This window comes from Haliotis rufescens, unplaced genomic scaffold (genome assembly GCF_023055435.1).
Source record: "Haliotis rufescens isolate VD_foot unplaced genomic scaffold, xgHalRufe1.0.p SCAF_6, whole genome shotgun sequence".
Taxonomy (NCBI): domain Eukaryota; kingdom Metazoa; phylum Mollusca; class Gastropoda; order Lepetellida; family Haliotidae; genus Haliotis; species Haliotis rufescens.
In genome coordinates this window covers 19,085,802-19,208,218 of record NW_025964334.1, presented here as the reverse complement: position 1 = coordinate 19,208,218, position 122,417 = coordinate 19,085,802, and the positions used below count along the sequence as shown (strand labels likewise).

Sequence of the window (122,417 nt, the reverse complement as noted above, 5' to 3'; positions counted from 1 at the left end):
GTCGCCCCCTGACAGAAGATAGGACGCATAGTGTCAAGTCCTTCAAGGCACGGAATTTGCGGTTCAGATTACATGCTTCAGCACTAACCGGGTCGAGTCATACCTTTTGTTTTGGGACCGTCTTCGTGGTCTAGTGGTAGAGGGAACACGGGTGGCCCAGACGTCTAAGGCGCCGCGATTCGCTGTGCAGAGTTGTGTCCCTTTGGCACGCCAGAAACCTATGGTTGGTTCGAATCCCGGTTCGCCTCGATCATGTTTCTAGGTTTTTCAGCACCATACCCGTGCTCGTGGGTTTCAATGAAGTTGTAAACGTCTGAGATCTGCATCACTTCGGGCTTTCCTCCCACATTAAGCTGACACGCCGTTATATAACTGGAATACTGTTAAAAGCGGCGTTAAACCCAACTCCATTCACTCTAGTGGTAGAGCGTCCGCCAGGAGAGCGGAAGGTCCGGGGTTCAATCCCCGGCCGCGTCATACCAAAATACGTTGAAAAATGGTACTTGTTGTTACCCTGTCTGGCGCTCGGTATTAAGGGGACAAAACAAGGACTGGTCGGCTCGGAGTCAATATACTGTGTCTAAGTGTGGTATTCATGTCAAACTGCGGCATGGTATCTCAGTGAGCTGGCACTACAAATCGGCACCATCAGTCCGTAAAGCCGGTACATCCACACACACATACACGTGCATGCACGTCGCTATAAAAGTGCAATAATCTTCGACGCGACGTTAAACCCCATTTTACCTATTGTTTTGATATAACATATATTAATTCCTGAAATGCGGTCGACGTTCATTCAGGTTACCATATTCGAAGTTTTAATCTTTGATCATGGGAAATCTCAAGGTTTGTGTGTGTTCTCTTCCTCTGTTATTTTAAACAGAGGTTGCACGTTCATTTTGGTTGTAGATAGAGGAAGATATCATAACGTCAGCGATGATGGTATTTACCTATATTCTATGTTTTATGTCAAGTGGCGCTAAAAGTTTGAAATGCATGAAAATACGAACAAAATTAAATGGCCGTTTTTTCCATTACAGCACGGTACACGGTTTTGAAAAAATACTTAGTGGCATGCATGTATGTTTAAGTGATAGAGTTAAGTCCCTTTGATTACGATCCTTCACATGAATCCGTAAACTGGGCTCCTGTCTAGCTATATCAGTAAATCACTATAGCTAAGTATAGCTTAATCGCGCTAAGCTTGAGTCGCGAACCAATAGTGGAACCAGTGTAATGAATCCGGACCGTGAAAACATGTAAACACGATCACTGAACAAGGAAGAGGATGTCAGTGCTTCCAAAGTATCGACAGTTTCATCTTTTAGTTGCAGTATTCGGTTTATTGCATGGACGACTTGAAGGTATCCCATTTGCTTGGATTTCAGTTTGCTAAATGGTGTTTTTCCTTTTTGTCAGATTTGTTCACACCTCCGTACTTTTGTGATAGAATGTCCGCCCTGAGAGCGGGGCGTCCGGGTTCGATCCCCGGTCGCGTCATACCAAAAACGTTGAAAGATGGTACATGATCTTACCTTGTCTGGCACTCGGCATTAAGGGGCTAAATCACGGACTGGTCCGTCGCTACATAAGTGCAACAATCTTGAACGTGACTTTAAAACCCCATTTCACCTTACCTGATTTCTCAACAGTATCGTATTGATCAGAAGAAAACTGAGTGTCTTGGAACAACTGCTAATGAATCATGAAGCGGCACTGACTCACCCATGAAAAATAGTACAGAATGAAAAAGACTGAAACCTGACAGTGCAGTGGCTGGGAAACTTCCCAGCTGACACATAACATTTTCAAAATATTTTCAAAAGGTTTCATTGTAGTTTTTCAAAAATATTTTCGTCAAAACATTTTATTAACGTTTCAGAAATGTTTTACAACTAGAATCTATTCAAAATGATATTGGGGCGGTCGGGTAGCCTAGTGGTTAAAGCGTTCACTCGTCACGCCGAAGACCCGGGTTCAATTCCCGACATGGGTACAATGTGTGAAGATTTGTGTCCCCCGCCGTGATATTGTTGGAATATTGCTAAAAGCGGCATAAAACCATACTCACTCACTCACTCAAAATGTTATTGAAACGTTTTCAACACACTGCAGAAATGTTTTGCCAGAACATATTTAATGAAATGTTATCATCATGTTTTAAATACATTGTGTACACATATGTAAAATCATCCAAATAATCTGTAAATGTTTTATAATTATTCAAAATGTTATTGAAATGTTTTTAAAATGTTTTACAAGAACATCATGCCATTACATAGGCAAAACTATTTTATAACATATCATTACAATGTTTTCAACATGTTGCAGAAATGTTATGCCAGAAACTATTTCATAAAATGCTTTTGAAATGTTTTTAAAATGTTATTCAAGAACATCACTGTTTCATAACATGTTATTGCAATGTTTTCAACACATTGCAGAAATGTTATCGCCATGTATTAAAGTGAGTACCGATTACGACCCCAACAGCCTACAGTTGAACTCAAGTTCCCCAGCTAGAACACTCTGTTTTCATAATGCTGTGGATTGGTAAGGCAGTAATAGAACATTTTCACAACAGTTACAGTTTAATCTGTAGACTAAATCTCTAAAGAAAATATAGCAGATATGAGTAAGACAAAACTTCACATGATTTGTTTGTTGCTGATCACAGATAGTGTCACAGGATATTAAATTTAGTCGCGCATATTTTGCGGGGACGTGCGAGGGACCGTTGAGAAGTGAATATATACAGATCTATGGTAAAAGACGCATTATCTCACATTTAATTATTTTTCATGACTAGTTATTAAAATGTCTTACGTTTTTGAAAATTTATCACAAAAATAAATGTTTTTAACTTGTTCTTAAAATGTTTGTAAAAACTGATATCACACAAATGTTTCGAAAACAATTTTAAATGTTGTGACAATATTCTTTGTTGTCTCGTGAAATGACGTCGAAATGACGTCACACTATTACGTCATAATTTACACCCGCCATCATCAGTTCAACTTTACTCCACAACCAAGTGACATTGTGCAGCAAGAGCTGGATCGTCAAACTCTGATTTCTTAGGGGGTAAGTTCATTTTCAAAAGCAGTATCCGCTTATCTAAGCAGTATCTAAATGGCATTTTGTAAATGTAACATTTGTTACTTTTAACCACTTTCTAAATGGCATTGTGTTTTCATAGCTTTCGGCCATGGGAGCCGTGCCAATTTACACTTGTCAGAGGGGTACACAAAGTACGTGACCTAGGGGTGCTATGCAAAACGTGAATCGCTTGCAAACGATGTACAGTGATTTGCCTTACAGTGCGCTAACTTTCAGCCGCTTGCAAGCCAAACAATCGCTGGCAGAGATCGCTTCATTCTCAAACCAAAATGGCGGCTGACTTTGACACCGGAGCAAGAAATTCTTGACTGGATCAACGAGGAAATGAGCAAAGGTAGCTAACACCCCATCATCCTCAGTCTGCTCCACATCTTCAAAGTAGTCATAAATTTCATCAGCTCGTCATCGAGCCTCTTCTGTTGCCTTCTTCTATGTCAAGGCAACAATGCGGTAGATGCGCTGCCATTTTGGAAGAGTGCTCATGTGCTTTGAACTGTTGCCGCGATTAATTTTCTTTAAGCGATTCGTGGCTTGCATCGCACCCCTGGATTACCAGATGTCGGATTTTCATTTATGTGGAGGGGCGGTCGGGTAGCCTCGTGGTTAAAGCGTTCACTCATCACGACGAAGACCCGGGTTCGATTCCCAAAATGGGTACAATGTGTGAAGCCCATTTCTGGTGTCCCCCGCCGTGATATTGCTGGAATATTGCTAAAAGCGGCGTAAAACCATAACACTCCAACACTCATTTATGTGGAAGCCTCGGTGGCTGAGGGGGTTAGACAATTCCTGAAAGCCTAATAACTGCACCAGACACCAACCTACACAATACATAATGATCGAAGTGAAAACTTGCGCATATGCGGAAACTATATTCCCTTATGTACTTGAACAATCATCAAATTCATATCAGCAATGAGTGACTTTTACCCGTGTTGAATGCAGAGAGTGCATTAGCTACTTCTGTTGAATATTTCGAGGTTAATGGCTCAGCCTCTTTATATCGACTAGCCACATCCTCTACGGTTAAAGCGTATTTATACGTTTTGCGTCTTACCTTATCGTGGGGAAGAAATAAGAGGTCAGCCTGATGAACTTCATTCGTTGTAAAAATATCAAACTTCTTCCTCGGTATATAACGCGGTGCCGGTAAGTATATTTGCCACATAGATTGTTTCTTTAACCAACCCTTGGCCACATCTTTAGATACCTTAGCCGCGGTGGCTTATTTTTTTATTGCTCTATACCTTTCCAATATCCTCGTGGGCTATAGTAAATTGTTTTCATTATTAATTAATATTGATGTTTCTTTTAATTATTCTTATGACTATCACATCATCATGTTTGCATAAAAAATTCCCTCTGTAGTGGTGGTATAGGTATATAAATCTGGCTCCAGTGGGGTTGTGGTAGAACCCCTATTACCTATAAAAATTTATATCATAGAAGCATTGATTGACTCTTAGCGCTACGACTATTGTAAGCCTATGTTAAAGTATGGGAGTTACGATCATCTTAGCGCTAAGATCGCTTTGTGCAAGTGGGCCCAGGTGGTGGTGAGCTAGAGTCAATTTAACTTAATCTCATGACGATCGTTGAATCGCATCATCATTTACACATAAAAAATTCCATCCGTAGTAGCAGTATAGGTATATAAATCCGTCTCCAGTGGAGTTGAGGCAGAACCATCATTACCTATACTACTCAGAGTGTGTATTTATAGCGTATTCCAGGTCAACTTGTGGCATATCATATTGTGTAGAAATACAGAGGGACACTGTAGTACATAAGCTGGCTAATACAAAAAGGTGTTTCTCACGGCCTTGTAATTTTAATGTCACGGTCTGTTTGCTACCAAGTTCTTTTCAAACATGATCTGTCGTTGCAATCCATTGTTAGTAATAGTCGCATTATTAAATGTGGCATTGAAATGACGTTTACAATGCATAAAGGCCCTGGCGTAAACAACTATGAAAATACAGTAGTAGTAAAATGTTTATTAAAGTGTCACATGCACAACATGTACAATATAAATTTAAAATCGATGCACATAAGACAAAAGGTGTATGGATTAAATCCAGCCAGACATTGGCTTATGAGACACTATATACAATATAAACAAAATATATATTTTTTGTCTTACCAACTGCACCTATCACCCACACGTACAACAGTTAAAGATTGATGTGACGAGACTAAAGAAGAGAATACGATCATACAACGACCAGTTACTCATAATTAAATTCATTTCATCAATGACCTTCAGACCTTCAAACATTCACTAAAGACGTTTGCAAACAAACACTTTAGTTTTCATAGCCAATGTCAGCCTGTATGTGTATGGGCAGGCCCATGGGCGACATAGTTTAAATTTTGAGTTTTCGATACATTTTTTTCTTCCCTAGTATGTACCCATGAACAGCAATGTTGAAATTTGGAAATATCTTTGACCAAGACTGGCCACAGTAGGGAGCGTTTCTGGACAAATGGGTTTCCAGAATTAAAATAATGTTATGAACCTATATGATATATTTCATCTTTGGATTAATAATAATGCTTATTGAATATAGTTCAAGTTATAACTTTGTTATATTGTGGAACATTGTTGTTTTCGCTGTAGCCAGGGGCAAAAGGATACAACAGCATTCCAGGAAATACACACGGAACTGTTAGGTATATTGAGGAATACACCAAATACACCAGGGGCTATGAATGATGCAAACGTAAGTGCATGCGCAGAAACTGTTGTTAAATACCATGAGCTAATAGATCAAGTATCTTTTGATGTGTTATATATATATATATATTTATTTTTTTTTAAGTACCTGCTTTAGATTTTTTCAGAATTTGTTTTATGTTTCAGAAAGGTGGATCAAGGCAAAACCAAAGAAAGAAGATTCTGACAATCAATAATTTAGAAAGGTGTAAAGGTTTTCTAAAAATATTAAAACCTCCACAGAACTGAGTCTTGAAGTTCTTTGTTGTTGTTTCTTGTTTAATTATGTGTCTTCACGATACTTTAAGATTCTTGTGCCGAGAAAGTGCATGATGTACAAAGTGCTAACCTCAGAATTGTTTTTCTGTCATTAGAATTCAACAGAGATTTACATGAATACAAATTTGATAAACACAGGTATTTTTGTGGAATATGTGCTTCCCTTAAATCAGTATAAACAGTACAAACAAGCAGTATCTGAAGTTCATTCTCTATACAAGTTTGACAGAAAGGACACAATCTCATTGGCTTTGGTATAGAACTTGGTTGATGCATGTCATCGCATCCCAATTGCGTAGATCGATGCTCATGATTTCAATCACTGGATTGTCTGGTAAAGATTTGATTATTTCCAGACTGCCACGATATAGATGGAATATTGCTGAGTGCAGTGTTAAACAACAAACATACAAACTTGGTCCGTAGATTGAAACACAACAGGAAAAAGCTCAAGGATCCCTTCCTTTGAATGTTTCAGGAAAAGATGTCATCATAGAACCGGGGAATGCAACCGTTGTGTCCTTGCTAGGCCAGAATGAGACTGCTGTCACTGTGGGGGACATCCCCTCAAACTTTAGCGTTGTCCTCTTCCAAGCACACAGTCAATATGAGAATGTGTCAATTTCCTCAACACAAACCTTTGATGAGACTGTTACCATCATGGGCAGCCATCTTGGAATACTGACACTGTTGAAAGTTGGTGATACCAGTGCAACCATGTACTTGAAGTCTGATGTCAACACTTCTCTCAGTGTCCTGGTATCGGCTGACCTTCACACCCCTTCTGGTGAGCTTCTTGTGGTGATATAGATTATCATAACCCTTCTCATTACTTGTTTTAGGGACAGCTCATATATTGTGCGGGGGTTAGTGTGTGTAGGTTACACACAACCAAATGTTTTCCCAAAGACTTCTATAGTAACGTTATATTTTAAAAGAAATTTAACTAAGCATTCAACAGCTATTACCTGTACATGTGTGCAAAGTTTGGCCTTAGAGCAGCAATAAAAAAAAAAATTGACTAGCTTAGCCAGTTCCTTTTTAGAGTACAGGAAGCTAAACACACCACCCCCAGTTTCGCACCAAATATCACCTACTTGAAAATAGCTGTGGTCACATTCAGCATAAGTCATCATGTTGAAAAAGACAGTACTAAATAAAGAAAAACATGGTCAGTTTTAATAACTGGATGGATGTACATTTAAAAGACACAAAAATCTTACACAATATCCTCCAATCACAGCCTGCAGATATCTCTCGATCTGCACTGAAGGCTCCCTACGAAAACCGCACTGTCCCAACTGGTTCTGATTTGGTGTAGTAGAACCTGTAAGATTTTTTTGATACATTAATGTACTGACAAAAATGACCCTTCCCTAATGTTTGCCATATTTTTGGGTGACCCTCCTGGGTCTTTGTACAATTTATTTATGACCCTCCCCAACTATGTGTATGTTTTGTCGACCCTAGTCGTGAGACTCCTATTTTGGGGTTACCCTCCACTGAATGACAAAGGGATGGGACATTAAACAACATACACATACCTGAAATACCACTACCAGAATTTTTGATAAATGAAGAACAAAAAATTGTTGGAAATTTGTAAGCAGAAACATATATATAAGCTAAAGTACACATTTGTATAGTGACCTTCAGAGCCTTTCAAGGTCAGTTGTGGGGACATGAATATTTGACACCAAGCTTCTTTTCGTTTGTAACAACATTTCCAATCTCATTAAAATCAGATCTTATTTCTCGCTATCACTAAACAAAGATCTGTGGACATCTCATTACGGGTCACATCAGAATGACCTTTCATCCAACAAATCAGAGCGTTGCTTACCAGATCATGAAAGTGACAGTCGAAACGTGTTTTCTAATCATGCAACCACGATATATTTAACACGGGGTATTCCAAACGACAGTTACGGGTTTTATGATTATTTCCATACAATCAAGGCCATCTATAAGCCATTCCAAAATAATGTTCTTATGAGTTTTATTTTTTTCAATCGAGAATACGTCGAAATATGTTTTGAAGTGTAGTCGCCAGTTTAAAACTAGTGTCGTAAAGCTTGAGAAAGCTGCCCTCTGATTGGCCAATGTCAATTTCTTGTCAGTCATTTCATTGGTCGGTCAAATTTCGCGAAAGGTCGTTCTGACATGATCCATAATGGGATGTCCTCAGATCTTTGTTTAGCGGTAGCGAAGACTAAGATCTGATTTTAATGAGATTGCAACATTTCAGGACCACTTCTCCTTCTTTTTCATGAATGCTTTGTAAACATATGTGAGTTAATCAATCATTGTTTATTCCTCAAACTAGCAAAAGCTGGTCTTTTTTTTTTTTTTAAAAACATGTCTTGTCTGGAGCTCTGTCTTCATCTTCAGATCCACTGCCAGGCGGCTGCAATGAAATCTTCAAGCTTGAAAATGACCCCAACATTCACTTGAAGACCTTCAAGTACTCCACACAGTTCCAGTTCCAGTGGGCCAATCTGGGGTTTGTGAGGCAGGGTCAGGAAGACAGCTGTGAAGACCATCAGCAGCAGCTGTCCTATGACATTTACGTCTTCTTCCTGCCCGAGATGGACCAATCAGAAGACACATTTCTCGCCAATATTCGGAAGATGTTAAATGCCCGTGTCGTTATGGAGAATGGGATAAAGGTGAAGGTTTTTGCTGTAGTAGTTTATGCTCGTACTAGTGACAAAAACAAGGGACATTTAACTTTGGATATATAGATCAATTCTTTCATATAACTACAGTTGATCTGTCATGGCATGACAGTGAGTACCCGGGTAGGGTCGGGTGATAGGGTGTCGGATACCCGGGTAGTAACTTTGGACTCGTCCCAGCCCTATTGTTAATGTTCTCCCTAGCCCTATAAGTGACTGGGGGCGGTCGGGTAGCCTAGTGTTTAAATCATTTGTTCGTCACGCCGAAGACCCGAATTCGATTCCCGACATGGGTACAATGTGTGAAGCCCATATCTGGTGTCCCCCGTCGTGATATTGCTGGAATATTGCTAAAAGCGGCGTAAAACCATACTCGCTCACTCACTCATTCACTATAAGTGACTGATTCTAATGGTACCTGTATCTGATGGCTGGAGTCATTCAAGATCTAGATGTTGTTCCATCTAAATACACACGTTATTGTCTAAACATTGTCATGGTTATTGGGGAAATAAAAATAAATGGATGAGCTTTATATTCAAACTGTTTTGATTTTGATAGTTCTGTGTGGATAAAAGAAGTCAATATCAATACTATCATGCACCATCATCATTGTTCTCAAGTCTCGTTTTACCCTTGTGTCTCAATAAACAAGATAAGCAATGTCACCATGATGTCCCCATGATCTCAGCAGGCTGGCCATTATCTCCCTTCACAATGTCATACTAGGTTAACTAAACCTGCATCTCAGACACTAGGGCTGGGACGGGTAACTCGGGTACTCGGGTCGGGTGGGTACTGAGCAGGACCCGGGTACCCACAGGACTACCCGGACCCATGGTTAGTCATGGGATATATCGTTTAATGACAAAACTTATCTAAAACTCAACTACACACTACAAGTCACTAATGTTCCCATTTCTTTCTGACTATTCCTTCTGACTTTTATATGAAAAAAAGATAAAACTTCATGCAGTCAACTTCAGTGTATGCATGACCAGTTCGTTTTACACGTGTATTTAAAAACAATTTGCGAGGGCTACTGTCAAACTTTACCCAATCGGACAGTTTGTAGCTATCTCTTGAGACGTACAGCGGGTACCCGGCTCGGGTCGGGTAATAACGGGGTGGGTACCTGGGTAGTAAATTTGGACTTGTCCCAGCCCTACAAGATAAGCAAGTATTTTCTTTTCTTTTTCATTTTTTCTCTTCTATTCAGCTGATGACTATCACCAACACTGGGTCGACCAAGTCGGTGGGGTCAATGTCATCGGCAGTGGGCCAGGGACTTGTGTTGACCATTGTCGTCACGGATACCAAGGCTGGAACTTCAGCCATATATGTTCCTGCTCACACCTATTCCTGTCAGTTCCAAGATGGCTCGTGTTCCAGGAGTGGTAGGGGCTTTAAATTATTGTTCTCCAACAGTATATTCATTGTTGGCTCTACAAAAGATCATGGGCTTATGTCATTGAAAATATCCACACAACTGGGCACATAATCGGTTTCTGTTTTCGTTCTGGAATTATTATTCAAGGTCAGGCCACACTTTTTACTTGCTTTGCAGATTTTGTATAGGAAATACCTGTTGGTAGGTGAATAAAAGAAGCAATTCAGATTATTTGAAATTGAAATTTTTACTTGGAACAATATGATTGGCAAAGGGAATTAGAGTAATCTCCCTTCCCTCATACAATAATGTACAAGGGACGGTCGGGTAGCCTAGTGGTTAAAGGGTTCGCTCGTCACGCCAAAGACCTGTGTTCGATTCCAGACATGGGTACAATGTGTGAAGCCCATTTCTTGTGTCCCCCACAATGATATTGTTGGAGTATTGCTAAAAGTGGCGTAAAAACAAACTCAGTCAGTCAGTCAATAATGTATAATCTAGTTCATCATATCGGTAGATGTCAGGGCAGGGAGAGTCTGTGTAATGTTTATCGGATTGCTAGTTGCTAAACATATAGAACTGCTTGATGCAAAATTATTACCGTATTCAACATAATATGCGCCCCGCTCTAATAAGCGCCCACGGCGATATTTGTTAATATATTGACAAGTGAACAATCCCAATTAGCACCCCTTCCGATTGATCAATGTACACAAGACTTATTTATTCGTGTATAATACACACTCGTGTGTTGTATGCACCCTTAATTATGGGCAATTACATTCTGGAAAAATATATCTGTCGTGTATAATACGCACAGACTTTTCTTTTGTATCATTTCAGGCTGTCAGCATAGACCACGAAATTTATCTTTTACCAACATAATATTCTGATAAGAGCCCCTATTTCTAATTTTGAGAGATTTTGAGAGCGCACTGGGCATTTATTACGTTGAATACAGTAATAGTGGGGCCTTGTTCCGAAGTCATTCTTGGTGCAATATAGTATCAGCTTATCTGCAGGGTGAAAAAAAGGGAAATTATGAATTCTATTTTTTTCCCATTTTAACAAAATTTACTGTTGGTGGATCACTAAAGCAACTAAAAATATGGTGTGGCTTTATCATAAAATAAAATATATATGTATATATTTTAAGGTCACTGACTAGCATTGCGGCAACATCATAATTCAGTGCAATTATGCAAAATAAACCCTGCCCATTCTATTATCAGCCGGGGCGGTCGGGTAGCCTAGTGGTTAAAGCGTTCGCTCGTCACGCCGAAGACCCGGGTTCGATTCCCGACATGGGCACAATGCGTGAAGCCCATTTCTGGTGTCCCCCGCCGTGATATTGCTGGAATATTGCTAAAAGCGGCATAAAACCATACTCACTCACTCACTCACTCACTTTTATCAGCCAATCAGGAAACATTAGTCAGTTAATGGCATGTCCTAATTTTTAATTGCTCAAAGAATCGCTTAGTTAGCCTGTCAAATGCCACGGAATCACTTGCAATTTATTTATGACATAATACAAGCAGCAGTAATTGTGTGACAATGAGTACATGCAGATATATATACCTTGTCGTTACAGTTGATGCTGTTGATGTTGTAATAGCCATCGTCAGTGCAATCTGCGGATTATTTCTCTGTTTTCTTGGACATAGATACATAAAAACAGGTTGGTATGATGAATTTACAAATAGTTTTGATATGGATCTGTTGTCATCATAATAACATTTGTACAGAAAAGATGACAGCCAGATTGATAAACTTCAGCAGAACTTGAGGATTCAGTAGCCATTGGCAATAGGAAATATACTACTCAGCTTTTGATAGAGAAATGGCTCAAGGACTCCTGGAAATTGGTACTTACACAAATGAAATTAGGAATGTTCCATTGCAAAAGAGTGAAGGCCTCCGTTAGGGCTGGGCTGGGTAACTCGGGTACTTGGATCGGTGGGTACTGAGTAGGACCCGGGTACCCACAGGACTACCCAGACCTGTGGTTAGTCACGTGATTACATTGTTTAATGGCAAACATTATCCAGAACTCTATGGTTACACTATAAGTGATAAATGTTCACATTTATTTCTGACTTTGCACACATTCCTTCTGACTTTATATGTTTGCATAATGATAAAACATCAGTCAACTTCAGTGTATGCATGACCAGATCGGATTATACGTGTATCTAAATTTATCTAGACAGGAGTATGGTCAATCTATTCCTATTCAGGCATGTTTTACCTATCTCTTGAGACCTACAGCGGGTACCCGGGTAGGGTCGGGTAATAGGGGGTCGGGTACCCGGGTAGTAAATTTAGACTCGTCCAAGCCCTAGCCTCCGTGGTCTAGTGGTAGAGCATCCGCTCAGAGAATGGAACGTTGGGGGTTTGATCCCTGACTGCGTGATAACGTTAACAGATTGTACATGTTGTTAGCCTGCTAAAACCAGGACTGGTCGGCTCGAAGTCTGTATACTTTGTCTGAGTGGGGTATTCGTGTTAAACTGTGTCATGGTATCTCAGTGGGGTATGACAAAATCTCCAAACAGGGTGTCCCTTTCGGCTCATACCTGGAATGGCAGGAATATTTCTTATTAAAAGTTGAGTATCGTTTGTTTGGATATTTAATCATTGGTGTAATTTTTGTAAAACGTTTCTTTGTAGCAGCATGCTAATGTTCCTCAATCACACTATTGCTGGCTGTAAGAACACCTTGAGTGGATCAGGTGGTCCGACTCATTGATTTGTGTCGTGTGTGTCAACATACATGTTGCTCATGATATTAACCTCTAGTTTGTCAGACTTAAGTGATATAGCTGGAGTGGGTGAGTAAGTCGGTTTAACGCCGCTTAACAGTTTGTTTGTTTGTTTGTTGTTTAACGCCGCACTCAGCAATATTCCAGCTATATGACGGTGGTCCATAAATAATTGAGTCTGGACCAGACAATCCAGTGATTGATATCATGAGCATCGATCCACGCAATTGGGATCGATGACATGCATCAACCAAGTCAGGGAGCCTGACCACCCGATCTCGTTAGTTGCCTTTTACGACAAGCAAAGTCGCCTTTTACGGCAAGTATGGGTCGCTGAAGACCTATTCTACCCCGGATCTTCACGGGGCGGCTTTCAACAGTACTTCAGTTATATGACATGTGCCAGCTAATGTGGGATGAAAACAAGAAGTGATGAAGGTTTTAGACATAGAACTTTTCTAAAATTCATGTTTGGTACTGACAAACCCAGAAACATAATTGGGGTGAACTGGGATTCAAACCCAACATCATAGGTTTATGGTGTGCCCAGAGATGCAATTCTGCATTGTGAATTGCGGTGCCTTTGACGACTGGGCCACCCGTGCCTCGCATATTGCTGGACGTTTTCTGACTTGGATAAAACAAACAAACAAATGTGTTTTCTTTTTTCTCTTTCAGAATTTTTCCTATTTGGATTCTTGGCCTTTGCATTGATATCTTATGTCATGATCACAAGACTGTCAGAACTCAACTCCGAAGGTTTGTACAGAATATAGGCAGCACATAATGTGTGATGACATGGAACACAGATATTCACACTCAAGGGAGTGGTCCTTTACCACAGGGGATTTATTAAGGGTGAGGTGTTAGTTGGGGTGGGGTGGGGGGGGATGGGGTGGGGTGGGGTGGGGTGGAAAGATGTCTTGAAAAAGTGACACAGCGAAAAGGAGACGCCAAAATTTATCAAAACTTTATTGGTGGGGACATTTGACACAGTTTTATTTTTTTATAAAAAAAATAATTTTAAATATTATTTAGAGACTGGTCATTTTTTAGGGGGTGGGGAGGGGGTCATGAACATGCTACATGTATTTGGGGTGGATGGGGTGAAGGGGTTGGATGAAAAATGTTAATTGAAATGGGGGTCATAATAATGTTAACAAAATAGTATCCTAAGACCAATCCCACCAGCCCACTTCCTAGCCCACCCATATGATAAATGATAAATAATAAATAATAAATAATAAATGACCAGTCCTGAACAATTATAATTATTGAATAATGATTCACTGAATTTTCCGTGCATGTCGATGGTTACAATCATGTTGTTAATTTGTGATGTTGCTGCTGCTGCTGCTGATGATGGTGATGATTTGTATGTGAGGGTGCTAGGTGATTGTGTTGTTGCTGCTGCTGCTGATGATGATGGTGATGATTTGTATGTGAGGGTGCTAGGTGATTGTGTTGTTGTTGCAGCTGCTGTTGGTGCCAGTGTTGCCGTGGGTGTAGTGGGAGGGGCCATGTTCCTGGTGTTCTGGTACTACTGCGGCCTTCCTGTGGTGTCTGTTCTTCTTGTCGGCCTCACTGCCGGCTACCTCGTGTCCAGTCTCCTGTTCTTCACTCCGTTTGGTAAGCATGCCAATAAATTTTTTTGAGATAATGACCTGTGAGATATGAGTAATTACAGATTATCTGCCCAGAGTGAATTAATTTTGTAAGTTATAATTTTGTAGCTATTTATTTGATTGGCTACAAATTATTATTATTATTATTGTTGTTGTTATTGTTATTACTAATGTAAAAGTAAGTTTCCTGACTTTAAATTGGATTGAAATGTAGAAATGTTTAGAAACTCCAGCAGAAATCACTTCAATGAACATCGCAAAACTAGAGTGGGGGCTCACTAGTATTTGCGTATTTCCTTCTATGGAACAAGTTCCCGGACAATTTGAGAATCCAGATGGGGTTACTTCAGACCGTCTCCATGGTCTCGTGGTAGAGCATCCGCCAAGAGAGTGGAAGGTCCGGGGTTTGATCCCTGGCCGAGTCATTCTGAAAGACATGAAAAGAATGTACTTGTTGTTACCCTGCCTGGCACTCAGCATTCAGGGGATGACACAAGGACCGATCAACTCAGAGTCAGAATACTGTGTCTGAGTGGGATTTTCATGTTAAACTGTAGCATGGTACCTAAGTTGGTGAGCACTATAAAATCGGCTTCAATCCGTACTAGTACAAGCAGCCACACACACACACACGTGCATGCACGTCGCTATTTCAAGCTTCAATAATCTTGCAATAATCAAGTGCAATAATCTTGAACCCGACGTGAAACCCCATTCACCTCACCTCAGAGGAGTCCTGCTGCCATTTGCAAACAAACTAAACATAACACCCTCTTTCTGGAACTGTTTTGTTGGACTACACGTTGAGAACAGTGTTTTTTGAGGCTCAAGTTTCAGTTAGACTTTTGTCTGATTTCAGGCAACCTGTCCTACTGGCACACAACCGTGACCTATGGCTTGACCTTCACCTGTGGACTTCTCATCATGCCCGTGTTTCTGCTGTGCTTCACCAAAACTGTACGTATTGCTTGAGGAAATCTTTGTTTTACAGCGCCAATGGCCCTCTTAAATCATAAATACACTGGCTCACTTAGACATCATATTTCTTTTAGCAAAAGTATTACTTACCATAGACACCAAAATAAGCATCCTAGGCACTTAGAAAATTGACAGAGGGGCTCCTATTAAAACCGAACGAAGTGAATTGTGAAAATCATCATGCCAAGACTAATGAATAATGCAAGAAATAATTGCCGGACTTGAAGCTGGCGCAGCACCAATCTCATTAAAATCAGATCTTAGTTCTCGCTACCGCTAAACAAAGATCTCAGGACATCCAATTAGGGGTCACGTCAGAACGACCTTTCACCCAACATCAGAGCGTCGCTTACCAGTCATGAAAGTGACAGTCGGAATGTGATTTCTTATCATGCAACCCCGAAAACTTTTTACACAGGGTATTCCGAACAACAGTTACTAGGTTAACGACTGAATCCATACAATCTAGACCATATATTAGCCATTCCAGAATGTTCATTTGTTCAGGTTTCCAATTTTTAATCGAGAATTTGTCAAAATATGTTTCGAAGCGTATTCACCAATTTGAAATTAGTGCCGTAAAGCACGAGTAAGCTGCCTTCTGATTGGCTAATGTTGACTTCTCGTCAGTTATTCCATTGGTTGATCAAAGTTCGCGCAAGGTCGGTCTGACATGACCCATAATGGGATGTCCTCAGATCTTTGTTTAGCGGTAGCGAGAACTAAGATCTGATTTTAATGAGATTGGCGCAGCACAAGCATCAGGGGCATGGCATTTGAACATTGCCTGGAGGTCAATTCCTCAACTTTGGGCACAATTTTGACAACATTTCAGCAAGGAATAGGTACCCGATATGTGAGGTGGATGTAAAAGCCCTCTAGCACCCGTAGGCAGCTTGGGTTGTATACTCCCCAGGGAGTTGAGAATGATAACTGGAAGGCAAATGGATGCACTGGCCAGGGAACAAATAAAAACGCATTTGAGCAGATACTAGTACCTGTATACCTGCGGTATATAAAACGGTGGATGATATGACAATAACAACAACAAATATAGCTGCGGGCAGCGATGTCGGGCTCTATGATATCGAGAATTACTGAGTCATATGGTTTCAGCCTACTCGAATCCGCTTTATAATACAGTGCTTAAGAGTATTGTATAATGTAATTAATAATTTGATATTTCACTGACTTCTTCTTTGATAGGCATTTAGAAGTTGGAGTACTAAGTGAGGATAAGAATGTATGGATGAACAACTTCTTTATTACAATTAAGAGTGACGTTTCGGTTTAGGTTCTATCACAGTTATCAAGCAAGTGATATACAGAGTTTGGTTTTGCTGATATAGAGTGTGGTTGACAAGTATCTATACAAGTAGGAGGCAATGTTTATGCAGTAGAGTAGATATTGTTATACTGGAGTAGAGAAGCCTGTTATGTACACAAAAGGGTAGTGATGACAATCGTCGGTGAAGTCAGTGACAGAAACAAAGGATGAAGCCAGTAATATAAACAACGGGATTATGGCTGATTGGGGCCTTTGATGAGTTGATGGAACGCCGGGGGGTATGAAAATCAAAATCAAATATGGCCGCAACTAATAACTATCCCATCAAATATATCAATGTTTGATATGTTGTGTACGGAGACAAATCTCAGAAAGTTTGGTAGCATTTCATGTGGTGGATTCAGAGTCGTATGCTTTTGAAGACCTGTGTACCCAAAAGACACTGTGAAAACCCTGAATCCAAAATGGCTGCCAAACCACGTGGCCAATGGCCAAAGTTAAAGAACAAAAGATGTCAAGCACCTAAAGCAGCAGGCACATGTAGAGTGTGAAAGTAATCGGAGTAGCGGTTTCAGAGCAACGGGGCAAAATACATCTCATGCCATTAGTGAGTGAGTGAGTATGGTTTTACACCGCTTTTAGCAATATTCCAGCAATATCACGGCGGTGAACCTGAAATTGGTATCACACATTGTACCCATGTCAGGAATTGACAGGTTTTCGGCGTGACGAGCGAACGCTTTAACCACAAGGCTACCCGACCGCCCCTCATACCAATAAATCATTTAGTCCCAGTCAATTTGAATCCACTTTATAAATGCAGTGCACATGAGTATGTAATAGTGTAATTTATTACTTCATATGTCATCAGTCCGTTTTGACAAAATTGGCGGGAGCCAGAGCATTCTTGCATGATCTGAACCCATTCCAGTTCTTGTTCATATTTGAATCCTCAAATGGATTCTTTGTACCAGTGCCGTCAAATATAGACGCCGCTACTTAATTGACGTGTACAAGGGTTTCCCGAGGCATAGAGCCCTAATAATAAATCAAACAATTACAATAGGACAATATGATTACCATCATAATCTTGACGATCCCACTCTTCATACACACACGAAATTTGGTCGAAATCGGACCAGTAGTTTCCGAGTAACAAGTGTTCGAAGGTCTGCTAATCAGAGGTCTGCTGTACGGCAGCTTGTGGCAGGGTGACAGGCCGGGTGGCAGGCCGGGTGGCAGGGGGTCAACTAGTCCGGGAGCGTAGCTCCCATGTCCATTGAGCTAGTCAAACGGATGAGTGTTCTGACTTGGCCAGGACCCTGGGTTTCTGTCGCATTGCATAGATAAAGTACTGACACTGTTTCCGACCTCGTCCATGTTCGAATCCCCAATTGATTTGGTTGTACCGATGCCGTCTAAAGTAAGGAAACGCTTGTGAGACATCGCCTCTACGACATTGACGTGTCCCAGAACGTCCTGGGATGTCCTGAACCCATTCTACACGCCGTCCATGTTTGAATCTGCATATGGTTTGCATGTACCATCGCCTTCAAAAGTAAGGAAACGCTTGCGAGACATTGCCTCTACGACAGTGATGTGTCCCAGAACGTCCCGGGATGTTCTACACCAATTTCTGACGCCGTCCATGTTCGAAGACACTGTGAAAACCCTGAATCCAAAATGGCTGCCAAACCACGTGGCCAGTGGCCAAAGATAAAGAACAAAAGATGTCAAGCATCTAAAGCAGCAGGCACACGTAGAGTGTGAAAGTAATCGGAGTAACGGTTTCAGAGCAGCGGGACAAAATACATCTCACGCCACTAGTAAGTGAGTGAGTATGGTTTTACGCCGCTTTTAGCAATATTCCAGCAATATCACGGCGGGGGACACCAGAAATTGGTTTCACACATTGTACCCATGTCAGGAATCGAACCCGGGTTTTCGGTGTGACGACCACAAGGCTACCCGGCCGCCCCTCATACCAATAAATCATTTAGTTCCAGTCATTTGAATCCACTTTATAATGCAGTGCACATGAATATGTTATAGTGTAATTTATTACTTCATATGCCATCAGTCCGTTTTGACAAAATTGGCGGGAGCCAGAGCATTCTTGGGTGTTGAACCCATTCCAGTCCTTCTTCATATTCGAATCCTCAAATGGATTCTTTGTACCAATGCCGTCAAATAAGGACGCCGCTACTTAATTGACGTGTACAAGGGTGTCCCAGGGCATAGAGCCCTAATAATAAATCGAACAATTACAATAGGACAATATGAACACAATAATAATCTAGACGATCCCAATCTACATACACACACGAAATGTGGTCAAAATCGGACCAGTAGTTTCCGAGTTACAAGTGTTCAAAGGTCTGCTATTCAGAGGTCTGCTGTACGGCAGCTTGGGGCAGGGTGACAGGCAGGGTGGCAGGGGGTCAAATAGTCCGGAAGCATAGCTCCCTTGTCCATTGAGCTACAGTCAAACGAATTAGTGTTCTGACTTCGCCAGGACCCCGGGTTTCTGTCGCATTGCTTAGATAAAGTGCTGAATCTGTTTCCGGCCTCGTCCATGTTCGAATCCCCAATTGGTTTGGTTGTACCGACGCCGTCAAAAGTAAGGAAACGCTTGCAAGACATCGCCTCTACGATCCCACTCTACATACACACACAAAATTTGGTCAAAATCGGACCAGTAGTTTCCAAGTTACAAGTGTTTAAAGGTCTGCTATTCAGAGGTCTGTTGTACGGCAGCTTGTGGCATGGTGACAGGCCGGGTGGCAGGCCGGGTGGCAGGCAGGGTGGCAGGGGGTCAAATAGTCCGGAAGCATAGCTCCCTTGTCCATTGAGCTACAGTCAAACGAATTAGTGTTCTGACTTCGCCAGGACCCCGGGTTTCTGTCGCATTGCTTAGATAAAGTGCTGAATCTGTTTCCGGCCTCGTCCATGTTCGAATCCCCAATTGGTTTGGTTGTACCGACGCCGTCAAAAGTAAGGAAACGCTTGCAAGACATCGCCTCTACGATCCCACTCTACATACACACACAAAATTTGGTCAAAATCGGACCAGTAGTTTCCAAGTTACAAGTGTTTAAAGGTCTGCTATTCAGAGGTCTGTTGTACGGCAGCTTGTGGCATGGTGACAGGCAGGGTGACAGGCCGGGTGGCAGGCCGGGTGGCAGGGGGTCAAATAGTCCGGGAGCGTAGCTCCCTTGTCCATTGAGCTACAGTCAAACGGATTAGTGTTCTGACTTGGCCAGGACCCCGGGTTTCTGTCGCATTGCTTAGATAAGGTGCTGAACCTGTTTCCGACCTCGTCCATGTTCGAATCCCCAATTGGTTTGGTTGTACCGATGCCGTCCAAAGTAAGGAAACGCTTGCAAGACATAGCCTCTACGATATTGACGTGTCCCAGAACGTCCCGGGATGTTCTACACCCATTTCAGACGCCGTCCATGTTCGAATCCGCATATGGTTTGCTTGTACCAACGCCGTCACATGCAAGGAACCGCTTGCGAGACATTACCACATGTGTCCCAGTGAGTTTTTAACTCACGTTTGACTTTGACCATGTTCGAATCCTCAAATGGTTTGCTTGTAACAACGCCGTCAAATGTAAGGAACTGCTTGTGAGACATCACCACAACGAAATTGACATGTGCCTGGGTGTCCCATAGTGTTTTAACCAATTTCCTACATCGACCATGTTCGAATCCTCAAATGGTTTGCTTCTACCAACGCCGTCAAAAGACAGACACCACTTGAAGAACATTGCCGCTACGAAATTGGCGTGTGCCGGAGTGTCAGAGGGCTACTTAACTCATTTCCGACCTCGACCTTGTTTGAATCCTTATATGGTTTGCTTGTACCATCGCGTCTAATTTAAGCAGCGCTTGCGGGACATCGCCGCTACGAAATTGATGGCTCTGGGGTATACCCTTTATCTTCTAAACCCATTTCTGACTTCGACCATGTTTAAATCCTAAACTGGTTTGCTTGTACCAACTCCGTCAAATGTAGGCAGCGGTTGCGGACATTGCCGCTATGACATTCGCATGTGCCGGGTGTCAAAGGCTGTTCTAAACCTATCTACGACCTCGAATCCTCATGTTCGAATCCACAAGGGGTTTGCTTGTACCAACTCAGTCAAAAGATAGTCACCATTTGCAGGTCGTCACCGCTTCGAAATTGAGCGTGCCAGAGTGAATCAGAGTGTTCTAAATCTATTTCAGACCTAGACCATGTTCGAATCCTCAAACGGTTTGCTTGTACCAACCTCGTAAAACATAGTCACCGCAGCCAGGCAGGATATCGCCGCAAGAAATTGGCCTGTTCTGGGGGAGTTCTGGGGGTGCGATATACCCATTTTCGACCTCGACCATGTTCGAATTCTGAAAAGGTTAGCTCCAACCGAATCCGTTAAAAGATACGCACCGCATGCGGGACAGCGCCGCCACGAAATTGGCGTAGGCCGCTACCAGCGTCTCAGGGTGCCCTCGACACATTTCGAGGGCGCGGTTGGCCAAGTCGCCTCGCAATTCGCTGCAGTCGCGTCCCTTGGAAATCCCGGTTCACCCCGATTATGTGGGTTTCACCAAAGTGGTAAGCGCCTATAAGCACTGCCTCACTTTAGGCTTTCCTCCCACATAAAGCTGACACAACGTGATACAACTGGAATACTGTTGAAAGCGGCGACCCAACTCACTCATTCTTAACACATTTCAGACCTCAATCCTCAAATGGTTTGCTTGTACCAATGAGGTCAAAAGTAAGGCACCGCTTGCGGCATATCACCGCTACGAACTCTGCATGTTTTCGGGGTGTCTAAGGGGGTATAATAAACCCATTTTCGAACATCATCGAATTCTGAAAGGGTTTGCTTGTACCAACGACGAAAAAAAGATCGTCACCGATTGCAAAACATCGTTGCTATGAAATTGGCGTTGTAAACCCGTTTCCGACCTCGACCATGTTCGAATCCTCAAATGGTTTGCTTGTACCAACGCCTTAAAAGATACCTACCGCTACCGCTACCGCTACCGTTGCTACGTTATTGGCGTGCCGGAGTGTCAGAGGATTACTTAATTCATTTCCGACCTCGACCATGTTCGAATCCTTACATGGTTTGCTTGAACCAAGGCCGTCTAATGTATGCAGCGCTTGAGGGACATCGCCGCTAAGAAATTGGTGGTTCCGGTCTTCTCAAGTCATTTCTGACTTTGGCAATGTTCGAATCCTCAAAGGGTTTGCTTGTACCAACGCCGACAAATGTAAGGAACTGCTTGCTGCTTGTGAGACATCCCCACATGTGTCCCAGTGAGTTTTTAACCCACGTTTGACTTCGACCATGTTCGAATCCTCAAATGGTTTGCTTGTACCAACGCCGTCAAATGTAAGGAACTGCTTGCGAGACATCACCACTACGAAATTGACATGTGCCTTGGTGTCCCATGGTGTTTTAACTAATTTCCGACTTCGACCATGTTCGAATCCTCAAATGGTTTGCTTGTACCAACGTCATCAAACGTAAGAAACCGCTTGCGAGACATCACCAAATGTGTCCCAGTGAGTTCCTTAGCCATATTTGACTTTCACCTTGTTCGAATCCTCAAATGGTTTGCTTGTACCAACGCCGTCAAATGTAGGCACCGCATCGCCTATGTGACATTTGCATGTGCTGGGTGTCCAAAGCTGTTCTGACCGCCTCCGTGGTCTTGTGGTAGAGCGTCCGCCCGGAGAGCGGAAGGTCCAGGGTTCGATCCCGGGCCGCGTCATACAAAAAGACGTTAAAAGATTGTACTTGTTGTTACCCTGTCTGGCGCTCGGCATTAAGGGGCTAAAACAAGGACTGGTCGGCTCGGAGTCAGTATACTGTGTCTGAGTGGGGTATTCATGTTAAACTGCGGCATGGTATCTCAGTGAGCTAGCACTATAAATCGGCATCAGTCCGGACTAGTACAAGCAGCCACACACACACATACACGTGCATGCACGTCGCTATATAAGTGCAATAATCTTGGACGCGACGTTAAACTCAATTTCACCTCACCTCACCAAAGCTGTTCTAAAACCATCTCCGACTCGAATCCTCATGTTCGAATCCTCAAAGGGTTTGCTTGTACCAACTACGTCAAAAGATAGTTAACCGTTTGCAGGACATCACCTCTATAAAATTGGAGTGTGCTAGAGTGTTCTTAACTCATTTCCGAGCAAGAAATTCAAAAATCATTTGCTTTAACAATGCCGTCAAAAGTAAGGTACGGTAGCATTTGGCAATTGGGGAAATAAAGTAGTAAGTCAGGGAGCATGACCACCCGATCCCGATAATCGCCTCTGAAGACAAGCATGAGATGCTGAAGACCAATTCTAACCCTCATCTTCAAGGGTAGTCGACAGTCAAAGGGACATAATCCTACTTAGATTTTACGAGAACTTCATTCTCAGTATTTTGAAATAAAAAATCAAATATTACCACCAAGCAGTTTTACTTTTAGCATGCAACATAGAACAAAAATTGAGGTACATATGTGAAACTAACTTCATGCAAACTTTCAATAGTTTCTGTAAAGAACCTTACAAGATATGATCTTTAAAGTACAATTTCGGTGAAAATAAATGATCAAGATCAAAATCCAATTTGGCCTCAACTACCAATGAAAGCCAATGACAGGTATTATAATTTTGATTTGTTTTGTATGGAGACAATTCTCAGAAAGTTTGGAAGCATTTCATTAAGTGGATTCAGAGTTCTATGCTTTTGAAGACACGTACCCCTAAAACACCGTGAATACCTTGAACTCAATATGGCTGCCAAACCACGTGACCAATGGCCAAAGTCAAAGAACAAAATATATCAAGCACCTAAAGCAACAGACACATGCCAATTTTGAAAGTAATCAGACAAGCGGTTAGGGAGCAATAGGGCTACATACATCTTCAAAAAATACTTGTTTTTTGGTTATCTGCCCTTGGTCTTTGGGCCTACGGCCTTGGGATTTTTGTGATATCTGCTTCAGAACATTGGGAACCTTGGTACCAATTTTGAAGAGATTCTGAGCTGTAGTTATTGAGTTATGATTGGAACAAAAAACGCCGGAATAATAATAATAATAATAATAATAAAGAATAATAATAATAATAATAATAATAATAAATATAGCTGCAAGCAGCGATGTCGGGCTCCCGCTTGGTAAGAATTGTGGAAGCGGATCCTGTTCTATTCATAGATGTACTTTTGTAAAATTGCACTTTGGTTATACAGAGTACTAAAAACCATTGAAACTGAGTTCTTAATCAAACTAATTGATTACCATTAAGGCATTTTCTCCTGTTGTTATATAAAAGCATTCGGATATGCGGAAGGATATGTGCTATACTGTGTACGAGTATAAGCTGATCTGGATTATCAATAGGAAATTTCACTGGTCCGTTTTGACCAAGAAATAAATTCCCATTTTGGCTCTGGGTATGTTCAGGATGGAAGATACCAGCATGCAGAGGTGTTGGTGACTTGTTATTGTAATTGGCAGGACATGGATCTTGACATTTGACACGTGCTAAGGGATGAGATGGCTTGGGACATTATCTAACAGTAACAACACATGTCGGTCACCTCTTGTCATCTTCTTATTGAAGCAATTCAACCAATCAGCAAAGAAAACCCCAAGTCTTTCAAGCTTTTGTTATCAAAGTTTCAAAGAAAATTAGCTGTAAACGCAATAGAGATCATAACACTTAAGTAAGTAAACAAAGGGACTGGTTTCTAAACGATAATGATATTGGTAAATAATACTTCCTTAAGTTGGCTATATATCAGGGATGTCTCAGAAACAAAATGGAATTTTCAATAATGAACAGGTTCGCATTATAAAAAGGTAATTTGATAGTGTGGAAATCAGTTCTAAGAAACCACGTGGTGTTACTTTGATACCAATGATTCAAGGTCATGGTCATTCATAATTGGCGCCCTATGAAGCTTCAGAAGTGTGGACCTTCTAAAACAGGTCATTTTTCCTGTTTACTTACAAGTCACTACCGGTATCAAGAAGGATATGTGCATTACTGTGTATCATTATAATATAGCCTTTATTAACTATGTGACATGTAACTTGTCCGTTTTGACTGTGAAAAACAGTCCATTTTGGCACAGGTCCAGTTTGGCATTATTAAGGGTGGTAACTCTATTCGTCCCGTTGGCAACTGGAGCCTTCATTACCCGCCACTACAACAGTATCAACATCTGTAGCCGAGTATTATACTGCTCTCCTATCTTCTATATTACCTAGTATCAGTGCCAGCCGAAAGAATAAGTGTTTGTGCGTTTAACACAATCTACCGGGAGCTTAATTAGCGCGTCTCGCAAAACGCTACCGTGGCTCACGCTCCAATATGCACTCGACTGACCCATCCTCGGTCAAGCTAACGCGCTGTGCGGTCAATAAACATGCATTCCGCAATTCTGTGTTTCCTTAACTCTATTGACAGTGTGTATTGTGAATTCGCGCCAATGCAGATATGAGCTTCCACGTCAGCCACTAACGAACAAAAAATACGATGTTGATATAGATCCATCTGAAAACATTAATGCCCTCCATACATCATGTCATACAAGGTGTCTGGTTCTGTTATGTGTTTTACACACATCTGGATTTATCGTCCATACGTGCATGTGCGCAAAACTGCGTGCTTCCCGCTGGCAGAGAGTACAACATATAGCGCGAAGAAAATCCATACAGAAACAGACTATAGAAATCGCTATCGTCGAAACATGAAGTGAACCTTTCTGTTGTAGTAAGAAAATTATGACAAGTACGTTTAAAAGATAGTACATTAATCGGAGAGTTCAGCGAGATCAAACTTTCAATCACAAACCTACCGTAAATCCCACAGTCTGAACAGCATTTATGAAGGAGGTAACACTTCGGGCGAGATGTAGGTCATGTTTTGACTGAAGCACCCCACACGCGGCTCTCGGACGACCCCGCTATTACCGTGCACGTGGGTCACGTTCCAATATGCAACCGACCGACCGACCGACCGACCAAGCCGCATGGGACTGAGGTACGCTAACACACTGTGAGGCCAATAAACATGTATGCGCAGTTCTTTGCTTAACTGACTATGTGTATTGTGAATTCGCGCCAATTGATGCAGATATGAGCTTTGACATAACAAAACATGCGATGTTGATATTTACTCCAAGTTTCTATACAGAACCATTGAACGTACGAGCGCAAACGTAAATGTATTTCTATAGTCCGTTTCTGCTTGCGTTGTCCATCAGCTGTTTTAACACTGTATCTCATTGACCCTGATAACTGATTTCTGTGGTCCATAGCCTAAAACTATACACAAAGCTCACGTACTACAGACTGTAGTTTGTTATATAAATAAACCTATACCGACAATAGTGTAGCGTATAGCGCCAAGAGAACGGAATCGTATGCACGAGTATTGCTGGCGATTGAAGTGCAGTGAACGGGACTTATTTGTCATTCTATGGCTGCTTCTTTCAGTGTCTTTTACTTTAAAAAATGTTTGAAGCGTTCGTAAAGCACCCATGTCATCCCCACTAAATGACATTTCCAGAACATGTGAAATAAGAGTTTGATGTATGTAGGATTTGTGATTTGTGACTGCATTTCAATATCGAATTGCACATGTAAATACTAAAGATTGCCTAGTCTTCCAGTTATAGAATGATCTGGTTAGGAGCAAGATGTTGAAAGATGTTGTTATACATAAATTATGCATAATTTCTCTCTCCGTTGTTTTAATTCCTAAGTCACTACAATTGGTCGTGGTAGCAGACATCCCCACTCAATATACATATACAAAATCTGGTCGAAATCGGACGAGTAGTTTCGGAGTTACGGGTATTTAGAGTTGTGCTATTTGGCAAGTTTGAAGTTTATGGACCTGGGCCAAAGAGTGCCGTTTTCAAAAGGGTGTAGCTCCGTTGTCCACTGAGCTACAGACAAACCGTTTGGTGCTCTGGAATCGCCAGAACAAGGGCTATCTGGTCAACATATCACATACGTATCTTTCTTGCGAAGTTGTTAGTATGGTACTTGGAGCCAAAGTGTGGAGAGTTTGGAAGCTTTTGAGCTGGTAGTTTGAGCTGAGGAGATTTGGGGAGTCAAGTACTGAGAAATCTGCTAAAAAACAGTGCCAAAACACTTAATCCAATATGGAGGCCAAACGAAGCAATTTGGCTACATTGGATGTGTAGAGATTTTGTTTGGCTTCTGATTCTGGATCTGTTCAGGAATTTTGGAAGTCTTTGGAGCTTTCGTGGCGGAGTTATGAGCTGTTGAAATTGGGATTTTTAGAGTTGTTTTGAGTTATCTGCCCTTAGTCTTGGAGTCTAGAGTCTTGAGATTTTTGTGGTATCTGCTTCAGGACCTGAGCTATCTTTGTGGAAATTTTGAAGAGATTCTGAGCAGTAGTTTTGGAGGTAGGATTGGAACAAAAATCGGCGGAATAATAATAAATAATAATAATAATAATAATAATAATAATAAATCGAACAATTACAATAGGGCTCTTGCCTTGTAGGCAGGAGCCCTAATAAGAAATCGTTATTTTTGCGATTTTGGCACTTTTGACCCCGGGATCGGGTAGCTGGACTAAAACCATTAAAAAAAATTCAAGGTCAGGGTCACGGGGTCAAGGTCATTTAGGTGGTCCGTAAAACGAAAATGTACTTTTTTTGGCGAGCTCTCACGCGACTGTTATTGCATGTATTGTGGAAGTGGTTGGTAATTATGCATTACCCCGACCAGTTCTAGCATATGTATAGGTAAATTTTGATGATATGCATGTCCGCCGTCCGTCCGCGCGTCTGTCCACCAAAACTCTGTTTTGTCATTTTCTCACGAACTATCTAAGTTACAGAGCTGAAACTTTGCAGACATCTTCCCATGATCTGTATCTAATAGTGCTGTGAATATCAATGCATTCCGTTGTCAAGTTTGGTTTCCATGGCAACCTGACGAAGAAAACCTTAAATCCAAGATGGCGGCCAAACGGCTGGAAATAGCCATTTTGACGGCCCGATCGAAAATGATCGGTATCTCATGACGGTGTCACATGCAAAATAGGGTAGCTATTGGAGCAATTTTGGCGGAGATATATGCTGTTTTGTGCCGTTTTTATCACTTTTGGCATTTTCACGGTCTTTAATCCAATATGGACTCCAAATGACGCAACTATTGACATACAGCTAAGAACATGAAATGTTCAGCGTCTGATGCTGGTGCATTGTGGTAATTTGTAGCACTTTCTATCAAGAACTTTAGCAACTACGTAGTTTGCAAAGTAAAAATATGAGAGGCTAGCAAAATCCAATATGGCCGCCACATCACGTGACTTTTGACATAAGAGCAAGAAGAGATCTTGTTCAGCAACCAAAGCAAGACTCAACAGAAGTTGTTCAAGTGCCTTACCTCATAAGTTCCTAATGCCAGAGCTTCGTAAAGATGTCCTCTCAAAGGTTTGAAAATGACTTTGAGCCGGAAGTTGCAGTCAATATGGCGGCCATTGAAGACATATCTGACGATTTTTTCTTCGAAGTTGTTAGTATGGTACTTGGAGCCAAAGTGTGGAGAGTTTGGAAGCTTTTGAGCTGGTAGTTTGAGCTGAGGAGATTTGGGGAGTCAAGTACTGAGAAATCTGCTAAAAAACAGTGCCAAAACACTTAATCCAATATGGAGGCCAAACGAAGCAATTTGGCTACATTGGATGTGTAGAGATTTTGTTTGGCTTCTGATTCTGGATCTGTTCAGGAATTTTGGAAGTCTTTGGAGCTTTCGTGGCGGAGTTATGAGCTGTTGAAATTGGGATTTTTAGAGTTGTTTTGAGTTATCTGCCCTTAGTCTTGGAGTCTAGAGTCTTGAGATTTTTGTGGTATCTGCTTCAGGACCTGAGCTATCTTTGTGGAAATTTTGAAGAGATTCTGAGCAGTAGTTTTGGAGGTAGGATTGGAACAAAAATCGGCGGAATAATAATAAATAATAATAATAATAATAAATATAGCTGCAAGCAGCGATGTCGGGCTCCCGCTGGTTAGGAATTGTGGAAGCGGATCCTGTTCTATTCATAGATGTACTTTTGTAAAATTGCACTTTGGTTATACAGAGTACTAAAAACCATTGAAACTGAGTTCTTAATAAAACTAATTGAATTACCATTAAGGCATTTTCTCCTGTTGTTATATAAAAGCATTCGGATATGCGGAAGGATATGTGCTATACTGTGTACGAGTATAAGATGATCTGGATTATCAATAGGATATTTCACCTGTCCGTTTTGACCAAGAAAAAAATTCCCATTTTGGCCCTGTACCTGTTAAGTATGGAAGATACCAGCATGCAGAGGTGTTGGTGACTTGTTATTGTAATATTCAGGAAATGGATCTTGTAATTTGACTCGTGCTCAGGGATGAGATGGCTTGGGACATTATCTAACAGTAACAACACATGTCGGTCACCTCTTGTCATGTCATTGTTGAAGCAATTCAACCAATCAGCTAAGAAAACCCCAAGCCTTCCAAGCGTTTGTGATCAAAGTTTAAAAGAAGATTAGCTGTAAACACAATGGAGATCAATGCACTTAAGTAGGTTGAGAACGGGACTGGTTTCTAATCCATAATGATATTGGTAAATAATACTCCTTAAAGTCGGCATTATATCTGGGATCTTCCAGAAAAAAAATGGAATTATCAATAATGAACAGGTTCAGATCATAAACGGGTAGTTTGATAGTGCGGAAATCCGTTCCAAGGAAAAACAAGGCATTTTATGTAAAAAAAACAACAACATGTTGTACAACGATTCTTTTAGACAGGGAGCAACAGGATGGATCTACCGTGCAAGTACGGGAAACTGTGCACTTTCCACTGGCAGAGAGTATTACAAACAGCGTGAAGAGAATCTATACAGAAACAGACTATAGAAATAGCTACCATCGAAACTGAGTGAACATATAAATGATCTGTTATTATTTGAATTTGTGGTAATACAATTATGACAAGTACGTGAAAAGATAGTAAATTAAGCGATTTTAAACTTTCAATCACAAACCTACCGTTAAACCCAGTTTGAGAGTAAATTAATTGGAGAGTTCAGCGATATTAAACTTTCAATCACAATCCTACAAACTGCGTACTTTCCACTGACAGAATGTATTACAAACAGCGTGAAGAGAATCTATACAGAAACAGACTATAGAAGTCGCTACTATTGAAACGAAGTGAACATATAAATGGTCTGTTATTACTTGAAATTGAGGTAATACAATTAAGACAAGTACCAGTAAATTAAACGGAGAGTTCAGCGATATTAAATCACAAACGTACAAAATGCGTGCTTTCTGCTAGCAGTGACTACTGAAAACAGCGTGAAGAAAATCCATAAAGAAACAGACTATAGAAATCGCTACCGTCGAAACATGAAGTGAACCTGTCTGTTGTATGACAAAATTATGACAAGTACGTTTAAAAGATAGTACATTAATCGGAGAGTTCAGCGATATCAAACTTTCAATCACAAACCTACCGTAAATCCCATAGTCTGAACAGCATTTATGAAGGAGGTAACACCTCGGGCGGGATGTAGGTCATGTTTTGACTGAAGCACCCCACGCGCGGCTCTCGGACGACCCCGCTATAGCTGTTTCGCCATGCCATTACTGTGCACGTGGATCACGTTCCAATATGCACCCGACCGACCGACCCAGCCGCATGGGACTGAGGCACGCTGACACGCTGTGAGGCCAATATTCATGTATGCGCAGTTCTTTGCTTGACAATGTGTATTGTGAATTCGCGGCAATCGATGCAGGTATGAGCTTAGACATAACAAAACATGCGATGTTGATATTTACTCCAAGTTTCTATACAGAACCGTTGAACGTACGAGCGCAAACGTAAATGTATTTCTATAGTCCGTTTCTACTTGCGTTGTCCATCAGCTGTTTTAACACTGTATCTCATTGACCCTGATAACTGATTTCTGTGGTCAATAGCCTAAAACTATACACAAAGCTCACGTACTACAGACTGTAGTTTGTTATATAAATAAACCTATACCGACAATAATGTAGCGTATAGCGCCAAGAGAACGGAATCGTATGCACGAGTATTGCTGTCGATTGAAGTGCAGTGAACGGGACTTATTTGTCATGTTACTGCTGCTTCTTTCAGTGTCTTTTACTTTAAAAAATGTTTGAAGAGTTCGTAAAATACTCATGTCACCCCCACTAAATGACATTTCCAGAACATGTGAAATAAGAGTTTGATGTATGTAGGATTTGTGATTTTTGACTGCATTTCAATATCGAATTGCACATGTAAATACTAAAGATTGCCTAGTCTGCCAGTTATAGAATGATCTGGTTAGGAGCAAGATGTTGAAAGATGTTGTTATACATACATTATGCATCATTTCTCTCCCCGTCGTCTTATTTCCTATGACGCTACAATTGGTCGTGGCAGCAGACATCCCCACTGAATATACATATACCAAATCTGGTCGAAATCGGACGAGTAGTTTCGGAGTTACGGGTATTTAGAGTTCAGCTACCGGTATTTAGAGTTGTGCTATTTGGCAAGTTTATGGACCTGGGCCAAAGAGTGCCATTTTCAAAAGGCTGTAGCTCCGTTGTCCATTGAGCTACAGATAAACGGTTTGGTGTTCTGGAATCGTCAGGACAAGGGCTATCAGGTCAACATATCACATACATATATTTTCTTTGAAGTTGTTAGTATGGTACTTGGAGCCAAAGTGTGGAGAGTTTGGAAGCTTTTGAGCTGGTAGTTTGAGCTGAGGAGATTTTGGGAGTCAAGTACTGAGATATCTGGTAAAAAACAGTGCCAAAACACTTAATCCAATATGGAGGCCAAACGAAGCAATTTCGCTACATTGGATGTGTAGAGATTTTGTTTGGCATCTGATTCCGGATCTGTTCAGGAATTTTGGATGTCTTTGGAGCTTTCGTGGCGGAGTTATGAGCTGTTGAAATTGCGATTTTTAAAGTTGTTTTGAGTTGTCTGCCCTTAGTCTTTGAGTCTAGAGTCTTGGGATTTTTGTGGTATCTGCTTCAGGATCTAAGGTATCTTTGTGGAAATTTTGAAGACATTCTGAGCAGTAGTTTTGGAGGTAGGATTGGAACAAAAAACGCCGGAATAATAATAATAATAATAATAATAAAGAATAATAATAATAATAAATCGAACAATTACAATAGGGCTCTTGCCTTGTAGGCAGGGAGCCCTAATAAGAAATCGTTATTTTTGCGATTTTGGCACTTTTGACCCCGGGATCGGGTAGCTGGACTAAAACCATTTAAAAAAATTCAAGGTCACCAAGGTCACGGGGTCAAGGTCATTTAGGTGGTCCGTAAAACGAAAATGTACTTTTTTTGGCGAGCTCTCACGCGACTGTTATTGCATGTATGGTGGAAGTGATTAGTAATTATGCATTATCCCGACCAGTTCTAGCATATGTATAGGTAAATTTTGATGATATGCATGTCCGCCGTCCGTCCGCGCGTCTGTCCACCAAAACTCTGTTTTGTCATTTTCTCACGAACTATCTAACTTACAAAGCTGAAACTTTGCAAACATCTTCCCATGGTCTGTATCTAATAGTGCTGTGAATATCACTGCATTCCGTTGTCAAGTTTGGTTTCCATGGCAACCTGACGAAGAAAATCTTAAATCCAAGATGGCGGCCAAACGGCTGGAAATATCGATTTTGACGGCTGGATCGAAAATGATCGGTATCTTATGACGGTGTCACATGCAAAATAGGGTAGCTATTGGAGCAATTTTGGCGGAGATATATGCTGTTTTGTGCCGTTTTTATCACTTTTGGCATTTTCACGGCCTTTAATCCAATATGGACGCCAAATGACGCAACTTTTGACAAACAGCTAAGAACATGAAATGTTCAGCGTCTCATGCTTGTGCATTGTGGTTATTTGTAGCACTTTCTATCAAGAACTTTAGCAGCTAGGTAGTTTGCAAAGTAAAAATATGAGAGGCTAGCAAAATCCAATATGGCCGCCACATCACGTGACTTTTGACATAAGAGCAAGAAGAGATCTTGTTCAGCAACCAAAGCAAGACTCAACAGAAGTTGTTCAAATGCCTTACCTCATAAGTTTCCAATGTCAGAGCTTGCTAAAGATGTCCTCTCAAAGGTTTGAAAATAACTTTGAGCCGGAAGTCGGAGTCAATATGGCGGCCATTGTAGACATATCTGAGGATTTTTTCTTTGAAGTTGTTAGTATGGTACTTGGAGCCAAAGTGTGGAGAGTTTGGAAGCTTTTGAGCTGGTAGTTTGAGCTGAGGAGATTTTGGGAGTCAAGTACTGAGATATCTGGTAAAAAACAGTGCCAAAACACTTAATCCAATATGGAGGCCAAACGAAGCAATTTCGCTACATTGGATGTGTAGAGATTTTGTTTGGCATCTGATTCCGGATCTGTTCAGGAATTTTGGATGTCTTTGGAGCTTTCGTGGCGGAGTTATGAGCTGTTGAAATTGCGATTTTTAAAGTTGTTTTGAGTTGTCTGCCCTTAGTCTTTGAGTCTAGAGTCTTGGGATTTTTGTGGTATCTGCTTCAGGATCTAAGGTATCTTTGTGGAAATTTTGAAGACATTCTGAGCAGTAGTTTTGGAGGTAGGATTGGAACAAAAAACGCCGGAATAATAATAATAATAATAATAATAAAGAATAATAATAATAATAAATCGAACAATTACAATAGGGCTCTTGCCTTGTAGGCAGGGAGCCCTAATAATAATAATAAATCGAACAATTACAATAGGGCTCTTGCCTTGTAGGCAGGAGCCCTAATAAATCGAACGATTACAATAGGTCTCTTGCCTTTCAGGCATAGAGCCCTAATAATAATAATGATATGGCATCAAGGTAAGGGAGACGCCCCGCATCTCCACAGCAGCCCAGGATTGCAACATCTGGGTCCTTCACTTTCGGAAGAAGACCCTGACTGCAACGTACACTGCGACACCAAGTCCTGCTTTACTTACCATATCTGCACGTCTCCGTAACCGTTGATGAGCTGGAATTTGAGCAAGAAGACCCCATATTGGTGTTAGTTTATCTCAATGTAATCGACTTCAGTGGCTACAGTGATGTCGGTTCCATTATCTGTGGCTTCCTGGACATTGCCGTAGTGTTTGGTTCAGTGATGAATCCCATTTCCTCCTTCAAGGGTGTGATTGGCAGATCCATGTGTTGTAGAGACGGAATAGGTGTTATAGTATATGTTGCATACAAGAAGTCAACAGATTCGTCGGAGGAAGTCTCATGATGTGATGTCTCTTATTAGCGAAGATTAGATTTTGTTTATGTCCAGGGTACTTGACATTTGTGCATTATCGGGACAAGATCTTGTATGCAGACAATGCCTGCAAGCACCAGGTGCTATTTTTCAGCATGTAAGTGCTTGTCCCCACATAACTGGCGTGCTTGAACTAGTTTCGGCACATGCTGTTACTTCTCCATTAATGTTTGATGAACTCTGTTTCACTTTGTATTAAATCTTCCAAACACACAGATGTCCCACGTATCACTTGGGGGAGTTTATATTTAGTTTTCAGGGTGCCTATCTTTGCATCTTCCCAAGGCAAGGGCGTTAACTGACTATAAAAGTCCAGTTTCCGACATGGCGAAATGGCTGGAGTTCCAGAGTTACATTCTGGCTGGACTATGCACAGTCCAATAAAAATCGCGTAACGAACTAGACAACCAGTTTGTAAACAACATGGATTTCAACGTGCAGATTTCGGTCGACTGCAGGATTTTGCAAAGCCGTCAGAGACCATCTATCTATCATATGGTCAAATGGGCGTCGACAGGTATTTTGCAAATGTTTTCAGGTTTTTGATCGTAGTGCTCAATTGATTTGATTTACATTGCTGGGTAAGACTCGTTTTATAACAACATAGATCTTGATTAGTGATCACATCGCCTTGACTGGGCGTGGCCATTTTGTTTGATTGGTCAGTAGGGGGGACATAGAAGTGACATAAGTCCTAATAGCCACTGGTGGCACTAAGATGGAAGCAGGACTTTTATAGTCTGTTAACGCCCTTGCCTCGGGAAGATGCTATCTTTGTCACGTTACTATTTTTACACATGATCTGCAATCTCTCAAAATCCTAGATCTGCCCTTGTCGTGTTTAACAACAAACACACAATTTGACATTCTTTCGTTCTCTAATGGCAGTATGTGTTTCCAGCAATATTCAGGCGCATGCAATCATGGTAGGGGACTTCAAGAGGCTTCACTATTACACTCCATATTGTAAACTTTTCGGTAATATTTCAGAATACCAGGGCGCTCTCAAAATTAGAAATAGGGGGCTCTTATTAGAATATTATTGTGTCAAAAAAAACAGAGTTGAAAGATAAATTCCGTGGTTTATGCTGACAGCCTGAAATGTTTATATACGAGAGATATATTTTTCCAGAATTTATTTGCCCATAATTTAGGGTTACAAATAACACACGAGTGCGTATTATACGCGCATAAATAAGTGTTGTGTACATTGATCAATCGGAAGGGGTGCTAATTGGGATACATGAGCCATTATATTAGCAAATATCGCTGTGGGCGCTTATTAGAGCGGGGCGCTTATTACGTCGAATACGGTAATTGATATTCTACTTCAGCTCAACATCCTATCATGTACATTCGTGGGCTCGTACCTGTGCGTGTTGTGTGTGGACGTGTTCCTCTGGAGCAGCCTCAAGTACATCATCCTCAACTCCGTGAACCACCAGACTCTCCCCGAATACCTCAACATCACCAACATCTTCCCCTTCGAAACCAATGGTAGGGGATCAGATGGTCATATTCAAGTGTTGTCAGGCTTTACAGCGTTTTCTTCAGACCCGTGAAGATTCCGGGGTAGAATAGGTCTTCAGCAGCCAGTGCTTGCCATAAAAGGTGACTATGCTTGTCGTAAAAGGCGACTAACGGGATCGGGTGGTCAGGCTCGCTGACTTTGTTGATGAATGTCATCGATCCCAATTGCGTGGATCCATGCTCATGATATTAATCACTGGATTGTCTGGTCCAGACTCGATTATTTACAGACCGCCTTCATATAGCTGGAATATTGCTGAGTGGGGCGTTAAACAACAAACCAAGCAAGCTTTTTCTTCAATAAATGAACCGGCCATAGTTACCTCCCTTTGATTATGACCCAATTTGTTCTGGATATGTGTACAAAGATCCTGAATCACTGTTGACAAGATTGGATCAAAGCATACCAGTTTCCCCAATTCCTTGATGTTCAAGTCGTCGTAAGAGTGAGTGAGTGAGTTGGGTTTTGAGACTGCTTTGAGCAATGCCCTCGTGGTAGGAAGAACATGATGAAGCCTGTTGTACAGCGGCCATCATTTATTTTTATGGAGTATTTAAATTTGAACCCTTCCTACTTTGGAAATTAGGGCAAAGCACATGTTCTCAACAGTTTCACTTTTACGTCAGGTGATAAATATCTTTTTTGGTATCGGAATTATGTTTTGTGCTTTCAACATTGGTGGTCGAAAAGATTTCATATGTATCATCTTGTCTCCATTCACGTGGCACATGAATGTTGCTATTTTCCCGTCTGAATGACTGGACAACCAGATATGTCATATCAAAGGGCTATAACTCTTATCTGTCTACTTCTCTTCAAACTTTGATGTAAACACTGTGCTGTGTATTTCATATTTTAGCAATGAAACTTATTTGATTGAAATTTCATGTTAACTTATATTTTATTTTCTATTTTTATGCCATTACATCAGAAAAGTCATTTAGTTATAATTTAATTTTCCTATTTTTCATGTCAGCAAATCCGCAAATCAACACAAAAAATTAATCGTCTTATTGTTTGTTAAAGTGTGCAATCTTGGTGACAAAATGTGCATTTTTTTGTCCTTAAGGCAAAAGCAAAATTGTTTTATTCTAACCGTTGACCTTGATGTTTTGTGTTTTATCATCTGAACCAAACGGTTAATTTTTAGGCCCACGCATTCGTAATGGTAGTCTTGGCATCTTCAAAATATCCCTCTAAGTCTTCATCAGATGTCTTCCATGTTTCCAGAGGTGATTCTGACTGTGCTGTGGGCGGGGCTCTTCATCGTGGGAACAGTCTTCCAGTTCTATCGAGAAAGGAAAAAGCCCCCTTTCCCACCTTGCCCAGCTCATGTGAAAAAAGCAAGACGACTGGAACGACCTCTGTCACATCAACCTGAGGATGAGCAACGACCCCTGTTGAAGGAAAGGTCATGGCCAGATTATAGTCAAGGTCAAGGTCAAGTCAACAACCAGCCCACTTGAGATTATTGTTATGTTTTATGTTTCGTGTACTGATTTCAGTATATTCAGCTTTTGTTTTTGCTGTCATATGTAGAGAAACATTGGATATCCATCTGACAGTGGTAATAACTGTTATGATAGCGTCAAGGCCACATTCTACTCCATGTCATTATTGAAGGGTCACACAGACAGTGTAGGACATAAAATGAATTGCCAGACTGCCATCAGGACCCACAGGCTTTAGAAGCTGCAGGCCCTGTCTAAACTCTTTAGGCCCTCATTTAAAAAACTGCAGCTTATTGCGACCACTAAATCAACACGTAAATTTAATACAGGCCCTGATGGCCTGTACAAATTGGAAACTACAGGCCCAACACAAGATCAGCTTCCCCGGGCCTACACGCAGGTGCTTGTTTCGAACACTACAAGCAGATAAAGGGTTAAAGTATCAGAGAACGTAGCATTTTCATCTTCCAAGAGTGCAGTTCATTTGCATCTGGGAGGAACCATTTTAGACCCACATCGACTGTTACTTGTCATGTATTGCACTGCATGGGCTAAACCACTGGTTGCGTTCAGGCGTTTGTTTTGGGTAGCTTTTTCCATCGTCTTCAATCTTGCACTTTCCCTTGTTTTTAATAGTCATCCATTTTTCAAGTTTCACAAAAGCATCCAATTACTGTGACATAGACATTAACAACATTTATGTCGTATGTCAGCATACTCAGACCTATTGATGCTTGTTGGCATGTGTTCATTTTTGACACCCTTCATACCTAGGTGTCCCTTATATAATGATGCGGGGCGGTCGGGTAGCCTAGCGGTAAAAGCGTTCGCTCGTCACGCCGAAGACCCGGGTTCGATTCCCGACATGGGTACAATGTGTGAAGCCCATTTCTGGTGTCCCCCGCCGTGATATTGCTGGAATATTGCTAAAAGCGGCGTAAAACCAAACTCACTCACTCACTCACTATATAATGATGCTGAGTATGTATATTGTACAGCTTTACCAGGTGATGGTGTCGGACATGAGATTCAGATACCAGTAGATACATTTCTTGCTAGCTAGGTTAATATGTGATGCACAGCTCAACGCAATGCAATGCAATGCAATGCACCATATGAATGGTAACTTGACAATAGGCCCAACCTTGTTGAATTACACTGAGCAAAAATCACATCCAAGCTCTATAGAGAGGATACGACAAATCGGAATTCATAAATATTATCTCGGTTCTCATTGAGGAGGAACTACTTGCAGAGATTCGTGAAAGTCCAGCGATTGCTTTCATAGTTGATGAAAGCACAGACCTATCTAGTGAAAAACATTTAATACTATATATCTGATATTTGAAAGATGGCGTCTTGTCTCTATCAAATTTGTGAAATTGTTACGTGTACATGCTGCTGATGCTCAGTATTCTCAGTATTTAGAGAATACAACACTCAGTCTTGTCAGATTCCATTGTTACGAAACTAGTGGATTTTCTATGGTATCTGACCTAGCGAAAGCAAAGACACCATTTTGTGCATAAGAGAACCTACATTTTTTAAATCACAAATCACAAAGATTTTAAAATTAATTGGGAAGCTGACCATTCAACTCTGAAACATGCATGAATGTTTGCAAAGGTATAGCATTCAAACAATGCTTACTGAAATATGACAGTAATTGGTAATTTTACAGCCTTTAATGTGATGGCATTGAAAAGTCTGTACACCACTTTGGAATGCGAAAACACCATCAAGTGGGATGTGAAGCTGTATGTATCCATGGCAACAGAATTGCCAAGTGAATTGGTTAGTAGAACACATAGATGATACGTCAAGTGAAGGTTTTAATTTTTTTTTTAACAATGTTGCACATACAATGAATATATTCATAGAAACCACATTTTTTTAGTTGAAAAAAATATTTTGCTTGAAAAATATTTTTATATACATTGAGAGTTCATCAGGGGTTTCTTGCATTGAGTCCTATATTTTTAACTATGTTTTTTGTGACACAGCGCTTTTGTGTTACAGTTGATATAAAAACAGCTTAATTACAGAATGTTTGCATGATCTGTATCTGTTGGCTGGTAGTAGTTGTAGATGTTCTGCCCATTGGCGCCCTACCGTTTGTTAAAACCATCTAGAGTTATCTCCCTTACAGATGTAAATGATTAATGGCAAACACCGGTACACTAATCCACCAGCAACAAGGACGGAAATTCCGCAGAGCCCCCTGGGCCGGTGTTTGCCATTTGTCAACAAGGCTTTATTGATTCTAAAAAATAATGCCAGTATTTCTTTCATGGGATTGGTCAGTTTTTTACCAAGTATCTGCTGTATTTCTGTTTCCGTAACTGTGTTAATGCCGCATCACCGTCATGATCTTGTACTTAAATACTGATGGCATTATGTTTTTGATATGATGGGCCCTGTGAAGATTCGGGTTAGAATTGGTCTTCAGCAACCCATGCTTGTCTTATCTTGGTGAAGATCCGGGTGAGACTTGATCTTCAGCAACCCATGCTTGTCTTATCTTGGTGAAGATCCGGGTGAGACTTGATCTTCAGCAACCCATGCTTATCTTATCCTGGAGATGATCCAGGTGAGACTTGATCTTCAGCAACCCATGCTTGTCTTATCTTGGTGAAGATCCGGGTGAGACTTGATCTTCAGCAACCCATGCTTGTCTTATCTTGGTGAAGATCCGGGTGAGACTTGATCTTCAGCAACCCATGCTTGTTGTGAGAGGCGACTAACGGAATCGGGTTGTCAGGCTCACTGACTTGGTTGATGCATGTCATCGTATCCCAGTTGCACAGTGAGGCACTGGATTGTCTGGTCCAAAATAGATTATTCACAGACCGCCTTCATATCGCTGGAATATTGCTAAATGTGGCGTTTAACAACAAATCAATCATGATATGAATGAGCTAATGCTTATGAGCAATGAGTCATCATAATATGTTGACATGCTACTTTGTTTTTTAAATGCCGCTCTCTGCAATATTCCAGCCATATGAAGGGGGCCTTAAAAAATAGATACCGTGTTCGACGTAATAAGCGCCCTGGGCGCTCTCAAAATTAGAAATATGGGGCTCTTATTAGAATATTATTTTGGTGGAAAAAAAAATTGAAAGATAAATTTCGTGGTTTATGCTGACAGCCTGAAATGTTTATTTACGACGGATACATTTTTCCAGAATTTAATTCCCCATAATTAACGGTGCATATAACTATGATAACACGCTAGTGCGTATTATACACGAATAGATAAGTCTTGTGTACATTGATCAATCGGAATGGGTGCTAATTGGGATTGTTCACTAGCCAATATATTAGCAAATATCGCCGTGGGCGCTTATTAGAGCGGGGCGCTTATTACGTCGAATACGGTAATTGATATTATGAACGACCACACCATTGGGGCATGTGACATGCTATCAAGTCACCGAGTCTGACCACCTGTTCCATTGGGTTGCCTCGTACAAGAACCTAGTAGGCAACAAATGTATGGAAAATTATTTTTGCCAAATCTTTCTAAGAAAGTTTCACAATGATTGACTTATTTACACCACATCTAACAAGTGCCTGACCTTTTAGTTTTGTTTGTTTTTTGTTTAACTATTAACTTTGCATTCAACAATATTCCACCTGTATCATCACTGCAGACATCCTATATATCTCCATGGCTAGCATTTCGGTAAACGTGCACTAACCCCTGGATGCATTGCCGTGGTTCTTGCAATCACAAAATACCTGTCCTTGATTTCCATTTGCCAATTTGATTGGCTACGCTACTAGGTCTAACGTACCAATCAGAATATGAGTTACAAACCAGGCGCAATGTTGGGTTGGCCAGTCTCGTTGATTATGATTGAGTTATGAAATTCAACATTGAAAAACTGACTGTCACGCAAAGAAAGCCCGCAAAAATGTTTGGATGGAAAGGATGTCTTAAAGTCCATTAAAACTAGTGGTTGCTTTGGTTTCTCAATAATAAAGGTTATCTCCCTTACCCTTTCCCTTAGGTTGACATTTGATTGGTCGGCAAAATGGTAATGAAAATTAGGAGGGGGTGGGTGGGTAGGGTGGGTATTTGTGACCCATTTCCGAAAAACTGCCCCTGGAGATAATGAGGATGCACTGCAGGACGATGGCTTGTAAATAATCATGTCTGTTAGTCTGGATCAGACAAGCCAGTGATTGATATTATTCGCACTTATATAATACTATAGTCAGACACTTGAGTTCATGCCTTACAAATCAGCTGACTCAGATTTTCACAAAAGTGAAACAAGTGTTGCAATGTTCACCAAGTCTGTTAAATAATTTCGTTAATGAAAAAAAGTTTTTGATAGATCCAGGAGTAGATTTGAAGTAATGCTCTTTATTTCATCTGACTGATAATTATTTTTTTAAATTATTTGAAAAACATTCTTTTGAAATGTTATGTTTATTCTTATTTCGAGCACAGATGTCCCTGTTGTGTTGGAAGAAATCTTTGGAACAGATGATTGAAAAAAGATAGGACAGTCCTACTGTATATCTGTCAGATTTTCTGTACACTTATAAACATTCCTGAAATCCTGATAAGGTTTATCCGGTGCTGGAGATGAAGTGAGAATAGTAAGACACTGAAAACAAGCTAAAGACAACCCACAATTTGAAGGATGTGTCAGAGACCACATAACATGGTATCTGGCTGTGTGTTTCAATACTCACCAGCCATTAGATATGAAACTATAGTGTGTTGTTTGACTTCTTTTGAGTATTATATTTGTACTTAATATGCTGACTCATTCAGTTTTGTTTTCTGTACATAGATAATTTATTTTATGAATGCATGACTTTATAAAAAAACAAAAAAACAAATCAAATTTCAAATATACTTGCATATTTTCTTCAACATTGTCATATTGCCGGAATAGGCGGATCCAGCCAGAGGTTTGGGAGGGAGGGGGGAGTCAAGGTGGACCAGGTCCTCCTTTTGAAAAGTAGTTAAATTATCTGAGAGGAGACTTTGATATTTTGGTCACTTCCCTTTAATAATGCTGGATCCGCCCTTGATTTTACAAGTGAATGCATGGCTTTGGCAAGATAAATGTAAATAAAAGATTATGTTTTATGTCGTCAACGTATATCCTCATCTTGTTTGTTTGTTTAAGATCTCAATGTCAGCTGCATGTCTGGACTAGACGTCAAATTCCAGTGATTGATATGAGCAACGATCTATGTGATTACACCCAATCAACCAGGTCACCATCCTTGAGTGAGTGAGTGAGTGAGTGAGTTGGGTTTAACGCCGCTTTTAACAGTATTACAGTTATATTACGGCGTGTCCGCTTAATGTGGGAGGAAAGCCTGAAGTGCGAAGATGCGAGTCTCAGACTTTTACCACTTCGGTGAAACCCACGAGCACGGGTATGGTGCTGACAAACCTAGAAACATAATCGGGGCGAACCGGGATTTTAACCCACAATCATAGGTTTCTGGCGTGCCCAAGGGACGCAACTCTGCACAGCGAATAGCGGCTCCTTAGACGACTGGGCCACCGTGCCCCCTCGCCATCCTTGACCGATTATTTAGGTTGCCTCATGGTACAAGCAGATCTACTGGGGTCTTATTGTAACCCAGAATCCCCAGGGGTACATGCAATGACTGAATGTTAAAATATTCAGGCCAAATAAGGATCCATAATTTGGAAAAGGGGGTGCACATATTACGCAAGTAACAAGTGACTTGGCTGACCATATAGGTAACATGTAAGATGTCTGCAAAAAGGAGGAGTGCCAACAGACATTAGGCAATCCAGTGATCGATATTGTGAACAACGATCAAGGCTTTTAGGGTAAGTTAATGGTGTAAATATTGAGTCTGGCAAACTAGAGGTGACAGCAAAAGCTGTGATCCAGTCCATCTGAATACAATGACCAACAATCACAAGGCATTGTGAGGTGTGGTGAAATTGGGTTTAATGCCACGTGCCAAGATTATTGCACTTATATAGCGACGTGCATGCACGTATGTGTGAGTGTGTGTGTGTGTGTGTGTGTGTGTGGCTGCTTGTAATATTCCGGACTGATGCCGATTTATAGTGTTATCACACTGAGATACCATGCCGCAGTTTAACATGAATACCCCACTCAGACACAGTATACTGACTCCGAGCCGACCAGTCCTTGTTTTAGCCCCTTAATGCCGAGCGCAAGACAGGGAATCAACAAGTACCATCTTTTAACGTCTTTTGGTATGACGCGGCCGGGGATTGAACCCCGGACCTTCCGCTCTCTGGGCGGAGGCTCTACCACAAGACCACGGAGGCGGTCTGTCAAGGCATTGTAGCCAGGATTCAAATTCATGCTTGTCTGCTAGCCTGAGACTATTACATTGTGCTGAGGACCAGTAAAAATCCAATGATGGTAGTCCTCAAAGACAAGTAGCATTTGAGGGCTAGAATTCTGAACCAGTTTTCAATTCTTCAATTGTGCTGCAAATTGGAACTGAATAAAACTGACAATAATGTAAAAATGTAAACATTTCTGTCTCGTTCAAGCTCTATGGACTAGTGAAATAAAAGGTTTGGACTCGTCTAAAAAGCCTGAATTTCAAAGGCATTGATGCCATCGGATCCTCACTTGTTTGTATCCTACAACTTACATCCTGTTAGTCGCCTCATACAACAAGCATAGTCGCCTTTTACAGGCAAGTATGGGTTGCTGAAGACCTGTTCTAACCCGGGTCTTCATAGGTCCCCATGAGCACCAGGCAGGGTAACAAGTATACCTTTTAACATCTTTCGCTATGATGCACCTGGGGATCAAGATCTGAGGTGTCATGTCAGATGAAGTTTCAATATGAGCGAGTGAAACCACTATCTCAAAAACTGGAAAAATCACGGCTGCAATATATTGTGGATATTTTACACCCTATTGTTTCTAAGCAACATCTGTAACAAGGGCTTCTTATCCCAGTTTAAAAACAAACAAACAATCAGATGAGTTTGTTACTTTATTCGATAGAACATACATTTGACACTGAAGCATACTCTTTTCTCTTATTTACATGTTTGACAACACCTATAGTAAGCAGCCAATGCTGAGATTCATGTAGATACAGTGTATATACAAGTCAAAACAAGACAGCAAGTCATACATTTTATCAGGAAATAATAACCCTGGTCTGCTTACAGTATTCACCCTTGGAAACTCTATTGGAAGACACTCCCATTGAGGGGGATCTAGTTTGTGAAATACTATGGCCTTGTGTGAACAGTGGCATCAAGTATTGCCATGGCAACGACATAAGTGACAGTTAAATATCCTCAAATTGTTCTACAGGTCTAAAGCATTTGACAGGAATAAGTTTCAATTGTTTTATCAAGCAATGATTTTTGTAAAAGTCTTGCACCGCTTTTAGCAATATTCCAGCGATATCAAGGCAGAGGACACCAGAAATGGGCTTCACACATTGTATCCATGTGGGGAATTGAACCCGGGCCTTCGGCGTGAGGAGCGAATGCTGTAACCACTAGGCCAACCCACCACCCTTTTGTAAAAGTAATAAAGTGCAGCATAATATTATTTCAGTTTTACTCATACTTTATTTGTCCTTTTAGTTTTATATTCAACTCAAATCTTTTTTCAATGATGACCTTGAATATGCAGTTTCTAGATGACAACCTTGATAATTATCAAGTGTTTTTCAAAATTTTAGCGGTTTTATGTGTATTTATCTGTAAACAAGAAATAGCCTTATCTGTAGAAAATAAACTGTAAACAAGCCTGCTATAATCTGCATAAATCACAAACAGTACTTATAAGAAATAACACAGAAAGCAGGAAGTTTTATTTGATTCAAAGCTTGTGTTTGTGGCTTTATAAGGAGTGAGTGACTGTGTTGGGTTATACACCTCTTTGCACAATATTCCAGCATTATCCTAGTAGGGACACCAGAAATGAGTCTCACACACTGTACCAATGTGGGGAATCGAACCCAGGACTTTGATGTGATCACGACAACCTTAGTCACTAGGCAATCCCACTGTCCCATCTTCCTGAGAGGGGGGGCACAGGTGGCCCTGTCGTCTAAAGCGCCGTGATTCGCTTTGCAGAGTGGCGTCCCTTGGCCACGCCAGAAACCTTTAATTGTGGGTTTGAATCCCGGTTCGCCCCAATTATGTTTCTAGGTTTGTCAGCACCATACCCGTGCTCGTAGGTTTCACCGAAGTGGTAAACGTCTGAGACCTGCATCACTTCGGGCTTTCCTCCCATATTAAGCTGACACGCCGCGATATAACTGGAATACTGTTAAAAGCGGCGATTAACCCAACTCACTCACTCATTCCTGAGAGATATGGAACCCAGTTTGATTACTTCAGTGAATGAGGTTTCTTCAAGCTCTAACAGCCATCATGTGATACATCTACGTTTGGAGGTTTAGTTTCTCACCAAACAATCATGAACTCATGAGCAATTTCAATAAACAAACTGTGTTTTCAATGCAGAGCTAGGTTACCTGTAGATTAAAATGCGTTAAATTGAATTTAGAAGAAAATAGTTCCACATTGCCACACATACGGTACTTTGAATATTCCAGGAACCATCTGAATTTTGTAACCCATAATTATACATTCAACTTTAACTTGTAATGCATATCGCCAATGACTGAAAGAGAAGTACTTTTCCATAAATATTAGTTTCCATTGTAATGCACATGTTTGCTTTTTTTGTTATTTGATACCTCTTATTGACCAATCAGAACAGAGTAATTTCCAAATTCATAGTAGAATTAGTGATTTAGTTAGGTTTCATGATGTTTCAGCCTAATGTGGGAGGATTGCCAAAAACAACACAGGTCCTTGACATTTACATTTTCAGTGAATACCCTATCTTCCCGAGGCCAGAGAGTTAACTGACTATAATTGTCCAGTTTCCACCCTTGCCGGACGAGGCTGGTATTACAGGGTTACATTCTGGCTTGACTAACGAGTCTATGCATAATCCAATCAAAATCCCGCAACGAAATCGAAATCCGGTTAGTAAACTGTCGTGTAGATTTCGGTTGTTTGCAGGATTTGCAAAGCATGTACACCGCAAACAAATTGTCAACAGATATTTTCCCTATCTTTTTTAATGAAGGTGCTCATGCAGTTTGAGGCACTTCTCGACGTCAGACCCCTTTTATAACAATATGGATCTTGATTATCGATAGGATCGTCTTGGCTGGGCGCCGCCATTTTGTTTGATACAAATGCAAGTGATATAAGAGGTGGAATCTGATTGGTCCATAGGAGAGGCTGAGACGGGACATGACTCGTAATAACCACTGGTGGCCCAGGAATTCCAGCCTTGTTCGGCAAGGGTGGAAACTGGACTTTTATAGTCAGATAACTCTCTTGCCTCGGGAAGATGTGAATACCCATGAGCACAGGAAAGGTGCCGACAAACCAAGGATATGAATCACAGAGAATCAGGGACCTCAACCCAGGATCAGCAGATCCTGGTAGCCAAGGGACATAAATATGTACATCTCTTTGCAATGTGATGAAAAGGATCAAGTATCACTTGGTCATCTCAAGCAAAAATAGTGAAATTCGTTTTTAAGTTTTCTCCATTTGTCATTAAAAAAAAGAAAGCAGCGTCTTTAAAGTACGAAATATCTAAAAAATGTAATTAAAGACAAATTTCAGTCAAGCATAATTTTTTTGGAAAACATCAATTGTACCATTCATGATTATGACCAAAAAAATCACACCGAGACACAATCTTAATCTTCTGACGACATCTAACTGGGTCATTCAATCATTACTCCAACTACTTCATGCGATCATTGCTCCTTGAGTCTTGTGTACTGGTTATCAACATTCCATTCAATTGCAACACAATATACATGCACAAGTCATGAGTGAGTGAGTGAGTGATTATTGTTTAATGCTGTATCAGCATTCTAGCAGCTATTTACAGCAAGGTACAAATCATGAGTAGGTGAGAGATTCATGCTGCATAATATAAGTTGTAGCACGATCCCGAGGGATAGATGGGGTTTTATGCGTTCCACGTTAGGTTTAATACCATGAGCGTGAGCTGAGGGACGCATAAGACCACCCCCAGTGATCCTGCTACAACATATTCATCTTCCCGACATGTTTTTACATTACATTGTAAGAAAATTATAAACATATTCAAAATTGATAGAAAACAGCTGTTCAGTTGAGCTGAGGTTAACTTGTGCTATGTCATTGTCGAATAAAGCTGCGGGGTATAAGGGATTTATTCTGCCTTTCAGAAATCCATGTTCAGACTGACTTGTTTGTGGCGCGGTATAAGAGATTTATTAACCCGCTTATTTCCCTCCAGGGCTGGATACATAGTATTTTATCAAGATCACGTGGACCAATCAGATCACATCATTCTGACATGGAGGTAGGATAACATTAGTTTAATAACTATATTAACATCAATGGGGAAATTTGCAATTTCAATTTGGGAACCTTTACTGACACTTGTTGCGGAATTTGGCCCCTGAGCAGGTCGCGATGAACCCCTGTACTTGGTATGTGTCAGTCTCTTGATTTGAAGCCCTCCACCCACGCACGTTATGATCAACAAGCCCTCAATATGGCTCAGCCAAGACAACAGCCGGCCAGTTAGAGTCTCGTTTGTTTGTTATTCTTGTTTATTGTTTACAGTATATCACGTACAACCAGGCTTGGGGAGAAAGGCCCTCTATAGTCTTGTTTACCCTATATCATGTTATGAAGATATAGGACATAAATCCAGCGTCGCTTTCTATCAGAAGTAATTTGGAAGAAAAGGGCTGAGATCCAATTGTCGGACCTGACTATGGATAAATATATGGAAAATAATAACGGTCATAAAGAAACACTTAGACAGTTTGAATGAAAATGATTAACATACATTATTCTGGTTTCAAAGACATAATGCTGGAATGATCCAAGTAACCATGGAAACTGAAATATTACATGATGGTATTCTCTGAAATTAGGGAAATGAAGTTTTAACATAATTGTGTCATGTGTAGATTAGTGAAGTGTTAATGTTCAAGCATACTTTAATCTAAAAAATTCACAACATCAAAGTGGGCGGTTTGAAGCATCAGTAGTTAGACACACAATACAATGTCAACAAACACTTTCATGATAATGCAATCATGCTTCTTACTTTTATAATTCAAGTAAGACTTAAAAATAGGTTCATACATATAATATTTATATTTATCATCCAAAACAGGCTCCCACAGGAGATATCGCTTGGGTGAGATCAAGCGATATCTACACTGTAGATATCGCTGCAATAAAATTGCATCACAATGCTTTGTGACATAATTGGTTACCATGACGTCACAATCAAATGACATCACTAATGGCTCTGCTATTGAAGCTGTTAGCAGTACTTTTTACGCTTAAGACACTGCTTATTACTGTCTACAAACTGAAAAAGTTGGAAGAATGATGTTGGATGATAAAAAAATTCTCACCCTCCTGTCTTTTGATATCAGATATATCAACATTCGTTGATAAAAGTGGAAAAAATCCTCGGCAAGCCTTGGAGTTTTCCCACTTTTATCAACTCGTGTTGATTTATTTGATATAAAAAGACACTCGGGTGAGATTCTTTATATCAGTACATTCCCACTCCAATGTGGGGCAGGATGTACAAACACATGGACAAACATTTCAAAACCAATCAGTTTTTTTTTCAATTTGAAATTTCTATGACAAGCCAATTAACAGTGACAAGCAATAACTACAGATTCCTTTAAGCACAAATAATGCTGACGTCATCAGGATAACAACTTTTTTGTCTGCAGCATAATTGTAACATGATTGATACATCCATTCATTCGTTGCCTGTTATTTGCAAATGTTCAAATCCTATCAACACTAATTTATCTAAGTTTTAGATCAATCTACCTTTGAGGCAATCAAGCTCCCTTTTTTCCACCCCTTAGACATCCAGCACTCTGCTACCCTTACCCTGCAGGTAATAAGACTTTGTTCACTCAACCCTTCAGGCAACCCAGCCCATGTCTACCTTCACACTCAGGCAATCAGCAACATCATGATCACCCTATCCCTCCAGGTATATCTGCTATGTTCACACCGCCTCCTCAGTCAACCAGGGCTACGGTCATCCTAACCCCACAGGCAACCAGGTCTACAGTCATCCTAACCCCACAGGCAACCAGGTCTACAGTCATCGTAACCCCACAGGCATCAAGGTCTACGGTCATCCTAACCCCACAGGCAACCAGATCTACGGTCATCCTAACCCCACAGGCAACCAGGTCTACGGTCATCCTAACCCCACAGGCAACCAGGTCTACGGTCATCCTAACCCCACAGGCAACCAGGTCTACGGTCATCCTAACCCCACAGGCAACCAGGTCTACGGTCATCCTAACCCCACAGGCAACCGGGTCTACGGTAATCCCAACCCCACAGGCAACCAGGTCTACAGTAATTCTAACCCCACAGGCAACCAGGTCTACGGTAATCCTAACCCCACAGGCAACCAGGTCTACGGTAATCCTAACCCCACAGGCAACCAGGTCTACGGTCATCCTAACCCCACAGGCAACCAGGTCTACGGTAATCCTAACCCCACAGGCAACCAGGTCTACGGTAATCCTAACCCCACAGGCAACCAGGTCTATGGTAATCCTAACCCCACAGGCAACCAGGTCTACGTCATCCTAACCCCACAGGCAACCAGGTCTACAGTCATCCTAACCCCACAGGCAACCAGGTCTACGGTAATCCTAACCCCACAGGCAACCAGGTCTACAGTGATCCTAACCCCACAGGCAACCAGGTCTACAGTCATCCTAACCCCACAGGCAACCAGGTCTACAGTCATCCTAACCCCACAGGCAACCAGGTCTATGGTAATCCTAACCACACAGGCAACCAGGTCTATGGTAATCCTAACCCCACAGGCAACCAGATCTATGGTAATCCTAACCCCACAGGCAACCAGGTCTACAGTCATCCTAACCCCACAGGCAACCAGGTCTACGGTCATCCTAACCCTACAGGCAACCAGGTCTACGGTCATCCTAACCCCACAGGCAACCAGGTCTACGGTCATCCTAACCCCACAGGCAACCAGATCTGTGGTAACCACAACCCCACAGGCAACATTTGTATCATGGTCAGTCTCACTCCTTCATCTATTGCTCACCTTACTCCACAGGCAACGAGCTCTATCGTCCCCCCCCTCCCTCCCCTCAGGGAACCGAGCCTGTAAACCCCACCCCCCCAACCCCACCCCCCACACACACACACACTCAGGAAACATGTCCGTATGGTCCCCTAGCTAACTCAAGGGACAAGCTGATTGGTCACCAAACCCCTCAGGTCACCTACTCTATGGGAACACCCCCTACCACCTGCATCGGGGGAATCCAGAACTCTTCAAAGTTAGGAGGGGCACATTCACTGGACTTAGAATTGTGGGAAGGGGGCTCCACGATTATGACAGCTTATCTTTGAGCCAGTGCAGAAACTGCCAAACTGCTGCTTTGAATTGTAACAGTGACACTAGAGATAAGAAAACACTTGCTGTGATCAGTGCATTACGAGCAAGTTAGCGTCAAAGCATCCACATCAGCGAGCACCTTGCCTCACTGGTCACAGGGCTTCACTTGCCATCACTAAAGATCCCACCCTTCCCTACTGGCCTATATAGCAATGGATACACACCTACCCCATCACACTCAGTATTTCCATCATTGCAATTGTTGGCATGGTGATACATATTGATCGTATAAATAGCAAACTTGGCATGCAATGTCAGGAAATAAATACACTTGCTCAAAGTCGGAACAAATCGTTTTGGCACAAATAATCTATCACCTATTATGCCATATTTGTTTATAGAAAAATCAAGGGGAGACAACTGATCAGGATTCAGCACCAGTTTGACAAGCTGAATCTTCCATTGGCCTTTCCTTAAGAATCCGATCTCCTGAGGTCGTGCAGACCTCTAGGATCTCGCGCAGGGCCTTGTTCTCGGTCTGCAGCTGTTTCACCTGCTCCTGTTCTTTGCTCACGGAATCATCATCTATCTTTACAGCCTTGTGCATCACGGCGGCCATTTCATCAATCTTGTCCAGCAGTTGCACAACTTCCTCCTGGCAGACATAGAGGGATGTCCATGTTTAGCACAACATTTGTACAGAATGTATAAACACATGGGTGGACCTGCTAATTGTTGGCATGATCATGATGATTAGGGTGTAGATATACCGTAAATCTTGAAATTAACGCAAGCGTGAATTAAATGCGAAAAATGTGAATGGTCTTTATTTACATTAATTAACTTCGCATTTATGTCTCCAAAATGAGTATCAACAATAAGACAGCCTCACTGCACGCTTTGGATAGCCGAAATACCAACTAGAATACTAACACGTTTTTTGAGCAGCAGTTGTGACATGTATATAACAAAGAATAGGAATTACACAATAGGCATCCGGGGAGTTATCACTGCTTGGGTCAAGCGTCCTACCTACTCGTGTCAAGCTTGTTGACACCTTCTCCGCATACAATCAGTGAACTGTTGATGGTTCAATTATTGTATGGCCTTTGAACTTCCTTAATGCCAGTCAACAGAGTAAACATATAAACTGTTTGTTGTTTTAAGGGAAACACTATTTATTGTTTTTACGGAAGCGCTCTACTCAGCACAAATAAGTCGCATTGATTTTGGGTCGCATTTTCGGCCAGGGGTCAGCAGTCGTATTAATTTGGAGACGCATTAATTTCCAGATTAACCAATCTCATTAAAATCAGATCTAGCTTCTCGCTGTCGCTAAACAAAGATCTGAGATCATGTCAGAACCTTTCGCGAACTCCGACTGACCACTGAAATGACTAAGAAGTCGACATCAGCCAATTAGAAAGCAGCTTTCTCGAGCTTTACGGCACTCGTTTCAACCTGTCGACTTCCATTTCAGACTACACTTGAAAAATATGTTGACACAATTTTGATTTTGAAAACTAAACAATCGAACATTCCGGAATGTCTAATATATGGTTGAGATTGCATGACAGTGATTCCCACATACTGTGCAATGCCTCCTCTGTTCAAATATTTATCCCACGGAAGCAAGAGATAGACGATAATTTTGATGGAATCAGTCTGTAGTTTGGAATACCCGGTGTTATTGTTTTCAAGGTTGCATAATTAGAAAACACATTCCAACTGTCACTTTTACGATCAGTGGCGCTTTGATTGGTCGGATGAAAGGTCGTTCTGACGTGACCCCTAATGGGATGTCCTCAGATCTTTGTTTAGTGATAGCGAGAACTAAGATCTGATTTTAATGAGATTGCAGATTTACAGTATCAAAATAAAAATATCTCAATCAGAGAATGCAAAATAAATACCATGCCAAGTGAAATTCTAATATTACATTGCTAACCCTTTACTCTTCAAGAACTTGCATCATACACAAATTATTGTTAGATCTGGCATGTCAAATTCAATCCTTGATTAACGATAGTTAGGACTTTGTGATCAACACCTTTCTTACTTTCGAGTTGTCTCCCTTCTGCGAGATGAGCTTCTCGACTCTGTTGCCCTGGATGAGCTGCATGATCTGCTCCCTGTACTTCTGCATGATCAGCTCAAGAGCTGACTGGTGCTCCTCCAGGGACATCTGCAGCTCCCGGTTTTCCTGCTGCAGCTCCCGTATCTGCCGGTTCTCCTGTGCTATGCCCAGCACCAGGGCTGACCGGGGCCGATGTTTGGCGATCTCATTCAGCTCTGTTATGTCATCTTGGTACTGGACAATGTAGAGAAAAGGTATGAACTGCCACGTCAGCATGATCAAGATGAAAAGGAACTATGAACAGAAATTACGAAACTAGGCCACTCTAAATTCAATTTTGTTTCTTAAGAATTTTTTTTTTCCAAAAGTAAGGAAGGCCTGGGAATTTTTATTATTTTTGAAAAACAAAATAAACAGTTAAAACTTGAAACATTTGATTAATCCTGGAGGTAGATGGTTAGTTCTCAAGAAATTTTCGTCGCAAGTAGAAAATCCTTTGAAAACTATTGTATTAATGTATGTTGTATTTTATTCTACATAAGTTACCTTGAGAATTCATATTAGATTAAGGAGTCAAATTCATTTCACTCAATCTGCCTAAAAGCCAGTCTCTTTTTTCAGGAAATATGCATATTGACTAAAAAGTGAAGTCAAAATATACATTGCCTGAGTGATTCAGTCAATATACATATTGACTGAAATTTTCAGGCAGTATACATATTGCCCAATTAAAACACTGACTGTAACATATAAAAGTATGATTTGTTATAAGCAAAAACAAATAACATAAATAAATGCATTCATCTACATGTGTTGGTTGGTTGGTTTGTTGTTTAACGCCGCACTCAGCAATATTTCCAGCTATATGACGGCGGCCTGTAAGTAATCGAGTCTGGACCAGACAATCCAGTGATTAATATCATGAGCATCGATTTACGCAATTTGGATCGATGACATGCATAAACCAAGTCAGCGAGCCTGACCACCCGATCCCGTTTACGACAAGCATAGTCACCTTTTACGGCAAGCATGGGTTGCTGAAGACCTATTCTACCCCGGAATCTTCACGCTTATCATCTACATGTGATGATTGTTGGTTCAATTTGCATTTGTCATCATCAGAATATTTGATTATTCTAAAACCATATTTGCTATATGATAATATCTAATAAATAGACTTAATACTACAGGTGTCTTGAAGTACTGTTGAATGAAAATCAGGATACATAGCTATAGCCATGATAGAGGGATTATTGTATGGGTTGTAAGGGAAATAACTTGTCAACATAAAAATAAATATAATGCTACTAAAACAAGAAGATTCAACTATGATTTTCACATTTTAATGTCTCATACACATCTTGTGGGAGTCAGTATGATCTGTTGTTTGTTTGGACAAATCTCTGTAATTTACCACTATTTTAAGAGCATGAGTATAAGAACTATGCATAGACTCAATGTCCAGTCGAACTGAAACTCCGGAATTCCAGCCTAGTCCGGCAAGGGTGGAAACTTGACTTTAATAGTCAGTTAACGTCCTTGCCTTGAGAAAATGTGTATTCGGTGTCCTAGCCTACCTGCTTCATGGCATCTACACGTTTATTCAGTGCCTGGGCATTGGCAATGAGGAGATCAGCTGATGAGTCATGTTCCTTGAGGCGACTAATGAGGTAACTGGCATCACTCAGCAGTTTCTCTACTGTCAAAGCCATCCTGAAACAATGACGTGAAATGTACAATCATAAAATTCAATAAATGTTTAAATTAACCGTCCTAAAATGTGATTCATGTGAAGCATAAATATTTTGTAGGACTCTCTGTACAGCATATATTTGAACACAACACGCTCAGTGAATTTTCTCAGCTCAGAAATGTGGTGGCATGTTTTGTACTGTCAGACTGGGATGAAAATTTTATATTAATTAATTTATGATGGTCTCAGGCCCTCCTTGAATAAAACTAGGGATTTATCTAGGATTCAAAACTAAGTGCCCTTGGCAGGTAAATTGGGAAAACATTGTGATATGTTTCAAAATTGGATTTATAAATATTCTTATTTTCATAAAATCTGAGGAATTGGGAAAATTGTAATTCAGATTGGGAATTACTACTGTCATTTGCTGCAGATTCGTTGCCGAATATCACAGCAGATAAATCTCTGTAAACATTCCTGAAACACAATATCAAACAGTTTTTCACATGTCAAGTTCATATGGATCCTATTATCATGATTATGAGTGTGGTGTGAATACGCAGTACTGTTGTCATGGTACCTGACATTTATCTGACAGCATATAACAACATTACTTCTGGTTGAGTACACAGCAAAACTACTGCCTATGATCTCCACTTGGTAATGTTATAGCAAAATATATAATAGATGGAGGCCTGCAATAATTGAAATGAAATCCGTCATCTTAATATTAGTTTACAAAATGTGAACACTGCATGCACCTCTTTACCAATATTAAAAGTATTTTGACAATTTGCAAAGACTGGTTTCTTATATGTGTAATTTATAAAGTTGTAAACTTTGCAAACTTTGCTAACCTGACCTCAACCAAAACATAACATAATGGAAAAGACTGACGGAATATGCTGAAACAGTGAAAGCACAATATTGACACAGTAAAATCACAAGTTCAAAGGCATTTCCAGACGAAGATACAGCGCAATCATACTTTTACAAAACTTAAAAGACTATTTTCGCTATTCCTTATGAAACTAAGCATCCCGATATTACCACGAGTATAAAAAAATCCGTGCAACACCTGACAAACAACAAACCTGTTGAAAAATTTGACAGACTCGATATATATCCGGAAGTTAATGAAAACTTCTTTTCATCGCAAAGAGTTCCCCAAGGGCAGTAACTCTTTTACTTCAAAGGCCTGGTAACGGTGATTATAAGCGAACATGTCAAGTTCTACGTAGAGAGTCGATAGAGAGACGTTTCCTGAAGCCTCGATAGCATTATTTAATCCTGTTCTCCCACCAGAATAATATTTATTATGCTATCATTTTGCGATCGAAATTAATATTTGAGTAAATCTAGAAATTGAAAGAATAACACTTGATCAAGCACCATAGGTCTAATGAAAAATAAATAATTTACGCAAATGAAAGGATAATGGTGGGGCTACCTTAAGAAATGAGTCAAGAGTCAAGAGAATATATAATAATGGTAATAAAAGTTTATAAATGATTTACGATAACAGTAGTAGTAAGCTGAGCTCCGTCTTTTCATGTCCCTCTAATGTGGTTCCGTCTGTCTGCGCGCCGAATGTAATCCGAAGAGACGGCGCTCAGCTTCGGCACTGTGCATGCGGGAAAAATCAGAATCAATCTTCCCACCCGTATCGCGTCATATCGTTGGTCAGGGTAATTAAAATCCATAATCGAGTGAATCATTTCAAGGTTTCCTTGAAGGAAATTATGGTAGGCAGGCGATACAAACCCATCAATTGTTGTCCCCTGCCAGAACTGGTTTTACCTTGTTGATCATCTTCCATTTTTAATTCTTTTAGAACAGTGGCCTTCTCCTTTTTCTTTTTTTTAAAGAAACACTACTATCTGCAGCTTCAGTAGAGTGCAGGCAATGATAATTTAACTTGATTATGTAATTCATCACCATGAAATACAAGGGAGCAGTGATTTTTAATTTAGTGATTTTTAATTTTATTTAATAAAATACTGACATTTTATAATAATTTTGCCACATTTCTTCTCTCCCCCAAAACACAGTTTAGAGGCTGCCTGAGCTGTGGGTATAACAAATTAAAATTCAACTTATTTTACATTTATTTGGGAGGGATCAAGGTCATTTGCCTTACAAAACAAAACTCACTCGTCACATGGGATACCAGATGATCCATACCCACGGAGATTTATGCCCACTGAAAATAGCTAACTGGTCCAAAAATTCCTGTCCGAGCTGTACATGATTTGGAAATTCAAACTTTGTTTAGCTGACTCTTACACAAATTTGGATAACCCGTACATTAATCTAGATGATCCATACACAAATTTGGAGGACCCATACCCTTTTTAAAATTTTTGGTCATATATTCATATATGTAGCAAGTCGTTATTAAATCAAGATGTCCAAGATTGGATTGCATAACCAGTATAGACTGTAAAAAAACCCCAAGAAATATATATTCACAATCGTTTAAACACTGCACTCAATTCACATATTCTAGCATACAGTTTTGGCACTTTAATTTAATACACTGTCATGTACACTTTAACAGAATCATTACATAACACATTTCACAAAAATCATTTATTATTCGCACTATTTTCACACATTCAAACATTTTGAGCACTTTAATGGAAGTTCAATGGTCAATTTCAGTTTGTTCTTTCGTTTTTGGGGAAACTGATTAGAGTTACCTGCCCTTGATTATGAATTTGGATAAGAAAACTTCCGATGAGATTGGTTCCGAATGATGCTTCCGGGGTCCAGAAACTTAATACTTTTTTGTGTGGTCTAAATAAGAAAATCTTCCAAATTTAATAATTTCTAATGATTTCTGAAAAAATGAAAATTGACTGTCATTGGCTTGATATCATTTTGGTTATATATACTCCTTTCCAGACCAGCTTGGGGAATCTGGGTTGAAATAGGTCCCCAGCAACGTTTGCTGGTCGATTAAATGGATCAGGTGATCAGGCTTGGTGACGACGTAGGATCGTACCCTGACAATGTGGATCCTTGCTTCTTGCTCAATCACTGGATTATCTGCTCCAGATTCAATTACTTACAGACCACATCTGGAATATTGATGAGTATTGTATTAAGTAACAAACAAGTAAACAAAAAATCATTTCGAGATGATAAGGTGGTAATACATTAATCATTAGATTCCAAACCAGACACCTGACCCTAAGTTCCTACAAAGGGAGTTGCTTCATGTGTTCTCTTCTTGAATTAGGATGATTTTTAAAAATTTACAAATTAATATATCATTGACCAACTTCAACAAATTTTAATTAAAAATCCTGTCATGTTAAAAATTCAGGTTTGCAGAGCTCCAGATAAGCTGTGTATCTGCGTGAAATATGCATCAGAAATGCAGAAATACGCAGTAAAATAAAATCTGAGCGTATAAAAATGCAACGAACATTACAGATACGCTACAAAAACAAAACTTGTTCGTATCATCAAAATATTGTGAAGTAACCCTGCGTATTCGATTAGCAAATCAGCAACTTATTTTGAAAATATAAACAGGCATTCCGTCAACCTTGCCAAACTCCACGATGACAGTTACGTCATGATCATTTGCCATCACACTTTCTTGTGGAAGTATCGTGGTATTTTTGAGTCCTATAAAGCTCTCGAACCCACATGACACCAGTTTGCAGGACTATATGAATAGTGTTTTTAAATATTTAACTTAAATAACCACATGTGTAAAAACTAGTGGGTAACAGAAATTTGAATACCCAGATAGAATTACTGATACCCAATGATTTTAAAATGCATGGGTAAAATACCCACAACACCAAAAGCTAAATTGGAGCTCTGGGTTTGGCCCATAAAGAAATGTTGGAATTGGTCAAAATAAATATTAATAAAATTTATCTTCATTTGTTTGGTTACACGAGATTATTAAATAGATCCAATATTTTGTTGATCATGTTTGAAGTTTCCCTGGAACAGTTTCTCCATTTTCTTTTTTAAAGTGATGCTATAAGTTGTAGCAGTATCACAAGGGGGACATACAGGTTTAAGCATCCCCCTAACTGTGCTATGTCATGCAATCTCATTAAAATCAGATCTTAGTTCTTGCTGCCGCTAAACAAAGATCTGAGGACATCCCATTATGGGTCACGTCAGACCGACCTTTTGCAAACTCTGACCGACCAATGGAATTACTGACAAGAAGTCGATATTAGCCAATCAGAAGGCAGCTTTCTCGTGCTTTACGGCACTGATTTCAAATTGGCGACTACACTTCGAAACATATTTTGACAAATTCTCGTTTAAAAATTTGAAACCTGAACAAAAGAACATTCTCAAATGGCTAATATATGGTCTAGATTATATAGATTCAGTCGTTAAGCCCGTAACTATCGTTCGGAATACCCCGTTTTAAAGTTTTCGAGGCTGCATGAGGAGAAATCACATTCCGACTGTCACTTTCATGATCTGGTAAGCGACGCTCTGATTGGTCGGATGAAAGGTCGTTCTGACGTGACCCCTAATGGGATGTCCTCAGATCTTTGTTTAGCGGTAGCGAGAACTAAGATCTGATTTTAATGAGATTGTATGTCATGTGGCTTTCATTGACTTGGAAAAAGCGTGCAGTTTTTTGTTTCGAAGCAGGGTATAAGGGATGTATTCCGCCTCTCAGAAATCCACCCTGTCTTGTTCTTGGCGGGGTATAAAGGATTTCTTATGCTGAGAAATCTATTTCTCTCCAAGATCACATGAACCAATCACATCTCATCATTCTGACCTGACGATCATTGATGTCATTCTAAACATTTCATTAATCTAAATAATCTCTGAAAACATATTAGCTGACTTCACAGGAGATTTCTGCATTTAATTTGTTGTTGGTTTGGAAAAGCTTATGCTATTTTACTCAAACCACATCGCAACAACTTTCAGATTAATCTCAGAATGAACAACAGAAACTCAAAGACCCAAAACTGCCACTGACGAAGCATGATGAACACTGTTGATGAGGATGTTTTGTCCCGGCTAAACGCTGGTGAGGTTAAGGTCCCACCTGACAAACCTGAGGCTGACCTGCTTCGGGTTCCACGCCAAGAGGTAGAAATCTCGAAATGCAGCAGTGAGAATACTCACCAGGTGAAGCAGCTGATGGATCAGGTAGGATTTTTGATTGTTATGTCACATTTTTTACCTGATACTTGTAGGGTCTCCAGATTGTAAACCACTAGTTTTCTTGGTCTGGACCTCTTCATCCATATTTCACTCCCTGTGGACATTCTGTGGTCGTGACATAGTATGCCCCTTTACCCCTTTACCCCATGCTGGTCTCCCTGTGGGGATTCAAGGGCAGAATAGATCCCCAGTATACGATGTCTCCCTGTGAGGATTCAAGGGCAGAATAGATCCCCAGTATGTGATGTCTCCCTGTGGGGATTCAAGGGCAGAATAGATCCCCAGTATCCAATGTCTCCCTGTGGGGATTCAAGGGCAGAATAGATCCCCAGTATGTGATGTCTCCCTGTGGGGATTCAAGGGCAGAATAGATCCCCAGTATGTGATGTCTCCCTGTGGGGATTCAAGGGCAGATTAGATCCCCAGTATACGATGTCTCCCTGTGGGGATTCAAGGGCAGAATAGATCCCCAGTATGTGATGTCTCCCTGTGGGGATTCAAGGGCAGAATAGATCCCCAGTATCCAATGTCTCCCTGTGGGGATTCAAGGGCAGAATAGATCCCCAGTATATGATGTCTCCCTATGGGGATTCAAGGGCAGAATAGATCCCAAGTATCCAATGTCTCACTGTGGGGATTCAAGGGCAGAATAGTTCTCCAGTATCCAATGTCTCCCTGTGGGGATTCAAGGGCAGAATAGATCCCCAGTATCCAATGTCTCCCTGTGGGGATTCAAGGGCAGAATAGATCCCCAGTATACGATGTCTTCCTGTGGGGATTCAAGGGCAGAATAGATCCCCAGTATCCAATGTCTCCCTGTTGGGATTCAAGGGCAGAATAGTTCCCCAGTATCCAATGTCTCCCTGTGGGGATTCAAGGGCAGAATAGATCCCAAGTATACGATGTCTCCCTGTGGGGATTCAAGGGCAGAATAGATCCCCAGTGTCCAATGTCTCGCTGTGGGGATTCAAGGGCAGAATAGATCCCCAGTGTCCAATGTCTCGCTGTGGGGATTCAAGGGCAGAATAGATCCCCAGTATCCAATGTCTCCCTGTGGGGATTCAAGGGCAGAATAGATCCCCAGTATCCAATGTCTCCCTGTGGGGATTCAAGGGCAGAATAGATCCCCAGTATACAATGTCTTGCTGTGGGGATTCAAGGGCAGAATAGATCCCCAGTATCCAATGTCTCCCTGTTGGGATTCAAGGGCAGAATAGTTCTCCAGTATCCAATGTCTCCCTGTGGGGATTCAAGGGCAGAATAGATCCCAAGTATACGATGTCTCCCTGTGGGGATTCAAGGGCAGAATAGATCCCCAGTGTCCAATGTCTCGCTGTGGGGATTCAAGGGCAGAATAGATTCCCAGTATCCAATGTCTCGCTGTGGGGATTCAAGGGCAGAATAGATCCCCAGTATCCAATGTCTCCCTGTGGGGATTCAAGGGCAGAATAGATCCCCAGTATGTGATGTCTCCCTGTGGGGATTCAAGGGCAGAATAGATCCCCAGTATACGATGTCTCCCTGTGGGGATTCAAGGGCAGAATAGATCCCCAGTATGTGATGTCTCCCTGTGGGGATTCAAGGGCAGAATAGATCCCCAGTATCCAATGTCTCCCTGTGGGGATTCAAGGGCAGAATAGATCCCCAGTATACGATGTCTCCCTATGGGGATTCAAGGGCAGAATAGATCCCAAGTATCCAATGTCTCACTGTGGGGATTCAAGGGCAGAATAGTTCTCCAGTATCCAATGTCTCCCTGTGGGGATTCAAGGGCAGAATAGATCCCCAGTATCCAATGTCTCCCTGTGGGGATTCAAGGGCAGAATAGATCCCCAGTATACGATGTCTTGCTGTGGGGATTCAAGGGCAGAATAGATCCCCAGTATCCAATGTCTCCCTGTGGGGATTCAAGGGCAGAATAGTTCCCCAGTATCCAATGTCTCCCTGTGGGGATTCAAGGGCAGAATAGATCCCAAGTATACGATGTCTCCCTGTGGGGATTCAAGGGCAGAATAGATTCCCAGTGTCCAATGTCTCGCTGTGGGGATTCAAGGGCAGAATAGATCCCCAGTTTCCAATGTCTCGCTGTGGGGATTCAAGGGCAGAATAGATCCCCAGTATCCAATGTCTCCCTGTGGGGATTCAAGGGCAGAATAGATCCCCAGTATAAGATGTTTGTTTGTGGTATTATGATGTGTACCTTACAGGACCGTAAGTGCAATCAAAAAGCAATCAATTTATAACAAAATCAGCTTCCTTTTGTCAGAAACTCGAATCTAAAGGAGATAAAACTGAGAAAAACAAAACAAATGAACGAGAAAATTCCGGCATATTCTTCCCAGTGAGTTGAGGCTACATGCAGGTGATGATGACAAGTTTCACATTCCGTTAACTCATCATAATCTTCTGTACAGTTGTCGAGGGTGGAATATTTTCGCAGTAAGATCTCTCAGCCTCTCTGGTCATACATCTAAAAGCAGCAAGAAAACGTAATTGCAAATTATTACTTGCAAGTGATTCCATGACATTTGATTACACGGTAAACACAATTTTAAGGATAATAACTTCTTTAATACTGCTTGACAACAGTATAAGGATCTATACCGAAACGTCGCTTTTTCCAGTATTAAAGAAGTTGTTATCCATAAAATTGTGTCTACCTCGTCAACCGTCAACTTCTAAGTAATGCCTATCAAACAAGACATTTGATTAGCTAACCGTAAACTAAAAAAAATAAAAAATATGGTGATGCCCCCAAACAAACTACTGTCCTGATTGGCTGATAATAGAATAGGAAGGACTTTTGCTTCATTTGTATACTGGACGTTGTCGCTGATGTCGTATTGTTGTCTACAGTTTTTTGTGTTAGTGATAAATAAACAGTCTGTGAAATTATTATTGTTGACATATTTATTCATAAGAATTGACTTCAATATGTTTTTAAATTTACACCTCCATAAAAGTAAAAAGGACATCTTCCCGAGGCAAGGGAGTTAACTAACTATAAAAGTCCAGTTTCCACCCTTGCTGAACTAGACTGACCAGTGGTTATTACAAGTTGTGTCCCTTTTCTGCCCCTCCTATGGGCCAATCTTGTATCTCTTGCATTTGCTTCAAACAATGGTGGTGCCGAGTCAAGATGATCTGATCAATAATCAAGATCTCGAATTTGATAAAACGGGTCTTACATCACACAGTGCATCAAATCATGTGAGCACCTTGACTAAAAACACGAAAAGATTTGAAAAATATCTATTGACGCTGAGTTGGCAGTGCACATGTTTTGCAAATCCTGCAATCAACCGAAATCTGCACGATTTTGTAACACGATTTTGATTGGACTATGTATGCATAGACTCGTTAGTCCAGCCAAAATATAACTCCATAATACCAGCCTAGTTCGGCATGGATGGAGACTTGACTTTTATGGTCAGTTAACTCACTTGCCTCGGGAAGATGGAGCTACTTGGCTCTATATAACTTAGTATTTGTGCTACAAATCAAGTTACAAACATAAGTCCAGATATACAAAGAACACTTTTTATAGCCAGACAGTGTAATTACATGACTAATTTGCGTACATCAGTATGGATTTGTTGACATGGTATTTCCGGTGTTACGCGCTCACGGTAATGTCTTTCCATGGGTGAAAAACATCAAAACTCATTAATTCGTGTATTCTGTGTTTTTGGGAAAAAAAGTGTGCACTTTACTCAAGAAAATACGGTATTAGAGTTTACTTGTCGATGAAAGTCAATTAATTGTCACACTTATTTTACCTATCCGTTCTTCATAACATTCTTCCTTTATTCAGACTGATATTGTCTCTGATTTTGGTCTTCCTGCGACACAACAAATGTTCAGTGGACAAAGTGATTCTTTACCTGCTTCAACTGGATCTTTAGACGGTAATTCAATTATAAATGTTTGTTTATTTGCAATTTATCATGCCACTTGACTTACAAAATATTATATTAAGATTAGACACAATAAATTAATTATTTTGATTTTGATTTGAATTAATAAACAAATTTGGGGCAAGTTGCATTTTAATATATTTATACTGCTCCAAAAAAGTTAAAGACCTGATTCTTTCATATGACGGAGTTAATCCTTCAGGCCATGACAGATTTACTTGTGTCATATGAAAGAATTGGGCGTTCTTTAACTTCTTTTGAGTGGTATATTTATTATTGCACCAATTGGGCAAGTGGTCTGTGTACATTCAACAGAATGTTTGGTTGTATTGTATTGTATTTGTCTGCATTCTAAAATCCCATATGAAGAACATGTGTGCGTGTATTGCCACTCCAAAGGATTAACTCTAATTGAGGATGAGTATCATGTATTGTCAATCTCTGACAGATACCGAGCTGAAAGAAGAGAATGCTTTGCTGAAAGTTAAATCAACTTTAGCACATTTCAACAGTTTTTAAAACTTATGTCAACAAACTCCACAAGAACTTTAAAACAGATTGGACTATTTCTATCTAAAGTTATGACTATACGTAACTCATCACTGTTCTAACGTATTTAAAACTATTTGTCTTAACATAACGCCATAGTATATAAGCATGTATGATCTACATTATGTTAACATGTATTATGGGCTGGAGGCCTGATTACTGAATAAATCTGTCTGTCTGTCTGTATTTGTCTGTGGTGTATTTAATTAAGTACAGAAAGCAAGAAAGGCATGTCATGATTTGTGTTGTCTGTTGGTACTTGGTGTGAGGTGGGGTGTTTGGTAGTCAAGTTGATGGTAATGTAAATTTAATAATTTAACCGCAGGTAAATTTTTGCAATATTGCAAAAAGTGGCATTGAACATCACAATGTTTTAGAATCTGTGTGTAACCAATTAAAACATCAACTTAACCCATGAAAATTAAAAATATTGTAAGTCATACAAGTCAACATTTTAACATGTGAATTGTTTGTTTTTAGGCCAATGAATAATCTTTTTGTTTTGTCCAGCAAAAAATTGTTTTTGTATCAGTTTTATGAATGTCTTGATTTTATTGAAACGTAGCTATTCCCTGCTTTAGATATGAAACTATTTGGCTGTGAAATATTATATTCATTTTTTATCGTCTGAAAAAACAACCCAAAACCAAAAGTGTGATTACATGTTAATTTTGAAATTAAACTTCAGCAGACATGGATCAGTAAAACGTTTTTATAAAATTCCTACTTGTATGTTTTCAGATCCTGTATGGCTAACAGTAGAAAACTGTAAAAGAGCCATGTTGTTCACTGCAACGATAGAATCTGACTTCTTCAACAGTGGATTTGTTTCTTCATCGAATCGAGCACTCCCGGAGATGGACCGAAGAGTCCTAACGCTAGCTGCAACGACGGATGTTGTAGAAGGTGTATTCTTCTCGATCGCCTTCATGAAGGGGTCCACGATGTATGTGCGTTATTTTGAAAGCGGATGCCTTTCTGGTGCTATGTCATCCATGACTGAGGTTCTTCAGAAATCGGAATCCACAGTCACACAACTTTTCCGTTATAGGTAGATATTGTTAAATAATATTTAAACATATGAAAAGGGTCCCATGATGTATGTGCGCTATTTTGAAACTGAATGCCTCTCTTAGGGCTGGGACGAGTCCAAATTTACTACCCGGGTACCCGCTATCTTATTACCCGACCCTACCCGGGTACCCGCTGTAGATATTTAGAGGTAGGTATAACCTGTGTATGGGAAAGTTTGACCTTAGTCCTGGCAAATCGTATTTAGATACACCTGTAAAATGATCTGGTCATGCATACACTGAAGTTTTATCTTTATTCAAACATATAAAAGTCAGAAGGATTGGGTGCATTGTCAGAAAGAAATGGGAACATTAGTGACTTATTGTGTAACTGTAGAGTTTTTAGTTTTTGTCATTAAAAAATATATCACTAGACTAACCACGGTCCGGGTAGTCCTGTGGGTACCCGGGTCCTAGTCAGGACCCACCCGACCCGAGTACCCGAGTTAATAATCCCAACCTTTGCCTCTTTGGTGCCAACTTTTCTGTGATAGGTAAACCTGGTTTTATAATACTCAAACATACAATATGATAATGCAGAAATGATTTCACCAATGCTCAGTGTTATCAGGTCAATATAACACAATATGCTTTATTCTATATTGATTTTATCATGATTATTGTTTCAAAAATTGTTTTAAATTGTTAAGCTACTAATATGAAGTTGGATCCCGTATTGAGTAAAGATCTTTTCATTGTTCACACCAACCAAGATCAGGTTACTGTTATGGATGCCTTAAAATGAACATCAGTTATCAGAGAATGTATACATATTTCATAAATGCCATACATTGACCCAAAAAGTCAAATTTGTGGTTGAGTATTATACGTCAACATATTGTTTTCACTTATGTCTATGATGATAAAATCCAAATTATGCACACACAAATATCCTTTATGTTGTCAGAATTTTCACCCAAGAAGACTTGGACATGAAAATACAACATCTGAAACATGCAGCTACTAACAGAAGCAGATCACACACTGAAGATGGGGACACAGGTATGGATACTGCTGGTTTTTATAGCATCAAGAAAAAGCCTGAGGGACAGTAAAAAGTCAACATTAGATGCATATTAAAAGGTTATTTATACAGTTCAACTGTAAAATGGGGCGGTCGGGTAGTCTGGTGGTTAAAGCGTTCGCTTGTCACGCTGAAAACCCGGGTTCGATTCCCGACATGGGTACAATGTGTGAAGCCCATTTCTGGTGTCCCCCGCCGTGATATTGCTGGAATATTGCTAAAAGCGGCGTAAAATCAAACTCACTCACTCACTCACTCAACTGTAAAACCTAGGGCTTTCAATTCAAATGTGTGAAACCTCAAAGTAGGTCTTACAATTTATATGTAAAACCTCCAAGCAGGTCTCACTTGAAAGAGGATTCAAAAACTGTTTTAGCTCACCTGACTGAAAGTAGTCTCAAGTCAAAAAAGTTCAACACATCAATTTTATGTCATCTGTAAAAGGTGAGCTTCTGTACATCGTGTCTGTGTTTATGGAAACTTAATTAGTAGGTTTAATAATAGAGTGAGTGAGTGAGTTGGGTTTAACGCCGCTCTTTACAGTAGTCCAGTTATATCGCGTGTCAGCTTAATGTGGGAGGAAAGCCCAAAGTGATGCAGGTCTCAGACGTTTACCACTTCGGTGAAACCCATGAGCACGGGTATGGTGCTGACAAACCTAGAAACATAATCAAGGCGAACCGGGATTCGGGATAGGTGACCCGTTATTTTGTGTTCAATGCCTAACATCGGTAATGTGTTTATTCCAATTTGCTGCAGTTATGTTACTGGTCAAATGGGTAAATAGAAGACATCGAAATGACGGATCTGAAGTACTCCAGCTATGCTCATATATGATTTTCTGAGTAATTTGAGACCAAATATTCTTTTAACCAGTTTTATTCACAAATATTTTAAACAAAATACACGCGCTCTATGGTGGCCTGGAATGTTTCACTTGACTTCAGCTGACTGTCCCAGGTTTTACATGCTGAAATAGACCAACGAACATACATGAGATCTTTCATTGCAAACAATATAGAAGGTGAGGTGAGGCAGGGTTTAGCGTCACGTTAAAGATCATTGCACTTACACAGCGCCGTGAGTGAGTGAGTTGGGTTTCACGCCGCTTTAAACAATATTACAGTTATATCGCGGCGTGTCAGCTTAATGTGGGAGGAAAGCCCAAAGTGATGCAGGTCTCAGACGTTTACCACTTTGGTGAAACCCATGAGCATGGGTATGGTGCTGACAAACCTAAAAAAATAACTGGGGCGAATCGGGATTCGAACCCACAATAATAGGTTTCTGGTGTGCCCAAGGGATGCAACTCTGCACAGCGAATCGCGGCGCCTTAGACGACTGGGCCACCCGTGCCCCCGTGCGGCAAAGTAATCATAGAAGCATTTTTTGTTTGTTTGCTGTTTAACGCCGCACTCATCAATATTCTAGCTAAATATTCTGTAAATAATCCAGTCTGGACCAGACAATCCAGTGATGTATATCATGAGCATTGATCCATGCAATTGGGATACGATGACATGCATCAACCAAGTCAGGGAGCCTGACCACCTGATCCTGTTAGTCGCAAATTATGACAAGCATGGGTTGCTGAAGACCTATTCTAACACAGATATTCACGTGTTAAGGGTGAAAACATCCTGCACAGTGGGGTAGTCCAGTGGGCAAAGTGATAGCTCATCATATCAAAAAGTTTGATTCTCCACATGGTACTATATGTAATTATTGATGTCTGCTGCTGAACTTTAGGTTGAACCTGTCATGTATGGATGGGCATCAAAAGCTAACAAGGAGGCAGAAGATATTTCAGAGCTTATTAATGTTCAATGCACATTGTTACATCATGGCTGTCAGTTCATACTAAAACTTTGAATGGGAATTACTCTGAAAAAGGATTTAGAGTAACATATAAATTGTGAATAAATTTTACTAAAACAAAATACAGTAAACTACGGTTATAATGAACTAAAAAGGACCACCATAGTTTGTTATAACCGTAGTTTGTTATATGCATATATACAGCCTATGTATCGCAAATGGACAGGACCCAAGAACAGATTGTTATATTCGTCAGTTCGTTATGAATGTAGTTTACTTGTATGTTACAGAACATGACTCAATCACTCACTTTTACAGGACTCAAGAGACAACGCTACAGCCAGTATTTTCGAACAAAATACAATGGGTGTAAGGATGCGTTCGACCGTTTGTCTCTCCTTGCTCTGTCGGACTTTCGGAGCAGCTTCCAGGTGTCATCAGTGATTTTTCACTGCATCAAGAAATTTGCAGATGAAAATCATACAGACAGGTATGCATGATATCATCCAAGTGAGCATGGCCCATTCCTACAACACTGCTGAACAGATCACTATCACATTTCTTGAACATGTTCTGGACTTACTCACAGTGTGTGAGTGAATTCGCTTTATGTCACGGCAAAGATGTATATACTGAATATCGCTGTGTATAAAGCAATCCCACGTTTAAGGCACCCCCCCTGTACACGCCTTCAAAATCGACCCAAAATCCTATACCCCGTCTAGTAAGCAACCATGAATGAAGCACATCAAACGCGCGCACACAAACCTTATATATACATCTATATAAGTCTTTGATCACGCCACGGTTCACTGGGCAGAGTTGCGTCCCTTCGGCACCCCAGAAACCTATGATAGTGGGTTTGAATCCCAGTTCACCCTGATTATGTTTCTAGGTTTGTCAGCACCATACCCGTGTCCCTGGGTTTCACCGAAGTGGTAAACGTCTGAGACCTGCATCACTTCAGGCTTTTCTCCCACATTAAGCTGACACGCCGTGATATAACTGGAATACTGTTAAAAGCAGCTTTAAAAGCCAACTCACTCACTCAATCTCTGTAAGTTAGGTTATGGGTATTATTGTACCTATTTTCAGTCACTGGTTTGCTGTTCCAGGTTTAGTTATCCATAGGCAGTGATATAGCTGAAATATTTGTGGGATCATAAGTAGATAAGATTCTCATATGCCATGCCATGAGAGATTTTAAGACGTTTTTGTATTTTTCATTTTGTATTATTCCAACAGGCCCCTACACATATTTGGTCTCAGAGCCACTGCTCCCTACAGCCAAGTTCTGAAGACACACAGGTTCAAACAGCATCCTGTTGCTGAGTCTGTTGATTTCAAGAACTTAAAGGAAGAAATTAAGCCTAAGACTATTGAGGAGGAGTTTGACATCTTGTCCTCCATGTCAAATTATCACTGGAAGATCGATCGTTCCGTGCATATGTTGCAGTATTTTTCCACTGGTGACATCAAGACAAGGAAGTCTCCTGCTTCAATTAGGAATAAAATAATATATGCCTTAAGAGCAGGTTGCCAAGACAAATACAGAAGCAGTGTGAAGATGCTTTCTGACCAATACATCTCAATCTTACCCTGGGCTCCAAGGCTGGTTAAGAAACGGCACAGTGATGAACTTGTTGGGAGAGTGAAACGCTTTGCCAATTCTTTCATTCTACCAAAGCCCACAGTCCCAAATGTCACTCTTGACAACTCATTGAGAGGCCTTCAAACTGTTGAAGATGGCACTACTCTGCATCCGGGCCCTCAGAAACAAAGCCTCCTTGCTAACCCTGTGAGGAGAGAAACCTGTCCTGTCATTCTACCAAAGCCAATTGTCACTGGTGTCACTCAACCTACATCACTGCTCACCAACTCATCAATAGGCCCCAGTCAAGATGGGTCTACTCTGCATCAGGGTCCTAAGAAAAGATGCCTCCTGGCTAACCCTGTGAGGAGAGAAACCTGTTCTGTCATTCTACCAAAGCCAATTGTCACTGGTGTCACTCAACCTACATCACTGCTCACCAACTCATCAATAGGCCCGAGTCAAGGTGGGTCTACTCTGCATCAGGGTCCTAAGAAAAGGTGCCTCCTGGCTAGCCCTGTGCGGAGAGAGACACCAGTAACTTTTAACAATTCTGTCATTCTACCAAAGCCCACAGACACAACTCGTGTCAGTCAAACTACATCACTCCTCACCAACTCATCAATAGGCCCGAGTCAAAATGGCTGTTCTCTCCATCAAGGTCCTAAGAAACAAAGCCTTCTTTCTTATGCTCTGAGGAAAGAAACCTTTGACAATTCTGTGATTCTACCGAAGCCCACAGTCACCACTAGTGTCACTCAACCTACATCACTGCTCAACAACTCATCAATAGGCCCGAGTCAAGATGGCTCTACTCTGCATAAGGGACCTGCAAAAAGGAAATGCCTGCTCACTAAGCCTGTCAGGCACCCACCAGTAACTGTTAACAATTCTGTGATTCTACCAAAGCCCACAGACGCAACTCGTGTCACTCAACCTACATCACTCCTCAACAACTCATCAATAGGCCCGAGTCAAAATGGCTGTTCTCTCCATCAAGGTCCTAAGAAACAAAGCCTTCTTTCTAATGCTCTGAGGAAAGAAACCTTTGACAATTCTGTGATTCTACCGAAGCCCACAGTCACCACAAGTGTCACTCAACCTACATCACTGCTCAACAACTCATCAATAGGCCCGAGTCAAAATGGCTCTACTCTGCATAAGGGACCTGCAAAAAGGAAATGCCTGCTCACTAAGCCTGTCAGGCAAGACCCACCAGTAACTGTTAACAATTCTGTGATTCTACCAAAGCCCACAGTCACCACTAGTGTCGCTCTACCTACCAACTCATCAAAAGGCCTTAGTCAAAATGGCTCTACTCTGCACCAGGGCCCTATACAAATGAAATGCCTGCCCACTAGGCCTCTGGTGGGAGACACGTCAGTAACCTTTAACAATTCTATCCTTCTACCTCTGTCGACAGTCACTACTAGTGTCGCTCTGTGTCAGGATAATTCCTTCAGAAAGGAAGTAAGTCATGATTGTTATATCCAAAGAGGAATGTTCAAGTCGCTGTCATTTTGTAAAGTGACACTGCTTCACGAAGAAGATGATGATAACACACTTCTTCAGTATTCTTGGATTTAGTGTTCCTCAAAAGGTTACCATGGTTACTGTGTGCAAGGGTTGGGTGGATCCTGAGTAGGACCCGGGTACACACAGGACTACCCATGGACCCATGGTTAGTCATGTGGTATATGATTTAATGACAATACACCATGGTTATACTACAAGTCACTAATGTTCGCCTTTCATCTTGAATGTGCACCCATTCCTTTTGATATTTAGGGGCGGTCGGGTAGCCTAGTGGTTAAAGCGTTTGCTCGTCACGCTGAAGACCCGGGTTCGATTCCCAACATGGGCACAATGTGTGAAGCCCATTTCTGGTGTCCCCCGCCGTGATATTGCTGGAATATTGCTAAAAGCGGCGTAAAACCATACTAAATCACTCACTATAACTTTAGTCAACTTCAGTGTATGAATGACCATATTCGTTTAATAGGTGTATCTAAATAGTTTTTGCCATGGTTCCGGTGAAACAATTTCCAACATTTTGTAGCCAACTCTGGAGAGGTACAGTGGCTACAGTAGGGCCAGGTAGGGGTGGGTAGCTGGGGGTAAGTTTGGACTCCTCCCACCCCAAGTGTGTACCATGTTTACAGGGACTGCTGAATGTGTTTATGATACAATTTGAGTTCCTGTTAGTTCCCAGCAACTCTTTTTTGATATTAGTTGCTTTACAAATTGTTTTGCCTAATATTAAATTTTGGTGATTGAAAACCATTAAATTAAATTTCAGATAAGTACTGCTACTTATGAATGAAGAACAAATAAGTTTTAACATGGCAAAATACCCAATGATAATTGATTGTTTGTTTGTTTGAATAAAGATTTATACATATTTTTCACTATTTTTCAGGAACATCGGTGTTAATCTGGTAGTTTTTTCTTTCATCTAATTATTATACACAGTGTTTGTCCGAAAAATAGTGAAAAGGTGTATATTTTGTCTAATTTAAGTTGTTTTTGTTGTTAGTCAGTATCATAAACCACAGACCTTGAAACATAATCAGGGCAAACCAGGATTCAAACCCAAAATCATAGGTTTCGGGGGTGCCCAAGAGATGCAACTCCGCTCAGCGAATTGCAGCGTTTTAGACGCCTGGGTCATCCGTGCCCCCAGAAAAGTTCAAAGAGATTCTTCTGATCACTGGATTTCCACTATCTTCTAGAACATTCTCATACCTGGGCTTGTCTATCTTGGAGTCCACAGGACTACAGTTTGTGAGCCCAAGGCATGAACAGGGGGCCCCAGGCTGGTGTCATCTGGCAGCTTCACTTGTTACTGATGCGGCCTCACTGCTAATACTCAGAAGCATTAAGCCTACCAGGAATTTCCATGTAAGATTAAAGAAAATCTTCCATTGAGACCCTGAACCTTGTTTGTTTGTTTGTTGTTTAACGCTGCACTCAGCAATATTACAGCTATATGACGGCGGTCTGTAAATAATCGAGTCTGGACCAGGCAATCCAGTGATTGACATCATAAGCATCTATCGACGAAATTGGGATCAATGACATGCATCAACCAAGTCAGCAAGCCTGACCACCCGATCCCGTTAGTCGCCTCTTACGACAAGCATAGTAGCCTTTTACGGTAAGCATGTGTTGCTGAAGACCTATTCTACCCAGGATCTTCATGAGTCTGGGTTTATGAAAGTACAATTACTAACATATCCTTGTCTACATTAAATACAGACTTGTCCACACTATGAACCGTGCATTCACACGTTGTCAATAGCACATATTTAGAGACAGAGTTCTTTATAAGAAGGGTAATCTCTCCCGCGTGTCAACCACGTGAATGTATTCCGGTTGCTGTAATCGTAAAACATCTAAAATCAGTGAAATTACGTATGTTTGACATCATTAATCCAGGTTTCACAGAATCCTATTTTGTCGTATAACCTTGTATTACACATAGTAAGGAGACCACATGCGTTCCAAAATAACAGTTGTACATGTTGTCTTAAAGTAACGGTGATCTTGGCGCAGACATCCCTATTCCCCACCGTCATTCGGAGGGTGAGGTGAGGTGAAATTGGGTTTAACGTCGCGTCCAAGATTATTGCACTTATATAGCGACGTGCATGCACGTGTATGTGTGTGTGTGGCTGCTTGTACTAGTCCGGACTGATGCCGATTTATAGTGCTAGCTCACTGAGATACCATGCCGCAGTTTAACATGAATACCCCACTCAGACACAGTATACTGACTCCGAGCCGACCAGTCCTTGTTTTAGCCCCTTAATGCCGAGCGCCAGACAGGGTAACAACAAGTACAATCTTTTTACGTCTTTTTGTATGACGCGGCCGGGATCGAACCCTGGACCTTCCGCTCTCCGGGCGGACGCTCTACCACAAGACCACGGAGGCGGTCCCATTCGGAGGGATTACTACGGTATTTCTGACACTATCAGGGGGTGTTTATTGGTACCGATGTGACTGGGATCATCAGTTCTATGAGGGGTAGCTGGTCTTTCACAAATAGATTACCATTTTTGAAGCAGCAGAACTTCCCTTGCCCCTTCAAATCTCTGAGTTTACTTCTTTGCGTTTGGGTCAAATCATTTGCAATACCGATGCCACATTTCTTCAGGTTTGACATCAGCCAACAATTTCGTTTTCCCGGCAGTTTTGTTTTATTACAAACAACCGCACTCACGTTGGCGACCCGTGAAAACATCCGTGGTTGTATAGGTCTTCAGCAACCCATGCTTGCCGTAAAAGGCGACTGCTCGTCGTAAGAGGTGACTAACGAGATCGGGTGATCAGACTCGCTGACTTGGTTGATGCATGTCATTGATCCCAATTGCGTGGATCGATGCTCATGATGTCAATCACTGGATTGTCTGGTCCAGACTCGATTAGTTACAGACCGCCGTCATATAGCTGTAATATTGCTGAGTGCGGCGTTAAAAAACAAACAAACAAAGATATCCTCCAAATGACTGGTCACGTATATATACCGATTAGGGGAGACTTATATGCACGCACGGGATCAGAACAAGATTTTATGGAAGACGTTATAGCAGAGAGACTAGGTAATGCTGAATGCGGCGTTAAGCAACAAACAAACAAATTGCTTGAGCATATACAGCGTCATATTTTGTTTAAAGGTTGTTGTCGGTGTTTAATTCAGATCCACAAGCCACTCAAGACACTGGACTCAACCGACGCTGCTTCACTCAATACATTCACTAACACCAGAGAGTTCGCGCTTTATTGTGTCAGCGCAGCGTGAGGTTTCAAATGTCACATTTAACACGGCTAAATCTACAGGTAACCTAGCTCTACATCGAAAACACAGTATATATATCCACTAATTGACACGGGGTAGTTACAAAACATGTCATCAGATAATTTTGTGTATATCACTCTCTGAACAAGGACAATGTATCGTTAGACAACGAATACAGGATAAGATTGATATAAATGGCTGTTTTATATAGAAATGTATTGTAAGCAGTGAGCTATAACTCTTCTATCGTCGACACAGCACGGTTCCTTAATGATGGGGTTAATCTTACCGCATCTTACAGAGACAAACAGTAGTAGCTTCCATCACCTGGCCGTTTTCAGAGTATTTCGCAAAGAACAGGTGACCCGTTATTTTGTGATCAATGCCCAACGTCGGTAATGCGTTTATTCCGATTTGCTGCAGTTATGTTACTGGTCAAATGGGTAAAAAGAAGACATCGAAATGACGGATCTGAGTGAGTGAGTGAGTTGGATTTAACGCCGCTTTTAACAGTATTACAGTTATATCGCGGCGTGTCAGCTTAATGTGGGAGGAAAGCCCGAAGTGATGCAGGTCTCAGACGTTTACCACTTTGGTGAAACCCACGAGCACGGGTATGGTGCTGACAAACCTAGAAACATAATCGGGGCGAACCGGGATTCGAACCCACAATCATAGGTTTCTGGCGTGCCCAAGGGATGCAACTCTGCACAGCGAATCGCGGCGCCTTAGACGACTGGGCCACCCGTGACCCCTTGACGGATCTTAAGTACTCCAGCTATGCTCATATATGATTTTCTGAGTAATTTGAGAACAAATATTCTTTTCACCAGTTTTATTCACAAATATTTTAAACAAAATACATGCGCTTTATGATGGCTTGGTATGTTTCACTTGACTTCAGCTTACTGTCCCAGGCTTTACATGCTGAAATAGACCAACAAACATACATGAGATCTTTCATTGCAAACAATATAGAAAGTGAGGTGAGGCGGGGTTTAGCGTCGCGTTCAAGATCATTGCACTTACACAGTGCCGTGAGTGAGTGAGTTGGGTTTCACGCCGCTTTTAACAGTATTACAGTTATATCGCGGCGTGTCAGCTTAATGTGGGAGGAAGGCCCGAAGTGATGCATGTCTCAGACGTTTAACACTTCGGTGAAACCCACGAGCACGGGTATGGTGCTGACAAACCTAGAAACATAATCGGGGCGAACCGGGATTCGAACCCACTATCATAGGTTTCTGGGGTGCCCAAGGGATGCAACTCTGCACAGCGAATCGCTGCGCCTTAGACGACTGGGCCACCCGTGCCCCCACAGTGCTGTGAGTGACTGAGCATGTTTTTTTCAGGAATATCACGGCGGGGACACCAGAAATGGGCTTCACACATTGTACCCACGTCTGGAATCGAACCCGGGTCTTCGGCATGACGAGCAAACGCTTTAACAACTAGGCTACCCGAACGCACCGACAATGCTGTGAATACAGGTGTGTGACTACTAGACCGGACTAATTCCGATACTATAATGCTAAGGAACAATGCCGCAGTTTTAACATCTATTCCCTTCACAGATACAGTATACTGAATCTTAATGTATCCGAGCTGTAACAACGTCTTTAAACGTATTTTGGTATGACGCGGCCAGAGGATCGAATCCGCTACACCATGGTACCCGTGAAGTTCCGCGTTAGAATAGGTCTTCTTGTTTGTTTGTCTTTTAACGCCTCACTCATCAATATTCCAGCAACATGATGGCTTTCTGTAAATAATCGAGTCTGGACAAGACAATCCAGTAATTGACATCATGAACGTCGATCCACACAATTGGGATACGATGACCTGCATCAACCAAGTCAGCGAGCCTGACCACCCGATCCCGTTAGTCGCCTCTTTCGACAAAGCATTGTCGCCATTTACGGCAAGCATGGGTTGCTGAAGGTGTCACTAACTGAACATTAGAGGCACGTGTCTTGAATGTTTACTGTTACATTTACTGTGGTGAAATACAGACGCCATTATGGTGCCAATAGGACAATGATCATCTCCTGGGTAAATCTGACTCGAATCCAAGATCAGCTGATCCTAGCATGGCTAAGGGACGCGACTCTGCATTGCGAATTGTAACGGCTTAAAATATTCGCCGATGTCACCAAACGAAACAAATGACGCTACTTACAAAGTAAACTCCTCCTCATCATCCGAAAATTCAAATCCAGATCCAGATCCGGAACCGGAACCGGATCCTGATCCTGATCCACCGTCAAGAATATTTTGGATCCTCTGTATCTGGAAAAAGTAAAAATATAGTGGGCTCACACTGTCTGTTCCAAAGACGAAGGGGGCACGGGTGGCCCCATCATCTCACGCGCCGCAATTCGCTGTGCAGAGTTGCGTCCCTTGGGAACGCCAGAAACCTATAAGTGTAGGTTCGAATCCCGGTTTGCCCCGATTGTGTTTCTAGGTTTATCAGCACCATACCCGTGCTCGTGGGTTTTATAGAAGTGGTAAACGTCTGAGACATGTATCACTTCGAGCTTTCCTCCCACGTTAAGCTGACACGCCGTGATGTAAATGGAATACTGTTAAAAGCGGCGTTAAACCAAACCCATTCACTCACTCACTCACTCACTCAAAGACGCAAGACCAGATTTGTTGAGGGAATCACCATTTGTTGTGGTCACTTAACATACTCTAAGATCCTCTGATCCTGGGTTCGAATACCATATTTAACCATAATGGTCTGCCATTAGATAACGTCTACCCTTTGCTCGTCTTTCTTCCACATTATGCTAACAAGCAGTGATAAATCTGAACCACTGTTCTATCACTGTATTTATTAATCTGTGACCCGCCCTTACTTCACAGCGTTCCCCCATCACCGAGCAACGTTGTGTATTCAGTCCCTAAAGGTGTCGAGGAATAGTTTGTTAGTGAGTGAGTTGGTTTTAACGCCGCTTTGAACCGTATTCCAGTTACATCACGGCGTGTCAGCTTGACGTGGAAGGAAAGCCCGAAATGATGCAGGTCTCAGACGTTTACTAGTTTGGTGAAACCAACGAGCACGGGTATGGTGCTGTAAAAAACAACCTATAAACATAATCGGGGAGAACCGGGATTCGTACCCACGATCATAGGTTTCTGGCGTGCCCAAGGGACGCAACATCTGCATTGCAAATTTTGCCGGCTCAGACGACTGGTCCACCCGTGCCCCTAGATGAGATTGTGATTTCTCGACAATATATATTCAAGGAATCCTGACTCCGGTATTATATTCATCAGTTATAAATTGCGGGGCAAAAGAAATTGGGTTTGACCCTCAAATTACAAACGTTATCAAAACGTCACTGGGCTGAAAACAGTCGCGGAAACATTGCAAACTCAAGGTCCAAAACACAACAATGATACCCGTATGTACGGTGGCCCATAAGGGACATGGAGTCAGTTTTTCCATATTTTAATATTTCACTTACTTTTATCGTTACCTTTTGCAAATTAACACGTTTTGTCTTACAAATATGTGATAAATCATGTGTAAAGAAGATATTGAATCGCTGAAAAGTGAAACGAAAATGTCAAAAACTAAAATGAAAATGTCAAAAAACAAAAACGAAAATGTCAAAAACTAAAATGAAAATGTCAAAAACAAAAGCGAAAATGTCAAAAACTAAAATGAAAATACAGAAAACTATTTCCACCGCTGTGATAATATTACCACCGCGGTGAAAACTATTTCTACCGCGGTGATAATATTTCTACCGCGGTGAAAACTATTTCTACCGCGGTGATAATCTTTCTACCGCGGTGATAATATTTACACCGCGGTGAAAACTATTTCCACCGCGGTGGGAATAGTTTTCTGTATTTTCATTTTAGTTTTTGACATTTTCGCTTTTGTTTTTGACATTTTCGTTTTGGTTTTTGACATTTCCATTTTAGTTTTTGACATTTTCGCTTCACATTTCAGCGACTCAATAGCTACTTGAAAGTACATTTTCCATGTTTTCAGTTGTTTTTACATGATTTATCACATATTTGTATGACAAATCGTGTTAATTTGCAAAAGGTTACGATAACAGTACGTGAAATATCAAAATATGGATAAACATAATCCATGTCCCTTATACCATTTCTTGTTTGTTACAATTCACCATCGACAATAGGTGTTAACTTTTTTTTGCCCATCAGTTGATATTAGAAAATGACTGATTATTATGTTTTAATTACGGGCCTGATGATTTTAATATATTTTGTAAGTGTCTTACTTCATCAGCAGCGTTTAAACTGGAGACCTCTTCCAACTTCTCTTGCATGGCTTCAGCGAGGTCACGTCTTTCTTGGGTGTCCGCAAAGCATGTTGGGAGAAGTAGCAGGATACAGAAAAACAGACCTGTGGTTTCCATGGTGACACACGATATCGTCTATACTACAAAATAATAGATATGACTATTAACTTTTGTTATCTCGAATCCGGTCTGAGATATCATGTTTGTGTTTTTACGATACAAATCTGAATCGGGTGGTCAGACTCTGTGACATGGCTGAATATGTGTCATCGTATCCATACTGCGTGGGGATTTGATCATGCTATCAACCACCCGTTTCCCTGAATCGAAAACTCGATTGTGTACACATTGATTTTCTATAGCGTGAATATTGCCGACTGCGGCGTTTAGCACCAAACAAAATAAACAAATAAACAAAACACAAAATAAACGAGCAGCAGCCCACGTCATCAGGTAATGATAATCACACATTTTGACCACCCGATCCCCATTTTAGCCGGCGCTTACGACAGTTGGAGCCTATTTTACCCCGGAATTGTCACAGGTACACAAGGCTTGCATACGACGTTTCAGTTAACATATTCCAGCCTATTGATACAGTCAGACAGGAACCCATTACTACATTTAGCTACAGATATTACTTCCGTAAAAATCCACCTTTTAAGGTTCTAAAACAAGGAGGGCGGTAGGGTAGCCCTGTGGATAAAGCGTCCGCTCGTCATGCCCAAGACCCACGCTCAATTCTCCACATGGGTACAATGTGTGAAGTCCATTTTCGGAGTCCCCCATCCGTGATATTGATGGAACATTGCAAACAGCGGCCTAAACTCATATTCACTCACTCACTAACAAGAGCAAGTTAACTCCCTTGCCACGGGAAGATGATCCCAATTGATACTCATGATATCAGTCACTTAGCTGTCTGGTCGTGACTCGATTTTTTTACAGACCGCCGTCATATAGCTGGAATATTGCCGAGTGTGGCGTTAAACAACATGAAAACAAAAAAAATTAATATCTAGACATCCCAATGATATTTAAAATTTAAAAAAAAAAAAAGACAAAAAAAACCAACATCCCAATGATATGTTTAAACAGGAAAATATGGGCTTTCGTGTAGTGTTGTTGCCTTACCTTACCCCAACAGCTCGCAGAGTGCAACTGACACAAATGAAAACAGGTAATGGATTAAATAGAGATTCTGGATGGTTCATAAGTCCGAAATACGCCATATGGGCTTTCGGGCAGTGGACTCGACTGACCATGACGAGAATGTGGCGATAACAATGTACTGAAGTTTGAACTTAATTCATGCCCTAAAACATGGGAGTCGTGTGACCGTTGCAATAGATAAATTTATCATGTTTGTACATGCAACTTGGAAGTTGGCAGTGGTCATCCAACATGAACACTTCAACAGCCCTTGCCCATCCCATATCACTAGCTTGTTAAGAACTGATGGTCGTCCTCCGATCATAGTTTGTGGTTCAAAAGACAACGTCGCCGTTTAAAGGTAGAATATTTTTACTCATAATTGCTTGTACTGTCACATAACTACATATATTTGTATGAAGAATAGATTATGTTTTATTAGCTTTAAGTGAAATCGAATTATGTTGAGCCTGTCTTTGCGTTAATGTTAAATGTTGTTCCGTTATTTATTTGTGTCTTTGAAAATTCGTTTGTTTAAATGAGGTGAGGTGAGGTGAAATGGGGTTTAACGTCGCGTCCAAGATTAATGCACTTATATAGCGACGTGCATGCACATGTGTGTGTGTGTGTGTGTGTGTGTGTGTGTGTGTGTGTGTGGCTGCTTGTACTAGTCCGGACTGATGCCGATTTATAGTGCTAGCACACTGAGATACCATGCTGCAGTTTAACATGAATACCCCACTCAGACACAGTATACTGACTCCGAGCCGACCAGTCCTTGTTTTAGCCCTTAAATGCCGAGCGCCAGACAGGGTAACAACAAGTACCATCTTTTAACGTCTTTTGGTATGACGCGACCGGGGATCGAACCCCGGACCTTCCGCTCTCTTGTTTAAATGAAGCGAAATGAGGTGGAATGTTGTTTATCGTCGCTTTCAAGATTATTGCACTATATATATATATATATGTGTGTGTGTGCGTGCGTGCGTGCGTGTGTGTACGTGTGTGTGTGGCTGCCGGTGCTAGCCCACTGAGATACAATGCCGCAGTTTAACATACTGAACACCAAACGTTCCTGTGATATTAATTAAGATTTAATGCAAAGTTATGTTTTTTACCAAATCTGAAACAATTTCGGTTTGCAACAGATAAAAGACTCAAAGTGTTCAAATGGTTTAATTTGCCATACTGTGTTCAGAAAATGCGTGATTTCATAAAAAAAAACCATGAACATACCAAAATGTCAATTTACAAATCAATAACGTGTGTGTCCACCTCTGGTTGCGATGCAAGCAACACATCTTCGTCTCATGGAATGGACCAGGCGTCGCACAAAGTCCTGTGGGATATCTGTCCATATCTGCTGGAGCATGTTTCGAAGTTCCTGGAGTGTCTGTGGAACACGTGGTTGACGTCGAAGGCCACATGTGCTCGATTGGTGAGAGATCAGGGGAGGGAGCCGGCCAGGGGATGACATTCACGTTGTTTTGTTGAAGAGAATCCTGAACAAGTCGAGCAGTATGAGGCCGGGCGTTGTCATGTTGAAAGGTAATGCCTAGGCCATGACGACGTCAAAACGGTAGAACAACAGGGCTGATGATCCTGCCGCGGTAGCCCTGTCCATTGAGATTTCCCTCTACCACTATCAAACGGGTCCTCTGTCTTGCTGTAATCCCAACCCATACCATAACGCTGCCGCCCCCGAACCGATCTTCTTCCATGACACAATGATTGACGTAACGTTCACCTCGACGTCGGTACACTCGAATCCATCCATCGCTATGGCTGAGGTGAAAACGAGACTCGTCAGTGAATAGGACTTGTCCCCACTGCATGGCCGTCCAGCGTAGACGCTGTCTGCACCACTGTAGACGTGCTTGACGGTTACGGTTACGCGTGGCCTGCCACTCCGAAGATGGTCTCCGACTGCATTCGTCTGTTGCCAACCTTGCCATAAACACCAGATGGTGTTACTGTTGATCTGTTGATCTTGCTTTAAGCATACCAATGGCTCGCAGACGCTCATTTTCGGACAGGCGTAGCACTTCGTAATGTTGAATAATTGCGTAATTTTGTTGTTTTCCTGAGTGGTTGTTGTCAGCACGATGCTAAACAATGCATATGGAATCCCATTAACGTACATGTTTTTATACCAATTCTTGGGTAGTGAAATGCATGGGGCTTGCATAAAATGCATGCTTTTCTGTAGCAGTTGCGCTTTTGTGACTTGATTCCATACTTGTACTACAATATTGAAAACCAAACTTTACTTGTTTGAAAAATACACTAAAATATTGGTGTCACAGAAACTTTTGTTGTTGAGTACAGATACCCAACTCAGACACAGTGTACCGACTCCGAGCCGACCAGTCCTAGTTCTATCCCCTTGATGCCGATCGCCAGGCAGGGTAACAACATGTAGCTACTATGAACGTCTTTTGGTATGCCGCGGCCGGGAATGGAACCACCCACCTTCCTCTCTGCCAGACCACAGAGACGGTCCAGCTTTATTCTAAACTCTCCTATACAAGAATGAAGAATACTAATACCCACTATCGGTCTCATGGCAAAAACGAATACAACGTATACAAAACACATCCCGTCTGTCATTTAGCATGGTGGCGGTGGGGCACCTAGTGGTTAATGCGTTCGCTCGTCAATCCTAAGACCCGGGTTCGATTTCCCGCATAGGTACAATACGTGAAGTCCATTTCTGGTGTCCCCCGCCGTGATATTGCTGGTCTATTGCTAAATGCGGCTTAAAACCATACTCACTCACTCATGTAACATGGCCTTACTTGATTCGTAGACAATCGCTAACGATGTGTCCCGGTGTTGGAGGCCCGTCTCAATCTCAATCTCAAATCACTCTAGGGTGACTTGGGTCTTGGCTGAGATTACTTTAGAGTGACTTGGGTCTTGGGTGAGATTACTCTAGAGTGAATTGGGTATTGGCTGAGATCACTCTAGAGTGACTTGGGCCTAGGCTGAGATCACTCTAGATTGACTTCGGCCTATGTTGATATCACTGTGGAGTGACTTGGGCCCAGGCTGATATCACTCTAGAGGAAACATCTTCTCATGACGCTTACTCTGTAGCAGATAACTTGTAAACACGGCAGAAGTGTGTTGGGTTTACGCATTCGTATGTTGTGTAATGAACACAGAATAGAATAGAACACAGAATACGAATAATCTCCCTGCTTTTCAATACACGTCTTATATCGATAGTAATGAAATGAAAAACCCATGCACGACAGCTTTTAAGTAATTGTTGTCGTCATAGTGCTGTCCACAAAAGTGTTCTTTCAGTTTAGAAAACAGGTGGAAATCATTTGGTACCAGGTCTGGCGAGTATGGAGGGTGGGGAAGCTCTTCGAACCCACATTGTCGCACAGCAGCCTTTGCAAGTCGAGAAGTGTAAGAAGAGGCATTGTTATGAAGTAGTAGAACACCAGCAATAATTATTCCTCGCCGCTTTTCTTTTATAGAATCTGCCAGGCGAGGAAGCAAATCAGCATAGTAGGCAGCAGTATTTTGACTTTCTGAGTAAGCAACAATGATCATACTTGAATTTCTTTAATGCCGGAGAAGTGGAATGGTGACATTCAATGGATTGAAGTTTTGACGCGGGATCATAGTGGTAGACCAATGTTTCATCACCCGTTACTAATCTATTTTTTAATTTGACGAAACCCCCTCAATAAGCTCTAAATTTTCTCTGGCAATGGCAGTTCTTTTTTCCTTAAGATCAGAAGTTAGAAACTTTTGCACCCAACGAGCAGATATCTTATTCCTCTGTAAATGTTCTTGAATAACAGTTTGAATGGACCATGATCAAGGCTTGTTCTCCAACCCTTAAACATAGCTGCCCAACGTTTAACAGTGGAATAGCTATGGCATATCCCCATACACGTGTGATATGCGGTCATGAATTTCCTGGCGAATGATTTCTCTAAAGTCAGAAACTTGATGGCTGCTCGGTACTCGTTCTTTCCATTTCTGTGTTTAAGTGGTTAAAGCGTTCGCTCGTCATGCCGAAGACTCGGGTTCGATCCCGACATGGGTACAGTGTGTCACGCCCATTTCTGGTTTCCCCCGCCGTGATTTTGCTGGAATATTGCTAAAAGCGGCGTAAAACCACACTCACTCATTCCATTTGGATCCCTATAAAGTTCAACTGGTTGTCACTAATATACAAACCGTCTCAACAGGTCCGATACACTTGCAATGTACTTATCAAACAATGTACGACATTGACCAGTTCACTTTGTTATTTCCCATAGTTGAAAGTTAGTCAGGCTTAGAACGTTTTGACCAGCTCTCGTACAGAGTCTGACAGCCGTATCTGACCCAGCCTCCTCTCAAGTCGACCTGACCGCCTCCGTGGTCTAATGGTAGAGCGTCCTCCCGGAAAGCGGAAGCTCCGGGTTCGATCCCCAGCCGCGTCATACCAAAAGACGTTAAAAGATGGTACTTGTTGTTTCCCTGTCTGGCGCTCGGCATTAAGGGGCTAAAACAAGGACTGGTCGGCTCAGAGTCAGTATACTGTGTCTGAGTGGGGTATTCATGTTAAACTGCGGCATGGTATCTCTGTGTGCTAGCACTATAAATCGGCATCATTCCGGACTAGTACAAGCAGCCACACACACACACATACACGTACATGCACGTCACTATATAAGTGCAATAATCTTGGATGCGACGTTAAACCCCATTTCACCTCGACTCACCACCTCAAGTCGACCTCAGAGGCGACATTCAACAAGCATACCTGAACCCATCAATAGCTAGGATCATGAATCTCTCGGGAAATAATAACTCCCCGTAATACAATAGTCGGCTTAATTTGTAGAAAATGGAGCCGAGCCTAACCTAATGAATTCCTACACTCGAACTGAGAGACCAATCTATGTGCTGCTCCGTTTTCTCCTCGATATCTAGTCACTGCGCATTTGATTTACGAATCACATGAGCCAAGGAAAAGCATTTGATGCAGTAACAAGAATATCTGAGAAATCTCAAAGAATATGATCAGACGTATTTTATACTTTTAATAAACCTAATTCAATTCGATTCTAAAATGTTGATTGAACGCATTTGTATCAATGATATATTCTTACATCTCATATTTTTATTTGTATAATTGCAACAATTTCGATTTTATGTAAGAAAAAAAAGGTTTAATCTTTTTACTCCAGCTTGATAACGGTGTAAGAAATCTACATCGAAACGTCGCTATATGCAATAAACCAGAAGTTGTTATCCATAGATTTGTACGTTTTTCTTACTTATTTGCCAACTTATATAATGCCAATCAAACGGTCAAACAGTTCGATTTTATGGTTCAAGGAAGTATAACAGGGAAATACATTCTTAAACGATGAAAGTGTTTTATTCTTCTCAGAAATCACAAAGCACCAGACACAAAATGTAGGACTGTGAACGAACTGGGATTTCTTTATGGCCACAAAATAATGTAATTATATTTTATTTTTTAATTAATAGTCAAATTGTTTGTTGTCAGAAATGTCTTTGGGATTAACACTTTAGTCATGTTTTCTTTGTACAAAATAAAAAGAAAGCATGGAGCGCAGAGAGTTTAATCATGGTGTGTGTAATCTTACCTCCTCGTCACAATGTTGAGATCTGATTGGCTCACGTGATCTTGATAAAATACTTCGTATCCCGGAGAGAAATACATTTCTGAGCGGTAGAATAAATCCCTTATACCCCGCCATAAAGAAAACATGGTGCATGTGGATTTCTGAGCTTAGAAGCAAAAAGCTGCATGCTGTTTGCGAGTCAACGAAAGTCACGTGACGAAGCACCATTTAATCAGGTCAATCGAACAACTGTTTTCTGTCAATTTTCAATTTCTTTTTATTCTTTTACAATGACACATTGAAACATGTCTGCAAGATATATTCTTTGTAGCAGTATCACTCGCATCTTCCCGAGGCAAGGGAGTTAACACACTTTAAAAGTCCTTCCGAATTAGGCTGGAATTCCTTCCACCAGTAGCTGTTATGAGTTAAGTCACTTCTATGCCTCTCCCATGGGCCAATCAGATTCTACCTCTAATATCACTTGCATTTGCTTCAAACAAAATGGCGGCGCCCAGTCAAGACGATCTGATCGACAATCAATATCTATATTGTGATAAAACGGGTCTTACATCGCGAAGTGCATCAAATCACGTGAGGACTTTGGAAAATATCTGTTGACAACGAGTTGGCGATGAACATGCTTTGCAAATCCTGCAATCGACCGAAATCTACATGAAAGTTTACGAACCGGATTTCGATTTCGTTGCGCGATTTTGATTGGACTATGCATAGACTCGTTAGTCCAGCCAAAATACCAGCTCAATAAGAGTATATTAGCCTAGTTCGACAAGGGTGGAAACTGGACTTTTATAGTCAGTTAACTCTCTTGCCTCGGGTAGATGTATCACTCGGGGCACACGTGATTTTATGCGTCCCTCGTTAGGTTTTTTACAAACCTAACTGATACTGATACAACTTATTTTGTAGGATAATAATATGCTATGAAAGTCCAGAATGAATATGAACTCATCTGAAAACATACACGAGACCAACGGTGATTCCTGCAGTTTCTACTCTCATAAAAAAAAAACACTGGCAAGAATGTCTCAATTTCTTAATTGGTGGTCACCGAGAATACTAAGTAATTTGAACTCGATTTGATTTGTGCTCGAATTCTTAAAGTCGGGTTTCTGATTAAGGGATCCTGGACTTATATTTCTTTTACCTAGGGCGCCCTTTCCGTAACGAGCATTACCATTTTGTGTCTACAGAAACCTGTTTCAAGTCTCCAAATCACAAACTGAGACACGTTGAACATATTGGCTGAGTTTACAAGTTTGAAGCATGCCAATAGCTCTGACGCGTTCATCAAGTTTTAGACGACGCATTCTCAATCACAAATACTGCAGTGAAGCAAGAGTAGAGAGCTTAGGTGTTAGTGTGGATAATTAAAAATCAACAATACAAATGGCTCAGATGAATTTGACGACCTTTCACTGAAGTGTATTTTGTGATAGTCACGCGAACGAGAGAAACTAGTTCCTATATGGATTCCTCCCAATACCTTCCGAGATGGCCTATTCGATTGAGGTGAGCTGAGTATGAATGTCTCTTCACGCATCCTTCTCACAAGAAACCTTGATTTATCAACACGAAACCAAAATGAAATTATTTTGAAAGGTATTTGTTTGCATGCAGGACTATTGTTATAACGTGTCGTAAAACTCAATCAAGGACACCAAGGCCCACTTCCACAAAGCGATCTTAGCACTAAGATGATCGTAAGGCCCATACATTAACATAGGCTTACAATAGTCTTAGCGCTAAGATCGCTTTGTGCAAGTGGGCCCAGATATGATGCGTGAGATACTAAAGTTAACCTCATTTTGTTATCGTGACACATTATTAATGATCGCAATTTACCACAGGCGTACAGTATTCGTAGCGCTAAGATCGCTTTGCGGAACGGCCCCTGTGTGTATGTGATATTGCTGGTGTAGCAGGCTCAATACAGAATATATAATAGCATATGGACGGGACCAAAAAACAGTTCGTTATATCCGCTAGTTCGTTATAAGCGTGTTCGTTACAGACGTTGTTTACTGTATTACTTTTGTATGAACTTGTGATCAAATCGTTCGTTACAATTCTGAAAGGATGAATACTTTTACCCTCAAAAGGTCAGATCTCTCAAATTAGAAGATGCGAGGGCTGGTCAAAATGTTCTGACTAACTTTCAACTAGTGGCCATACCATAGTTAACTAGTCAATGTAGTACATTGTTTGAGTAGTTAATTGCAAGTGCATTTGGTCTGTTAAGGCTGCTGGTGGTGAATCCTCACGACAATGCCTCTCCCCATACCTTTCGACTTACAAAGGCTGCTGTGCAACAATGTGGGTTTGAAGAGCTCCATACTCGCGATACTTGGTACCAAGTAATTTCCACCTGTTGTCAAAACGATGACCTCAAAGATGCCGTGAATGTTATTTTTTCAGGGTGGCTTCAGAAAACCTCTTCCCGAATGGAATTGAAAAGCTTCACTTTTGATATGAGAAGTGTGTTGAAAAGCAGGGAGATTATGTTGAAAAATATTAAAAACGCTTTCACAATTGTTGGTTTTGTTTGTAATTCGTAGAACTTTTTGACCAGCCCTTGCACTAAGGATGCGACTACGCTTGTGGTAAGAGGCGACTAACGGGATTGGGTAGTCAGGCTTGCTGACCTGGTTGATGCATGGCATCGTATCCCAGTTGCGAGAATCGATGTTTAGGATGTCAATCACTGGATTTTAGGTCCAGAGTCGATTATTTACATGTAAAGCGATACGGTGACATGCATCAACCAGGTCACCGAGCCTGACCACCCGATCCCGTTAGTCACACCGATCCCGCATGACCACACGAATGCTAGTGTCTTTACCAAGACCCCCCCTTTCTTGTTTGATAATAGCACTAGCATCTGAACAGAAACAAGTGTTTGATAATGACACTAGCATCTGTACCCAAACAAGTACCCGATAATGGTCCTAGTGTCTGTACAAAAATAAGTACTTGATAAAGGCACTGGTGTCTGCAGTGAAACAAGTGTGTGATAAAGGAACTAGTGTCTGTAGTGAAACAAGTGTGTGATAAAGGCACTAGTGTATGTAGTGAAACAAGTATGTGATAAAGGAACTGGTATCTGTAGTAAAACAAGTGTGTGATAAAGGCACTAGTGTCTGTAGTGAAACAAGTGTGTGATAAAGGCACTGGTGTCTGTAGTGAAACAAGTGTGTGATAAAGGCACTAGTGTCTGAAGTGAAACAAGTGTGTGATAAAGGCACTGGTGTCTGTAGTGAAACAAGTGTGTGTTAAAGGCACTAGTGTCTGTAGTGAAACAAGTGTGTGATAAAGGCACTAGTATCTGTAGTGAAACAAGTGTGTGATAAAGGCACTGGTGTCTGTAGTGAAACAAGTGTGTGATAAAGGCTCTAGTGTCTGTAGTGAAACAAGTGCTTGATAGAGGAACTGGTATCTGTAGTGAAACAAGTGTGTGATAAAGGCACTGGTGTCTGTACCAAAACCAAGTGCTTGATAAAGGCCCTAGTATCTGTTCCAAAACAATTGCTTGATAATGATACAAGCATCTGTACCCAAACAAGTGCTTGATGATGATACCAGCATTTGTAACCAAACAAGTGCTTAATATAGGTCCTAGTATCTACACCAAAACAAGTGCTTGATAAAGGTTCTGTAGTGAAACAAGTGCTTGAAAATGATACAAGCATCTGTACCAAATTAAGTGCTTGATAATGATACCAGCATCTGTACCAACTCAAGTGCTTGATAATAACTTAGATGTCACTTAGATGCCACTTAGATGTCACTTAGATGTCACCTAGATGTCACTTAGATACCACCTAGATGCCACTCAGGATGTCACTTAGATGTCACCTAGGTGCCACGTAGATCCCACCTAGATGTCACCTAGAAGTCACCTAGATGTCACTTAGATGTCACTTAGATGTCACCTAGATGTCACCTAGATGTCACTTATATACCACCTAGATGCCACCTTTATGTCACTTAGATATCACTTATATGTCACCTAGATGCCACCTAGATGTCACTTAGATGTTACCTAGATGTCACTTAGATACCGCCTAGATGTCACTTAGATGTCACCTAGATGTCACTTAGATACAACCTAGGTGCCACGTAGATGCCACCTAGATGTCACCTAGATGTCACTTAGATGCCACCTAGATGTCACTTAGATGACACCTAGAGGCCACCTATATGTCACTTAGATGTCACCTAGATGTCACTTAGATACCACCTAGATGTCACTTAGATGCAACCTAGATGCCACCTAGATGTCACTAAGATGCCACTTAGATGCCACCTAGATGTCACCTAGATGTCACTTACATGCCACCTAGATGTCACTTAGATGTCACCTAGATGCCGCTTAGATGCCACCTAGATGTCACTTAGATGCCACCTAGATGCCACCTAGATGTCACTTAGATGTCACCTAGATGTCACTTAGATACAACCTAGATGCCACCTATATGTCACTTAGATCTCACCTAGATGTCACTTAGATACCACCTAGATGTCACTTAGATGTCACCTAGATGTCACTTAGAAGCCACCTAGATGCCACCTAGATGTCACTAAGCTGCCACTTAGATGCCACCTAGATGTCACTTACATGCCACCTAGATGTCACCTAGATGTCACCTAGATGTCACTTAGATGTCACCTAGATGCCACCTAGATGTCACTTAGATGCCACTTAGATGCCACCTAGATGTCACCTAGATGTCACTTAGATGCCACTTAGATGCCACCTAGATGTCACCTAGATGTCACTTAGATGCCACCTAGATGTCACTAAGATGTCACCTCGATGTCACTTAGATGCCACCTAGATGTCACCTAGATGTCACTTAGGTGCCACCTAGATGCCACCTAGATGTCACTTAGATGCCACTTAGATGCCACCTAGATGTTACCTAGATGTCACTTAGATGCCACTTAGATGTCACCTAGATGTCACCTAGATGTCACCTAGATGTCACTTAGATGCCACCTAGATGTCACCTAGATGTCACTTAGATGCCACCTAGATGTCACCTAGATGCCACTTAGATGCCACTTAGATGCCACCTAGATGTCACTTAGATGCCACTTAGATGCCACCTAGATGTTACCTAGATGTCACTTAGATGCCACTTAGATGCCACCTAGATGTCACCTAGATGTCACCTAGATGTCACTTAGATGCCACTTTGATGTCACCTAGATGTCACCTGCATGTCACTTAGATGTTACTAATTGATGCGCAGCCCATTAATGATTCACAAACACATGCATATGCTATAGTCGGAATCGTACAATGGCTTTTTGTAGAGATTTCTTATGATAATAGAGTTTTTGGTCGCATTATATTCAGCTGTGACGAGTGACGTGCGACATGTAGATCCTGTGGTCAGATGCTCCATGTTGCCTGCGTGTCATTGTGATCCAATTGCGTGGATCGTTGCTCATGCTTTCACTCACTCGTTAGCCTCCTGGCTCAGGCTCTACTACTGTCGCATTAAACAACATTCACTTACTCACACGCGTGTGTATATTTTTGTTTTACACGACCGCCTCTGTGGTGTAGTGTTAGAACGTCTACCCGGAGAGCGGAAGGTTGGGGCTTCTATCCCAGGCCGCGTCACATCAAAAGATGTTGAAAGATGGTACTTGTTGTTACGCTGTCTGGCGCTCGGCATTAAGTAGCTAAACCAAGGACTGACAGGCTCGGAGTCAGTATACTGTGTCTGAGTGGGCGTATTCATGTTAAACTGCGGCATGGTATCTCAGTGAGCTAGCACTATAAATCGGCATCAGTCCGGACTAGTACAAGCAGCCACACAAACACACACGTACATGCACGTCGCTATATAAGTGCAATAATCTTGGACGTTAAACCCCATTTCACCTCACCTCAAATGCAAAATGTAAAGGCTTCGAAAATTAACAAGCTGCTTAAACTCGGCATGTTGCACAAATAACAGCGCCATCTGGTGTTCTGGGCCAGCGCTACAAAATTGGCATTAGTCCGGACTAGTACAAGCAGCCACACACACGTGCATGCACGCCGCTGTATAAGAGCCATAACTTTTCAATTTCACCTTTGTTTCACATATTAAAACAGTAAATGTTTGTGTTGTGTTAGGTTCGAGGGATGGATTGTTTACCCTGACACAAATGCCCCACCTGAGGCATTTAAGAAAATAACAATGAGCGAAAGATTCATTAGGCGTCCTTTTTATTTCATGTAATTAACATATGATTTCAAACTTAATTACATTTTCAAAAGTTAATTATCATAGTCCCCCATCATATGAAGGTTGTAGTCATCTGGCATCCTGAAACGAAAAGAAAGTATCTAAAGGAAGATAATTTATGTAAACTTATTATAATTACCACTGATAGGTGATTAGCAAAAGACAATGGAAGCCAACACTTTACAGTAATTAGCACTGATGGTTATGGAAAACTGGGGGGCACGGGTGGCTCAGTCGTCTAAGGCGCCGCGATTCGCTGTGCAGAGTTGCGTCCCTAGGGCACGCCAGAAACCTATGACAGTGGGTTCGAATCCCGGTTCGCCTCTATTATGTTTCTAGGTTTGTCAGCACCATACCCGTGCTCGTGGGTTTCACCGAGGTGGTAAACGTCTGAGACCTGCATCACTTCGGGCTTTCCTCCAACCTTAAGCTGACACGCCGCGATCTAACTGGAATACTGTTAAAAGCGGCGTTAAACCCAACTCACTCACTCACTCACTCACTATGGACAACTGGAAGCCAGCCCAGCGGCAATTATCTGTTGGCCTCCCTTGTTAGTTTCCATCTTTTGTAATGTTATTACTTTTGTTGTCCTTTGATGTAGATATATATGCTCTCTGCCTCATAGAATTCATTCGCCTGAAGAAGGAGTAAGCATATACTCCGAAACGTTGAGTTTCCTCATATTAAAGAAGTTGACATCCTTAATTCTCTGCCTTTTGTGCATCACTTCGAAATGCCATTCAAAGGCTTGAAAGTGTCTAAAGTTGTTCAGTGTAGTTAAGTATACGTGTTAAATGGCACAAGAGAAACAGTGAAATTTTAGTTAACGCCGGTTACTACAGGTCGAAATATAACATGATCTCTTTGGAGCTATTATTCCGAAACCGACAAAAAGAGATGCTATACAACAACGGAAAAAAGAGATACTATACAACAACGGAAAAAAGAGATACTATACAACAACGGAAAAAAGAGATACTATACAATTTCAATTTCACATTTGTTTTACATATAAAAACAGTAAATGTTTGTGTTGTGTTAGGTTCGAGGGACGGATTGTTTACCCTGACACAAATGCCCCCCTGAGGCATTTAAGAAAATAACAATGAGCGAAAGCTTCACCGTGTGCGAAATACGCATCAGTCGGAAAGCGCACGTTAAATCTCCAAAGTAAGTAAGTAAGTAAGCGAAAGCTTCATAATACACAAGCAGAAAATACCAGATTCATTAGGCGTCCTTTTTATTTCATGTAATTAACATATAATTTCAAACGTAATTGCATTTTCAAAAGTTAATTATCATTGTCCCCTCCGAATGTAGTCATGTGGCATCCTGAAACGAAAAGAAAGTATCTAAGGAAAGATAATTTATGTAAACTTATTATAATTACCACTGATAGGTGATTAGCAAAAGACAATGGAAGCCAACACTTTACAGTAATTAGCACTGATGGTTATGGAAAACTGGGGGGCACGGGTGGCCCAGTCGTATAAGGCGCCGCGATTCGCTGTGCAGAGTTGCGTCCCTAGGGCACGCCAGAAACCTATGATTGTGGGTTCGAATCCCGGTTCGCCTCTATTATGTTTCTAGGTTTGTCAGCACCATACCCGTGCTCGTGGGTTTCACCGAGGTGATAAACGTCTGAGACCTGCATCACTTCGGGCTTTCCTCCCACAATAAGCTGACACGCCGCGATCTAACTGGAATACTGTTAAAAGCGGCGTTAAACTCAACTCACTCACTCACTCACTATGGACAACTGGAAGCCAGCCCAGCGGCAATTATCTGTTGGCCTCCCTTGTTAGTTTCCATCTTTTGTAATGTTATTACTTTTGTTGTCCTTTGATGTAGATATATATGCTCTCTGCCTCATAGAATTCATTCGCCTGAAGAAGGAGTAAGCATATACTCCGAAACGTTGAGTTTCCTCATATTAAAGAAGTTGACATCCTTAATTCTCTGCCTTTTGTGCATCACTTCGAAATGCCATTCAAAGGCTTGAAAGTGTCTAAAGTTGTTCAGTGTAGTTAAGTATACGTGTTAAATGGCACAAGAGAAACAGTGAAATTTTAGTTAACGCCGGTTACTACAGGTCGAAATATAACATGATCTCTTTGGAGCTATTATTCCGAAACCGACAAAAAGAGATGCTATACAACAACGGAAAAAAGAGATACTATACAACAACGGAAAAAAGAGATACTATACAACAACGGAAAAAAGAGATACTATACAATTTCAATTTCACATTTGTTTTACATATAAAAACAGTAAATGTTTGTGTTGTGTTAGGTTCGAGGGACGGATTGTTTACCCTGACACAAATGCCCCCCTGAGGCATTTAAGAAAATAACAATGAGCGAAAGCTTCACCGTGTGCGAAATACGCATCAGTCGGAAAGCGCACGTTAAATCTCCAAAGTAAGTAAGTAAGTAAGCGAAAGCTTCATAATACACAAGCAGAAAATACCAGATTCATTAGGCGTCCTTTTTATTTCATGTAATTAACATATAATTTCAAACGTAATTGCATTTTCAAAAGTTAATTATCATTGTCCCCTCCGAATGTAGTCATGTGGCATCCTGAAACGAAAAGAAAGTATCTAAGGAAAGATAATTTATGTAAACTTATTATAATTACCACTGATAGGTGATTAGCAAAAGACAATGGAAGCCAACACTTTACAGTAATTAGCACTGATGGTTATGGAAAACTGGGGGGCACGGGTGGCCCAGTCGTATAAGGCGCCGCGATTCGCTGTGCAGAGTTGCGTCCCTAGGGCACGCCAGAAACCTATGATTGTGGGTTCGAATCCCGGTTCGCCTCTATTATGTTTCTAGGTTTGTCAGCACCATACCCGTGCTCGTGGGTTTCACCGAGGTGATAAACGTCTGAGACCTGCATCACTTCGGGCTTTCCTCCCACAATAAGCTGACACGCCGCGATCTAACTGGAATACTGTTAAAAGCGGCGTTAAACTCAACTCACTCACTCACTCACTATGGACAACTGGAAGCCAGCCCAGCGGCAATTATCTGTTGGCCTCCCTTGTTAGTTTCCATCTTTTGTAATGTTATTACTTTTGTTGTCCTTTGATGTAGATATATATGCTCTCTGCCTCATAGAATTCATTCGCCTGAAGAAGGAGTAAGCATATACTCCGAAACGTTGAGTTTCCTCATATTAAAGAAGTTGACATCCTTAATTCTCTGCCTTTTGTGCATCACTTCGAAATGCCATTCAAAGGCTTGAAAGTGTCTAAAGTTGTTCAGTGTAGTTAAGTATACGTGTTGAATGGCACAAGAGAAACAGTGAAATTTTAGTTAACGCCGGTTACTACAGGTCGAAATATAACATGATCTCTTTGGAGCTATTATTCCGAAACCGACAAAAAGAGATGCTATACAGCAACGGAAAAAAGAGATACTATACAACAACGGAAATGACAAATTGCTCAAGTGAATCTATTTGCTGTAACACAGCAACAGGAAAATATTATTACTGGAATAATACTGCCTGCGGCGTTAATCAACATTCACCCACTGTAACCTTTTCGCTTGTTCATTCATTATATAAATTTGTCATGACAGTCTTCAGACATTATAGGCGGTCGGGTAGCCTAGTGGTTAAAGCGTTCGCTCGTCACGCCGAAGACCCGGGTTCGATTCCCGACATGGGTACAATGTGTGAAGCCCATTTCTGGTGTCCTCCGCCGTGATATTGCTGGAATATTGCTAAAAGCGGCGTAAAACCATACTCACTCACTCACTCACTTCAGACATTAGCAAAACCGCACTAGCATATGTATATTTGAGTGGCGTTTTGAGGGAGTGGGTGAGATGGGTTTTACGCCGCTTTAAACAGTCCAGATATACCGCGGCGGCAGCCACCAGATATGGCCTTCGCACATTGCACCCATGTGGGGAATCGAACCAGGTCTTTGGTGTGACGAGCGAGCGCTATAGCCACTCAGCTACCCCGCCGCCCCTGACGTAAATAATAACAATATTGTCTGGATGTTTAACTTCTTTATAGAAATTCTATTTGTATAACCGAATTCTGTTATTGTTTCAACCCTAATTATCAGAAAGTGATATAACCAAGTTATTAAATAGTGTCAGCCACAATTAATTATCAGACAATGACATAAACGAGTTATTTAAGATTTTGAATGTTGTGACAGTAAAATAACTAAGATTTTCAATAGCGTCAGCTCTAATTTTCAAACAGTGGAATAACCGATTTTTTAAAAATAGTTTGAACACTACTCGTAATTATCAGACAGTGGTATAACCGAGTTATTCAATAGTGTTGGCTATAATCAGTTACCAGACAGTAGCATAGCAAAGTTAATTAATAGTTAGACAGTAACCGAAACCTATATTTTCAATAGTTTCAATACTATTTTTCAGACAGTGGTATAGCCGAGACATTCAACAGTGTTAGCTATAATTAATTATCAGTGAGTGTTAAAACCAAGTTTTTCAATGGTTTCAGAAATGAGACAGTAACACAACCGAGATAAGAGACAGTTGTTTAACTAAGGAATTCATATCATCATTATTTAAGACATAAACAGTGATGCCTCTTGACACACCTTCATTTACCCAGTGACATATAGTTCAGGTGTATTCCCACAGGACCTGCTACTCGCGCAGCTTTTGTACTGATCACCAACCCCTAAAAGCCTTACCCTTCGGTAGTCTGAGTGTCGCGGCAACAGCTGCACCTCTTACAACATTCATCGTCTTCTCCGCCGCTACCGTCGCCACTGTCGTCGCCGCTATCGTCGCCGCTATCATCGCCGCTATCGTCTCCACTATCGTCGCCGCTGTCGTCGCCACTATCGTCGCCGCTATTATCGCCGCTATCATCGCCGCTATCGTCGCCGCTATCGTCGCCGCTATCATCGCCGCTGTCATCGCCGCTATCGTCTCCGCTATCGTCTCCACTATCGTCGCCGCTATCGTCGCCACTCTCACAACATTCATCGTCATCTCCGCCGCTACCGTCTCCGCTGTCGTCGCCGCTATCGTCGCCGCTATCGTCTCCACTATCATCGCCGCTATCGTCTCCACTATCGTCGCCGCTATCATCGCCGCTATCGTCTCCGCTATCATCGCCGCTATCGTCGCCGCTATCATCGCCGCTATCATCGCCGCTGTCATCGCCGCTGTCGTCGCCGCTATCGTCTCCGCTATCGTCTCCACTATCGTCGCCGCTATCGTCGCCACTATCGTCGCCGCTATCATCGCCGCTATCATCGCCGCTGTCGTCGCCGCTGTCGTCGCCGCTATCATCGCCGCTATCGTCTCCACTTTCATCATCGCCGCTGTCGTCGCCGCTATCGTCGCCGCTATCATCGCCGCTATCATCGCCGCTATTGTCGCCGCTGCCGTCGCCGCTATCATCGCCGCTACCGTCGCCGCTATCATCGCCGCTATTGTCGCCGCTGCCGTCGCCGCTATCATCGCCGCTACCGTCGCCGCTATCATCGCCGCTGCCGTCGCCGCTGCCGTCGCCGCTATCATCGCCGCTACCGTCGCCGCTATCATCGCCGCTGCCGTCGCCGCTGTCGTCGCCGCTACCGTTTCCCCAGCCGTCTCCCAAACATCTGCGACTCCGAGTTCCGCGTCTGCGTCCCCAGCCTCGGAATAAGGTCCTAAATCTACTTCTCACCCTTCCGTAATTTTGCTTTCCCCAGCCGCTTCTGGCTGTGCTTCCAACTCGGCTTCCCCAGCCGCTTCTGACTGTGCTTCCAACTCGGCTTCCCCAGCCGCTTCTGACTGTGCTTCCAACTCGCCTGTGGCCATAGCGGGTTCCCGACCTGCTACCCCATCCGACTCGACTGGTGCTAAATCTGATATGTCTAGCTTCAATGCTCCTTTCGACAGCGTCAGTATCAGCCTTAGCCTGAACAAGAACAAGACTGAGGGTGACGTATATGAACAGTTTAACTATCGTAATGATACTGCTATACTGTTATTCATATCTCTACATGGGCACAACTGGACACACAACTAGCAGACTTGTTATGATGGGGAATCACCTGACTGATCATGCATCAACACACAGATATCGTGGGTTCTGCTCAGGGACCGACTATTTCATATTCTGTTGGGGTCGCGGAGAGGAGGGGGCTGGGATTTTGTATCGATATTAGATATGTTTCAGCTTCAGCTACAAGACCAAATATCTATTTAAATACAAAAGTGGTTAATTTGTATTATCCCATTCCAAATTGAAGTTCTGATTGGTATATCCATACAAAAAATACCCCGTTTTCGATAAAAGAATATCATTAATTTGAACTTGGCATCCATTTTGAACTAGTAATTCCGTTCTGAAATGTTAAATTTGGTGCCCAAACAAAATATATATAGTACACATCAGCTGTTGATGGTCAGTAGTGATTTATGATTAATATTTGATAAACAAATAGGATATATAGTGAAGTTAATAGGTTAGGTAGAAAAGTGGCGGCCATATTGGCGGCCATCTTGGATTTCAGGGTGACCGCAGTGAAAAAAATTGAGCACACCAAAAAATTATTCTTTCTCATCACATAATCTATCAATCTAAATAGGTGAACTTAGTTTGTAAAGCGGGTACAATGGGAGTGTCAGATATGAGAAACAGACCTTCGCTTATGAGCACAATACAACAATGTAATATAAACGGTATCAGACTGTTCCTGTCTGGACACATGATTTTTGTGTACACAGGTATCGACCTGTGAAAGCAAATTAATGTTTGGTCATCAATAAATTTATACGATCCGAGTTTCGTTTTTGTTTCTATCGATGGGCGTTTTTATTTATTTTCATTCATTTCTGAAGACAAAAACAATGTATATCCAGCGTATTCAAAGTAGCAACAATGTATACTCATGGTATTCAAAGTAACAACAATGTATACCTCGGGTATTCAAAGTAACAACAATGTATACTCATGGTATTCAAAGTAACAACAATGTATACCTCGGGTATTCAAAGTAACGACAATGTATACTAGGGTAATCAAAGTACCAACAATGTGTACCAGGGTAATCAAAGTACCAACTATGTATACCAGGGTATTCAAGTAACAACAATGTATACTAGGGTATTCAAAGTACCAACAATGTATACCAGGGTAATCAAAGTACCAACTATGTATACCTGGGTATTCAAGTAACAACAATGTATACCTGGGTATTCAAAGTACCAACAATGTATACCAGGGTAATCAAAGTACCAACTATGTATACCTGGGTATTCAAGTAACAACAATGTATACCTGGGTATTCAAAGTACCAACAATGTATACCAGGGTAATCAAAGTACCAACTATATATACCTGGGTATTCAAGTAACAACAATGTATACCTGGGTATTAAAGTACCAACAATGTACACCCAGGGTATTTAAAGTTACAACAATGTATACACATTGTATTCAAAGTAACAACAATGTACACACATTGTATTCAAAGTAATAACAATGTATACACATTATATTCAAAGTAATAACAATGTATACACATTGTATTCAAAGTAATAACAATGTATACCAGGGTATTCAAAGTAGCAACAATGTATACCAGGGTATTCAAAGTAACAACAATGTATACCTCGGGTATTCAAAGTAGCAACAATGTTTACCTCGGGAATTCAAAATAACAACAATGTATACACATGATATTCAAAGTAACAACAATCTATACACATGGTATTCAAAGTGCCAACAATGTATACACTTTGTATTCAAAGTAATAACAAATTCAACCAGGGTTTTCAAAGTAGCAACAATGTATACCTCGGGTATTCAAAATAACAACAATGTATACACATGATATTCAAAGTAACAACAATATATACACATGGTATTCAAAGTGCCAACAATGTATACACTTTGTATTCAAAGTAATAACAATGCATACCAGGGTATTCAAAGTAGCAACAATGTATACTCATGGTATTCAAAGTAACAACAATGTATACCTCGGGTATTCAAAGTAGCAACAATGTATACCTCGGGTATTCAAAATAACAACAATGTATACACATGGTATTGAAAGTAACAACAATGTATACATATACACATATTATATCCTTTTCAGAAACACTACATGGCTTACCGCTACTTCAGCACTTCTCTCGGATAAGTGAGGCTTTGCATCAGCAACTTCACTCTCAGCTTCTTCCGCGACGCATCCTGGGAGGAGGAGGAGGAGGCAGATGAAGAGAATTGAGGTCTCCATGGTGACGGATCTGAAACATGGACGCACCAGCTGATATGTTAGCCACTAAAACATTTCCACAATCATAAAAAAAATTCAACCAAAAGTCCATTGTATTCCAACTATATCATGATCACGTGTTCATGAACCACTATCAAATTGTGACGATACCATGTGTTCGCGAAAAGGTTAGCGCATCCTTCCCCACCCGTCACAAACACATGCAAAGTCAGTTCAATTGTTCATCTGAACAAATACGGTAGCATATGGTTTCTAGTCACAATACACCATCTGTAAGTGAAAACCTGAAAAAAACTAGGCTATTGCTGAACGCAAACGTTAAACAAAAAACAAACAAACAAACAAACAAACAAACGACGCTTATGTAGCTTTCTATGCACTGGCTGCATGGGTGACTGAGTCGTCAAAGGCGGCGCAGTTCGCATTGCAGAGTTGCGTCCCTTACTCATTCCAAAACTCCGTTTGGTTTGTCTGCACAATGCACGTGCTCCTGAATTTCACCAAAGTGGCGTAAGTCAGGGACACCCTACTGTCCTGAACTTGTTAGAATTACAAGTGCTAAGTCGTGGCGTTCATTGAAACAAGAGAAGCTAAACCAATGGAGGAACTATGGCTGCATCCAAGATAAAATATTTTCCACTCAAAATCTAGCATTCGCCATCTTGATCACTTAGGATAAAATAAGTCAGATATTGCAAACCGATTCGACGGAACCTCAGCTCAACAATTATCACTACCTAAACTATCTTCCTGAGTTTTAAAACTATCAGAAACAACAGGAAAAGCTCGCATTTAGAGCTGATAACGGTGAAGATTAGAACGGGCTTTTTTTCATTACAATACGTATTTATCGCTCATTGTATTTCAATAGATATCTGATAGCATTCACAATATTTTGCTTTTATATATAGGTGTAAGTATATTCAATATCAGCTCCTGAAGCATCTAATCGAGCCATGCCTAGAGACTCGCAGAAATGTGTTTCCTTATTGCGGAAGGCCATCGTTGCTCCCATTTCTTATGTCCATCTTCTTCAACCAAACTCATGTATATCGTTTTGTTTTTTTGTTATGTTTGTTGTTTAACGCCGCACTCAGCAATATTCCAGGTACATGGCGGGGGTCTGTAAATAATCGAGTCTGAACCAGACAATCAAGTGCTTAATATCATGAGCATCGATCCATGGACCATGTTGTAATTAATAGATGAGCAGTGGTTGGAAACCAACAATTTTCACTGCAGGTTCCTTACAAAAACCGAAGTGAAATAGATCATTTTGTAAGAAAAAGATCTTTGATTAAAAAACGTTGTTAATAACCATATTGTATCTCTCTTTTTCGATCTGGACGAAAACCATATGCTTGCTAATTGAAGTACGAAATTTTAAGACATTTTCACGATTTTGATTTCAGAGGCCATTTGTCTCATCAGTTATCGCCATGATATCCAAAATGTGCCGTTTGTCAGAAGTTCAGGTGTAAATATTTTAAATGATTAATTTAGTGCGTCACTTTTGTAGGATAGTTTTAATATTTCTTGTCATGCTAATTACTTAAAATATGCATACACACCATTCACCATTGCAGCTATGTCAAAACAAGATTGTCAATCATCACGCCTTAATTTTTTTAAAAGCAGAGGCGCGTGAATTATTCATGTCACGTCACTGTATCGGTAGTTATATGCAGTCCTTAATTTACTTACTCGTGTGAATATATAATTATGTTAACCAAGTTATAGAAAATCCACATTTCCATTCATTTCCAGGACTAGAAACTGAGGACGAGTCACATTGACAAGTTAATTATATATACTCACACGCAAAAGAAACGCAAGTCGAGTATGCAGTATACATGTTACTTATTTTCAACAGTAAAGACAAGAAATACTAATAGGGCAAGATTGACAAAAATTTGACTGAAGACAGTTTAATGGATTAAAAGGCAGATGACATAATTGTTTTTTTCAAATGTTAAGGGCTTCCACAGTTTCGGGTCAATACCCAAAATGTCAGTCAATACCTGGTGTGACCACCATTAGCATTGATCACTGCCACACATCTCCTGTACATTGAGTGGATCAGACGATTTGTGAAGGCCCTAGGGATCCTCCTGCACACATCCAGAGCAGCTGTGCGAAGTTCATCGGCAGTTGTAGGGACTGGGCGCACATTGTGCAGACGCCTTTGAACCTCATCCCACAAGTGTTCGATGGGGTTCAGATCAGGGCTGAGGGCTGGCTGCGGTAGAACACGGATGTTGTGTTGTTGCAGAAAGGCCATGGTAGCGCTGGCAACATGGGGACGAGCGTTGTCCTGCTGGAAAATGTGTTGTTGGTGTTGTACAAAAAATGGAACAACGTGGGGTCTGATCACTTGGTCGATATTCCGCTGAGCAGTGACGCCGTGTCCCCGACCTTGACCAACATTCAGAAAGCACATTGGTCCAAGTCTCGCATTAAGTCCAATCCCTGCCCATATCATGACGCTGGGTCCACCCCATGGATCACTTTCCACAACGTTTTTGTCAGCGAAACGATCACCTCGACGCCGCCAAATTCTGACTTTTCCGTCTGCATGGGATACACAAAAGCGACTTTCATCAGATAGAAGATGACACGCCTCCACTCACGATGACGCCAATTGTGATGACCCTGTGCCAACTGAAGTCGTGCTTGTCGATGCCGTGGTTGGAGAACAGGACGATGTGCTGGTCGGCGACATCTGAGGTTGTTGGAACGGAGACGCCGGATCACAGTGTCCCGGCTAAGGTGTCGATTATGTGTTCCCATGGTCTGTCGAGCACTTTCACTTGCAGTTAGGAACGGATGTTGCTGGTGTTGACGGGTAATCTGCCGATCTTGTCGAGGTGTGGTGACCCTTGGACGACTGCTCCGAGGAAAGTCATCTGTGGTCTGTGTAGCATTGTATCGATGCAGGTGACGGTAAATTGTGGTTATGTTAACGTTGAAATGACGGGCAACATCTTGGACAGACTCTCCAGCTTCCAAACGACCGATAGCCTGGTTTCTCTGAATTTGAGTTAGGCGTGGCATTGTTGAGTGGTAGGTTCAAGAATCGGCCACAGTTTTATACCTTCTACAGTTCGTGACAGTTCGTGCATTTTCGATTTCGCGAGAAATGGGTGCATGATACCCACGTATTCATTGAAATGGTGCGTTTTGGCGATTCGTTTTTTATGTTGCGTTTTTACTCGGGGCTTCCAAAATGCAACCAAAAATATTGATAACACCATCAGGCTTCACTACATGCTAAAACTCGTATCAATTTATGGTTCCGTGTTTGTTACCTATTTGGTTAAAACCACTTGCGTTTCTTTTGCGTGTGAGTATATTTGTTAAATACATGTATACAATTGAAGGGATACTTGCGGTGGGTATATGCCGATTTTTAACTCACTTACGTCTTGGAATATACATGTATATGTCAACCAATTTATAAAAACCCTGCTTTTCCCATCCATTTTATTTTGTAATTAAAGGCGATTCACTTACACAAGTTAATTATATTTCCGAAGGAAGACTTGCACTATATACGTGAGAAGGAAGACTTGCACTATATACGTGAGAAGGAAGACTTGCACTATATACGTGAGAAGGAAGACTTGCACTATATACGTGAGAAGGAAGACTTGCACTATATACGTGAGAAGGTTGACTTGCACTAAATACGTGAGAAGGAAGACTTGCACTATATACGTGAGAAGAAAGACTTGCACTATATACGTGAGAAGGAAGACTTGCATTATATACGTGAGAAGGAAGACTTGCACTATATACGTGAGAAGGAAGACTTGCACTATATACGTGAGAAGGAAGACTTGCACTATATACGTGAGAAGGAAGACTTGCACTATATACGTGAGAAGGAAGACTTGCACTATATACGTGAGAAGGAAGACTTGCAATATATACGTGAGAAGGAAGACTTGCAATATATACGTGAGAAGGAAGACTTGCAATATATACCTCAGTTGTAATTCTTGCAATATATTCTTTAGAGGTGAGGTGAAATAGGGTTTTACGTCGCGTCCAAGATTATTGTACTTTTATAGCGAGGTGCGTGCATGCGCACGTGTGTGTGTGCATGGCTGCTTGTTCTGGGACTAATTTCGATTTAACAGTACTGGCCTACTGACATACTCCGAGTCGACCAGTCCTTGTTTTAGCCCCTTAATGCCGAGCGCCAGACAGGTACCATCTTTTAACGTCTTTTTGTATGATGCGGCCGGGTATCGAACCCCGGACCTTCCGCTCTCCTGGAGGACGCCCTTTCTACCACTAGACCACGGCGGCGGTCATATGTATATGTACTTTAGAAGGATATTTGCAAATGATATCTTTGAAGAAATACATGTTATATATATACTTTAAGAGGAAAACTTGCGCTATATAATTTAGAAGGAACCCTTGCAATATATACTGTATAAGGAATACTTGCAATATATACTTTAGAAGGATACTTGCAATATATACTTTAAAAGGAACACATGAAATGTATACCTTATTTGGGATTCTTGCAATATATATCTCAGTGGTAAAGAATATATACTACAGAAAGAATACAAGACATATATACTTTAGAAGGAATACTTGAAATATATTGATTAGAATGAAGATATGCAATAAATACCAAAGTATGAATACTTCAGAAGGAAGACTTGTATTATATAACTTAAACAGATTGCTTGCCATAAACACCTTAAAAGGAATACTTGCAATATAAACCTTAAAATGAATATTTGCAATTCATACCTTAGAAGGAATACTTGGAATATATACCTTAAAGTGAGTTTAGTTTTACGCCGTTTTAAGCAATATTCCAGCAATATCACGGCGGGGGACACCAGAAATGGGCTTCACACATTGTACCCATCCCAGGAATCGAACCCGGGTCTTCGACGTGACGAGCGAACGCTTTAACCATTAAACTAAATATATATCTTAAAAGGAATACTTGCAATATATAACCTTAGAAGGAATACTTGCAATATATACCTTAAAAGAAAATAGTTGCAATGTATACCTTAGAAAGGAATACTTGCAATGTAAACCTTAAAAGGAATACTTGCAATATATACTTTAAAAGGAATACTTACAATATATACCTTAAAAGGATACTTGAAATATAAATCTTAAAAGGAATACTTGCAATATATACCTTAGAAGGATACTTGCAATATATACCTTAGAAGAATACTTTCAATATAAACCGTAAAATGATACTTGCAATATATACCTTAGAAGGATACTTGCAATGTATACCTTAGAAGGATACTTGCAATATATACCTTAGAAGGATACTTGCAATGTATACCTTTAAAGGAATACTTGCAATATATACCTTTGAAGGAATACCTTAAGAATCAGATGTGCGAGAACTCGTTACTACCGACTGGCAGGCTTCAAAACATAACCTTAGATATGAACTCAAATTATATGAATCAAATAAATCTTATACGTTTTGGTGCGACAGAACCACACTGCAGATTTGCTGCATGCATCTTTTACCTGTCGATAACTTACCTGGATGATGATGTACAAACTCTTGCGTCCAGATGTTGACAGGGATCAGGGTGACTGCACCAGTTGATATACCTGCTCGATTTGAAAAGAACGCATCTCACTGAAGTTGTAAGTTTGAAGTATCTGGTATGTCTACAGTTGGCGGAGAGCGTAGGAGTGGGTTTATTATATGTACGTGTGTTATGAATATTCACATACACAGATATGGCTGTATTCTTTGGAAACAACGATATTCTTCGACGTAAAATCCAACATCCAGTGTAAGACTTCGATACATAGTATGACATCAACTATGTAAAAATTGTTCTTGGAACTGATGCCACATACCCAAAGGGAACATATACACGTACACGTGGGAATTTGTACACATGCGCGGGAACCTTTATATACTCAGAGGGAGCATATATACGTACACGTGGGAATCTGCACACGTACGCGGGAACCTTTATACACTCAGAGGGAGCATATATACCTACACAGGACCCTATATGTACTCAGAGGGAACATATATACGTACACGTGGGAATCTACACACGTACACAGGAACCTTTATATACTCAGAGGGAGCATATATACGTACACGTGAGAATCAGCACACGTAAACGGGAACCTTTATATACTCAGAGGGAGCATATATACGTACACGTGGGAATCAGCACACGTACACGGGGACCTTTATATACTCAGAGGGAGCATATATACGTACACGTGGGAATCAGCACACGTACACAGGAACCTATATATACTCAGAGGGAGCATATATACGTACACGTGGGAATCAGCACACGTACACAGGAACCTATATTTACCCAGAGGAAGCATATATACGTACACGTGGGAATCTACACACGTACACAGGAACCTATATTTACTCAGAGGGAACATATATACGTACACGTGGGAATCTGCAAACATACACGGGAAACTTTATATCCTCAGAGGGAGCATATATACGTACACGTGGGAATCTACACACGTACACGGGAACCTTTATACACTCAGAGGGAGCATATATACGTACACGTGGCAATCTGCACACGTACACAGGAACCTATATATACTCTGAGGGAACATATATACGTACACATGGGAATCTGCACATGTACACGGGAATTTATATACTCTGAGGGAACATATATACGTACACATGGGAATCTGCACATGTACACGGAAACTTGATATACTCTGAGGGAACAATAATACGTACAAATGGGAATCTGCACATGTACACGGAAACTTTATATACTCTGAGGGAACATATATACGTACACGTGGGAATCAGCACACGTACACGGGAATCTTTATATACTCAGAGGGAACATATATACGTACACGTGGGAATCTGCAAACATACACGGGAAACTTTATATCCTCAGAGGGAGCATATATACGTACACGTGGGAATCTACACACGTACACGGGAACCTTTATACACTCAGAGGGAGCATATATACGTACACGTGGCAATCTGCACACGTACACAGGAACCTATATATACTCTGAGGGAACATATATACGTACACATGGGAATCTGCACATGTACACGGGAACTTTATATACTCTGAGGGAACATATATACGTACACGTGGGAATCTGCACACGTACAAAGGAACCTATATATACTCTGAGGGAACATATATACGTACATGTGGGAATCTGCACACGTACACGGGAACTTTATATACTCTGAGGGAACATATATACGTACACGTGGGAATCTGCACATGTACACGGGAATTTATATACTCTGAGGGAACATATATACGTACACATGGGAATCTGCACATGTACACGGAAACTTGATATACTCTGAGGGAACAATAATACGTACAAATGGGAATCTGCACATGTACACGGAAACTTTATATACTCTGAGGGAACATATATACGTACACGTGGGAATCTGCACGTGTACACAGGAACCTATATTTACTCAGAGGGAACATATATACGTACACGAGGGAATCTGCACACGTACACGGGAAACTTTATATCCTCAGAGGGAGCATATAAACGTACACGTGGGAATCTGCACACGCACAAAGGAACCTATATATACTCTGAGAGAACATATATACGTACACGTGGGAATCTGCACACGTACACAGGAACCTATATTTACTCTGAGGGAACATATATACGTACACGTGGGAATCTGCACACGTACACAGGAACCTATATTTACTCAGAGGGAACATATATACGTACACGTGGGAATCTGCACATGTACACGGGAAACTTTATATCCTCAGAGGAAGCATATATACGTACACGTGGGAATCTGCACACGTACACAGGAACCTTTATATACTCTGAGGGAACATATATACGTACACGTGGGAATCTGCACACGTACACGGGAACTTTATATACTCAGAGGGAACATATATACGTACACGTTGGAATCTGCACGTGTACAAAGGAACCTATATATACTCTGAGGGAACATATATACGTACACGTGGGAATCTGCACATGTACAAAGGAACCTATATATACTATGAGGGAACATATATACGTACACGTGGGAATCTGCACATGTACACGGGAACTTTATATACTCAGAGGGAACATATATACGTGCACATGGGAATCTGCACACGTACAAAGGAACCTATATATACTCAGAGGGAGCATATATACGTACACGTGGGAATCAGCACACGTACACGGGAATCTTTATATACTCAGAGGGAACATATATACGTACACGTGGGAATCTGCACACGTACACGGGAACCTTTATACACTCAGAGGGAACATATATACGTACACATGGGAATCTGCACGCGTACACAGGAACCTATATTTACTCAGAGGGAGCATATATACGTACACGTGGGAATCTGCACACGTACACGGGAACTTTATAAACTCAGAGGGAGCATATATACGTACGCACAGGGATCATTACATAGGCTTACCTATATAGCCACCCATATAGGAACATATATTCGTACTTTCATGTCCCCTGGGGTTGACAGACATACGTCCTCGTACTGTGGACGGATACACGTAAGAGGAAAGATCCAACATGATTACATGCAGAGGGGTAACATACGTATTCGGCCTTAACCTACGTAATGTACGTCCGTACAAAACTACATACAACGCGTCATAGACGTACAAATGAATAACGGGGTAACAGCAACGTACACAGGTGAAAAATACACCTATGACAAAGGGATATGAACACGTGTTAGGTCATAACGTAAGTATATTGAAACGTATATGTACGTATCTTATGTGTAAGCAATTAAATGATCATTCAAATAAGTTTAGTGATTTATAGAGCACAACAAAAAAGTTAAAGAACACCTGATGCTTTCATTTCAGTGTAGTTAAGATGTCATGGTGAGGTGAAATGGGGTTTAACGTCGCGTCCAAGATTATTGATTATTAGCGATGTGCATGTACGTGTGTGTGTTTGTGTGGCTGCTTGTACTAGTCCGGACTGATGCCGATTTATAGTGCTAGCTCACTGAGATACCATGCCGCAGTTTAACATGAATACCCTACTCAGACACAGTATACTGCCTCCGAGCCGACAATCCTTGTTTTAGCCGCTTAATGCCGAGCGCCAGACAGGGTAACAACAAGTACCATCTTTAAACGTCTTTTGGTATGACGTGGCCGGGGATCGAACCCCGGACCTTCCGCTCTCCGGGCGGACGCTCTACCACTAGACCACGGAGGCGGTCTAATATGTCATGGCATGATAGAGATTCTATAGTAATGTGAAAGAATAGAGTGTTGTTTTACTTCTTTGGAGTTGTACATATATCTAAACCGTTATAAAATAGGACAGGTACATTCTTTGATATCCAAAAAAACCCACAAAATAAAATCTTGTTGTTTATCGTCCTTGATTTTGATAAACACACTTTATGTAGAATCAGAATTACAGCTTCTGAATCATTGTGATATTTCAGGATCAAACTATTCTACCAAAACACAGAGTTCGGATTGGCGTGGTCAGGAACGAACGTTTACAAAGGGCATTGCGAACACTGAGGACTTCAACGTTTGGCCACCATCAACACAACGATCCCATCATACAATGCGTGTTTTGTAGTTACTTACGTAGATGCAATCCGAATATAGATACGTATAATGCACTATGATGTATATTCTATAACATCAGATGTGCACCCATATCTTATCAACAAATGAATCATTTATTGACGCGATATATATCCAATATGAATTTTCCTTGTGATAATAGGTATATACAGTTTCACAATTGTCTTTACATTTAATACTGCAATGTCTTTTTTACGTGGGCCTTTTCCCTATATACCAAAATAAACAAATTGTATAAGATAACATCAGCAAAATAATGTGGCATTTTTATCCGAGATGCTATATATTTTTACCTCCGAGTGTTTATTGATAAGACTTGAGCCCAAAATTGAAGTGATTGCGAAATAAAGAAATAGTGAGTTGTGGACTTTCATGATGTTTTAAAGGTATATCCACAAGAAATCATAACTCAGTTGAGCAAACCGTTTCACTGTGACAAGACAGTAACATAAAGCAGGTGTTTTGGACATTTGGAAAATGGACAAGCTTGAGGAAGGTGCAGTGACCAAGTACACAGAAAGGACATAACTCGTAATAGCCACTGGTGGCGCTACGATCGAGCCCAGGAATTCCAGCCTAGTTCGGCAAGGGTGGAAACTGGACTTTTAAAGTCAGTTAACTCTCTTGCCTCGGGAAGATGCTCAAATCCAGGAACTTTAGGAATTTAGAACTTGGATAATTGTGGCTACTGGTCGCCTTCGTCCCATAAATCATCTCTGCAGTGGAAGGAATCCATATTGGACATTGTGACCTCGATATTTCTCGATATTTCCTCGATCCATCACATACCTGAGATCCATGAAGCATTAAACGATTTACAAAATCGGAGACCTGTGCGATGGAATCGACCTGTATGCGGTTATAATGATAAAACGTCAACGCTAGAGAATAACCAGCCTCTGTTACACACTTTCCCTTGGACGTAGCAGATAACATAACGGTGGGAGTATGTGAATGGGTAGGAAAAGGTGCTGCCCGTCCATCATGTTTCGTTTCCGGAGAATAACTCGGAAACCGTTTAATATTAAACATGAACTGAATGAATCACAAAACACTTTATTAGGGATGTGTCCACTCTGCACGTGAGTGAGTGACTGAGTGAGTGAGTGTAAATTCCAGGGATATCACGACGGGGGACACTAGAAATGTGCTTCACACATTGTACCCATGTAGGGAATCGAACCCGCGACCTCGGCGTGACGAGCGAACACTTTAACAGCTATGCTCCCCCACCGTCACTTGGCTTGTGTCACCCTATCCCAATGGCGTGAATCTTTGCTCATGTTTTCAGACATTGGTTTACCAAGTCCATATTATATACAGACAACACCGTGATATAGCTGGATTAGTGCCGACTATGACTTTAAACAACATTTACTCACCCACTGATTCACATTAAAACGACAGTTATAGGAACTGAATTAGTGGGGCCTCACGCCGCTTTGAGTGAGTGAGTGAGTATGGTTTTACACCTCTTTTAGCAAATATTCCAGCAATATCACGGCTTCACACATTGTACCCATGTCGGGAATCGAACCCGGGTCTACGGCGTGACGAGCGAACGCTTTAACCACTAGGCTACCCGAGCCATTGATGTTGTGATGTATTGATGTTCTGATATTGATGCAGGGATATATTGATAAAATAGTAGGGTTTAGGAGATAGTGTATTAGTGCAAGATTAGTATATTTGTTATTGGGGTTGAGGAAGCTTTAGTGTATGGTAGAGGGACATAGTGTGTGTGTGAAGTGTGTGAAGTGTGTGAAGTATGTGAAGAGTGTGAAAAGTGCTATGCTAGTTGAATGAGTGTGAGTACGTAGGTTACGTCATTATCAACATATTTCTTATCTTAATGTGATAGATGTATTCTTTATCCACATTTTGGTTGTGTTAATTCTCCGTGTTGTGACGACACACACACACACACACACACACACACACACACACACACACACACACACACACACACACACACACACACACACACACACACACACACACACACACACACACACACACACACACACACACACACACACACACACACACACACACACACACTCGAAACATTGCCCGTAGACCATGCAATTCCTCCGTGCAGGAGATCCGTCTTGATTTTGACACTTCAGGGAAAGGTCGTTAAATCGTTCTGGACCATTTGTATTGTTCCTTTTCATCATCCACAGTAAAACGTAAGCTCGCTGCTCTTGGTTTAATGCAGTATCTGTGATGAGACAGGGAAATGTGTGAGTGGGTATGGTTTTGCTCGGCTTTTAGCAATATTCCAAAAACGTGCTACACACATTGTACCAGGAATCGAACCCGGGTCTTCGAACCACTAGACTACTCGACCGCCCCCAGATACGGAATGCCACGCCTATAACGTGATCAACGCCTCAGGGCTTTTGGCATGTTTCACACTGAAAGAGCTCAGCGAGAGGGTAGTTCAATGTATCTCAGTCCGTGATTTGCAGCGCCGATGGGGAAGCGCTGATGGTCTCGTGTAATGTTTTCGGATGAGTCCAGATTCTCAACTGGATATCAGAAACGTATGAGGAGGCGTCCTAACGTAAGGGAACACGGCAGATTTAGGGTGGGTCTGTAACGATATGGGGCAGGGTCACTGTATCTGCCAGAACGCCCCATGGAATGGTCACTGGACAGTGAGTGAGTGAGTTTTGTTTTACGCTTCATTTAGCAATATTCCAGCAATATCACGGCGGGGGACACCATAAATAGGCTTCACACATTATACCCATGTCGGGAATCGGACCCGGGTCTTCGTCGTGACGAGGGAACGCTTTAACCACTAGGCTACCAGACCGCCCCTCACTGGACAATAGTTGTACCATGTTCTGTTGGTTGTCATATTACACCCTTTCCTCCCTCTTTCTTATCCGGGGGCACAGGTGGCCCAGTCGTCTAAGGCGCCGCGATTCGCTGTGCAGAGTTGCGTTCCTTGGGCACGCCAGAAACCTATGATTGTGGGTTCGAATCCCGGTTCGCCCCGATTATGTTTCTAGGTTTGTAAGCACCATACATGTGTGGGTTTCTGCGAAGTGGTAAACGTCTGATACCTGCGTCACTTCGAGCTTTCCTCTCCCATTAATCTGACATACCGCGATATAACTGCAATATTGTTAAAAGTGGCGTTTGGTTTAACTCACACTCACACTCACTCTTTCTTATCCACCATTACCATCACTGGCTACCTCTTTGTGTTACTGTAATCATCTGTTATTTTCAAATATCCCCTACTCTATTTTGAGAGTATATATAAACCAGAAGTCTGAAATCTAATCTGATTCTGAAAGTCAAAGGACATTATAAATCGAACGCTGAGTGAAAACAAATTTTAAATATACATATACTCGTCTGCCACATACATTGCTGAGCGGAAACATTCATGACATACTTCTTCTTAAACCCATGAACTGTTTACATTTCAAATGTCTTGAAAGGGTCAGGGGGAAGATGTTTTCATTAAATATCCCCTGCAGGGAATGTAGGCTTGCGTAAACATGCGTAATGTGGTTGTGATTATTTCCTGGCTATAGTTTCACATTTAGACCATGCGGTGATGGTGGTAGTTTGCATTCAATCCACTCATATAATAGGTACATCTGAAGCCATTAACAGAACTAGTGTTACAGTACCCAGCCAATGGGATGCTAACAGCGCTATTTAATTCGTTGTATGTCTGAGCATCACGGAATCAATAAAACACATCTGCAGGGCTCCATTCGATACTTGTGTTTAGCTGGAGGCGGAAGGCCACCAAACTGAGTGTAATTGAAGAAAAATAATCATCAAATCAATAAATAATACATGCTGGCAGAGAAGAAGTTCCCTCTTGAAAGTGTAGACAGGCCACTGCTTAATGCTCAGCTCTTCCTGATGTCGCCAAGGGCGGCCATTTGGAACAGAACTACGTCATTTGAAATATAGGTCACGAGTAGGCAATAAGTCAAATGTTAGGAATAAAATTTTAAATGTTACGAAAATTGGTCATTATTTGCATATGAATAATGTACCCTGAATACAAAACATATACAACTGAACAACCCTCAAAGAAAAGATGCTATTTGAAAGAAAGAACAATGTGTACTACAGAATGTGGGTGAACACAAAAGGATACCAAACACTGAAGGACAACATTTGCAATAAAGATGGCGCTGTATTTTGTGCAAAATGCCGAGTTTAAGCGGCTTGTTATTTTTCAAAGCCTTTACATTTTGCATTTAAGGTGAGGTGGAATGGGGTTTTAACGTCGCGTCCAAGATTATTGCACTTATATAGCGATGGGACAGACATGGCCAGGCGGCATATCAGAGGCGTCAGAGAGCCAACCTGCCTAGCCGCTGTCCGAGGGTCAAGTCCCGAGTAACAGAAAGTCTTCTAATTTTATCTCGTTAAATCACTGACCAGCTGCCACGTATCGAATACGATACCTCTCTCGTCAGCCTGCAGTATCCCGCACCTCATCCACAATGTCAAGCTTCAGTGGCCAACCGGCCATTCTCTAACGCTAATTAGGAGCCACTGACCTGCACATTACTCTGTGCTGTTGGCCATAGTAATAATAGCCCAGCTGCTGTTATAATTTGATTTGGGCAACGATGTGACTATTTAGCTGTATATATTTAACTTATTTAACTCAGGGAATATATAAGACATATATAAATTCCCTGTTAAAACCTATACCCTGCCAAACTGCCTACGATACTAGTCCGGACTGCTGCCGATTTATAGTGCTAGCTCACTGAGATACCATGCCGCAGTTGAACATGAAAACCCCACTCAGACACAGTATACTGACTCCGAGCCGACCAGTCCTTGTTTTAGCCCCTTAATGCCGAGCGCCAGACAGGGTAACAACAAGTACCATCTTTTTACGTCTTTTGGTTTGACGCAGTCTGGGATCGAACCCCGGACCTTCCGCTCTCCGGGCGGACGCTCTACCACTAGACCACGGAGGCGGTCACATTTTGCATTTGAATTGTGTTAAAAAAGCAAGGAACTGTTTGTATATAACACAAAGCTTCCACATATTTCAGATTTCTAATATTGGCCTGAACAAGTACAACGTAATTATTAAAACGTCCCTCCCTCCTCGGTGACGATGACCTCACCGCAGCATGTATATGACGTCAGACAATGAGGGAACAAAGAATGACGTCATACATTGTGAGCCTCGGCGGCATGCGTCTCATTACATGCATCATATACCCAGCGGAAGTAAACTCGGAATGTTGTAAAATTTGAAAGCCAAGCGTTTGACCGCCCATAGTAGCCCCTGTATCTGAAACCTTCTTTCAACAGCATTTCCATCATATCATTGCGTCTCAGGATAATGTTGTGGTATAGCCCAAAGTGGTCGACTATTGTAAGCCTATGTTAAAGTATGGGAGTTATGATCATCTTAGCGCTAAGATGGCTTTGTGCAAGCGGGGCCTGGTTTTAGACATTTACCAAGGGCATGGTGCTGACAAACCAAGAAACAAGGTTTGTGGCATATAGAATTGCGACGACCGACAATACTTTCATTAGCTCAGTTTCAAGAAATATATTTGGTTTGTTTTTGGGGTCTAGCTCTGCACACCAAATTGTTGCATTTGTGTTTGAGGTGAGACGAGGTGAGGCGAGGTGAGACGAGGTGAGGCGAGTACTATTTGCGGCGCTTTAAACGACTGGGCTAACGGTGGTCACAATTAGTAGATGGAAGTTATTCAAACACCATTTTGTCTGCTAACTAACATTTTGGGGTAAAAAACTTTAACAGTATATGCTTGCCCTTGTATCAAGTACAATGTACAAGGCACATATTACTTAAATGGACAACATGTCTGGAGCACAGTCATTGTTTAAAGGGGGACCAGGCTCTTGTCAGTTGACAGTCTCAGTCAGTTTGAATCGCATGATTTAAAACCTGTGTGTGTCTGTAAACTCAGATGTGAGAAAATCTCTCAGTTTGACAAAAAATAGTATTTACACACAGGAAATGTCTCAGTTTGACACAATTTAGTATTTACACACAGGAAATGTCTCAGTTTGACACAATTTAGTATTTACACACAGACAATGTGTCAGTTTGACGCAATTTAGTATTTACACACAGACAAATTTGTCAGTTTGACACAAGTCAGTAAGTACACATAGACAATGTCTCAGTTTGACACAATATAGTATTTACATACAGACAAATTTGTCAGTTTGACACAAGTCAGTAATTACACATAGACAATGTCTCAGTTTTGACACAATTTAGTCTTTACAACGTCTGTACATAGACAGGAAATAGGCTCCAGACAGTTGATCTACCTGCCCCTTTATAGCTGGCCCTGTGTGGAATATTAAACCAATATCTCATTTGAAGTTCAATCGATCTTTGGCGTTGGAGAAGTTGGATACATATTACATTGATTTTTGTTGCTGCATGGAATTTATTTTTTACGTTCAATAATCTTGCACGGAACTATTTTCAAAGACATAAACATCGTCATATTTCCTTAAGTTTTCCGGGGAGTGAGTTTTACTTTTAGTAATATTCCAGCAATATCACGGCGGGGGACATCAGAAATGGGCTCCACCCATTGTACCCATGTCGGGAATCGAACCCGGGTCTTCGGCGTGACGAGCGAACGCTTTAACCACTGGGCTACCCCACCGCCCCCTTTTCCTTCAGTAATATTCTGTTGCTGATGTTTGTCCGATGATGACTTTCAGTAACCCTTGACATCAAGCATTGTGGTCCGATTACTAAATAAACTATTGTTTAGTATTGTCAAATTGTTGGAACAAATACAAAACCGCGTAGACTGAAAGGGGGCGGGTGATATACTCATCCGAACATTACTGTTGTTCTTTCGCCGCTGTCCAGGCATATTCCACGAACATCACGGCTGGGGGACACCAGACATTGGCTTCAGATGATGCCCCCAAGATGGGCATCGAACACGTCACTATAACGGCTTGCCATCCAACTGATCTGGACCCACTTGCACAAAGTGATCTTAGCGCTAAGATTATTGTAACTCCCATACTTTAACATTGGCTTACGATAGTCTTAGCATTAAGATCGCTTTGAGCAAGTGGGCCCTGGTGCTGTTTAGAAAGCTCAAAGAAGTAAGGGCTTCAATATAGGTATGTATATTTATACATCCTCGATGGTCCAAGGAATAATAGCAGAGCTTCTGCCTGGAGAGCGGAAGGTCGGTGGTACAATCCCCAGACCGCATCATACCGACTGCGTGGATCGATGCTGATAATATAAATCACTGGATTGTCTGGTCCAGACTCGATTATTTACAGACCGCCGTCATGTAGCTGGCATATTGCTGAGTGCGGCGTGAAACAACAAACACACACACAATTCCAAAAAACGTTAAAAGATGCGCTCGGCGATGGCGATTTAAGTAAAGACCGGCCTGCTTGGAGTGAGTGTATTGTGTCTGAGTGCGGTATCCATGTTAAACTGTTGCATGGTATTTCAGTGGCGTGAAACAACAAACACACACACAATTCCAAAAAACGTTAAAAGATGCGCTCGGCGATGGCGATTTAAGTAAAGACCGGCCTGCTTGGAGTGAGTGTATTGTGTCTGAGTGCGGTATCCATGTTAAACTGTTGCATGGTATTTCAGTGGCGTGAAACAACAAACACACACACAATTCCAAAAAACGTTAAAAGATGCGCTCGGCGATGGCGATTTAAGTAAAGACCGGCCTGCTTGGAGTGAGTGTATTGTGTCTGAGTGCGGTATCCATGTTAAACTGTTGCATGGTATTTCAGTGGGCTAGCACTATAAAACCGACAATTGTCCGGGCTAGTACAGGCAGCCAACACACGTGCACGCACGTCGCTTCATGAATGAAAGAATCGTTAATCCCTATCTTACCTCACCTCACATGGACCTGCATAAACTCGGACTCTGATACCCTCCAATTTGCATATCACCGTATCCCTATGGTGTAGACCCTTACTCATGCTTTCAGAAGAGCTATTCTGGGTTGAGGCATTAAACAACATTCACTCACTCACATGTTACCGACAATAAACACAATATAAAAAAACAAAGATCGATATATGTGACTTCACGACAATCCACGCTGTTCCCTGGTCTGAGAGTGTCAATAAAGTACCATTGTGTTATATGAATAGCTACCCCCGAGATATATATTATTCACATCGCTAGGCTACACGAAGCAAATGTGTGTAAAGACAGTTCCTGTGAAGAATGGTAAATTTCATATCTACGTACCCGCCACGAAGATCCAATTTGACATTACATTATCGTGCATTTTCATGACCTGGTTTCAAAAGTTGAGACTGCAAGCACCATGTCCTGCTCCAATATGCTACTCAACCTTTGATAGGGATCATCTGATATGTCAGTATATTACTTGACATATTATGAGAATCAGTTTTGTGTACCATGGAAAAAGATAGAAATATACCTGTTAATAGTGGAGCAGTATTTCATAAAGGTAACAATAAAATTGTTCCCGTTTTACTTGAAGACTGAACTGTTTCTTTCTAGCAACTGTGAAGCGGCCGGAATAACCTAGTTAATATATTGCACGTTTCAACAATTTCTTCTTGACTTTATTTCATAATAATTTGTTTGACTTTAATAGTACATAACGAGATGCTATTGATCAAGTGTTGGATGATAAAAGAATGGTGGCATAGATAATGAACGTCAAATATGCAATTTCCATTACAGCTATTTCTGTAAGTCAGGAACAGGTTTGCAGGATGACAATATGGCTAAAAGTCATCTAAAGTCGAGGGCGATAGGGCAGCCTAAAGCTTTAGTTTGTTCTATATCATTGCGGAATGTAAATCATGGCGCCAGGGCCAGACAAACCAGTGCTTGATATTACGAGCAACCTCGAACGCCGACGGGGTAAAAAACATGTAATCAACCAAGTCACCGAACAAGATCGATCCCAGACCATCCTTACTCTCTGAATATAAACTCCATTTAAAGTCAAAAGGAGCCCTAGTAAGAAGGGAGATTCGGACCTGAACCTGTGGAAAATCTAGACTTGCTTCATTTAGGGCTATAAAATTACAGTACGGGCAATGCGGAAAGGGAAATAGGTTCAGGGACTATGAGGCAGGCTAGATCGATCCATTATAGTCGCCTCTCGCGACAAGCATAGCCTACTTTCTACCCTTCTACCCGTGACTTGATCCGTGACTTGATCCGTGACTTGATCCGTAGATTCTAATGACAAATAGTTACCACGTGACCCATGCTTGTCGTAAGAGCCGATGAATATGGCTTGGGTGGCCCCTATTGCCAGATCTGCGACGGGATGGATCGTTGCTCTTGCTATTAACCTCTGGACTGCCTGGTCCAGACTCAATTGTGTAATGGCCGCCATGACATAGTTTAATATGGCTTCCTGCGGCGCAAAACAACGTTCACTCATTCATCTTGACACGGGGCATTTCTACTCCAAAGTTTAACGGTACAGCTTAATGAATTAAAATACAGTAAACTACGGTTATAACGAACACGCTTATAACGAACTGACGGATATAACGAACTACTTTTTGGTCCCGATAATTAGCTGTATTATGCTGTATATATGCTTATAACGAACTACGGTTATAACGAACTAAAATTTGTAGTCCCTTTGAGTTCGTTATAACCGTACTTTACTGTAATCAATTCGCGTGGGTCAGTTACATGTTAATTGTTTGGTTTAACGCCGTTATGAATAATATTCAAGTTATATCACGATGTGTGGGCTTCATGTGGGAGGAAAACCCGAAGGGAGGCAGGCAAAAGAATAATTATAAAGTCGAATTTGGGATTCAAGCCAACGGTCATTGGTTTCTGGAATGCCTAACGCTAGACAAACATAGCACCTGAATTAAAGTTATGTATGAGGTTAAATAAAAATATATGGTCTGCATAGCGACTTAGGCGCCCTAAACGAACGAACGGATGGATGGATGGATAAATGAAATGAAATAAAATGAATGAATAATTACTGGCAGCTGTCTTAAATTTGGAGGACACACATCGTCTAAGGCAGATAATTACAGAACCAACAAGAATCACGTCTCACACTAGCACATTAATTGATTTAATTTTCACCACACACAGAAAATACAGTCTGCAGAACTTGTCATTATTTGCAGTGACCCCTGTCCAGTATTTGCGCATGTTAATGCAAGAAAGAATTGCAATGATTGTCCATTCAAAAAAATATATATAATTTTTTCTTGCCGGCACTTAAACTATAAACAAGTAATATCCAGTACAGCAAGAAAACCACAAATGATTTACACAGAATATATTACCAATTTAGTTAGGAGTACAGAGGATAGGTTTGTTCCTAATAAGGGGGTAATTATAAGACCATGAGATCAACAGTGGATAATGGTCAAATACGCCCTAGATGCGAAAGAGAAATCAACAGCATTAGATAGCTAAATCTCTTAATTTACCACTGGAGCAACCAGGAATCAGGTTTTATCGATGGTAATAAAAGCTTACGTGATCATGCAAGTCAAATAGATAACAGGATTACTAGTTCGCTGGGAAGTAAAACATGGTGGCATCTTGTTGAGGATTATCTTAGATCTTAGACGCTGGCATCTTCTTTTCCGCCAATTATTGTTGATGAAATAGCCAATATTTTTAATGAGTAATTTTTTGAGCAGGCACAGGTTGACAAACCAGATAGTCCTTCTGTTTTTACAAAATATAATCTACACTATACATTATGTGATATAGTTTTCTCTCAAGAAGAGGTGTGTGGTGTCTTGCTGTTTGTTGATGGAATTAAAGCTACGGGTTCTGATGATATTGGAAACAGATCAGTCAAAATGGCCGCAAGAGCTTATCCCCATATGTCAAAGAACTGTTTAATTTGTCTATTAGAAATGCTGTAATTCCTGACACATGGAAAGAAGCAAATCTGAAACCTATTTACAAAAAGGTGATATTAATAATTGTACCAACTACAGACCAGGTGCTTTAACGCCATGCTTAGCGAGGACATTGGAGAGGCGTGCCTTCAAGAATGTTTTTAACTTTCTCAGAGATAATGATAATGAGATTCCACATAATGCCAACTCACGTACTTTTACAATGAGAAAGTAACTGCTTTAGATAATGGTAAGGAAGTAAGGTCAGTGTTCTGTGATATAAGTAAGGCATTTGATAAGGTATGGCACAAGGGGTTATTACCTTAATTAAAAGCATTGGGCATCAATGGAAACTTATTCAAATAGTTCGACAGTTACTTATCCAACAGATTACAGGGAGTAGTAATTAATGGTCAGGCATCCAACATAAAACACTTATCAGGCGGTGTGCCCCAGAGATCTGTATTGGCCCCTTTGCTCTTTCTTATTTATATATATAGTTAACGAACAGTTAAATCACCCACCCTACAGCCCAGACTTAGATCCCAGTGACTATTTCCTGTTCCGGCAAATGAAATCTGCCCTACGTGGAAGACGCTTCCAGGATGACGAGGACTTTATGGTCAGACTCGTGGTCAGGGCGGGTTTCTATAAAAGTGGTATTAAAAGCTTGAAGGACAAATGGAATAAGTGTATTGAGGTGAATGGAGATTATATTGAAAAATAAAAGTGCAAAAGATATTCAGTGACTTGGTCTTATATTGAAGTTGCAAAACTTATTGAACGTATGTATCAAGTCTGGAGATGGTCGGTGAAGCATACCAAATAGGTCCCAAGACAGGGATCATGATGTCTTTGTGTCAGCACCATTGGGGAGCGTCACGGCGCTGCTTATATATCTGGAGTCAAGTGCAGCCATCATGTCGTATGTAATATGTATCACTCGGGCCCAACATAATAGATCCAGTCATCCAGGATTCCTACTGGAACGATTTTAATTATCTGAAAGAGAATGCTGGTACTTTAACAAACTTGTCTTATGTTTTAGTTATTCTACTTAAGGTAAAGTCAGGTTAACGAGTTGACATTGCGTAAATATTGATACAACGTTATAATAATGTAATCACTTATCACACAAATTAATTTGCCAAACCATTTCAGTGTACAGTACAACCTGGTTATAATGGCACCTTTTGTACATTGGAAAATATGGGATTATAAACAGGTTGGCATTATAACTAGGTATGCGAATCAACAATCAAATTGAGTCATGGCAATTGAGTGAGTGAGTTGGATTTAACGGCGCTTTTAACAGTATTCCAGTTATATCACGGCGTGTCAGCTTAATGTGGGAGGAAAGCCCAAAGTGATGCAGGTCTTAGATGTTTACCACTTCGGTGAAACCCACGAGCACGAGTATGGTGCTGACAAACCTAGAAACATAGTTGGGGCGAACCGGGATTCGAACCCACAATCATAGGGACGCAACTCTGCACAGCGAATCGCGGCGCCTTAGATGACTGGGCCCCCCTAGCCCCCCATGGCAATTAAACTAGGCTAATAAACAAGATATTGTAATGAAGATCAAACTATTATGTTTGTGATTTTAGGAATGTGAGTTTCCCCAAAGAAAGATAAAAAGAGGGTTACCTGTGAAAATTGCTAAGATCTGCGGCGTAAGAGGTTAATGATAATAAGAGATAAATGATACATATTGGTGGACATTGCCCCTTAAAATTATAGTCATTACAGTCAAGGAATTGAGACATTTGCTCTGAAAAATGATTTGGTATTCGCATTATAACCAGGATGAAATTCTAAAAAGGTAATTTGGTAGAGTGGAAATCCGTTTCAAGAGAATATGGCATTATAACTAGGTTTGCATTACAACCAGGTTGTACTATACATTTATTGTCTGTCAGATATATAATGCTTTAGATATTAGACAGCA

General features: G+C 41.1%; 4 protein-coding genes across 9 annotated transcripts; 2 read left to right on the top strand and 2 right to left on the bottom strand.

Moving 5' to 3' along the window:
- The first annotated feature begins 1,219 nt into the window (after positions 1 to 1,219).
- Positions 1,220 to 39,919, top strand: LOC124122949 (transmembrane 7 superfamily member 3-like). The gene is made up of 10 exons (XM_046486154.2): positions 1,220 to 1,367; positions 6,597 to 6,905; positions 8,510 to 8,787; positions 10,016 to 10,193; positions 11,781 to 11,867; positions 13,630 to 13,710; positions 14,428 to 14,580; positions 15,436 to 15,533; positions 35,549 to 35,711; positions 36,976 to 39,919. Exons 1-10 carry the CDS (start codon positions 1,292 to 1,294, stop codon positions 37,209 to 37,211), a joined length of 1,659 nt encoding a protein of 552 aa, XP_046342110.2. The 5' UTR covers positions 1,220 to 1,291; the 3' UTR covers positions 37,212 to 39,919.
- A 10,559-nt stretch (positions 39,920 to 50,478) lies between these two features.
- LOC124122965 (FGFR1 oncogene partner 2 homolog) lies at positions 50,479 to 55,665 on the bottom strand. 2 transcript variants are annotated; one of them, XM_046486182.2, is made up of 4 exons: positions 55,548 to 55,665; positions 54,338 to 54,473; positions 52,734 to 52,994; positions 50,479 to 51,338 (listed from the first exon to the last, which is right to left on the bottom strand). In XM_046486182.2, the coding sequence occupies exons 2-4, from the start codon at positions 54,470 to 54,472 to the stop codon at positions 51,108 to 51,110; spliced, it is 627 nt and encodes a 208-aa protein (XP_046342138.1). In that variant the 5' UTR covers position 54,473; positions 55,548 to 55,665; the 3' UTR covers positions 50,479 to 51,107. The 2 variants fall into 2 exon arrangements, with proteins under 2 accessions (XP_046342138.1, XP_046342139.1); XM_046486183.2 differs by having other exon boundaries at positions 52,743 to 52,994.
- Positions 55,666 to 55,812: 147 nt separating this feature from the next.
- On the top strand, positions 55,813 to 71,499 carry LOC124122964. 5 transcript variants are annotated; one of them, XM_046486179.2, is made up of 7 exons: positions 55,813 to 55,944; positions 59,383 to 59,607; positions 63,437 to 63,530; positions 64,830 to 65,139; positions 66,069 to 66,163; positions 68,322 to 68,493; positions 69,249 to 71,499. In XM_046486179.2, the coding sequence occupies exons 2-7, from the start codon at positions 59,440 to 59,442 to the stop codon at positions 71,179 to 71,181; spliced, it is 2,772 nt and encodes a 923-aa protein (XP_046342135.2). In that variant the 5' UTR covers positions 55,813 to 55,944; positions 59,383 to 59,439; the 3' UTR covers positions 71,182 to 71,499. The 5 variants fall into 5 exon arrangements, with proteins under 5 accessions (XP_046342135.2, XP_046342136.2, XP_046342134.2 ...); XM_046486180.2 differs by lacking the exon at positions 55,813 to 55,944 and adding an exon at positions 55,965 to 56,135; XM_046486178.2 differs by lacking the exon at positions 55,813 to 55,944 and adding an exon at positions 55,965 to 56,141.
- A 20,170-nt stretch (positions 71,500 to 91,669) lies between these two features.
- On the bottom strand, positions 91,670 to 105,599 carry LOC124122954 (cell wall protein IFF6-like). The gene is made up of 4 exons (XM_048386597.1): positions 105,494 to 105,599; positions 99,827 to 99,959; positions 96,402 to 97,621; positions 91,670 to 91,786 (listed from the first exon to the last, which is right to left on the bottom strand). The coding sequence occupies exons 2-4, from the start codon at positions 99,947 to 99,949 to the stop codon at positions 91,738 to 91,740; spliced, it is 1,392 nt and encodes a 463-aa protein (XP_048242554.1). The 5' UTR covers positions 99,950 to 99,959; positions 105,494 to 105,599; the 3' UTR covers positions 91,670 to 91,737.
- Positions 105,600 to 122,417: the final 16,818 nt, after the last annotated feature.

What these genes read in the sequence shown, in the direction of transcription:
- LOC124122964 (XM_046486179.2), top strand. Translation starts at nt 59,440, where the DNA reads ATGATGAACACTGTTGATGAGGATGTTTTGTCCCGGCTAAACGCTGGT. An exon ending in TGAAGCAGCTGATGGATCAG is followed by an intron (nt 59,608 to 63,436) that starts GTAGGATTTTTG and finishes TCCTTTATTCAG; the next exon opens with ACTGATATTGTCTCTGATTT. An exon ending in TTCAACTGGATCTTTAGACG is followed by an intron (nt 63,531 to 64,829) that starts GTAATTCAATTA and finishes GTATGTTTTCAG; the next exon opens with ATCCTGTATGGCTAACAGTA.
- LOC124122965 (XM_046486182.2), bottom strand. Translation starts at nt 54,472, where the DNA reads ATGGCTTTGACAGTAGAGAAACTGCTGAGTGATGCCAGTTACCTCATT. An exon ending in GTGTAGATGCCATGAAGCAG is followed by an intron (nt 52,995 to 54,337) that starts GTAGGCTAGGAC and finishes TACATTGTCCAG; the next exon opens with TACCAAGATGACATAACAGA. An exon ending in ACAACTCGAAAGTAAGAAAG is followed by an intron (nt 51,339 to 52,733) that starts GTGTTGATCACA and finishes TATGTCTGCCAG; the next exon opens with GAGGAAGTTGTGCAACTGCT.
- LOC124122949 (XM_046486154.2), top strand. Translation starts at nt 1,292, where the DNA reads ATGTCAGTGCTTCCAAAGTATCGACAGTTTCATCTTTTAGTTGCAGTA. An exon ending in TGCTGTGCTTCACCAAAACT is followed by an intron (nt 15,534 to 35,548) that starts GTACGTATTGCT and finishes ATTCTACTTCAG; the next exon opens with CTCAACATCCTATCATGTAC. An exon ending in CTTCCCCTTCGAAACCAATG is followed by an intron (nt 35,712 to 36,975) that starts GTAGGGGATCAG and finishes CCATGTTTCCAG; the next exon opens with AGGTGATTCTGACTGTGCTG.
- LOC124122954 (XM_048386597.1), bottom strand. Translation starts at nt 99,949, where the DNA reads ATGGAGACCTCAATTCTCTTCATCTGCCTCCTCCTCCTCCTCCCAGGA. An exon ending in AGAGAAGTGCTGAAGTAGCG is followed by an intron (nt 97,622 to 99,826) that starts GTAAGCCATGTA and finishes GTTCTTGTTCAG; the next exon opens with GCTAAGGCTGATACTGACGC. An exon ending in GACACTCAGACTACCGAAGG is followed by an intron (nt 91,787 to 96,401) that starts GTAAGGCTTTTA and finishes TTTTCGTTTCAG; the next exon opens with GATGCCAGATGACTACAACC.